The sequence below is a fragment of the Thunnus thynnus genome, chromosome 13, assembly GCF_963924715.1.
Source record: "Thunnus thynnus chromosome 13, fThuThy2.1, whole genome shotgun sequence".
Taxonomy (NCBI): Eukaryota; Metazoa; Chordata; class Actinopteri; order Scombriformes; family Scombridae; genus Thunnus; species Thunnus thynnus.
The window spans coordinates 23,250,315-23,380,591 of NC_089529.1; the positions used below are offsets into that span (position 1 = coordinate 23,250,315).

The 130,277-nt window shown below is 39.2% G+C and overlaps 9 protein-coding genes and 4 non-coding genes across 18 annotated transcripts; 5 read left to right on the forward strand and 8 right to left on the reverse strand.

Moving 5' to 3' along the window:
- Positions 1-281: 281 nt before the first annotated feature.
- pom121 (POM121 transmembrane nucleoporin) lies at positions 282-12,351 on the reverse strand. Its single transcript, XM_067608718.1, has 13 exons — positions 11,766-12,351; positions 9,796-10,002; positions 9,163-9,312; positions 7,911-7,991; positions 7,593-7,764; positions 7,415-7,503; positions 7,242-7,321; positions 6,337-6,458; positions 6,137-6,236; positions 5,707-5,991; positions 3,699-5,180; positions 3,105-3,200; positions 282-1,910 (listed from the first exon to the last, which is right to left on the reverse strand). Exons 1-13 carry the CDS (start codon positions 12,335-12,337, stop codon positions 1,810-1,812), a joined length of 3,537 nt encoding a protein of 1,178 aa, XP_067464819.1. The 5' UTR covers positions 12,338-12,351; the 3' UTR covers positions 282-1,809.
- Positions 12,352-13,819: 1,468 nt separating this feature from the next.
- On the reverse strand, positions 13,820-18,350 carry LOC137195047 (G protein-activated inward rectifier potassium channel 3-like). The gene is made up of 3 exons (XM_067607121.1): positions 17,972-18,350; positions 15,201-16,413; positions 13,820-14,217 (listed from the first exon to the last, which is right to left on the reverse strand). The coding sequence occupies exons 1-3, from the start codon at positions 18,149-18,151 to the stop codon at positions 14,021-14,023; spliced, it is 1,590 nt and encodes a 529-aa protein (XP_067463222.1). The 5' UTR covers positions 18,152-18,350; the 3' UTR covers positions 13,820-14,020.
- A 1,639-nt stretch (positions 18,351-19,989) lies between these two features.
- On the reverse strand, positions 19,990-31,301 carry zw10 (zw10 kinetochore protein). Its single transcript, XM_067608719.1, has 16 exons — positions 31,095-31,301; positions 29,970-30,104; positions 29,713-29,814; positions 28,915-28,992; positions 27,858-28,017; positions 27,217-27,393; positions 26,770-26,967; positions 26,403-26,539; positions 26,095-26,277; positions 25,175-25,398; positions 24,817-24,888; positions 24,544-24,713; positions 23,394-23,524; positions 23,126-23,257; positions 22,154-22,356; positions 19,990-21,477 (listed from the first exon to the last, which is right to left on the reverse strand). Exons 1-16 carry the CDS (start codon positions 31,197-31,199, stop codon positions 21,357-21,359), a joined length of 2,328 nt encoding a protein of 775 aa, XP_067464820.1. The 5' UTR covers positions 31,200-31,301; the 3' UTR covers positions 19,990-21,356.
- A 2,502-nt stretch (positions 31,302-33,803) lies between these two features.
- Positions 33,804-43,173, forward strand: mks1 (MKS transition zone complex subunit 1). 2 transcript variants are annotated; one of them, XM_067608720.1, is made up of 18 exons: positions 33,804-34,144; positions 34,851-34,972; positions 35,596-35,648; positions 35,877-36,044; positions 36,754-36,854; positions 37,090-37,218; positions 37,647-37,751; positions 38,035-38,143; positions 38,249-38,305; positions 38,665-38,707; positions 38,800-38,862; positions 39,041-39,111; positions 39,191-39,260; positions 39,369-39,476; positions 40,099-40,232; positions 40,978-41,060; positions 41,964-42,061; positions 42,433-43,173. In XM_067608720.1, exons 1-18 carry the CDS (start codon positions 34,068-34,070, stop codon positions 42,534-42,536), a joined length of 1,695 nt encoding a protein of 564 aa, XP_067464821.1. In that variant the 5' UTR covers positions 33,804-34,067; the 3' UTR covers positions 42,537-43,173. The 2 variants fall into 2 exon arrangements, with proteins under 2 accessions (XP_067464821.1, XP_067464822.1); XM_067608721.1 differs by having other exon boundaries at positions 36,757-36,854.
- Positions 43,174-43,995: 822 nt separating this feature from the next.
- ap2b1 (adaptor related protein complex 2 subunit beta 1) lies at positions 43,996-67,711 on the forward strand. 3 transcript variants are annotated; one of them, XM_067608722.1, is made up of 22 exons: positions 43,996-44,137; positions 46,843-46,897; positions 47,100-47,205; positions 48,051-48,186; positions 48,411-48,656; positions 49,054-49,244; positions 49,995-50,216; positions 51,165-51,285; positions 51,682-51,777; positions 52,633-52,748; positions 53,308-53,473; positions 54,390-54,488; positions 54,774-55,033; positions 56,649-56,841; positions 58,099-58,140; positions 58,957-59,109; positions 60,571-60,716; positions 61,181-61,310; positions 62,354-62,438; positions 62,715-62,801; positions 64,077-64,231; positions 65,092-67,711. In XM_067608722.1, the coding sequence occupies exons 2-22, from the start codon at positions 46,861-46,863 to the stop codon at positions 65,164-65,166; spliced, it is 2,862 nt and encodes a 953-aa protein (XP_067464823.1). In that variant the 5' UTR covers positions 43,996-44,137; positions 46,843-46,860; the 3' UTR covers positions 65,167-67,711. The 3 variants fall into 3 exon arrangements, with proteins under 3 accessions (XP_067464823.1, XP_067464825.1, XP_067464824.1); XM_067608723.1 differs by lacking the exon at positions 43,996-44,137 and adding an exon at positions 44,261-44,349; XM_067608724.1 differs by lacking the exon at positions 58,099-58,140.
- Positions 67,712-71,754: 4,043 nt separating this feature from the next.
- trnay-gua (transfer RNA tyrosine (anticodon GUA)) lies at positions 71,755-71,843 on the reverse strand. The gene is given in 2 exon segments: positions 71,755-71,790; positions 71,807-71,843. It is a non-coding gene; the product is annotated as a tRNA-Tyr (tRNA).
- An 802-nt stretch (positions 71,844-72,645) lies between these two features.
- On the reverse strand, positions 72,646-72,734 carry trnay-gua (transfer RNA tyrosine (anticodon GUA)). Its single transcript is given in 2 exon segments — positions 72,646-72,681; positions 72,698-72,734. It is a non-coding gene; the product is annotated as a tRNA-Tyr (tRNA).
- Positions 72,735-73,122: 388 nt separating this feature from the next.
- trnay-gua (transfer RNA tyrosine (anticodon GUA)) lies at positions 73,123-73,211 on the reverse strand. Its single transcript is given in 2 exon segments — positions 73,123-73,158; positions 73,175-73,211. It is a non-coding gene; the product is annotated as a tRNA-Tyr (tRNA).
- Positions 73,212-73,546: 335 nt separating this feature from the next.
- trnay-gua (transfer RNA tyrosine (anticodon GUA)) lies at positions 73,547-73,635 on the reverse strand. Its single transcript is given in 2 exon segments — positions 73,547-73,582; positions 73,599-73,635. It is a non-coding gene; the product is annotated as a tRNA-Tyr (tRNA).
- Positions 73,636-76,379: 2,744 nt separating this feature from the next.
- On the reverse strand, positions 76,380-83,709 carry LOC137195987 (hepatic and glial cell adhesion molecule-like). The gene is made up of 7 exons (XM_067608725.1): positions 83,577-83,709; positions 81,251-81,592; positions 79,284-79,565; positions 78,424-78,517; positions 78,222-78,295; positions 78,017-78,090; positions 76,380-77,578 (listed from the first exon to the last, which is right to left on the reverse strand). The coding sequence occupies exons 1-7, from the start codon at positions 83,659-83,661 to the stop codon at positions 77,429-77,431; spliced, it is 1,101 nt and encodes a 366-aa protein (XP_067464826.1). The 5' UTR covers positions 83,662-83,709; the 3' UTR covers positions 76,380-77,428.
- Positions 83,710-85,695: 1,986 nt separating this feature from the next.
- LOC137195048 (serine/threonine-protein kinase pim-1-like) lies at positions 85,696-88,539 on the forward strand. Its single transcript, XM_067607122.1, has 9 exons — positions 85,696-85,781; positions 86,005-86,172; positions 86,428-86,598; positions 86,688-86,782; positions 86,931-86,978; positions 87,090-87,287; positions 87,398-87,578; positions 87,674-87,847; positions 87,962-88,539. Exons 1-9 carry the CDS (start codon positions 85,730-85,732, stop codon positions 88,051-88,053), a joined length of 1,179 nt encoding a protein of 392 aa, XP_067463223.1. The 5' UTR covers positions 85,696-85,729; the 3' UTR covers positions 88,054-88,539.
- Positions 88,540-88,926: 387 nt separating this feature from the next.
- Positions 88,927-94,532, forward strand: styxl1 (serine/threonine/tyrosine interacting-like 1). Of its 2 annotated transcripts, none has more exons than XM_067607124.1 (8): positions 88,927-89,465; positions 89,599-89,624; positions 90,900-90,999; positions 91,369-91,502; positions 91,672-91,820; positions 91,933-92,030; positions 92,622-92,734; positions 94,263-94,532. In XM_067607124.1, exons 1-8 carry the CDS (start codon positions 89,363-89,365, stop codon positions 94,392-94,394), a joined length of 855 nt encoding a protein of 284 aa, XP_067463225.1. In that variant the 5' UTR covers positions 88,927-89,362; the 3' UTR covers positions 94,395-94,532. The 2 variants fall into 2 exon arrangements, with proteins under 2 accessions (XP_067463225.1, XP_067463224.1); XM_067607123.1 differs by having other exon boundaries at positions 88,932-89,465; positions 89,599-89,660.
- Positions 94,533-97,721: 3,189 nt separating this feature from the next.
- tmem120aa (transmembrane protein 120Aa) lies at positions 97,722-106,954 on the forward strand. 2 transcript variants are annotated; one of them, XM_067608726.1, is made up of 12 exons: positions 97,722-97,908; positions 100,209-100,327; positions 101,154-101,285; positions 101,568-101,627; positions 101,724-101,819; positions 103,208-103,297; positions 103,619-103,684; positions 104,434-104,495; positions 104,999-105,094; positions 105,257-105,321; positions 106,029-106,097; positions 106,365-106,954. In XM_067608726.1, the coding sequence occupies exons 1-12, from the start codon at positions 97,831-97,833 to the stop codon at positions 106,476-106,478; spliced, it is 1,047 nt and encodes a 348-aa protein (XP_067464827.1). In that variant the 5' UTR covers positions 97,722-97,830; the 3' UTR covers positions 106,479-106,954. The 2 variants fall into 2 exon arrangements, with proteins under 2 accessions (XP_067464827.1, XP_067464828.1); XM_067608727.1 differs by having other exon boundaries at positions 97,723-97,908; positions 105,002-105,094.
- Positions 106,955-130,277: the final 23,323 nt, after the last annotated feature.

The following is a 130,277-nucleotide window of genomic DNA, read 5'->3' on the forward strand; positions in this document are numbered from 1 at the left end:
AAATAACAAGATAAAGATGATTAGAGTTGGCTGATTTGTTGTAATACCACGCTCAGTAGCCAGACATACCAACAAGTGGCCAGTGTCCCCCCCCCCCCCCCCCCAGCCCCCGCTCCCGCCCCCCGCTGTACCCCGAGCTGCAAAACGAGTATTTTTGTAAAAGTAAAGGCCGTCAGAAATGACAACCGTGCGACCAACCAGTCAGTGGGTCTGTTCTAAGTAACTCCGTACTGCACAATAACTGTTCACGGTTAGAAAAGTAGAAGAATGGGATAACAATCTTGAAGTGTTCATGTGTTCTTGTTGGAACATCCACATCCAAATTCAGTTTTTATTAATTCAAAGTTAACTAATCGAAGAAAAAAGAAAACTGCATCAGACGCTGCTCACTTTTCACAAGAAGTGATTCTTACTGAGAACAGAGAAAACTTTTGATAAAATACCTTTGACTGATGACATCAATAGATTTACCGCCATGTTTGCTTGACAAAACTCTACAATTCATTGTGCAATTACGATTACAAAAATCCCTGCATCATAGTGAGATTTTCTGTAATTACCAAGCAGATAAGGACTTCCTATTTTTACTAAATCTGATGTTACATTAATGTGCTGTTATCTACTCTAACAGTGATGCTTCAGAGGTGGGAAAATGGAAAATGTGTTGCTGTGTAGATGTTTAAAACTCACTATTTATTAAGATACATCTGCATTAACAGTAGTTGAAAGAGAAAATCTTATGAACAAAAGCCTGACTTATCATCAATCCTATTAGATTTGATATTACTCAGTGAATTAACAAGGATTCAGTGCCTGGGAGTAAAGAGAGGTAGTCTGGCACAAACAAACACATCTCAGGATTTAAAGATGAAATAAAAAGGTCACAGATTCTTTTCACAGGCATGAAGTTGAGGAATTGGCTTTGGTTTGTCAGAACAAGTCAAGAGTAATCATCCTAATCATATACTGACCTGCTAATTACATCAGTGTTGGCAATCACTATTTAAAAAAAAAAGAACAAAAACAAAAAAAAAGGCCGTCCATACGAGGACTTTGGGAATGCTTGCAATCACAGAGTATGAAACAAGAACACAAGGGTCTGCACTAACTACAGTAACAATCAGAGACATTTACTAAGTTGCCCTTTAAGTGCAGAAACACATCATTCATTTACAGGGTCAGAGAGCCAATTAAAAAAATAATTTAAAATGCAAACGTCTCATAACTTTACATTTACACTGCAGCGTTGTGTACCTTGAGCATGTGTCCTCATCTGAATCAACACATTTCACACACATTTCGCTCTATTCAGATTCATTAAGAGAATGTACTCAAATCTTCGGTAACATACAAACCAACAAGCACTTCATGTAAAAAAATAAATGTTTGAGCCGAGGCTCCATGTCTTTGCCTGACTCAACTTTCTCTTTAAGACGAGCCAATGGGAGTGTCCATGTACTGTAAAGGAAAAGAGAACTTTGGATATGCTTTTTGTTCAGAATCAAACTATTCAATCGTCTTTTCTCTCTTCAAGTATAGTACATTGTTATGGATCCTATCTCCTCATCGCTACATTCCCTCGCTGGGTCATGTAGTCATCCAGGCAGCATGAACTAAGCAAGCTGGTGCGCTCTTTCCAACTCCTCTGCAAACACAATGTTTCGGGCCAGCACAATCCAATGGAGGAGGGAAGGAAGCAGAGGGCATGGTGGCAGCCTGGTTTGGGGATGTTGGGCTTAGAACAGAGCAATGTTACCCAGATTAGCCATTGCAGCAACAGCTGAAGTCCTCCGAAAGGTTTGTAGCAGGTTACTTCTTCCTGTTGTGTTGCCTCCGCGCCTGCAGCCTCTGCCGTGCTCCAGATGGCTTCGATCCAGCCCCGATAGAGAAGGAGGGAGTCGCCGGAGACCCTGATAATGAAACACACAGGACATGTTAAGACGTGTCGCTTCTAGGGAATGAAATTAACGTTTCTTTCTGATCTCTCTACCTGTAACATTTTAATAGAAATATCTATTTCTGGTTGACTCAAATCACAATTTTCCAAGATGATTTGCCTGAAACAGCCTTTGCATTATATTTAGTTAAGGACCAGATACACTAAAAAGGAGAGCAGACATAAACTATGTGCTGCACCTCTTTGCAGAGCATCTCCACTGCACGGCATCTGACTGACTGTCAGCCAAAATGGAAATCACACCAGAGCAAAGAACAATAAAGCAGTGCCAGACTCTTGTGACACTTGGGAGTGATTTAACTGACTTCCCTTGCATTCAATATCAGAGCTGAGAGTGTCAGAGCTCAGAGAAACATAGTGAGTATTGCACTACTCTGTTCTCCTTTCTATAGATTGCTCTTATTATTCTCATTGAAGTTAGGGGATTTTAAGACAGGACTAGGTTTGTAACATCGGTAGACTGTTATGCTTTGTTGCTCTCTGTGCTATGACACAAAAGAAGAAGAAAAACGTGATGCTTCGACTCAAATTAAAGGCTCCTCGACTGATGATTCAAACTGTCGATGTTTAGGGATCAAGAATGAGGGAGTGATGCGAGGATCAGGGCCCAAATCCTCAGTTATAAATGCACAGCATGCAACAGCAACCCCAAAACACTCTTTACACTGTTTAACCAATTTAGTCCACTTAAATCATGACAAACTGTGAATACATGCGTGTGGTCCTGCTTGGTGTTTGGACTGACAGCGGCCAACCTGTGATGTGTCCTCCCCTGTATCAAGATGTCTTGTACTGAACACATGTGGCAACTAGAGAGAAAGCGTCGACTCTGTCTCAGTCTATTCAGCTCTCTGTACTTTTGCAGCTTCTAACTGAGTTTTGGATTTATGTTTCACTGCTACATTCCTGTCAGTACTTGCAGATATCAGCCTTTATAACGGTTTACTGATCACCTTCAGACGCATCAGTGTTGCTAAGAGACATGAAAACAAGCACACCTCAAACACTTCATCAAAACCTTGTAACCATGTTGTGCTGTGGAAAAACACTTGGCATGTCAGCACAGCTTGAATAGTCACCGGAGCTCATAGCTCAGATCAACGTATTGCATCGTCACCCCGTCGTAAAAACAGCATGAATGACCTACCGAAAGGAACAGCATTGAAGCCTTGGACCGGAGTTCCAGGACTTCCGAAGGGAATTGGACCAGCAGCACTCTGGCCGAAGGATGGTGTAGATGTCCCTGCAGGGAAAGTAACACATAATTTGAACCTAGCAAGCCGTGCTGAGTGAATAATCACCAAACCATTTCAGAAGTCATCTGTGGAAGCATGCTGAATTCAGCAAACTGTGATTGAGCAAAAGAAATAACTCTGTCCATAGTGTGATTCACTTCAAAAGATCTGCGGATGACAGGTTTCCATCAATTTTTCTATGAAGAGAGGGTTTTTTGATAAATTCGGAGCTACATCTTCCTTATTATCATTCAGATTAGTTGTCATTCTCATACAGGCAGCAGACTGCAACCAAATTATTGAATCACGAGAAAGATTATTTATTAATCATAGCTTGCGTTTGCGGATATGATAGCAAAAGATGTTCCAAATGCATGTGATTGGTCAGTTTCTGTGTGAACAAGGAACCCTTTGCTGGCTCAGAGGATTTGACCATCAAATGTGTGTTTTTAACTCTAACTTTAACTATAAACAAGCAAAACAAAACAGATGTCTTCCTTCCTTACCAAAAGCTGGTTTGTCAGTAGCAGCAGCCCCAAAGTTGAAGCCTCCCATCTGTGGTGCAGGATTATTGGAGACTGGTGTTCCAAACTGGGGACGTGGCATACCAGCACCAAAGTTAAATCCAGTGGATGCTGGCTGAGCAGGGCCGGGGGGAGCTTGCTGAGGAGCAGCACCGCCAAACGCAAAAGAGGCTGAAGAGGAGCTCTGAGTCTGGGTTGCTGCACCGAAGCTCGGAGGAGCTAAGGGAGCAGCTGAGGGAGCAGCCGAGGGAGCGGTGGTGCCACCAAAACCAAAACCAGTCGAGCCGGCTCCAAATGCTGGTTTAGCTGGGGTCCCAAAGCTGGAAGCTGTGGTGGAAGCAGGTGCCCCGAAATTGAAAGGGGCCGGGGCAGGGTTAGAGGCCGGCGTGGATGTTACTCCACCGCCTCCAAACGTGAACGGTTTTGGCGGTGCTGCCGTGGAGCTGAAGGTCGACTGCGTTGCTGGCGCTTCAAACGACGGCTTTCCAAAATTGAACGTGGACTGGGTGGTGGGGGGAGCAGTGGTGGAGGCTGTGTTGGCCATAGCAAAAACTCCAAATGAAGCAGTGGTTGTGCTCTGGCTGGGTGGCGCCTGGCCGAAGGGGAAAACCTTCTGGTTGGCGGCTTGAGCGTCCGGCTGTGTAGCACCAAAGGTGAAGGTGCCGTTGCTGGAGGTGGTGGTAGGAGCGGTGAGGGGAGCTGCAGCTGCAGCGGTGGTGGTAGCAGCTCCAAACTGAAACGTGCCCGCTGCAGCAGAGGCTTGCGCTGGGGCTGAGCTCGTACTTGTTGTTGATGGCGTAGGCCAGTTTCCGAAAAGGGATTTTACTGCCAACTCGGCTGCGGGCTGCTTGGTGGTGGTGGAGCTGGTGGAGGCTGTTCCAGTGGGGGTGTTGGTCAAGCCAGTGAAAACTGATGGTGCAACTGTGGTGCTGCTTGTTGACGCAGCAAACATTGAGGATGTACTAGTTGAGGAAACTGTAGATGATGGGTTGGTGGTTGTGAGGGATGGAGGCTGCACAAAGCCGCCACCTGCTGCGGCTGCGGCACTTCCAAAGATGGGCTTGAAGTTTTGGACAGCAGGTTTGCTCTCTAGGGGTGGTACAGCTGAGGAGGATGCGGTGGTGACAGAGAAGATGGGCTTGAACCCTGAAGCCAGCAGAGGGTTGGTGTTACTGAGTGACTCTGAGCTGCTGGCTGGAGCAGTAGTAGCAGTGACCGGGTTAGACGCTGAAAAAGCAGTGGGGGTGCTGGTCTGGCTGGTCAGACTAAACAGGCCTGCTGCAGACACGGTGCTACTGGGAGGCTTGGAGACTTGGCCCAGCACCTGAGTAAAGGCAGAGGGCTGCTCCACACTAGAAGAGGAGGCCTGAGACTGGGAGGCAGGAGGGAGCTGTGGGGCATCCACTGTAGTCGACGTCTTCAGGTTTAAGCCACTGGGTTGCACCAGTGTGGTTACTGCAGACACTACAAGCCGATTATGGAGAGAAAAACAAGTCAGAATCTAATAAGCATACAGAAACCTAGAAACTGTGTCCAAACTTTTGACTGGTACTGTATGATAAATTGGAATGATATAAGATATATAAATTTACTTTAGTCTATAAACTTTGGGTCAGTGTATTAAAAAGATAAATAATAACAGAACAAAGAAAAAGATTAAAAGACAAATTAAAAATTGTGACTTTTGTTATTTTGTTTTTATTCTTCTGTTTGACATTTAACCTCCTTATGTTTGATATTAAAAAAAACATCTCTATAGTTTTAAAATGTATCTTTAGTTATCTCAGTCCAAAAATCCAGGTTGAAAATGTGATTTCAAAAACACAATTTTCAGTTTGTAAATTTTGTGTGCATAATCATCAACTCATTTGTGTTGTCTTCCCATTACTGGAGGAACAGTTTGAGCTGTTCTTGGTACAAGAGGACTTATGTCACCATCAATTCATCTGTTCTCCATCAAGTATGCGTGTTTGACCCCTTCACTTCCCACCTGTAGTTGTGCTGGGAGCAGATGTGGAGCTAGCAGGAGTGCTGCTGCTCTTCATCTTCAGAGCCTCCAGCAGCGGGTTAGAGGCTGCAGATGCTGTGCTGACACTGCTGCCTGGGCTTGGATCCAGGTTGATGACTGGGATGGCAGAGCTGGAAGCTGTCGGCAGAGGAGCTGCCAGAAGGCTACTCAGGGTGGTGGTGGTGGTGGGGGGGGCAGAGGTGGTTGACAAGGCAGGCTGGGTGGAAGTTGAGGCTGGGGGAGAGACTGATTTCTCCGGCTCTGGAGCTAAAAAAAAAAAAATATCGAGTCAACAGCCACTAAAGATTAAACATGTCTAACAGTCCTGAGAACAAAGGATTGCAGTACAGCATGAAATAAACAGTGAAGCAGAGTTAAATTGGTTTTTTTTCCTGTTGCTGCTTTTACTTACCGGGTGTCTCCAGGACCTTCTGGATCTTGCTGATGGCAGCCCTTTTCTCTTCATCTAGGTCTTTTGCAGTGATGGTGTAGCCCAGCTCTGGAGGCGGAGGCTGCAAATCAACAAGCACCGTGAGCAACATGGAGAAACCTCGGCCACTATAACACATAATTAAAAAATAAGGGTTTCAAGCAGCAAGCAGCACTCCTCACCAGAGAGATGTGGTTGTCCGGGTGGCTGGACACCAGCTGGATCTTCCGTTTTCTCTTCCCACCACTACCAGTAGATTCTTTTGAGGTAGTGACTGGGATCTTGGGGACTGGAGTCAGTTTGGCTGCAAAAACACCATATGATGGACGATAATGAATAAATCAAACAAAAAGACAAATCAGTGTCTAAACAACCAAATGCAAACAAGTCAGATCCTGTCTTCAATGAAAAAAAGTCATGTTTAAGTTGTCGGAGGTTTTTGGTGTTATGTGACAGCGGCAGCAGGTAAACTAAGTACACTACCGCCCGAAAACCATCTGCAGCTTGACACAGATACTGCAGATTATCACGTTTAGAGAGGAAGAGTCGTGCAATCATGAGAAGACACATGCACATCCATAAATTCTTTGCAGGTGCTGGGTAACAATAATAAATTAGCCGCTCCCTGTTTTTCGTTTATTTCACATGAACATGACAATGTTTCAACAACAAATCCTTCTCTGGTAAAAAGAAAGAACTTTTTATCTATATGTAGCATTTGTGGTTAAATGTTGTCATGTATAATAAAAGAACTAGGAACAAGATAGAAATGTGAGGGTTTTTTTATCCTATAAATAGAAGAGTACTACACAACCTAGCCTCATGTTTGGAAATTTAGGACAACATGTATCGTCGGTGTGGGAGGGAAATCACACGACACTGTCCAATTATAGTAGCATCTAATTGCAACTGGGAAAAGTAGCCTTATGCAACTTTAATTATCGACTGAAATGTTCCTTCACCATTATCCAGACTTGTATAATCTGCTGCACAGAGCAGCACTCCTACGCCTGAGGAAGTCCTTTGTTTACTAGACTGTCTAAATGTCTCTCCCCTGAGCAGGCCACTGGTGATAAAGGAGACTTACAAGTAACAGGTGCCTTGTCGGAGGCTATCTGGTCTGATCTCACTGAGGATGCAGAGCTAGGAGACAGTCCGTCGTCCTCTCTGGTAATGAAATCACAAGATACAAATTGTAATATTAGATCAGATGTGGATGACCGGACTCGGCGTGAAGGCAGGGAACCAGCAGAGACATACCTGGGTCTTTTCGAGGCTCCCTCTGGTGTCTGAGAGCGAGAAGATACAGGGCTGGACAGAGGAGAGCTGGGCGCTGACGGTTTCTTCCACTGTGAATGTAAACATGCAGATAAAGCTTAACATCTTCACTTTATCTCTGCAGTGCCATGTGTGCTGTGATGCAGCAGATAAGAATTACCTGGCTGAGGCCTAGTGAAGAGCTGTAGGAGCTGTGAATAGGGTTTCTCCTGGTGCCTGGGGTTCCTCTTGGGGCATGGACTCCACTGCCAGAGCTGATGGACGAGGTACGAGACCTCTTCATGATGGACTCTTCCGCCACAGACGTCATCCCTCTTTTCAGGCTTCCTGGCCTGGAGGAAGGAAAGGAAAAGCATTTCCACTTTAATAACCACTGTTCTTCACCCAGCGCTATGGGCTTCACAGCATCAAATACACAGTCAGTAAAACATAAAGACAAGATCTGACAGTGAGGTGTCACTTAAGAAGTTAAACTCACTTGGGGACCAGTTGTGACGGTGTTCCATTGGGCAAAAGAGGCTCAAAAGCAGAGTGTGCGCTTCCACCGCTGTCGTTACGCCTAGTAAAATGAAAATGTATTACAAACATGCACAACACCTAAATTGACTGAATGTGTGAATCAAGTCCTGAGTAGTATTTGTCTTTTTTAAGGCAGAATGTCTCAATTTGTTAAAAACAGCAAGACTGCAAACATATCAAATACAATAAACACCAAACAACGAGTTTATCATCTAAGCATTTATATGATTCATTTCTAATGCTCTGTGTGGTGTCGTGTCACTGCTGTTAGCTAAAAATGGCATTTGAGCTTCAGTACTGTGCTCATGCTAGACATTACACATTTCCACTTGGTATTAACATACGATCTGTGTGAGGTAACATTATCTCAGGTCAAGGGAATTGATGCGTGAGATTACATTGTGCAAGGCGAGGATCTTGAGACAGACACAGACATCCTTAGGCTACTTCTCAGCAGCGCTGCTAATTAGGCTAACATTACTTATACTCTGAGAATGTAATGAGTGCCTGTTGAGGAGCCTGCTAGCATTAGTTGGCTACCCCCCATCAGTCATACGACCCTCATCTTGGATGTCCTTGTGGAGTGTCCTGCAGTTATATGTTGTTTGGGCTCTAGTTAGTTTTCCTTTGCAGAGGAAGGTCTTCACGTTAGCTTTTGGATGAGAAGCTTTAGATAGCAGCAAGAAGCAGAGAGAGGCAACCTTTCAACATGTTGGGTGGATTTTTTTTCCCCTCAAGAACGTGGCCGCACCGTACACGTTACATTTACACTCAGCTGAGATCAGATCAAACCAGACCACCCACCAGATGTGGTCGGGCTGATTCCACAGCATTACTATGTGTTCTGTTGACATGTGTTTTTCCTTATCCAGATAACATATCTGGATGCAGCTCACATGTTAACAGCAGTTGGAAACAGACAGGCTGTCTAAGTGCTGTCAAAACCTTCCTGTATCAACACGTCCACACTGACGTCCTCTCCGCTTTAATAAGAATAAAGTAACGGAGCAATCTGACCTGTATGCTCCTGATAGTGGATAGAACGGAAAAAGATACGGTACACATCTGCCAATACTTTGTTTATATCTTCTGCTATTCTGTGAAGCCGTCGGAGGAAAATAAGCTTGACAAAGTTCAAGGTCAGACACAGCGACTAAAGTAAATCTGCTGAAGCGAATAGAAAGTGTTCAGACACTGTTTCAACCTGGTACCTTCTTTTGCTTTTCTGTTCAGTCGTTAAGCTTCTGTCCTCATCCTGCACTTCTCTCTTGCGGCTTTCCTTCAACACCTTGAGGACACTTTCTCTGGAGCAAGGGTCAGCGGGGGCCTTGGGGAGCCCTGCACAACTCAGATGGTCCAAACTAACAAAACAAAAACAGAGACAATACAGCTCTGGTCAGCGTTAACTTTCAAACAGCAAGACCACAGTAGAGCTCAACCCACATATCAGGCTTTGGTGAAGCATTGGATGAAGTGTGAACAAATACTTAACATCAGATATGTGACGGGACTACTGTATGGATATGGACACAACTCTGAGTGAAGCGTAGATGAAGAATATTTCCCCTTTAGGTCTGTGACACTTTTTATGCAAAGCTCTCTGTGATCCTTTTTCAGGAAGTGTTAAAATTATAATACATGGAGGTAATCCATCTCAGTGATCATCAAGTTACTGTTATCACTCACTCAAGCTGATTTTCATACAATAGTAAAATGAATAGAAATAAATGGCACAGATGATAAGCAGTAATGCAACATATGCCGTATGTGGTTTATTTCTAGATAATAGACTAAATGATGGAAACGCTGGTATGATGGCAGACAAAGTGTTTGCAGGTAAAGACCTTGGGGAGTTGTGGTCAGGCCTGGCGATCTTCACAGTGACTGGACTGAGGGCAGCCGGGGAGTTTCGAGGGCTGAGGATGCTTTTCTTCCTGAAGCCGTCCCATTTGACAGGAGGCAGGACTCCCACCGAGGAGACGCCCGGCTGCTGCAGGGGGTAGTGACGCTGGGGGGTGATCGTGAACCTCCCCGCTGTCCCCACTGGCTCCCTGTGAGGAAAAACAATATGATGAAAGGATAGATAAATGCTACCTGCATCTAGTAGATGAGATATGTTTGTGATCAAAAGGATGTTTCCTGTCTGCCATGAATGATGTTTGCCTCAGTTGAAACCAGGGTTTTAAATCCAGTATTTCCGCACACTGTGCTGCTTAGCTCTGCTCTATAGGTTGGAGTACTGGCCGCACAATCTGTATCTTGGATTTAACATTTCACCATTCTGGGCAGACAACTGACATATGTGAGATCATGAACATATATTTGAGGATAAAACTCGCTGCTTTTAATTTAATTAGGGCGGACTATGTGACCACATCATGTCCTAACATACAGATTACTGAAGTCAACGATGAGGACACATCAAACAGTACATGAAGCTGACAGTCGTGCATGTTTGTATGACTCGGTGCCTCAATAATCATTCTCTACCTGCCTGTGATCGCTAGAACTGTACTGTTGTCTGTCCACTGTGGGAAGAAACCTTAAAGACTATGGAAGAGAGATTGGGCTTTCCTAATCCGAGGGCACCCAAACTTATCCTGAGGCTTCGGAAAAGCCCTAAAGCTCCCACTTTCATTGAATGGATTAAATTGTTAAGTAAATCAATGTCCTATGAAATGATGTTAACCAGCAGATTAAAGATGTATGATGGTAATAAAATAACGGAGGATTTCTTTGTTTTTCTTGTAGGTTCTTTTTTGTTTTCTATTCAAGTATATTCTGTCTTTGTTGTTTTTTTGTTTGTATGTTTTTTTTAACAGTGTTGTGTTAAGAATAGTTTGTGAAGAATTGCATGTATTTAAGTTGTTATATGCTTAAAATATAAATAAAGGAAATTAAAACTCTCTTCCAACTCTTAAGTCTTTAAGAACAACTAGAAGCCAAGTTTCCACTCATTGTAGTAGCTCTAGAAATGTCCCTGCATACAAATCACCAGTACCTCCTGTGAGCAGTTGAACGGTGGGAGCTAAACGTATGATACACAGCAGTGTTACTTCTTGAATAGTGATAATCATCTTGCTACTGCGGTGAAATCTTTGAACCTGCAGATATATTTCAAAAATTAATCAAGATACATTTATTAAAGTTCCTCTCTACTCAAACATGTGTTTTTCTTGTTCCTGCTACAGTCGGATGTTTGAACTTCACTGTGCAGAATGATGAGTGTGCAGAGTTTGACAATAGAAGTCTGTTTTCACATCCATCTGCTGAAAGTGGAAAGTTTCTCTGAGCTCATTGAAAATCCAGTTTTGAGGTGTGAGCCTTCAAGCATAATTTGTGGCATCACAACTAGTTTGGAAGCTAATCCTGCTCCAATACTCAATTTACACATGTGTGATGTGGAAAAATGAAGCCTCCAGTGCACAAACACTGAGAAAGGACTTTACAGTAAAGTAGGAGACGTTTCCTGTGAAGCTGTTAAACTTTTGAAATGACATATTTGTATATTCACTGTTTCTGATTTTTTTTATTAATGAAGGGAGAAGGAATAGATGTAATTTTAAAGGTTTTAACAATATAATAGAACTTTTTGTGAACAAATACACCAGACATTATTAGTAAAGTAAGTGTTATATATACACACACATCTTAAAACATGTCTGGAGGGGATTTCCACATATAGTTACGCTTGTTTCGTGCCAATAAAAATCCCTTCCTTCACTAAATGATGCTCAACCTTTCCTCCTGACGCCGCGGACTGAGCCAGCTTACGGTGCTGGTATAATTGTGTATTACTTTATTATAAACGTACCCAGCAAATGACAGCCTCCTGTTTGGGGTATAGACAGCATGGTTGGGTCTGGACAGTTTTTCCCGCAGCTGCTCCCGGGGGTTTCTCGCCGCTCTCGGCCTCCCAAAGTCAGCGGTTGGGCTTTCAGGTTTCCCGATGTAACTCCCCATGAGGAAATCCCGAGGGCTGAAAAGAAACGAGTCAGTAGCCAAAGCTTCCCTCCGATAAATCCCAGTATCAGCAGGTCTTGGTCTGAAGTGTCCCTCAGACTCCCGAAGCCCGGCTTTGTTGCTGCTACTCTTCGCTCTACCCCGTGCGGTCACCGACACGTCGGTCACCCACCAATCCCACAACCAGGGCCGGAGCGCGGCTGGAACGTTCAGGCCAGCCCGCGGATTTAGGCCTAACCTGGCGGGAAGCGGTTCTCCGCTGTTATAGTAACACACAATACAACAAAGTGCAAGAATTAAGGTCGCGTAGAGAAAAGTGGGACTATAATAGAGAGCAAGACTAACTACGCCTAGGACAGAAAGAAGCGCTAAATGTTTCTCCCTAGGTGACATGGCGGCAGCGCGCCGCCGGAGGACTCTCATATCCCATCATGCTGTTCTTCTGATATTTCTACTTCTTCGGCTTTGCATTTTAAGAGCCGACATGTGACATTTGGCGCATCTTCGCCACCTGCTGGGCTGGAGTATGTGCATGAACGTATAGTAAGACTTTATATTATCTATATTATCTTATTATAGATCTTACAATACACCCATGAGTGTCTTTCACACTGAAGGTAAAATGAAGTGTTTCCAACAAACGTCATAAAAATATTAAGTAGCTAAGTACATTTACCAAAGCACTGTACTTAAGTACAATTTTGTGGTATTTGTACTCCAGTACTTCCATGCTGCTTTATTCGAATTACTTCACTAAATTTTAAAGGGAAATATTTTACTTTTTACTTTGTTTAACTGACAGCTGTAGTCACTTTTCAGATTAAAGGATGAGTTCGCAATTTTTCAAGTCTATCTTAAGTCCAAATGAACACTGAAACAGTTTTTGCTTGCTGTAATTATTCCTCCTGTTCATTCTGACCATTATAAGATCACCTTCAAATGCATTTACGATGTAAGTGATGGGGGACTAAAGCCAGAGTCCTTGTTTTGAGCAAAAATATATTTAGAAGTTTATCTGAAGCTAATATGAGGCCTCAGCTGTCTGAGTTAGTCAAATAAAGTGGATATCTCCCACAGTTATAGTCTATTTAGTAACAAAATTCCCTCTTTGTGTCTCATCAGTGTTTTCCTGTTTGGCTGCACTGGAAGGATTGTAACAAAAAAGAGGGAATATGGCTGTAAAAAGACTGTAACTTCGAAAGATATTGACTTAATTGGTCCAATTTGGGTCAATTAAACTTCTAAATAAACTTTTGCACTGAATGAGGCTTTTGGATTTTGTCCTCTATCACTTACATTGAAAGTGCATTACGAGGGGATCTCTTAATGGCCAGTATGAACAGGAGGAATGATTACAGCAAGAAACATGTGTCAATGTTTATTTGGGCTCCTGACTATTGTTTTTAGACAATAGTCTAAAATTGTAAAAAAATGTAAACCTATCCTTTAAGGTTTTGCGTATATAAATATGATCAAGCTGATCATCTGATAAATTTTAAAAATGGTATTGTAGAGATTAAACTGCCCCATGATTTATAAAGGAATTAAAATTCATTTTACCGCAATTAGCTACAACATTAAATGCTAGTAACATGTTTAATGAAGCAGTGACTATAGCATGAGTGCTTTTGTTACATTTTGCTAATGTTAATATGTATATGTTCACCTGTTATCATGTCACTGAAGTTTATTATTTAGATTACATGAAGACCATGATAAAAAGGTCCAGCAAAGCTAGTGAGTCGACCTTTGTGTTAAGATTATTTTGCCACAATATTTTTTTAATTGCCCAGACATGACCGCAGACAGATGAGTTTAGGACGATGTTTATTTTTATTTTTGTAGTATGATTTAAACACATCATAAACCATTCATAATATAACATAGCATTATTAGAATGGCATATTATAATAAATATGTGCAGAAAACCTTATTAGACAGAACAACAGAAATTATGGCTACCCTGAGATCAATATTCATGAAAAAATGATTTGTTATTTATCAGGGTATGTCACAATCACTTTAAGTCACTCATTATATGTCATTATATATGTCATATGTCATGTCATGTACAGAAACAAGAAGTGTTTGTTTTGTCAACATTTTCTAAAATACAATTTCTTTTTCCTTTTCTGTGTTTCTGTGCTTTGCACTCAGTTGGGACATTTGGACTTCAAAGGTTTTGTCAAATGCACTGTAGTCCACACGAAACGCCCCTTTCTCCAAGGAAATGCACGACTCAAATCGGTGGCCCCACAGGACCTCATCCTCTGTGTAGGATGTCCTAGCTTGGCATGTCATACCTGCAACACAGTGAACAGTCAGAGAATCAGGTAAATGTCACTTTATTGGAAAAAGACCAAACAAATTAATTCAGGCTTTTTACACAGCCGAGGTTTTCACTTGCCACAGTCGGAAAAGCACAGGCATAACTAATAAACGATGCCTTCGTTCTTTTCAAATGTCCCAGTAAGTCATGGCAGTATGACAGTAAACCTGCTCACACAATACCAGGACATTGAGGCAGCTAAATGGAATTCAGCCATATTTTTTTTTTATTATTATTTCCACCTGTGCTCCTACTGGTTCTTACTGTGACAAGTAAAAAACAAAAAAGCCTTTTATACAGATACATTTGAAAACACATGTTTTTCTCTCCATTTCTGGCTTTCCAACCATATCTGGCCAACATTTACCAGCAATGAGAAACAGAACTTTTTTTGAGAACTGTCAACATTGATGATTTGTATTTTGAATTGGCAGCAGTAGCGTGCAACTCTGTCTACTATCTACAGGCTGTTGCTATCCATCTACTATGACTTCATCACATAGCTAAATAAAACATGTGCTGCTAAAATGGAAGAAATGGTTGTTAATTGATATGTTTGTTTGCTGCTGGTGAAAAGGTAGCCTACCACCACCTTATGGAAAATATATTTTCAGTTTCAGTTAGAGAGTAAATAAACTCTCTGGCTAATGGGTGCAAGTTGTGCAGAAACAAAGATGTGTAAAGGGCAACACCTTTGGTGTGTGTTTGGTGATACTGAAACATTAAACAAGTGATTACAGGGAGAGTCCGAGTAGAAAAAGCACATATCCTGAAGATCAAGCAGTAGGCCACATGGTCTCTCCATCAAAACAAACTCTTTGCCAGAATATAGACAGAAAAGGATCTGAAAATGCAAATGTAGATGGAAAACTTTCTGCATGTAGACATTGTTTTCAAATGTTAGTATGGAAATGGCCTTAGTTGGAGGACAGCACCAGCCTTAAAAATACTACAAACCAGATGCTTCCACGATGCCCTCCAGGATGACAATGATCTCAAACGACTCCCTCTTCAAGCGCTCGAGCCCAACCTCCCAGAAGGGGCTGCTTTCATTGATGACATGGGTAATAGTCTGAGGTTCCACCAGGAGGAGCCTGTCTCCACCAGTGTCATAGCCCAGATTGATCTCTGACTGCTCCAGTGGGATGAACTCGCCCTCCTTGGTCTGTCTAGACTTGATCAGCTTGGCTCGGATCTTGGCATCCACCATGTGGCTCTCTCTCAGATCGCCGATGCGGAAGAGCATGCACAGCTTCTCGTCACGTTCACATATGACGCAGTGCTTGCTGAAGATCAGCGTCTGGGCTCTCTGCTGTGGACGGGAGATTTTCACAAACATGCAGCCCACCATCAGAGCGTCGATAATGGAGCCAAGGATGGACTGGACCATCAGGAGGACCACACCCTCAGGGCAGTTAGCTGTCACCATCCTGGAGCCATACCCAATAGTCCTCTGGCTCTCTAATGACAGCAGCAGCGCTGATAGGAAACTGTCGACATTTTCAAAGCATGCCTGCCATTGTTGGTCATGGACATGGGCAATGTCGTCACGCAACCAGGCACCTAAGAAGTAGATCCCACCAAAGGCCACCCATGTGAGAATGTAGCCCATAGTGAAGACGAGAAGGAACCAGCGATACTTGAGGTCCACTAATGTGGTGAAAATATCTGAGATAAAGCGAATCTTGTCTGTAATAGGTCCAAGATTGACCCTGCACTTGCCATCTTTGGTGACATAACGTTGCCGCTGATTGCTGGCAGTAATATGTAATGAGTGCTCATCACCTAGCAGCTTACAGCGCTTCTTGAGAGTCTTTGCAGCATGCAGTTTCTCTGCTGCATGGACGGGAATGCTGCTGCTGCCAGCAGAGCCTATTGATTGGCGCCACCTGGAGCTGAAACGCCTGAGGTTTCTGCTGCGATGCAAACGCTGAGGCTTTGGGGTCTCATCTACTGTTTCCAGAGGAGCTGCTTGGATAGTGTGCTGGTGAGGGGGCTCTTGCTTGACCAAAGTCAGAGCCTGAGAGGACTGGCTGCGGGGGCTCTGGGTCTGGGAGGGAGAGGCCTCCTGGGATGGCGGGAGCGATGAGCCGTTGGCATAGTTCATGTTGTGGATGAGAGAGGTTCTTTCGGTGGTCATCACGGAAGCAACAGTGGATTTAGCTGCAGCCTGAAATAAAGAACAATAAGTACATGAGTACAAAACTGACACACAAAGGACAAGAACATTCATAAGATGTGTCCCATTCCAAATATGTTGGAGAAATGTGGCTGTGGATACTGGTGATGTGGACATATTGTGCCAGAATCTGGACACCATGTCCATTGTGTACTTTCTGTCTCTCCGTATCCAAAAAACTCCTAAAGATTAAAAAAATGCCCGTAAGGTGAGGACTGGTGCTATGATGAATCCTTTGCAGCTATCTCATTTTGGGAGGAGGTGCTGTAGAGGTGCTCTGCACATGAACGTACAAACACTGAATCCTCAATCTGAACCAAATGAATCATCAACGTTACTGACTGATTCAATCATTCCTAGTAACTTTGAGACTTTACTTAAAAAATAGTCAGTAACTATGAATCTTTGACTAAACTGAACAAAACAAGTCCAATCATCAGTAATTCAGAGTGGGCACCTGTTTAGTAGCTCCTGTTGTTTTCTTCATTGGTTTGTATTGTCTGTACTAAATAGACCACTATATGCTTAAATTCCCTTCGGGATTAATAGAGTATCTATCTATATATCTATCTGGCGGGATGTTTGTGTTTTTAGGGAAAAAAAACATCAAAATGAACTATGATCTTTATTATTTAAAGAATAATTCTGGCAATATTCTACAATTTTCTTGTTAAAAGACCAAAACCATCAATGAATTGATTTTCCTAACAAGTGTTGTCTGTGTAGCAATAGCCTGATATAGTTTATTCCTCTGTGCTATAGATCTTCACTGTTCTCAAAAAACAGTCAAAATCGAAACAGCTCCCAATGTTGAGTCCATCTTTGACTCGTGTAGATCACTTTCTGCCTCCCTTGTTCATAGGATTTGACACTGTACATATTTGGTGTTATAGTTCATAACAATTCATAACATTTATAATACTTTAATTTTTTTTACAGCAGAGTAATGAAAAACATTACAAACTGTGGGTCTGACTCAAGTTAGACAAAAACATTCTTCATATATGAGGGTTGAGCAACGAAACTATTTTTAAAGAGTGAATTCTTAATAAAAAAGAATACAGAATTTGGCATTTTTAAAAAATGTATACAGAGACTGGTTACACAGAATTTGTCCAAATTTTAATATGAAACAGAATCTTAAACCACAATTAGTATTAAAAGCAGGTATGGGGTACAAAGCGAAGAAGAGAAAAAGGCAATTATGTAAAAACGTTCATTTTAGTGATTTGGAGATGCTCAGAACCCCCCAGACGCATTAAATGGTTGAGTGAAGTGATGCAGCACCTTAAATTAGAGAAGTTCAGGTATGTGCTTCTTGCTTCCCCAGAAAAAAAATCAAGGAAATATTGCAGATTTCTCTGAATTACACCAACATTAGACTCTAAGCTCTGCTCAGTTAAATAGAAAATGTAAAGGTCATTTACCACTGTCACCTGTGTCATTTCCCTTTTTGTTTGCTAGTTAAGTTGTTCAATATCGGTATGTTCAAGAACCAATTAACAGTTTTTAAAAAACACATCACATCATATAATAAAGAAAGCTGTACCTTGTAAGAGTAAGGAGTGTAACGGATGGACTCTGGCTGTGGTCTGGGCAGGTACGCCAGCAGATGTTTAGCAGTGAGAGTCTGTGTTGGGGGAATGGAGTTCCTGCGGGGCTCGATCCTGACAGAGCTGCACTGAATGTTTAGTAGCGTCTCTCTGCTGCACATCACAGTGGAGATCATTGCTGAGGTCCTCAAGATGCTCGGCTTAGATGTGGATTACTCTTGAAGTTTTGCTTCTGTTTGGGCAATGAAATTAAAATATAAGCCGGTTCTCAACAGCAGCTAAAGAGTTATATAGACACTTCAACCTCCTCCCGGATATTTCTATTGATAAGCCCGTGCCAAAAGCAATGGTGCTCCTCATCAGTGTAACATGAGGTTTCTTCAGTCTGAAGTGGGCTGATCAGTGTCTCAGTCCCGGCTGCAATTTATTACACATGTAGGGATTATCGCTAATCCTCAATATCAATCTGAGAAACACCAAGGAACACGATGGATTTAAAAAGATTAGCCAGAAGGCTTAGAGAAAGTATTGTCCAGATGTGATTAAATGAACTGTGGTGAATTCACTTGTCTCTTGTGTAAATGTTTGAACAGCGCTGTGCTTACTGTAGGACTACACTGAGAAACAGGGACCCAACTGTGTGGGTACAGCTGCTCAGGGCAGCCAATTAGCTGCACAGGGTTTTACTGTGAAGGAAACCATCCTCAAATAGAAAGAACGTAACTGTTTTATCACTAACATTATTAGAGAAGAGAGAAGTAATTACTACGGAGCCCTTAAAGTCCCAAAAGGTGGTATTTTTTTTATCTTGTGCCCACAAGATAAAAAAAAATACATAAAAAATATACCAAAAAAATATACCAAATTTACCAAAAAGCACTTTTCTTAATAAAGCTGAAGGATATAATACAGAGCTTGTATGAATTTAGTGTGCACAGTCTTGTGTGCTGAAGATCTTACCAGTATTAATGATAAATATGTTTGTTCCAAGGCTGCTGCTAAATGTATTTTATTGGGAGCACGAATGCGAATGCAACCTCCATATTTGATCATGATCTTGAGTGCAAGTTGGCATTCTCGCCCAGATGACACTAAAGCTCATGAAGAGTCCAAAATAGAAAAAAATATATATAGATCACCTGGGGAGCATCAACATGCTCAATAAATCTATGATCTTCTTCCCACTACATTTGATTAAAGGTCTTTTGTTTCAGTTGAAGTTTGGCCTGAGTAGTAGTAGTGGAAAGAGTAGATCTTCTTGTAAAACGTTTTCCAACCTTTTTTTCCTTAAGGGATTCATTACAGAATAATGAATGACTCTGCAATTAACCCGAATAGTGAACATTCAAACCTGCAAGAAGTTTGAGTATAACTACAAATGTGGATTACATTTTGAACAGATTATATCTTGTTTATATTGCAATGCATCAGACAAATTGTCCTTATATTTTTAGGAACTGGGTTATACCATTATATGTCTGTATTATTTTTATTTAACTATCATACAAACATAATCGGCTTCTTCTTGACACATTCAGTGTTCTCTTCTTCTTGACACTGGGCTTTTTCTTCATTTATTGAGAAAAATAATTAAATTTCATTGATTTCTTCACTGAAATTAGTTAAATTTAGCCTTTGGGAATTAGTGCCTTAAAACACTTTACAACACTTAGATTCATTAGATGGGGACCATGTTTGTTCAAAACTAATTTCATAGAAACCCAGCTAGTGCTTCGAGTTTCAGACCTCGTCTGGGTTAAATTTCTTCGTGGTGGAGAGAGGAGATTTAGCCGTCAGCTAAACTCATTTAGAACAGACACAAAACTTCAGCAAGCAGTTTCAAGTCGCACCTGCAGCTGTTGTTCACTGTTGCTGGTCAACATGGACGCCGACATGAAGCAAGAGGTGTTCAGTTGCTAAAAGCTGAGTTAGTTTGGATGTTTTAACAGTGAACACTGGAGGCTTTTCTCTCAGCAATTACAATTAAATAATCACCACACTCATTCATCAAAAACAGTTTGGAAATGTTTTGAAAAGTCTTTTGGTTTATTTATTTTACAATAAATATAATACAGAGGAGTTAAGTTTAATGGCTCTCACAAGAAACTTCTGAACCAGAGAGACAAAGTTCATTTAGAGGCATCGTGATTAAAGCAAACAAACATCTCCAGACAAACTCTCATTCCAGGAATGACGTCGGCACATAAAACTGAGACCTTTGAAACAAGCTACAGATGAAGTTTGATAACATTTCCAAAAGACATTAGAGGGAAACTTGGTATTTTTCAACCTGGAGCCTATTTTCCCATCATTGTGTGTCTAAGTGACTAATGGGGACAACGATATTTGAAACTGGTCCAGTATCGAATGAGAGCGCTTCAGCCAGCAGCTGCAATGTGATTCTATCGGTGTACATCCACTAAAACCGACAGGCTCAGATTGTTACTATAGGTGTCTGACAACATTATGGAAGGACCATACAGGTCTTTACCTTTCACTTGATTCAGTCTTTTTGTTGTTGTGTGAAAGTTGAGTTGTAGCAGGAAGACAGCTAAATAATCAGCTTAATATTCAGCCATGACTTCTTTTAGATAACACTAACTAACAAACTCTTCCCAGCACTCCTCTCTCCAAATCTCACTCACATATCCGACGTTGTCTTCCTGCAACAACTCAACTATCGTAAGACTTGGTTAGAAATAATAACAAACAGATCAAAGAAAGGTAAAGAAAAAAAGTTTTATTCCTCTGTATGCTCCTTTCCATAATGTTGTCAGACAATTACAACAACAATCTGAGCCTGTCAGCGGCGAAAACAAGCACTTTTAGTGGATGTACACTGACGGGACGCCATTGCCTCAAAGGATTACACAGCAGTCTGTTTCACGGCTGCCGGCTGAAGCGCTCTCACTCAATACTGGACAAATTTCATAAATTGTTTTTCCCCCTTACTCAACAAAATGATGGAAAAATAGAGTCGAAGCTGAAAAGTTTCCCTTTAACCCTCCATACGACATCACATGTCAACAGATGGCGAGTTGCTGATTACGTAACCTCAGCGGGCTTTGCAGCAGTAACCTTCTAATGCTTATATGACTGACGCTGCTGGACGCTGATGTACGGAAGCCTTCATGTAATCTCTGTAGGACTAATTGCAGTCTGCGTGCTGAGACAGAACATATCCTACAGACTGATTACAACCAGCTTACACCCACAGCCATCAGACAGGGCTGTATCTGCTGACGAACCTTTCAACCCATAAATGTGTATTTTTTTTAATGGATATAACCGAAAAAGGAAATGAATACAGACAAAAAATGATATTTTCCTCAGAGGAAAAAGTGCTGTAGTATCTTCTTGGTGGTCATTTACTTGGAGTATCTATTTGATTTTGGTCAGCGCTACAGCTCTCCGCTCTGTGTTCTGAAACAGGGCTCGGATCAGACTCTTCACCTCCGAACTGGAGAACTCCAACGCCAGCGGACCTTTACCGTCAGCCCACCTGTGGAGAGGAATCACCAACAAATCAGCCAATCACACACACATCCATGAGAAAAAAAAAAGTATCATGGTGGCCCTTCCTCTAATTATAAAGGAGTCTGATAATTTTCTACATACGGGTCAGTTTACTTGTCATGAGGAGAACTACACAGTCTGTTGTCTGTGGCGCTGGAGGAGCTTATTTTTAATTATTTCCTGTTTACTGTATGATAGAGCTGCAAAGATTAGTCCATTAATTGATTAGTCAATGGAAAGAAAATTAATCACCGACTATTTTGATAATCGATTAAGCTAAAAAATGAGAAATCCTGCGTCACCACACCTACGAATGATGATGATTAATGTGTGTAATCTGCTAAAATCTGCTGCTCATCATAGAGTAAACTATTGTTTTCCTTTTATAAAGGAGGCAGTGAATACGGCTAATTACAGAGCAATTACTTAGCTAGCTAATCAAAATCCTGAATCTATTTTGAATCTATTCTGCTGTAGGTAAACAGCTGCTTTACATAAAAACTATATCTGAAGCATTTTATAACTTCAATCCTTTATGAAATCATTAATTTACACTTTTAACATAAATTGAATCTCTTTTTCCAGACATTAAAACCTGTAAATACCCCTTCTATATTTTATTTACTTAATTATTTATTGATATTTTATTGTTTCCTTCTCACCTGTCAACAATCTCCTGGAGGTTCGCCCGCAGCACGATGACCAGCTCCTTGAAGGTACTCCACTTCTTCACATAGAGGGGAACTTCCTCCTGATATTTCTTGTTCTTGTTCTCTTCAGCCAGAGGGATGAAGACCAGCGGGCCTTCTTCAATGACGTTTTGGCACAGTGTGTGGAGGTGCTCACCGTCCTCAGAGGAAATATCCTGGAGACAGTTAAGTGAGAGATAAAATCTAAATAATGTATACTATGACTAGACAGTGCATCATCTCCATATCTTAGAGAGATAATATGATATGACTGAAAGTTTAACTGGGATATTGTGACAACTGAAGACCTGCCACTCGTTGTTTTTGTAGTTTAAAATAGGCCCAAACAGCCGACCCAAGATCATAGGTGGTGCTTTTTCACCTCATAAATGATCTTTGGCCGGATACGGACACTGGCTCAAGTTAATTTTGGCAGGTAACTTCGTTTAGTTTGCTACAGTTGATACAATCTGCTGCGATTAACATTACTTATGTGCATCAGTAAAAGGTTCAGCACTGTCTAAGCCTGCTTTCCTCGATGTTGTGAACATTGCTGGTAAAAGAGTGAGGAGATCAACCTGAGACCACAACTAAAACAAAACTGGCCATCAGAACCCACACAGACTGCTGTGGAAATATAAATCATGCTGAATTTATCAGTTATTAGAGTACAGGTCCCTTCCTCTGTGTTTTTCACCTGGTATTTATTAGCCGGCCACTGACTCTGACGTTATTTGAATTCCATCTTTTATTTATTTTAATTGATGGTATGTGTCTTCACTTAGCTTCAGAGGACTCAGATTACACAAATAAATAAATCAATCATTTTTAAGGATACTCTGTGTTTTATTTGCTGTAATGTCCTTTTTACAGTAGTAATACCTCTGCATCTGTAGCAGCCAAAGTTTATGTAAAGGCACTGTGATTTAAAAAAATAAGACAAACCTCCAGCATCATGATTTTGGTGATGATTTCTGCGATGGCCGTGTTGAGGAGGTTGCCCATGGCTTTACAATAGATGCTGACTGGTAGGACATCCTGCCACACTGTGCCCAGCTGCTTCAACTGATGGATGACCTGCAGCGAAGCAAACACATGAAAACCGTATGTATGAGAAGCAGCGCATGAATAAAAGTTGGAATGTTTGAATCAACTCAATTTATGATCAGATAAACTCATTATTATAACTCATTTACATGTTATTTCCTCTCACCTGTCTTACTGCCTTGCTGGCTGCTATGTAGTTGTCTTCATCATCCAGGTTGCAGAAGTTGTGAGCGGTGGAAAGTCTCTCCAACAGTTCACCTCTCTGGACGTTCAGCTGTGCTAAGAAGCACTGGGCACCTGCCAAACACAATCACTCCTTTAATTTAACTGCCAATAAAGTCATATCATCTGTCTGTTTCATCAGCTGAAGCTCCAGGAGGCTTGAAAGTTCTTCACACCCCACAACATGAATAACATATGACCATTTTACTATTCTAACAGAGGTCTGTGCAGGTCCAGTTTTGGAAACCTGTACCTGCCGCCCTGCATCCACGAAGGTCAGTACTGGAACCGACTCACGATTTATTTTATTTTCTTCAAACCAACCAGTCAGTGTAAGAGCTGCAGTATCAGCAGTAGTAGATGTTCACAACAGCCAACAGAAATAAATCAATGATTTTTAAAAATGTGATTGTGGAGGTAAAAGCAGCCTCTGTGCTCTTCTGTCCACACAGCATGAAAACCTTCAATATTTCAATCTTCCAACACGGGGACCGGGACTTAATGGTAACTGAACTTCTGTTAGTTTATCTGTTTTGTGTAATTTTCTACAGACTGATGAGTTGTTCCAAAAGATTTAACTATGTGATTTTTTTTGTACAGCAACAGACTTTTTTACTTTCTAAGTAAATCTCCACATTCTGTTTGGATAAGAGGCCAGAAAAGTGACAGACTGACAAAAATCACACTGAAAATAAAAAAATACCTGACATTTCTCTTCTTGTTTCCCCTGCCCATATCTAATTCTGTAAATATGATTCTTAGTCTTATAAAAGTGTAAAACACAATATTTGGCCTGAAGGTGGCACTAAAGGAAAAGGTAGAAGCATAAATGTGCTCATGGTAATCTGCCTGATATTGATCATTTTGTGTGAAGAAGTGGAACTTTTGGCCTGATGGTGGTGAAAGTGTGGAACTTTAATGTCAATGGGAATTTATAATGAATCAGCCATTAGTTTTGGAGAAACGTTGTCAGACAAAAAGTGGGTCAAGGGCAAAAAAAACTTAAATGGTAGCGCTACACGAAAGGTCAAGAAGTAATTTCTGTGATGAATTTCATGACAACGTCACCAGCAGTTATTACACAGTTTTCTTACCCAGTTTCCTGAATCCGGGCACCATGTCAACAAACGTTGCGATGCCCTCGCCGAGGGGCTGCGGCAGGTGGGCTCTGAAATGGTGGCCCAGGGTGAGAAGGTGGTGGGCCAGGTACATGCAGTTGTTGTGCTGGATGGCAGCCAGGTGAGGAAACTTGAGCAGGTTCTCCCTGTGGATAGCAGTGGCAGAGGAAGAGGAGGCAACCACTTACACCTACTGGTTAAATGTGCTGGTTTGGTCTGTTATATGTTGTTTAATGGAAACCTCCTTACTTGTGGTATGTTGGTACAACATCATAGAAGAGCTGGAAAATGTTTCTCACAGTGAAGAAGAGCTGTAACGCACTGAAAAAGACAACAGAAACCTTTTTACTTATAATGTTATGACAAGTTTCAACCCTGCCTGGTGGTCCAATAAAAAAACACATCTGCTGTGAGCTAAAATAAAGAATAAAGTGTATAAAATAATCATAAATCATGCTGAGACTTTACAGCGTATGATATGACTCTCAGTGGAGTCTTCCCCATTTAGAAAAACACAGTAGGACTATTACATTGTGGTGTCAGGCACGTTTGACTCACACCTAGCTCTATTCAGAGGACAGTGAGGTCTCTGAGCACTATAACGCACCATTGTGTAGAGCTTCCAACGGCCTCACACAGCGTGTTGAGCGCGAGCTCCATCAGCTGCTGCACTGACTCACTGATGCGACAGGCTGGCAGACACAGACTCCACGCAGACAGCTGCTTCGCATTCTCCATTGTCATCTCCTCCTTTCTGGTCTCCTGCTTCACCTTCACCTCTGATCCTGGAGCAGGCAGCTTGGGAAGACGCAGCTTGGAGTCTGGTGTGATCTAGAAGAGGAAGATTGAAAAACAATTTTGGCAATTAAACTAAAAGATAAACAAAATCCATCATCTGGAGGCTTTGGGAGATACATCATGTAAAGCCAGACTGCAGTATAACTCAAAGGTGTCCATTCTCTGTGAGACAATTAGAGAGGTACTAATTTACCAGTCTCTGTATGATAATACATTAATAGAGTGTTGCATCATGGGTTGTTTGAAGCTTTAATGTTGCGAAGGCAGACAGCTTCTTCATGTCCGTTTATAGTGTATCTTTTAACACTGGAAGTCTTTAGGAAACCTGATTTAACCGAGAGGAGCTTCTGAACGTGTCTCCCAAAATCTTTACTGTTGAAACAGAAAAAGGATCGCATCAGGTGTCAGACTACTTCCAATAACTCGACAAGTGAATGAATTTGCTGCACTTAAAGAACATACATTGACAAGCTACACAAATGTGGGATTTATAGTCTATTCCTATTTCATGCTTCACTTTTACAAGAAAAAAAACGCTTCAAGGATGACGACCATCCTCTCCTTGGACTAATACTCAAAATAACTAAACTTAATATCAAAGTAAATGACATGCCTGTTCTTTTTTTTTTTCTTATTTACCAACGAGCCTGTTCAATATTTCCTGTCCTCCACTTTAGTTTCCTGTCTCCAGTTTATTCATCCGGACACTCTGCTCTTACTCACACGTACTTTGACAGTGTTGTGCATCTTGGAGGTCATGAGTTTGCGGGCTGCCACGATGACGTCTTTGCACTTCTTGCTGGCAAAATGACAGTTGACATCCCTGGCGTATTTAAGCAGGTCTGTGGAATCGCCCTGCAGGTACTCCATCTCCTTCAGAGACTTCTCAAACTCCTCCGTTTCCTTGATCACCTTGAACATGTACAGAAAAAAAAACATAATCAGTAAAGACATTTGTGCTAAAAATAACTGCTGGGATAACTCTGTACATCTACTGTATGTATGTCTCATTATACAAACTGCTGTCAGGTCCGTACAGTGTTGTATTTCTCCAGCTGGCTGCTGTTGGTGGGGATGGAGTAGAGCAGACACTCGTGGATGATGCACTGCGACATTTCCTCCCAGATCAGCTCCCCCAAGATAGCCGAGAGCTTTTTATCACCGATGGACACATCTGAAAATTAAGACACGTGACTTTCCTTTCTGAAGTTCAATGTGGAACAAAGTTTAAGGTAAACATGGAACAAACATGTAATAACTAAGAAATAAACATTTCATATCTCATATTGTTCAAATCTCATCTGCTGACTTTTTGGTTTCTACTGGATGAATGAAAACTCTTAAATTCCTGATCAAATTGTAAAATACAGTGATACTGAGCATCTTGAAAGCATGATACTGTACCTAGCAGGTGTGAGTGCAGTGTCTTGAGCACCAGGAGCAGTTTGCTGTAGACCTGTGAAGGAGAGGATCGCTCCTCGTGGCTCTCCTCCAAACACTGTAAGGCCAGGACGGTTCCCTCACCCTGCTGCTCTGTCACGCTCACCGACAGCGACGGGTACATCACCAACGGCTTCAACATGTTCTTCAACAGCACCTGACCTGAGCGCCAACAACAACCAGTATTGAGCAGTTCAGACCTTGGATACTTTGTGCTTTAGGGCTAGACGGATAAATCAACTCAGCAGTGCAGAAATACCAACAATGTGCTTAGAAACAGTGTTTCCATGACATAGTTTGTCCACCGGAAAACAACATCACATTAACTGAAATAAAGTGAAGATGTAAAGATAATAAAGATCAGGAAAGTGCATATTTAATAGTGAGCACTGCGGTGCTGCTTGCTCTTACAGAACAGTTTGATCCTGTGCTGAAGGTCTCCCTGGATGGCCAGAGCTTGCAGGACGCAGCGCAGCAGAGCAGGTGGTTTCAGTTCGTCGTCCTTACTGCAAGCATGACTCAGGTTAAGCTCCACATTTAAGAAGGACTTCGGACCTGCAGGCTCTGGTAGTGCACATCCAGGAGTCACTGCAAACACGTTCAGATAAAAAAAAAGTAAAGAGTAAGTAAGAGTAAGAGACCAGATCATGAAAATACATCTATTCAGTACAAGCTGGTTGGGACAGATCGATGATGATGTTCTATTTTTAGGCTATGACTGGAATTAATGAAGTCTGTGGAGATAGTGAATATTGATTTACAGATTGCACAATCCTCTGTATGACTAATAATAAAAGAGAGATACTCTGACAAGTTCAACAGTGCAGAAGGTGTATAGTGTGTCTCTCCCTTTACCTTAAGAGTTTATGTTAAGATGACACTACACACTCTTGTATTTGGCTTATTTTGTTAGATGACATTATATTTGGAGAAAACAGTCCGTACTGAGCAAAGTATGGTACAGAGTGAACCATCTTTCATACGGTTGTATCAGTATCACATCCGACATATATTGAAAAAAACTTTCAACCAGTTTTCTGAGGAAGTCTCACCCTTTGAGGATGGTAATCTCCAGATGACGAGGCGCTTCCATTCGTCTCCCAGATGGTAAATTAAGTTTTCTCTCTGCACAATCAACTCAGAGCTGAGAGCACTGAGCAGTGGCAGCTGGGAAACCTTCCAGCCCTTCAGTGAATCCACACTGGCCCTGGCCTGGAAATAATTATTACCCATCAATCAGTTAATTTACATGCACTTAAGAATGCAGATAAGAATAAGAATGCTGCATTTCAGTAATAAAACATCACCCCTACACCTAAAGGTATTTTAGATGTTTTGTTTATTTTAACTGTATAAAGGCTCGTCTACACAGTTCGTCATCTGTCTCTCGTGCGTCTGAGTGAACAGATCTGCTTCTATTTCAATCGATACAGTTGTCTACATGGGCTGCATAACAGGCCACATTTCACTCCAGCTATACGTGTGTAACTGTAACCTCAACACGTATTTTTATGCTTCAAGTCTCTTTTCTTTGGTTTAACGCACATAAACACAGTAATTGTGTAGTGATTCCAAAACACAGGTGCCATTTAAGAAATCAGGGTACTGGAGAAAGCAGCCTGTAAACCGGTTATTAAAGTGCACTGAATGCCTGTTTCCACAGTGGCTGCAAACTAAAACAGACCGTTAAGCACATTTAACACTATTTTGTATGAAATAGTGTTGTTTGTGTCACTTTACTAGTCATTACAAGTGACACACACATCATTCCAAAGGAGCTGCACTAATCTTATTACAGTGTCTTATTTTCTGACAGTATTTACATTTAGCGTTGTTTTGCTCTGTTTACTGAAGCCAAATCATACCTGAAGCACGTTGATGTGGCATCTTTTCCTGTTACATCAATTCTCCTGACATTTGAGTCATGTTCTTTATCCCTCATGATTAATTATATCACAAAAAACTGCTGAGTAAAAAAAAAAAAAACCTCTCCTCTGTTTGGATTTAAGCTACACACAGCACACACACAACAATGACGGACAGTGATTCATTGTTTCTTCAGAGTAGAGGTCAAACTGTGTGAACAGACATGATGTAAGCAGCTCTTACCCTCTCCAGCTGGTTGGCTGCTTCAACATACTTCTTCTCCAGTAAGGCTTTGTTGGACTCCTCCATGGCATTGTGAAACTGAGTCACATAGAAGAAATGACAATCCAACATACAGTATTAATTGTGGATGCTGAATACCATATTTTCACAACCACAACAATTCTGATTGGTAGACTTTTTAATTTAAGGCTAATACAAAATCCTCATCAGTTTCCCTCTCAGGCAAGTCACCATATCAGCCAGATTATAAGACAATATTTTTAATGAAATTATATTTGTGGGGGTCATATTATCTTTGAGGGTTAGACATGCACTTATTCACATCATCACATATTTGAATGGTGAGGATACCGATGTAACACAAGCTCAGAGTTAGTTTGCACTGACAGTGTTTAGTAAATTAGTTCAGTTTAACCTACAGGAGATTCTGACGGCTCATGTGTCTTGAAGGAAATAAAGTCCTGACAAGTGAAACGGAGTCAAATGTGTCTCTCGAACATTTTTATTGAATAAACAGACTGATCATTTGTCAAGCTGCCAAGAATTACCAATGTCACAGATGATGAGGACCTCAAGAAGACAAAAAGACTGTCTGAAAAAATGCTAAAAGTCTTTCTTCCATAAACAAACATTGGAAAGGAGGCAGTTGTCTTATAGTCAGGCCAATACGGTTCTTTTATTCTATATATGACATTTCATAATTATTTATTGGAGCAGTGCGGAAACTCTTTGACATTATTTACATGCTACTAAATATTAAATTATATTTGAATCAGTAAGTTGACATGTGTTGCGTACCTCTTTTAGGTGTCCAAGCATTGTTATGATGATAGTATTTTTCTCTAGCTGCTGTTTCAGCTTTGCGTACTCCGTCACAGCCACGTGGATATCCCGCTGCACCTGTGTCCACAAACATAAAACACCAAACTGTGAAAAACTATGGCACAACTCCAAATCTTCCTCAAATAGAATTGAATCCAGCCTGTTCTGATTTTTCTTAGGACCTGGCTTAAGTATCGATTTAATTTGCAGTTCCACACAAACCTCATACATACCTCAGTCTCAATGCAATTTTTAAGGACATCCATTTCTTTGGAGACATCATCCACCTGCATCATTAGCTCCTGAGACGCTTGAAGACTAGGTAGGAAGTCACTATACCTCTTGTTTAGCATGTCACATACTTCTTCCTATGAAAGATACATGAAGAAAACAAAGTTGTTAGATAAACTGTAATGACATGAACCTTTTGCTTTTAAGCCCAGAGCATGACTGTTGAAATCACAGCACTACACGAGCATTATATACAATAAATAAACAGACTAGCTCAAACAAAAAATGAACAGAATAGTCAGGTGGATACTGGATGTCAGAATTGAGTGTACTTAACAATTCAATTATTTAGTACACTCAATTATTGTACTAAATTAATGGTTTCAACAGACAATTGTCAATTCAAAAGCCACTTGCTGTTTCTGGACATGTTCATACACTACATCAGAATCGTCTTTATTGGCCAAGTATGTTTACACACACAAGGAATTTGACTCAGATTTAGTGGCTCTCAATGTATTTACACATAATATAATAACAGCAATCTTTAGAAATATGCACATAAGTTCAAAGAAGTGGAAGAGAACAAGGAGTGCTGATACACATTTTATATACACATAGTAGGTGGTTGTATACATAATATGATAATAATACATTAAAATTTATGCCGAATTTTTCACTCATAGTGAAACTCAAAGTGCAAAGAAGTGAAAGAGTGCAAGTATTAATGGGTGCACAAAGCTCAAGTCAGCAAAATACTCAAACAATCAATGTTTTAGCAATTTACTTCTTGCTTGCTCGTTTATATTTTTAATTTATTTGACCGTGAGTGTTTGTTTTACTTTATTCGGCTGTACAAATAGTCCCTTATGTTTGATGTTAGTGTGACACGTAGCTGTCAGCACCGTAGCTAACAGCCTTGCTAAAGAAAAGGCACAAAACTCGCTTTAGACTAAGTGGAAAGTCCGATAAGTATTATATAATAATGTGGCTAATTCTTATTTCACTGTTATTTTAAGGAGCACCGTAAAATCAATATATCAGCAGTCAGATGATGAGAAAGTTTGGATGTTAGCGCTAAACTTCTAGTAAGTTACTAGCTAATGCTATGTTAGCCAGCGGATTACCTTCGTATCCTCCACCTTCCGCGACATTTTACTGATTTTACTGGACAGGTCTTCTTTCTCCAGTTTGCCAGAGCTGGCGAGCACTTCGGTCACAAACGATGCCATGCTGTGAGTGTTACGTTTTTAATGTTTTAACAAAACTGTGACAGCTCAGCGGCAACAACAACAACGGCTCAGCTCGGGACCCGCCGGGCGCTCTGATTGGCTGCGAGAGGTCGGCCTTCTTCTTCGTTTTTTTAATTATTGACAAATGGCGCCCACGTCACGCCATCACCGCCACCAAGTGTTGTGGGAGTCACTTGTGTCTAGTGCACCACTTCTGAAAAGTGTCCAGTGATGGAAAGTAACTTAGCACATTTACTCTAAGTAGTGTACTTAAGTACAATTTTGAGGTACCTGTACTTTACTTGCAACACTACAATACTCACTGCACCTACAAATGATACATATTTATTTCGTTTAAAAGGCAAAACCATATATTTCAACAGGCTGCATATATTGTACATAACGCACCTGCTATATGTACTGTATATAAAGTAACATGTCTTTTTTACCAGTTCTTTGCACCTATTTGTATCCTGTTTACAGGGATTTCACCTGTTTATAGTCATTCCTTTTGTATATTTCTGAAGATTCCTTGTATGCGTAAACATACTTGGCCAATAAAGATTTTTCAGATTTTTATTCTGACTGTGTATTTCCATGTGATGCTACTTTATACTTCCACTCCACTACATTTCAGAGGGAAATATTGTACTTTCTACTCCACTACATTTATTTGACAGCTTTAGTTACTTTTCAGATGGAGATTTGACACAATTCACAATATAACAAGCATTTAAAATACAACACATTGTTAAAGATGAAACCAGTGGTTTCCAACCTTTTTGGCTTTTGATGTCTTACAAAAAGCAGTGTGTAGTCGGGGTCACATTTCACATGTCTATGAGTTGTTAACAGCTCCACCAAATAGTGATTTTTCCCTCTAAACTTCTCACGATTTCATTTCAATAACCATTGAAATGACCATTTTACTTCAAGTTTGCGTGTTGCCGCTGGACATTCACGATAACTTAGTGCACCTTAAATCAGCTGTATTATCATATTTGATGAGTAAGAGGGAGTGAGCTTCTCACACAGAGCATATTTTAGTGAAGTGTTATTATCATATCATAAGGTTATAAAATTATCCTTTTTGTAAAACACTGATATAGATTGTTATTTTTTATTAGTTTTTATTTTTATTTTATTAGTTAACATAAAATATAGGTTATTGTTTACATTTAGAAAGCGAGCGAGCCCGGCAGCTGAAAGAGACAGGCTTCTAGTTACTGATTATACCTTTCATTCTTTCTTTTGAGTGGGTGCAGGAGAACAACAATGTGTTAATTTCCTTGGATAGATTATTGTCATCAATCTCTAGTATCAAGCCCAGGAAGTAAACATATTCTGTTTTACATCTTTCACAAGTTGTTCGGACTTCATAAGGGTTTAAGTGTTTGCTTCCTTTGGATTCTTGCGCTTGCAGGTTTGAGGGCAATGATGATGTGAATAGTAGCCAAACAAAAATCACAGTCAACATTCAACTTCCGTTAAGTAAAACAGAGATTAAGACTCTCATAAAAGATCATGCAAAAAGTGTGGTGAGAATGGGCTGCTGCATGATAATGAAACAGGAAGGCTGTATAAAATACAAAAGCATGTAGGTGCTGGAAGAATACAGGTTTATTTGTATAACACATTTCAACAGCAAGGCAATTGAAAGTGCTTTATATAAAACATAAAAGACATTAAGACAAAAAGAAACACAGGGCATTATAAAAAAAGGCACATTTAAATTGAATTTAAAAGACTTACATGGAAAATAAAAATGAGCTAAAATAGAATGAAGCAGATAAAACAAGAGAATAAAAATGAAGTTAAAGTGCAAGATATGAATCAAAAGCCTCAAATTTCATTTAATAAAAGGCAGTGGCAAACATAAAAGTCTTCAGTCTTGATTTAAAAGAACTGAGAGTTGGAGCAGACCTCAACTTTTCTGGGAATTTATTCCAGATGTGTGGAGCATAAAAACTGAACGCTGCTTCTCCATGTTAAGTTTTGACTCTGGTGACAGAAAGCAGACCTGTCCCAGACAACCTGAGAGGTCTGAATGGTTCATAACGTAGCAGAAGATTAAAAATACATTTTGGCCCTAAACCATTCAGTGCTTTATAAACCAACAGCAGTATTTTGGGCAGGGCAGGAACCTGAGGGAGAAAACCGTCTTGTCTAAGGATTGGACGTATACAGCTCCATCAAACTAGCAATAGCCCAGGTAAATTTCCAGCTGGAGTATGACACTGTAATCACTCATTTGTTGAACATGGAGGAGGAATAGAGGAGCAGAGGAGATTTATAAACAGAAAGCAAAACAAAACATTGTATTAGTCTTGCATAAGTCTTCTTGGGAGGGCATTTAATAAAAGATACCCTCATAACATGCTGTAAGATATAAAATACTCTACTTTGAACAATAATTTGTGTCTAATATGTTTTTTTCCACCAAAAAAAGAGTCAATTATCTTGTTTAAAATTCTTAAAATGATATCTCCTCCTTCTGACAGCTCCACACTCCAGTTCAGCAGGTGGCGGTAAAGATGCTGTAAGCTGGTTTGCGAACCGCGGCGCTGAAATATGTAAACAAAGAAGAAAACGTCTACCGGAAATTTCACCAGAAGAAGAAGACTGGCTTTATCTCTATGGCAACGACAACTGTCCATTTGCCGTGCGTTAGCTTCTCATAGCTTTAACTTACATTATCGTCTGTTTCTTCGATGACATTCTTACTTTTACATTTGCAAACGATACGAGCGGTTAGCTAACACATTACACGTTGTTACGAGTGCGAAAAAAAACAAGCTGGTTGCTTATTGTAGCTAACAACAAACTATTAGCATTTCGCTCATGTGTAACGTTACTAGCTAAATATTCATGGCAGAAAGTTGGAATACAGATACCGGAGAAGCTGTGTACCGGTCCCGGGATGCTGTCAAAAACCTGAGAATAAAGTAAGTAGCTAATATTAATGTTAACATTAGCTTAGTTATAAGGTTCATATCGGTTACCATTACGTGATGCAGAAGTTAGCCTCAGATTCAGGATTAAAGAAAACATAAAAGCCTTAACGCTGTTTAAACCCGCTTTCAGATTTGTGAAACCTTTATTTTGCTTCTGAAAACTGAAAATAGGGCGACTTTCCTGTTTTTTTCCCCATCTAGACCACATTAGACCAGGTCTAGATCAAAAAACCACTATAGCCTACGCACACTTGTAAAATCTCCAAATCCTCCTTGTTAATCTGCTCCATATTTGATTAGTCTAAGTAGTGAATTCACCCTTTTTCTGTTTTCATGAACAAAATAAAGGTTTCACAAATCAAAGTGGGTTTAAATAGCGTTAAGACTTTTGCTATGATGTATAACACTTTTTCATAAGTGTAAGTGGTGAAAAACAGAGAATCATGTGCTAAATATCATTATTTATGTTTCCCTTGACGTTCCCCTTAACTTTTCCCTCGGCTCTGAATCGGAAGCTAACTTCAGTGTCGTTAACATTACTCAGATTGGCAGTAGCATAATTTTCAGGAGGCTGGGTTAAAAGAGAGCTACTCTATTATCCCAATGTAATAAATTTGCTCCTACACACCTTGTGGTGAGATTTACCAGCCTCAGGACACTTTATCTCAACATGGTAACCCTTTGTTTCCCACCTTAGGGTGCGTATAGAGAGGGTGACCTCCACAGCGGCTCTCTCTCAGCACCTCCAGCAGCAAGTTCTGTCCCAGCAAGACAGAGGAGCCATTGAACTGGAGACCCTCAGCTCACAAAGCCACACAGGTGATGTTATTTCGACAGCAGGGAGATGGACTGATGGTGATGTTGTTTTTCAGAGGAAAAATCTACTGTGGCATAGTCTTACAATTAATTAATTTCACTTGTCCATATTTCACAAGTTCTTTTGTGATCTTTACTGTACTCATGTGTTGCACCACTTCCATCAACATGCCTCCTTCATTTGATCTTTAATAAAGCCATTGCCGCCGATTAACAGTATGCATTTTTCAGTTAAAAATAAGTTATGTCTCTTATCCAAACACAATATGGCTTGGCTGTGTGAGTTATGGACTATTGAGGCTGCTGTTGGTGGAGAAATGTGATGGATTTCTCCCAGCGTGACTGTTAAATATCCGATACAGGCTGTGGTTGTCAGGAAGAAGCCCTTCAATTGAAAAAGACATACACCTTGAAATGTTTGTCCTTTTACCTGACATGGAGTGATATCATGTTGTCTTTGTTTGTCCTGGTGTCCACAGAAAGTAACATTTTCCACCAAGATTGAATAAAGGGATGAAATAGGCATTATGTATAACTTGTCTTTAAACATGCACACATGGTTTAGAATCAATGTTTCCTTCTAAGCATATTTTAATAACTTGACATTTCTTTTATTCTGTCACCAGGTGATAATGACGAGGAACTAGTGGTTGGCTGGCAGGAGAAACTTTTCAGTCAGGTAGAACTTTTGACTGTTTAGTATCCTCATCCCACACCAAATAATAATAATAAATATCTATCAGTGCTTTCCATCAAAAAGAACTTAAAGATCAAGAGTTAAAGCACGATTTTGCTTTTATTACTTTACTTTTCCTTGCAAAAACCTAACTTTATCTCTGTGTGCCTTGCTTATGAACCCAACCCCCTCCACCTCCTCCCCACCATATATCTCTGTCTGTGGTCCCAGTATGAGATGGAGCTGTTCCAGAACGAGGCGGTATGTCAGAGCCCTCTGGACCGGCAGTACCACACAGAAGTCACGGCCCTGGGCAGGGCTAAGGGCCGACGAAACCGCAGGATTTTCACATACACTGATCATGACCGCTACACCAACTGTCTTCCATTCCACCAACTGGTAGGTTGTGCTTCATCGTATAATGCCAAGAACATCATCCAATAATTCACAATACAGCACTGTGATTTGGCATACGAAAGAAATTAAAGGCAGAGGTCGACATGCAAAACTTCTTCTGATTGTGGTATTTTCTTGTGTGTTTAGTAAAGTGTAGTAGTTTTTTTGAGTCAAAATGGAACATTGTATCTTACTAAAGTCTAAAAGGAGAAAAAGAGTCAAAATTGCTTGCTGCACCTTTATTAATTGGTCATTTTTGGCCTCATCAAATTCCAATCTATCATTCATTTTACATAATTGTACCCTGTTTTAGGTGTTGTACATAGACCACATGTGTTAAATGGATGAGGCTGGTGCTATTTAGTATTTTTCTTATTGTCAAAAAGTCATGTGAAAAGACCAAAGCCAACAAAAGATCTGAGACATTTCCTGAAGGCATCACAACAAACTAAGATGATTTTATTCTCTTGTGTGTTGTTATTTTGGTCAGTGTTTTTATATTTGTGACAGCTGTGATATTTTTAGCTTGGTGTTACACATGAACCAGATTTCTCTCCACACTTCCTGTGCAAGAGAAAGCTGCTTTTCTCCTGTTGTATTGGTCTCATTCCAACGTAGCCTTTCTTTGTGAAAATGAATCTGAAGCCCCTAATTCTGCAATTCATGTCCGTAACTGTGTTTGTAAATAGTTTGTTGTTTTTGATCCTGAAAGCAGCACTGCACTGATTTATTGACCACAACCAAATCCAGCCCCACCTTCCTGGCTGAAAGGATGGCCAGTGTGAGACACAGACGACAGGACAGACGAACCATGTAGGTGAAATACCAACTCACTTACTAAAATGCGTGTGATAACCACTGTAGTATTTACAGTCTCTCCTGTGTAACATACAGTACATGTGTTAAGTTGTGTAAGTGCAATGCAGTGAGGATCGAATTTCATTAAGAAACTTTGGAGCTTGTTAATAATCAGTCTTGTTAATCTTCAGTCAGACAGGACTTTTAATGTGAGAATGTTTTAACCAGTCATGTCTGGCATATTTTGCAGGGATAGTAGTATCCCAAAATCAAAGATCGTCAACTTTGAGCCCACAGAGGAGTTTGTGAAGAGCAGTCATGTGGTGAACAATGCCATGCAGACCATGCATATCATGGGAGACCTGGGGCCCACTGGAAGGTAAGACCGTTAACACAAAGAGCTAATTTCCATTCAGTTAAGTTCAGTTTTGTCTTTATTGCCCCACATGTGAAATGTGGCTTGCAGCATGGCGTTCATCCATTAGTGTCATCCATCAGGTCTCATGGATTGATGGATCCTTGTTAACTTACTTACACCTTCACCAACATACATTTTTCCTGCATTTCTCCAAAGATAAAAGATAAACAAATATATCCAGTTACAGATCTCATGTCAATACCAGGTAAAAAATGCGGTAGAAGATATAAAGTATGCAACGACCTGCTCTGATATTTAGGATGCAAGTCTTGCAGCTCAGAAATTTACCAAGTCAGCGACCGTTTTGCTATTAGCAGCTTTCATTGACAGCATGGATTAAAATTTAACTGTGGTTGTGTGATTTTCTCTCCATGTATTTGCTTTCTCAGGTTGGGCCAGCAAGAGAATGAATATTTACTGTTGACTATAAAAACAGATGGCAGTGGAGTGGTCATTGTAAAACCTGACTTCAACAATGGCAAAGAGCCCTACAGGCAAGTTCAAGATCACTCCAGTATCAACTTATATCCTATTATATTAACATGTTTTAAAACAAGTTATGACCTACAAGAAAATGTATAAATTAAAGCTGCACTTTGTATTTGTAGCCACACTAGCGGCTGATAGTCCATCACATTTGTCCAGAATGAAATGTCTTGCAAATATCAGATGGATTGTGATGGAACAAAGAAAACATATTAATGGAAATACTTAATTTTGCTTTATTAAGGAATTTTCTGAAAATAAAACTAGTCTGTTTTGTGTGTTGTTGTGCAGGATTGTAACAGACGGAGAGAAGAGAGAAGTTTGGCGTCTTACTGTTGAGAATGTATCCACAGCCATGAAATCAGAGGAAAAGGAGAGGGAACAGAACATGTACAAAGATGTGAGTTCATCTTCTTCCCTCCAGGAAATGTTTAATGTTCATAGTCAAATTACTGATTATATGAAAGGGAAGGCTTATGGCATGAACACTTTTCTCTGTTTCTAGCTGTATGTCAGACACAAGGAGTACCTCAATAGCCTCGTTGGACAGGACTTTGAAATGGTAAGTCATTTGACTAATTATCATTGGTTGTGTATATTTCTGAGAATTGGGGAAAATGCCCATTATAATTTCCCAGAGCCCAAGGTTACATTTTCAAATTACTTGTTTTGTCTGACCAGAACAATCCGAAACTGAAAAAAATTATTCAGTTTACTTATACTCAATAACAAAAACGCATCAAATCCTCACATTTGAGAAGCTGGAACCAACAGATCTTGAGCTGAAATGACAAATATTACCACTAAAAACTAAAAACATAACGTTACATTAGCTAATTAGCTACCGAACACTTTTGATAGTGCTCTATAATTGTCCTCACTAATGCACTTATGCATTTAGCACTTATGTCTGTCCTCTAGCCTCCTGCAGGTATTCTGCGTTACCTGATGAATGGAGAGATAGGTGAGTAGGAAAGCTGCGGTCATCATTACTGTATATATTTCTAATTCGTCTGTATTTGGCATTTAAATCTCCATCTTATTCTCTCTACCCAGTCTCAGCCCAAGGCTTTGAATATGATAACTTATACATCCACTTCTTCATGGAACTGCCCAACAGTAAGTCACATTTAAGGCACAATTTACATTGTGATACTGACGTTTTGTGTGTTCTTCGTTGTCTGACACTAACAGTGTCGACAAGGTCTCAAATCTTAAAAGCTAATAGAGACCTTATGATTAATTCCAGCTAAATTCAGTTTATCATTTTAACTTGTGTTATTCTTGTATATTTAAGACTGGTCCAGCTTGCCGTTTCAGTCACTCTCAGGGGTTACCCAGACCTGTCGGACCAAAACATTGGGGAAGGTGTGTATACAAGAAGCTAGTGAACAGCTTCAGAGCATGGCTACTGAAATTTGTTAAACTTTCAACATTCTGCCGACAGGACAACGTGGCTTTCTTCAGTTACCCCTTCAGCTTTGAAGCTTTCTACATGAGTGAAAAAGAAAGTGAAGGTTAGTATCAGCCGTGGAGTATTGTGTTTCATGCATATGTTTAATGCTAGTGATTTTGTTTATTATAATGAGATTAGAGGGATACATGAGTTTTCTTCCTTATTTCAGAATCAATTCCCCAGTGGCCTGTGCTCTACTTCAAGGTTCTTTCTCTGGACACCTGGCAGCGATATCGAACTGAAGGCTATGGATATCTGCTCTTTCCTGCCATGACTGGTACGCCATGTACACTCCCAACAAACTATAACAACTAAATCAGGGCTGTGACGTACTGTTGTTTTCATTATCAATTAATCTGCTGAATATTTTGTCAACGATTGTAAACGATTAATCATTTTTTCTCGGAAATGTCAGAAAATTGTAAAAAAAAAAAAGAAAAAAGTCCCATTATAATTTCTCAGAGCCCAAAGTTTCAATTTTTGTTTTCTATGACCAAAACCCAAAGATATTAAGTTTACAAAGACAGTAGTAAGATAGTTTGACAAAGAAAAACAGCGATGCTGGAACCAGCAAAACCAATATATTATATACCAATATTTTCAATATATTTTCAGTTAATTTTCTGTCAAATCGACTAATTGGTTAATCAACACATAGTTTCAGCTCAACATACTTTACATTTTAAATGTAAATTTTGGTTATTTAATTTCAGAACAGACTTGTCTCATTGAGGAAAGTGTAATCTATGAGGATTAGAAATGCTGAACTAATCACTAATTTACCCACAAAACGAAGCATTTACATGTTTTATAAATTTATGGACATTTCATCAAGTCCTCAGTCTTAACTGCCTACATTTTCTTTTTTGTGTGTGTGTGTGTGTGTGTGTGTGTGTCAGGTAAACACACAATGACGTGTCATACATGGAGACCCGTTCAGACGGGGACAGTTTCTGCTCTGAGACGCTTCTTTATCGGAGGTTCTCCAGAGCTTGAAGACCACAGCTACGTCAGAATACCAGGGACCTTCAAGGTCGGCTTAAACCTCTAATTTAAGATCATTATTTTCTGTTTTAGTTGATTTTCACTCAAAGATACAGTGATTTTTTTTTTAAATCTGGATTTTATGTTCACATACATTGAATAGTTGCACTGTTATTAGCTTATTTTGAGTGAACAGGGACCTCCAGTGCAACACACTTCAGAATATGCGTCAATTCATAGAAGGTGGATAGAAAAAGGGTAGAAAACACAAAAAGTAGTTAAACTGAAAGTGCAGAATATTTGCACTTGTTTGTATTTCCATGTGATTCTGAGCATGATTTATTAATCCTGTCCAAAGTTTAATAATGTGGAAGTTCTGTGTCCATATTCTACACAACATCACCCTTATAAATGATGCTCCTGATGCCCATTAATTACACTTTTTTCTATTTGCAACATTGCTTAACTTTAATGCTAAATGAAAACCCAAAGTAGGATCACTACTAAATTACTTAAATTGTACTGTTTATGATTTCTTTGTGAAAGAATACAGTCTCATCATAAAATCTTTTTTAAAGGTCCCCTGTGAAGTTTTCTTGTAAAACAGTTCTTGTTACATTCAGTGTTTGTCACTAAATGCATTGTGTGTGTATGATTGAGGCCTAGCAAAAGTGTTGAATACATTTTCCTCCTGATACAACATCTGCAAAGGTAATTTTATGAATATTGTGGAACCTGCATTGTTTATATAGATATTTAATGCTTAGTTAATAATGTTACTCTTTTTGTATCAGGGAGAGAGGCTGAGTCGCTTTGGTTTTTGCACTGAAACCACAGGAAGTGTCACCTTTAACCTGCACTGCATCCAGCAAGCCAGGCAAGTAATGGTGGATATAAGCATGTATAGCATAAGCAGGGAGAAAAAATACATTTCTGTGATTGTTATGCTTTAGATCTACATATCAAATATTTACTGTGTGTGTCATATAGCCTGACAAATATATTAGTTTCACCACTACAGTAATAAATCTGTGATGTCACGCCGGTCTCCAGCACCACAGTGAATTATAAGGGAAGCAGCTAAATCTGATTCAGTGAACGTACAACTGAACTTACCACTGTATACTGTTATCACTTTTCACTTTTTTTGTTATCAGGTGTCAAATTCAGGTCTTTCAGTTAATCAGAGATTCAGATGAAACACACTCAAATGTATAACAATGGAACAATGTCATTCATTGCATTCTGGCTGGACACGGCAGTGCTGAGATGAAGCCGTGTCCGTTTAATGTGGAATGCAAGGTGGTGGTGTAGAATAATTCAAGTTTAATTATTTAAGCTTAGAATAAGTTTAACTTTTGAAGAGATGCTAAAAAGTGGCTAAACTCACTCGTGCATGCATATTCCCTGTGTCTTGTTGTATTTAATGAGGAAATGTCCTCACAAACATGTTCAAAATAGGCTCTAGTAAAATGTATGGACACTGTCAGTCCATAGTCTGCATCAATTGGATAGGTGTTGATGTAGCTGGTAATTCATTTAATATAAAAAGTCTAATAGAATTCTTATACCAGTACTGCAAACCAGCGGTTCTCAAACTTTTTCACATCAAGGACCTTTAAACTGACACAGATTATTATAAACCTCAATATTTGTCTACAATATTTTATTGAAATATTTCATTTATCATTACAATTTATCATTTTAATGAATGTTTTAGTTCCCTGTACAGTAGCTGAATGTGTGCTGTGTTAATTTATTCATGTTGTGTCTGTTTCAGGGCCTTTGTTGATGCCGCCATGTTGAAGAAGAGGAGGCAGAAAGTTTTTGATCAACTTGGAGGATTTACTCAGCAAGGAGCTGTCTGCAGCATCCTGGGTAAGGAGATTCACTCAGGTGTAGTCATTCAGTATTAAATGTGAGCTAACAAGGCTTAGTGGAAGATCAGCTTATTAAAACACAAAGTTTGTTCCAGCACTTCAAGTCAGGCTGGCGAAAACATTTTATTTTCATTTCTCGATGCTGCCAGTGGGTTTTGGCATAAAGTGGAGCCAAAATATTTGAAGAAAAATATGTGGTGAATAGTAGCACTTTTGTTTTAGACCTGTTATGTGTGAAATGACAAGACAGACATTAATATGCAAAACAGGTTTGTCTTGTTAATCTGTTAATATCATTTGTTTTCTTTTTTTTTTAGTCTGTATTTACTATTTTCATCATGTGTTGTTTGTATTTTTTCTCTCTATCAGAGGCCTTCCAGAGGGCCAGAAGAAAAATGCAAGAGGCCCGAGAAAGTCTTCCCAGAGACATCATCAACACCACCTCCCAACTCCAAATCGAATCATCTGCATAAGAGTGAAAAACAGTGTAAAATACATAAAAACTACCAGATGGATACCACTTTGATTAGAATAGAAGTGATTTAACCAGCGAGTTTAAAATGTTGTACTGTGTTTTGCTGATAACAGGCCTGTGAGTAGAAGTCAGTATCTGATTTATTCTTTGTAAAGACAGCTAACATGCTGGAAAGGGTAATATTTCAGGTAAAATATGAATTTACGAGATGATGAATGATAAGTAAAGCTGGTAAGCCTACTAAGTTTGGTATCACCAAGCATTGCATTCTTTGTACTGTCTGCATCAGATTTGAGTAAATGGTCTCTTTTTCAGAGTGAAAAACAGTGAGGCTTGAGAAAACTGAGAAAAACTAATAAAATACTTGTTTTAGATTTGGAATTTAAACATTAGAATCATGTTTGTCGTAATGTAAACTTTTTTATATGAACACACTATTTTGCCCATAGCAACTGTAATTCAAGTTTCATTCATTATTGTACTTGCACAATATGTTTTGTATATGGTAGTTAAGTGTATAAGTTTTGTGTACAGGAAATATTGATGTGTGGCATGGATAGCACTGGCAGTGATCAATGCCTGTTGTGGGTCAAAATGTTTCACCCTGTTCTCAATAAATGTGACAGCAAGAAGTATTTGATTTTGTTAGTTGCAGGTCGCATGCTGTTTGTATTAATGAAATACATTTGAATGACACTTGGCAAGAATTTTGTATGTCAATATTAAGTTTGTGTGACAACATGCATAAACATTGTCATCATGCAACTGCTTTTCATGCATGAAAAGGAACATTTTCTGTGCACTGCCAGCACAGAGCCATAGTTTTGGGATAGTGTGTGTGTGGCCACAGGCGCTATTTTACACAGAGTATGTGATGTTCCCCATCATCACTGTACAGCACTCAGGATATATTATTATTACACTCTGACCAGGGCAATTATGTACAATTAGTATTTTTACTTTTGATACTTTAAATACATGTTGCTACTAATACTTCTGTATTTGTACTTAGCTAAATTTTGAAAACAATACTTAAACTTGGGGGATTTTTATTGTTAGCTAAATGTAACGTTCATGACCATACAGTCAATAGTCATGACATGGTTAAGATGGTCAAACAGTCAGTTCACTGTGGCTAAAACACTCTTGTGTGTAAATATACTGTTTCCAGTCTGACAGTCAGGACAGCATTGAGATCCCAATCAAACCTTTCCTCTCGTGCTACATTCAAAACTATTGGAAACAGTGGTTTTATAACCCGTCACGCCCGAAATCTGTTGTATAAATCTGTAAAAACAATCTCAATTAAGATACAGCGCTTGCACTACTCATTTTTATTTATGAACCTAAACGATCATTACAATGGAAACTGATCGATCTGTCCACCAACCACCATTCCAATTTGTTAGTGATACATCACATCCTGGAATCCAGTATCCTGTCGAGACTCCAGCTCAAGGGGGAAGTAATCCAGTTTCCGATGACGGTGAACGCGACATCACAATCCAGATTCTCCATCTTCCTCCTCCAACCAGGCAAGGGACCAACCTGCGTCTTGCACCCACCGTAACATTTTCCCGTTTACATACACCCAATAAGGTATCTGAAGTGTTTTACAATTCAGAATTTCTACAATGTTATTGCTATTTTTTGTGCGGATGAGCTGATGGGCAGCTCATCACCTCATAGCTAGGTTAACGTTAACATAGCAGCAGCAGCAGCAGCAGCAGCAGCAATGGAAAAAGGGCCGCTGGGCACTTTTCTGTTTTAATGTCAGATTTAATAGTACAACATTACAAGTTACACCGACGGTAAAAGCCTGCTGATGCTGGTAACTCTACATTTTGGTTGGATTTGTTTGTGGTTATTAGGTTGAGGAAGCTAGCGTTAGCTCCGATCACTATAAACTGATGTATTTAGCATGCAGCAAGCTAACGTTAGCAAAGTGAAATTGCTGTAGTCCAAGTTAATTGTAGCTTACGTGACGTTTGAGAGGTCAAACCAAAGCGTTGTCACACCCAAGTCACGACTGATTCAGGCTTCTTCTTAGGTAACTAAAATGACACAAGATAATGGACGGGATGAACATATAGCCGGCGTTAGGAGCTAACTGATACTGTTAACGTTAAAGCCATAGTTAAGTTACGTTTTATTCACGCTGAAATGTAACTAACGATAGTATAACGCAACCTATCTAGCCCTTGTAATTGAATTGAACCTATTTTTCATCATAGTAAGCTCTTACTATGAGAGACAGTTTTGAGAATGATTTAATATGTGTGTTGCATCCTTCAAACGGTACAGAAATACTAGCTCCCATTTAGAGTTAAAGTACAGGCTCACAGTTTTTCAAGTCTGTCTTAAAACAGCAGTCAGGAGCCCAAATGAGCACTGAAATATTTTTTCTTGCCACAATCATTCCTCCTGTTCATACTGGCCATTAGAAGATCCCTTCATAATGTACTTACAATTTAGGCTAAGTGATGGGGGTCAAAATCAACAAGCCTCCTTCTGTGTAAAAAATGTTTATCTGAAGCTAATATGAAGCTTCAGCGTCCAAATGAGTCAAATCAAGCAGATCTCTTTCAATGTTAGTCTTTATAGTGCCACATTCCCTCTTTTTGATACTACATTTCCACCGCAGCTCATTAGAGAAACACAAAGAGGGAATTTTATGGTAAAAAGGCTGTAAATGTGGAAGATATCCACTTGATATCACTAACTTAGACTGCTGAAGCCTCACATAAGCTTCAGATACATTTTAAATGCATTTTTGCACAAAATGACTGTGTGGACACGCTGTGGATTTTGGCCTCCGTCACCTACATCAAAACACTTTTGAAGGGGATCTTTTAATAGCCAGTATGAACAGGAAAACCTCTCTCAGTGTTAGTATGAGCACCTGACTGTTGTTTTATGACAACAAAATAGTGAACGTCGTATACCTTAACCTATTGTTGACGTACACTTGGCTAATGTAGATACCTGAACCCACCGTCCATAAGTGATTTTTGAACATGTCATTATAAAACATGGGTGTTAAGTGCTGGTGTAGCAGCCTCCACTCTCTTTTAAAAAGGATTTCTATAATATCATTTCACCTTAAAGGACCTTCCCCAACCTGCTGCCACAAAGCTGGACCTAAGGACTTAGTACAAATGATGAGAACAGCCCCAGACCCCCTCCACCAAACTTTACAGTAGACACTGTGCATTCAGGCAGGCAGGGTTCCCCTGGTATCTGTCAAACCTAAATTGCTCCGTCCGACAGCCTTTATAGTAAAGCCTGAATCATCTCTCTCAGACAACACGTTTCTCCACGGTGCTGTCATAGTGTGCTGCACACTCCAGCCAACGCTTGCCATCGCTCACGGTGATTACATGCACGTGTGCCTCTGCTCAACCGTGGAAGCTCGTGTCACAAAGCTGCCGATGAATAGTGCTGACGTTGCTTCCCGGGGCAGTTAGGGACTCGCTCGTGAGTGTTGCAACTGAGGATTTGAAATGATTAGTAATGCATTTCAGCACTTGGTAGTCCTGTTCTGAGAGTTTGTGTGGTTTCCGCTTCTAAATAACACCGTTTATAGCTGACAGAGGCAAATGAAACTCACTTATCGGAAAGATAGCATTCTGTGACAGCAGCACGTTGGAAGTCACAGAGTCCGTCAGTACGAGACTGCTTGGCTATACTGTCTGCTTTATGTTATGACCTTGTTAGCAATGGGTGTGGCTGAGATAGCAGCACCCACTAATAAAAAGGGGTGTATGCATACTTTTAGCTGTGTAGTGTATGTCCTTCACAATAAGAAGCTAAAATATCAATTGAAGACCCCCCCGAGGAAACAGACAGAGATGCCGTGAGAGTGCATGTGTGTCTTTCAGTTTGCATGGAAGTAGCCTTTAATCTGGAGATCTGTAAAATAATAAGACAATACAGTGATGGCTACAGTTATACTGGGAGATGCAAATATACAGTCATCTGTATTCAAATAATGATGCATGCATGCTGGAAACTGCAGTCCACAATACAAGTGTTGTTGTTCACTTTTCGATGTACTATTTGAATCCAGTTTGACTTTGTATGTACTTACTGCAGATAATATTTAAGCCAAATGAGATCATGGGGGCAGGACTGGTACACTACATGACATAATTAATTGAACATGATTGTGATTTGATTAGATCAGGAAAGAAGGGACATTGGGAATGTTTAAAGGGAATGTTTAAAGGGAATGTTTAAAGGGAATGGGAATCATTATTGCAGATTTTTCTGATAGGTTGATTCAGTGTTTTTCTTTTCTACAGACTTAAAGGACCACAATCATGACGGACTCCAAATATTTCACAACAAACAAAAAAGGTGAGTAGGGAAGGACGTCTTGCTGAACCGATCATCAGTTAGAAGAACCTGATAAACATGTTTATCTGCTTATTGAAGAATGAATTTAACCCTTTAATGTTCAGTTTCCTTTGATTTCTACTGCAAGTAGCTTAAAGTTGTAAAAAAAATATTTTATTCCACTTTGTCTGACGGTATATTCAAACTGTGATTCCTCTTGCAGGGGAGATCTTTGAACTGAAGGCAGAGCTGAACAATGAGAAGAAGGAGAAGAGAAAAGAGGCCGTGAAGAAGGTCATCGCTGCCATGACTGTTGGCAAAGATGTCAGGTACAGAAGAAAATTAAAACTCTGACATGAACCAGACAGCACCATAAATCGCTGACTTTGGTGTGTCCAGCAAATCAAAACAAGACCACGTATTAATAGTATGAGTTAGTCTTAAAGACAATGACAATAGTAACAGGGTGAATCCAGACTCTTCATAAGATAGTGTCAGGTGCGTGAGGCCAAAATCAACAGTCCCCTAACATGATGGGAGAACTTTTACACATGAAATTAATAGATTTTTAAGCATCTTAAGAACCTCTTGAACTTTTTTGTCAGTGTGCAGGCAATCTTTTAATGAAACGGCATTTAAGATGAGGAGAAAATGGTAATATGTTGGTTAGTATTATTGAACAAAAGAATCTGGTTTACACATCTTGAACCTTTTTCACAAGAAATGGTTCAGATTTACAGGCAGAAGGCCAAGTGGCCTCGCCCTCATTGAGCCATTTTCCCACTGCAGGGATTTAACTAAACATAATTCAACATTATGATCTTCTTTTGTTTCCACTGCTCTCTGCCAGCTTTCCGGACGAGTTCCTGTAACTATATTTCAGCACTGCTCAGAAAGTGATACTGACTAGTGGTGCCAACGATTGTGATTGGTCAAGCAGATTAGTTGTCACATCACATCAAGGACAACTACACAAAACCTACCAGCCTCCTAATTACAGTGAACACTTGTGCAGGGTTAAATGATATACAACCACACTGTTAAAATCTTAAACGCCATTGATCGATACACAGTAGGAATGTAAGAAATAAGGAGTTTGTGGAGCTCTGTTCATTTTTACACATTGAAGCCTCGTACTGTGAACTCTGACCGAGTCCTCGTGCTTTGCTGTCAGTTCTTTGTTCCCAGATGTGGTCAACTGCATGCAGACTGACAACCTGGAGCTGAAGAAGTTGGTGTATCTCTACTTAATGAACTACGCCAAGAGCCAGCCCGACATGGCCATCATGGCCGTCAACAGCTTTGTCAAGGCAAGACCCTAAATGAACTTGATTTGTCTTTTCAACCATCAGGGTATTTTAAACTGTGGCTTCATCCGTTCCGGGGAGGATAAAACTGAAAATGCTGTTTATTGTTTTCTCTGTCTGCACTCAAATGAGAAAGCAGCCTTTTTGTGTTGATCAATTCTGGAGAGCGTTTTAATGAAATCTAATCTGACTAAAACCACAATCGCCTCTCTCGTCCTGTCCTCCAGGACTGTGAGGACCCCAACCCTCTGATCCGGGCTCTGGCCGTCCGCACCATGGGCTGCATCCGAGTGGACAAGATCACTGAGTACCTGTGTGAGCCGCTGAGGAAATGCCTGAAGGATGAGGACCCATACGTGAGGAAGACGGCTGCTGTGTGTGTGGCTAAACTTCATGACATCAATGCCCAGATGGTGGAGGATCAGGGATTCCTGGACTCCCTGAGAGACCTCATTGCTGACTCAAATCCCATGGTAGGCGTCAGGCTGATGATGGAAAGATACTTTCAACCTGGAGCCTTTTTTGTTAGGTTGTCATTTCACGCTAAGACAATCATGGAAACAGTTTCTGATGAATATTTTTGGCCTTTATATCTGTTTTCTGTTCTTCAGTATAACCCAGTGGAATAAAGGTTTATTCAAACAGGTGAATTTAGGTATTTCCTGGATTAGGTTGTGTTTAGGTGAGGCTTAATGTTAGCTGTTTTGTCTTGTGATCAATCTAGTTATTAGATGATAGAACAAAGAGTAGTAGTGTGTCAGTTGTGAAATGTTTTGACTGCTCTTTGAGTTTTGTCGTCTGTATTTATTTATAGTAAAGTTGCGTAATAGCTGCGGAGTTATCCTTTAACGTCTCACACGTGTCCTTTAGGTCGTGGCCAATGCAGTCGCTGCCCTGTCTGAGATCAGCGAGTCTCACCCCAACAGCAACCTGCTGGACCTCAACCCCCAGAACATCAACAAGCTGTTGACGGCCCTCAATGAGTGCACAGAGTGGGGACAGATCTTCATCCTGGACTGTCTGTCCAACTACAACCCCAAAGATGAGCGTGAGGCCCAAAGGTAACAAACTCTCAGACTGAAGTACGGAGTGTAGGGTTGTGCTGATTGACCATCATACCAGTTATTGATGATTGAAGAGACTATCGCTGATTAAACTGTATTTGTTTTATTTGGGCAGTGGGGAGAATGTATTTATGAATACAGTAAAATGATCAGTCGACTGTGGACATCTTTTAGTAACTTCCTACAAATGTGTTTTACATTTAGAGCTAGAATATATAAAAACATGAACATTTGACTCCTCCTGCACCAGCTGCCATCAGCTCTCTCTGCTCTTTACTCTTACTTTTACTGTAGTCATGTTTTGGGAAGGTTACAGCTAACTTGGCTGTGATATTAATCAGCGCGAGGCATTCTGCACATTGATTTAGTTTAGTGTAATTAACTGATGGAGACATGATCTGACAAAAGCTTCTCTCTGTTCACTGTAAACGTCTGATCATAAATGATTAAACATCTAATATCTGAGATAATACTCAGCTATTAATAACGTCTTGTTGTGGACTTTGTCACCTGAATCTCAGAGACAGATATCGCAGAACCTGGACATATAAAACCAATATTACATGTTTGGCTAGATGCCACTAGAGGTATTGAGAAAATATGTTTGTTTGGGGTAATTTAGTTCATTTGTGATAGTAAATAAGAATGATTAAAAGCTGTGTAAGAGCAGATATAAGCCCAACACTATCACTACACCGTGACACTCAATTTAACTCACCTTCATCTTCCCTTCCTTCCTTTTCAAAGCATCTGTGAGCGTGTCACTCCCCGTCTGTCTCACGCCAACTCCGCAGTGGTTCTGTCAGCTGTTAAGGTACTGATGAAGTTCTTGGAGCTGCTTCCCAAGGACTCTGACTACTACAACACCTTGCTGAAGAAGTTATCCCCGCCGCTGGTCACCTTGCTCTCCGGAGAGCCTGAGGTCCAGTACGTGGCTCTGAGGAACATCAACCTCATCGTCCAGAAAAGGTGTGTAATCACAAAACGCAGAAGCTGGTTTGTATTTGTAGCTGCAGATGGCTTCATGTTGCTACTACCATCATACACTTTATCACTATTAGACCTCCCTTCTTTATTTCCTCCAGAAGATAAGTAACTTTGAATAAGATAATGTAGGAGTACATACCATTTTTTGTGAAAAAATTACATAAATACATAATTACAATAAATAAAAGCAGGATAACCTTCAAAAATATTATCACATTTTAGACGGTTACCTACCAGGAAATAAAATACAGTAAAGAAGACAAGCTATATCTGTTTCTAATGACTTTGTTACCATGTTAAAGAAGTCATTAACTATCGGATTCAGCTGTTTGGGGATTTCAGCTGACTAATAGCTTTGCTTATTGATATTGTTCATTTTCTGTCAAGCCCTTAGAAGCTGTTGGTTTGGGATCATCAAAAGATTTTCTGTGACTGTCGGCATGTTTCAGACTTTTGTTTTGCGTTGACCACGTTCTAACACGGTGTTCTTGGACACAGAATGTTTTGGGCAAATTCATTTAGGTAGTACGTTTCATACAAAAAGATGCAATACAGTGTGCTTCTTAAACAATGAGAGAAAAACATAAAAAGACAGATGCAAGAAATAGGAACATTTAAAACAAAACAGGATTTAAAAAAGACAAATCAAAGAAAGTTTTAATATTAAATAAGGACTGACTGACTCCTGCAGACATCCAGGTAAAACATCGCTAGCCGAGCAACATAAGGGATACAAGTGATCCATTATAACTCTCTTACAGCAGGAGCCTTTTATCTAGCGATCTAAAAGAAACATCTACTGTCTACGGAATATTATGTAAATGTCTAGTCCTTGAATAGATTATGTCTTATTTTTTAAAAAATCATGCGCTTCTTTCTTCTGGATCAGGTCTTCCCACAGTCTAACGTGTAATGTGTTCATGTGTGCAGGCCCGAGATCCTGAAGCAGGAGATCAAGGTGTTCTTTGTCAAGTACAACGACCCTATCTATGTGAAACTGGAGAAACTGGACATCATGATCCGCTTGGCCTCTCAGGCCAACATCGCCCAGGTACCGTACACGAAACACAACATCATGAGACCTTTTGTATAGAAGATAATTATGCTACATAGATGTATGCTCTAACAATGAACAATTAGGGTATTTGGTTAGAGGGTTTAGTTTGCATGTGATATGAAACATGTGATTGTTCTTTTTCTTGTATCTACACCACTACATATACTCCATTCAAATGAAGCAGATGGATTAATAGATTTTTATTGTTTAAATCTTGCTGTCTGTTGTTATTAGAAGGTTGAGCAAAACCCTGTAATTTTGTTAAATGGATCAAACTGGAACTAAATCAATACATTTGTAACTAAACCAGCTGTTGAATATCAGTGTGTGTGGTGTTGTATTGGGTACACATACAGTATATTTCACTGCTGTTTTCTGTCTTTCTTGCAGGTGCTGGCTGAACTCAAGGAATACGCCACAGAGGTGGACGTTGATTTTGTGCGTAAGGCTGTACGAGCCATCGGACGCTGTGCCATCAAAGTGGAGGTAAGAAATGATCGACACCGGTTTCGACGCTGAAAACTTATAATGTGAATCGCAGCACAAGAATCTAATTCACTTCAGTTTTTGTCACATGAGCGCTGTGATAGTAGAAATATCATAACAACTCATTCACTCATGTCCCCGAGTAAATCTCTGCACAGAAAGAGTTCACAAGGTGTATCCGTCATATCCTTGTGTGGTTATTTAACAGTTGATGCTACTTGTCATTTGGTCCTGCATCTGTATGAAAAACAAAAGTTATGGCTTCAAAGCTACAATCACTGATTCACTTTCACTTTGTCGTCGTGTGTACTTTCTTGCTGCAACGCAGGAGAAATTATAGAAACGTTTTTCACAGAAACATATAAGTATGGACATTAGGCAGAGCAGGAGAGATCAACACAGTTCAGTTTGCTAATATGGGAATCGTTTCTGCAAAAGAAAAAAATCTGCATATGTTTTTAAAGTGAACAATAAAACGTCAGGTACATTATATATGTGAATATGTGGTGTTCTGGTTGCTCCAGTTGTCCATACTCTTCTATTCAGAGATGTTGATCAGGTCTCTTCTGTTCTGGTCGATGATGTAGGTAAAAAAAAAAACAACTCTGAAGACTAGATGCTCTGTCAAGTTTAAAATCCACATTTAATCTGCTCTAGTTTGGCTTCGTTTGACCCTTTGCAGTCTGTGAACATCAAGAAAATCACAGTCTGTTAGTTGATGTCCCGTCTGTTTGGCTCCTTGTTGACAGTCAGTCTCCTTCCTCGCCAACAAACAACTTTAAATGATATATGAGGACTGTTTGTTTCCCCCCCTAAGTGATGATGTCATGGTGTCTCTGTCCTGCTCCTCTCTAGCAATCAGCTGAGCGCTGTGTCAGCACCCTGCTGGACCTGATCCAGACCAAGGTCAACTATGTGGTTCAGGAGGCTATTGTGGTCATCAGGGACATCTTCCGCAAGTATCCCAACAAGTATGTTTCCCACTGAACAATTAACCAGTCCGTAACATCAACTTTGTTAGTTTACGTAGTCCGCCCAGATCTGTGACCAGTGTTGCATGCTGGGTAACTGGTAACTTAGATTTTGTTGGTCAAAGGTCACTGTGATCTCACAAAATACATTTTTTGGCCATAACTCAAGAATTCATAAAGTTTCACACAAATGTCTAATATGATAAAATGATGAAGTGATGACATTTTATATCCAAAAGGTCAAAGGTCAACTTCACTGTGACATCATAATATTCTGCTAATTTTTTGGCCATTATTCAGCGACATAACTCCGTAACAAACGGGAGATTGTGACCATATTTCACATTTGGTCAGATGGATCTTCTGTGCTGTTGGGTTGAAGATGTGTGTGAAGCGTCCACGTTTTAGAATTTGTAGCTTCTTTGCAGCAACATCCATGAATGAAGCATCGTCCACCACTACTACTAACTTTGTGTTCTGTCAGAATCAGCTTTACGTCCATCTACCATTTATTATACATTGTACATTGAGGCTATAAGCTGATATCGGTGTTCTTCAGGTATGAAAGCATCATCGCCACACTCTGTGAGAATCTGGACTCTCTGGACGAGCCTGATGCGCGTGCCGCCATGATCTGGATTGTTGGCGAGTACGCTGAGAGGATCGACAATGCTGACGAGTTGCTGGAAAGCTTCCTGGAGGGCTTCCATGATGAAAGCACTCAGGTGGGTTCATCAAAAAAATTAACAGAAATTAACTGATTTTGCATTTAAATCATATTCATTGTAACTCTGCTTTGAAAATTCAGCTCCGAAGGGCTCATTTTACAGCAGAGACACATGTTTTACTCAGATTATAAGAAGTGATATTGGATAGTAATTCAACCCAGCTGAGTTTGGACAGTTTACTTGATAGAATACATTTCTTACAGGAACCTCCTTGAGTTGTATTTAAAGGATAAACCCTCTTTATGCAGCTTTTTGGAGCTCACAGCTCCATCAGTTATGATAAGATTGTACTCACCAAATGAATCACTGATATCTGGGGACAGTGGAAACTTCTAGTGGCTGCTTCATGTTAGTGTCAGTCGTAGTTGGACTTTGCATGGATTTATTTAAAATATGAGGATGTGTTGCTCCGTCTAATGGTCCCTTCTTTCATCCAGCCGCTCCGCGCTGTGCTTTACCCGTCTCTAGTCTTTTGTCATGCACAAGTAATTGTAAAAAGCTGATTAAAAACCTGGTTACCTGGTTATACATGGCAGAGAAATTTGCGTTCTTTAGGAGATATTTACCTGGGGAAATCAGGTTTCTCTAATCCCCTTCCTCAATGGTTACCAGGTGTCTGGTTTACATGAGAGTCAGCTTTCTCCAGTCAGCTGATTTCTTAACTAACTGTTACTGAAGGTCATGTAAACGCACCGCATCTCTTTTGTTTTGGAGCGCAGGCCACGTATGATGGATTTTCTGTATGCATTATAATTGAACTAGGTTCGCCTCAGCCCTGTCTGCATACACATTTCTGGGCTATCTCCATACTTTTCTTTTTTCAACCTCCCACAGCGAGGACGGGCGGGCAGATGGAATTTGGGAAGCATTGTACAAATGACCATAATACAACAGTGTGTGCTTTGATTTACAGGTCCAGCTCACTCTGCTGACTGCCATCGTCAAGCTGTTCCTTAAGAAGCCATCAGAGACTCAGGAGTTGGTGCAGCAGGTCCTCAGCCTGGCCACTCAGGTGAAAAACACGCAGGAGCTGTCGAGTGTTGTTTGTTTTATTCTGCAGAAGTGCAAGTTTACATCATCACTTTCATGATTTATTTATTTACTGCTAGACGATGTTTCCTATTTTTCCTGCTCTTACACAGCCTAAATTAATTAGTCTCCTTTTCAGCTACCATCATGGTAACAGCTAGTCCAACTGTGGTCCTCAAGATCTGATTCCTACACTGAATAAATGCAATTTGAAGCAAGAAAGATAATTTACAGTACATGTGTGTTGACCTCTCCTCATCCTCTGCAGGACTCTGACAACCCTGACCTGCGTGACAGGGGCTACATCTATTGGCGCCTGCTGTCCACCGACCCGGTGACCGCCAAGGAGGTGGTGTTGTCAGAAAAGCCCCTGATCTCAGAGGAGACAGATCTGATTGAGCCCACTCTGCTGGATGAGCTCATTTGCCACATCGGCTCCCTGGCCTCTGTCTATCACAAACCCCCCAGCGCCTTTGTGGAGGGCAGCCATGGAATCCACCGGAAACACCTTCCTGTCCAGCACAGCAGGTCAGACACAAAAGCACTATTCACATAATGACAATATGCTTTGCATAGCATTTACTTAACATTTTAACCTTTGCCGCCCACTGTTTCTGCCTGCAGAACACCAGCACTGTGTAGAACTTTCACTGGCTGTACTACGCATGAACGTATATCGATAGATTAGATTCGTGTATTTTCTGTTATTGTTGTAATTTTCAAAAAGAATGCATTAAAATATCCAGGCATCATGCATGACGGATAACTAAATCCTCAAAATTCAGTGTCCCCCCTGAAAACTGAATCTTTAAACAATAGTTGCCCATGTGAACAATGAAACAGGACTTGCTTTCTGTAATCATTCCTTCTGTCCATATCTCTCTTTTTTTACAGCTTAATAATCAAACATACAGCAGCTGAATCTGAACAAAGAATTAAAGGCTTTACAGACTAGTGCAGATGTTTTTAAAAGCTTCTAGTGTGCTATATATATATATATGTCACTTATAATAGTGTTTTGTTTTTTTTTACATAGCATTGAGCTTGAATTTCTGGAGAAGTTATCTGTTATCTGTCTGTTTACACTTGGTATTATACTGTATGTCATTCATGTGAAACAGAGAAGACGCAACAAAATGCAGTATATGTGCCTGAATAAACCACCAGTGTAGACCTCAGGCTGTTGAGCAACACTCTGTGGCCTAACAGGATGTGGTGTAACATAACATGTGTCATCAATTTATCAACCGATAACACAAAGTCAACCCTACAATATCAGTAGACACAGAGCACTCCAGTCCATATTTCATAGTGAATTTTTGGCTCCACCAGCTGTTTAGGAGAATCAGACATTACCCGACACCCAGAAGATGTTTCCTCATGTCTCACTGACTTCTAGTAGAGGATGAATAGTTTGTGTGTGCTGCTTATGAACAGTAAATCATGGATTGAAGGTTTCATTTTGTTAGTGAACTTCTGTCAACCAAATACATGTTTGATAATGAGAAATCATAATGAACAGTTACCCCTCTATCTCTGCTTCCAAACAAGATAAAGTGCACAGTGAACTCACATTTCTCCGTTTTGCCTCTTCAGGTTATGCTAACCTATTGTTGCTAACTTTGGAGCTAACCTCCTTCACTTTTCCAGCATTTGGGGAAACAACAGACGTGACTTTTTAGCATTTATTAACTGACACACTGAAGTCTGTACATTTACTGCCAGCCTGAGAGCTCACCGCTAACCTTTTCCTCTGCTCCGCTCGCATCCACCGTCACTTCTCTGCCCCTCGCTCTTTCCCGCTCGCTACGCAAACATACTAAGCACTGCCTTAGACCCAGCGGTCTCCATCAGGTTGGGCAAGTTCAAAGTTGTGAAAACAACGGGGGTGTATAATTTGTTAGTCTGTCCCTCCCGCCGCAGGAAATAATGGATTAATCCTGGATTAAAGCTGTTGTGATGTAGCACTTTTCTCCTCATGAAAATAACACGGAGATTATTCAACCAATGAGAATTCAGTCGGACGAGAGCATATCGACCAACTAATCGACCAGTCGACCAGCAGCCCTAGAGTTTTCTGTTGGTAATGAATTTTTTTCAAATACCCGTCCCTTACCAGTACTACTGTTTTCTCCGATGACAGCATTGATACTGGTGAGAGCCCAGTGAGCGGTGGGCCAGCAGCCGCCATAGATCAGCCACACGTCATCCCAAGCCAGGGAGACCTTCTGGGTGACCTGCTCAACCTGGACCTGGGCCCTCCTGTCAATGTCCCCCAGGTCTCCTCCATGCAGATGGGTGCAGTGGACCTTCTGGGAGGGGGCCTGGACAGCTTGGTGAGCTTGTACCCACACACACAAATATATATATATACATGATTCTGGAGATGTGAATAAACTTATGTATATTCTCATTACAAGCACAGATTTGATGAATCACTTGTTTGTAAATTTTGCTGTAGGGTGGAAGCATTGATAAAGCTCAGTCAGCTTTCTCTGCTTCCTTGTTTCTGTACCAATATGACTGCTTAAATTTGAGCAATGTTTTTTTTTTTTTAGTTTAAACACCCCTATCATACACAAGTGATGCTGCAGAATAATTTTGTTTTCCTTCTTAAAACAGCAGTTGTAAATCACCACCAACCATTTATTTTAAATATAAATATTTATTTGTGACACATTTGTAAATAATTGTTGTTGAGTGCTACATACGGGGTTGGAAAGACTGAAACTATTATGAGAGGGACTAATGTTGGTTTTAGTCTTTGTTTGGGATCCATTGAGAATGACAAGAGTAACACCAGCCTTATCTGTTAAATCTTTACAATGGATCAACCCACTCTGTTTCTCCAATTATTTAATTTAAACTCTGTTTTTACACTATTCTGAAAATAGTTTCTGACTGTTGATGGTGGGGCTGTTTCATGGTCATCGCCAGCCAATAGGATTGTTTTATAGCGTGAGAATAAAGTATTGTGGTAGCCATTAAAGGAAGAACGAGTGAGCCGATGCAATCAAAATAAACACTTTGTTACATTTGACAAGTGTTGAATCTGCTCCTCCCTCTGATTCTGAGTAAATTTCTACATTTTTAAATGAAATTGTGCCTTTTTGTTGGGTTATAATGTTCAGTTTACTCCAAGTTAAACTGCTAAATAATATTTTATATCTTTTTTTATGTTGATTCTGTGTAACCAGACACAAAAACACTCTGAAAACTGACAAAGATATCACTAAACATGTTTTTAAAATCCAGGATGAATACATTTTGTACATTAACACATTAATAACCTGCCTTAAACCTAAGTATGATTAAGCCTTGTTGTATTTAACTGCTTCTGTTTATGGTCACTTTTCAAATTCTCCAAGCTGCTGGAATATCTGGACTTCTTGATAATCTTCTTGCAGATTTTTTAAAGTCTTATTTTATTGTCTAACATAACCATTCAGAGTTGCTATTTTCCCCAGAAAGTGAGGGCTCCTCTTGATGGGTTGCGGTTGCTAAGAAAGTCTCTGTCTCTGTCTTTGTTTGTGTGTTTGGTTTGTCTGTGATGTTTGGATGCTGTCTTTGGGGGCCTCTCCTCTCTCCTGTAGCTGGGGGGAGACCTGGGCGGAGGTGTTGGGGGAAGTCCAGCAGTAAGTCAAGCCCCTCTGTTTGGCAGTCTGCATGCTGCATGCTTCCAGAATTTAACCAACCACACTCTTAAAACCAGTTTTTAAACCTGGCTTCTCTGTTTCACGCTCTTTTAACTTCAGTTAGAAGACGACACGGATGTTTTGCATGTTTTAGCCCATTTTCACAACCTGGAAACAGCATCTAACTGGATGAACGCAGGGCTCACTCGGCTGTCATTGGTCTCTCCTCCAATTTTTTTTTTATCTGGAAGAACAAAGTGTTCTGGAAATTTTAAATTTCACCCACATTATTCACCAAACTGCATTTCTAAAGTATTTTTCAGAGACAAATGAGCAATGAGATTCTTATTTAAAACATTCAGGCATTTAGAGTGGTGGCAGGTCCAGTAAAGGGTTGAGCAACATGAAGATATACTGTGAGACTATATCAATTTAGCAACAAACCATTTATACGGTGGTAAATATCCCTTTAATTTCACTGTATTCACATCATCATAGTGTTGTAATTAATGGGTTAAAACACGCAAAACCAAACTCACCTCACATTCGATCTTCTTTTCTCTGTCTGGCTTTTTACATAACATCAGTCGGTTGAAATTAATTTGTTTTCCCTCATAATCACTGAAGAGTTTTAATTGTTTTCTGTTACGCAAGAAGAACATTTGGCATGACTTTCTGTGTGTGATTACTTTTCTAGCTTCATAGCACCTTGTCAGTGATGTTTATTGAAATGATGGTAACTTAAATTATGTGTGTTTGTGTGTGTGTGTGTGTGTGTGTGTGTGTGTGTGTGTTTTTTTGTTGTGTTTGCTGTAGGTTGGACAGAATTTCATCCCTTCATCTGTCCCCAGTACTTTCGCTCCGTCACCAACACCCGCACCTCCAGCTGTCAGCAGTGGCCTCAACGACTTGTTTGAGCTTTCCACAGGCATGGCCATCACCACCGGAGGCTACGTAGCTCCAAAAGCAGTGAGTTCACACGACTTCACGCCTCGAGAGTCCTGGTAGAATTCACCTGAATAATGGAGAACGTGTGTTCAGTCAGTAATAGATGTATCGCTCACAGTTAAGGCAGTAGTGAAAGCTTTGTGCTGGGTTAGGGTTAGAGAGAAAGTTACAAAACAACAGAAGCAGGAATGTTTCACGAATCCTTAGACTGTGTCAGTAGGGTTACAAGAGTTTTAAAACACATGAAGAGAAGGTTCGGATTTTCCTTTTGTGTAATCACATCACACACGACGCAGTATTATGATTAGGGGAAGCTTTACTTTCTTGCTAGTTCCTCTCTTACCACCGTAACCCTAACTGTTACAAAGGGTCAGCTCCCTGTAGCCTCCGTGTCGTCCCAACTAGAATAACTGTTTTTAATGGTTTGTCTTACTGTATATTTTTCCAAAAATCCAAATTATTTCAGACTAATTTCTAAACTGTCATTTTAAAATTCTTTTCTTTGTTTTTAAAGCCCAAAAAGGTCTCTAGCACCTTCATACCTCTCAGATTGTTTGTCAGAATATGTTCCAAACCGTTCGCTCAGGTCACTGAACGCCGGCTTGTTAAATGTGCCTCAAACAAAATGCAGAAAGTTACGGTGAGGCAGCAGCTTTTTGCAGCTACGCACCGAAGATCTGGAACAAACTCCCACCACATAGAAGAAGAAGCAGCTCAAAACTTATTTTTATGGTCTTGCTTTTAATTAACTCAACCTTTTTATTTGCCTTTTACTGTTATCAGCTTATTTACTACCTGTTTTATCTTTTATCCTCTCACCTCTTTTTATCACTGTAGTTTTTTTATTGTTTATTATATTTATCTTTCTCCTTTCTTTTAATATTATAAAATATCTTTTTTTTTGCCTGCTTGTTTGTTTTTACCTCTTTCTGTAAAGCACTTTGAGCTGCATTTTATGTTATGAAAGGTGCTATATAAATAAAGTTTATTATGATTATTTTTATATTAGATTTTGACTGCTGCATAACTTCACAGTAAAGCTTTGGGCCATTTACAAAGTCAATCACACTGAAGGTCTATCAGATGCCATAAAAGAGTTAAAACTATGGAAAAATTACAGAAACAATTTATTTTTCCACAGTCGTGTTAATTCAAGGTTAAAATATGACATCAACATTACAAAGTAATCTACCAGGGATGTATCCCTGCTGCATGTTTTCTTTGCCTTTTTTGCACCCTTTGTTGCGACGACAGAGAGTCTCATTGAAATGAATGAGAGGGCAGTGTTTTTACGCATCACTAATGTCGATCAGAATACAAACTAAACATCGCCTCACTGCCGGCGAGAGAGCGAGCACCAACTGACCAGGTCAATGGTGAAATTGCTTTTGCAGAAACGTGATTCAGTAGTGTACATATACAAGCTTTAAAAGTAAACAAAATATCAATAGAATTGATTTCACTGGTGCTTTGTGTTTCCAGGTGTGGCTGCCTGCAGTGAAAGCCAAGGGACTGGAGATCTCTGGAACCTTCTCTCGCCGTCAGGGCCACATGTACATGGACATGAGCTTCACCAATAAGGCCCTGCAGCACATGACCGACTTCGCTATCCAGTTCAACAAGAACAGGTCGGTGAGATGACTCGCGGTAGAAATCGTTTTCAACTACCGCCACGTTGCCTTCTTATTGTGATTAAACTTTGGCTCATTTTAAAGTTTATAGTCTTTTGCCACAAGTAGAAAAGTTAAACTCTCAACTATTCACTTTATCACAACCTGCCTGTGCTGTTGCCTTTCTTGAATATAAAGTTAGTAATATGTAACGATGTGAGTTGTTCACACAGACCGCTACCATTCATTGCTACAGCTTTCTCACTTCTAAGATTAACATTGAACAACAGCCCTGCAATAAAATCCTGGTTTATTGTGTTCAGTTTTTGTGGAAACTGTGTTAGAGAGGTGTTGATTCAACTTTAGGGTCCATAAAGTTGAATCAACACCTCTCTAAAACAATAAGACTGTTGTATCAGACTCCTTTACTGCTGAATGCCACTAATGGTTATTTTTTTGGTGTCTTTTTTTCCTACATGTAGTTTTGGGATGATCCCGACCAGTCCTCTACCCATTCACACTCCGCTGATGCCCAGCCAGAGTATCGAGGTCTCTTTGCCTATCAACACCATCGGGCCGGTGATGAAGATGGACCCGCTCAATAATCTACAGGTACAGAAACACTCAATCACCAGACATTTGATCAGCAGTGCGACACATCATTCCCAATAACTTAACCGGCTGACGGTCAGTGTTGAGCGTCTGTGGCCGACCGTTACTTGTAGATTTTGCGGTGACAACTTATTGAACCTTTTATCTCTCCTTGCTTTTTTCTTTTATTAGCAAAGAGCAATAGAAACATATAGAGTATGTAACTGCTTAGAAATCTTTGAGGTGTAGTTATTTTGGCCTTAAACCTAAACGTAATTAGATTCGATAAGGAATCAGAAAGGATTTGGATTTTAAGTGGAATTGACTCAAATTCAATAAAATCTAATTGAACTCCATCCCCAGTCATTGAGAGTTGTCTGACTGGCTGCTCAGCTTAGTGAATCAGTGATTTTCCCCCCATGTGGTGCAATTTCTGTATTTTTCGCTTGTCTCTGTTCTTTTTTCCCTCCATAAGCGAAGACCACGCTGGCAAAACAAACATTTTAACTTTTTATTAGATAGTTTTTACTCAGTAATCACATCATATAAACCAGTCTTTTAAACAGATTCATGGTGGTGTAAAAAAGTGCAAAAACAGACTCAGGGCAACACACAGTAAAGTATGAAGACAGTTTGTAACAATTTTCTTTGCATCTTTGAAAGCAGTAGATTCAGGATGTGTTACTGGAAACTGGGGGAAGCAGCTAACTTGCCCACCAGAGATGCATTTCAACATCAAATGACACTGAGTCAGATCTTCCTTTTCTACTAATCTAGTGATCTCACATCACACTCCCACAGTGAATAACTTTCCAGCCACCAAATGCAAAAATATTCACACTTGCCAGAAGTCTTGTGAAGTCATAATTGGCCAGAAAGTGTATTTTGAGAGCTGTTGTTGAGTTGACCTTTTTTTTACATATAATTTTTTACATTGCAGTTGACATTGAAAAGAAACATTTCTTTTGTCACATAATACAATGTGATGGTAATTTAATATTTTTAATTTTAAGTGTGTAATGCCTAATATCAAGCCCATCTTCTGTTTTGTTTCTCGTTCACAGGTTGCCGTGAAGAACAGCATCGATGTTTTCTACTTCAGCGTACTCATCCCTCTCAACATATTCTTCGTCGAGGATGGAAAAATGGGTATAATTGTTTCTCTCAACTTTATAAAACACCATCACTATCAAACATCTTCCACAGCCACTGAAGCAGGAACACTTGGGAACTTGTTTATTCATATAGTGATCAGATTGAATATGAAAAGGTTCATTAAATAGACTCACTGCAGACTTTAAGACTGCACCACTGTGACAGTGACTCCTGAAAATACAAAGTACAGCTAATTGATAACAATTAAAATCCAGTTAGAGCTGCTTCAATCATCCAATAATATTCAGCCTTGTTTTTTGTTTTCTTCAGAGCGACAGGTGTTCCTGGCTACCTGGAAAGACATCCCCAATGAAAATGAGCTTCAGTACCAGATAAAGGAGTGCCACCTAAATGCAGGTAAAGAGGGTTACCCTGTGTAAATATCAACTTTGTTTAAAAAAAAATGCCTTCAGTTGTGTTGCAATTTTTATAACATCTTGTTCTGTCAAAGCAGAAATATGATGTATGGCTGAAAAGATGCCTTCTCTGCTCTTATTCAAGCTGATGTTTAACATTTCTAACTTTGACTCGTAGGATCGTTCACTGCAGGAGTGACAGATTCATTTATAAAGATTATTGCTGGCTTAAGTTCAGTGTTTCCAACTGATCTGTCCTCATCCAGTGTTCAATATAAACACCAGCTGACCAGTTCAAGTTTCCTGTCTTTGCTAGATAAGTCACATGGATCACTGGTGCAAGGCAGCGACCCTGTGATTGATGAACGATGATGAGCTTTAAGACAAAGTGATCCATCACATGACGAAATATCAAAATAATAATAATAAAGGACAGCTTAATAGAAAAAAAAATATTATTATTATTATTATTATGAAATATATTTCATGACATAGCATAAAACAACAGGAAGTTCCTTGCTTGCAACACATGAGATTATTTATTTAAGCTTCTGATGCGCAAATACAAACAAAATCAAAGTGTCTCTACTGAAGCATGCAGATATGTGGGCATCGTGCAGTTTTGATAATCATAATTTTAGGAAACAAATTTTCATCCTACCCTGCGACAAACAACCAGTTGTCTCTCTTTTGGTCCGTCATTAGTCCCCAGGCCTCACATTGAAAAGTTCATTTTAGCACGGGCACCAGTATCACTTTAAAGACTTGAAAAATGTCTGATAACCTCTTACAGCTCATCCAAAGACCTCACACCTCTCTCTGTGTTTTCTTTCTCCACCCACATGCCCGTCTCAGGATACTTCAATATTTCCTCTTCCTCTGTACCTGAAGGATACCTCCAACTTTCTTTCAGAATATGCTCATGATTGTACTGCTGTCATCCTGGCAGCAGATTGGCTAATAACCCACGGTGGCTGCCCAGGACCAGTGTTGTAGTATACCTGGTCAGGTTTACTGAAATCTGAAGGTTGTCTGTCATGATTAATTAACACCCCCATAGAGCTAATTTACCACTAATTCCCTGATAAACCATTTGCCAGTAGCAGAGTTTCCATTAGTTGGTGCATACATTAGTTAGTACCTACAGTATAGTGATTACTGCTCCAGTAGTGATTACAGCTTCTTATGCGTGTTTCATGTGGTTTCTCTTTGTCCAGTAAACAGTTGTTGAGTGATGCTTTCATCACTTGAAGTAACTTTAATTCTGGTCTTGCAGACACAGTATCAGGGAAGCTGCAGAATAACAACATCTACACCATTGCAAAGAGAAATGTAGAAGGCCAGGACATGCTCTACCAGTCCCTCAAGCTAACCAATGGCATCTGGATCTTGGCTGAGCTCCGCATCCAGCCTGGCAACCCCAACTACACGGTACAGTATCTGTTTTTTTACAACAGGGCACCATAGTGACATTTTTACAAACTGGAGTAGAAGACAGACTGCTGCACTTATAGTGGAGTCTTGTTGAGTATCCCGGCAATCTAGAGCCATTTTTTTTCACCAACTTTACCAGTATGGAGCTAAGTTTGTATGGACAACATTATATCCAAATATTGCCCTTCAAACTGAACTAGATCACTAATTACTGTGAAGAACTGTGGAAACAAGTTTACCCCAATCAGGCTTCAGGAATCCCTGCCCTTAACTCTACCAACATTTGTATTGATGACCAGGATATTAAAGCTACAATGTGTAAGTTCTCGCTTATATTTTTTACTTGAAATATGCTCCAAAGCATATCTTAATGTGGAGAAAGGTTTCCACTGAACAGTGTGGCAGCAGTACAGAGATATTCCCCCCTGAGGTTTTTAAGCAAGCCTGTGCTTTCTAACCAATCAGAGAAGGCCAAAGTCAGTGGTGGGAGCTCACAGCTGTCAAATCAATAAGTGAGGTCCACTTCTGGCCTACTACTCCTCATGAGGCTACTCAGGCATTAGCTGCCAGAAGACGTCGATATGACTTACTCATAGGCTCCCGATACTTGCATTAATCAAAGTATTAAGTAAAGTTTTCTTTAAGATAAAGTCTTGAAGAAGTTAAAGGCTAAATACAAGTTAAAATGTGAAAAGAAAAGTCCATTACTGTTATGTCCTTTGCCAATCCTGCATCCCTAAACTGTGCTGTGTTAGTGGTGGAAATACAGCTTTGTCTAGGCCTCTTTCAGGTGGAAGAAGTGTGAATGAAGGTGTCTTCCATTGTAACCCTGTGTCTTCTCCTCTCTGCTTCCATAGCTGTCTCTCAAGTGTCGGGCCCCTGAGGTCTCTCAGTACGTCTACCAGATGTACGACTCTGTGCTGAAGAACTGATCTGCTGTACCACTTAGCAACTCTGCTTCATCCTGACAACAAGCAGCAGTGTTTTATCATTTTCTTTCATCTGCAGAAAACTGCCAAAACAAAGGAATCCAAACAGTGAATAAGGGATACTAAATAATCTGGAGTAACAGATTTATTTCCCTTCCAGAGATCAATAAGGCAAATGTTAGTTAAAACAAAAGTGTTGGGCGTGATCACCATACTGTAGCTTTGTCGAATACTGTACTGAAAACAAAAAAGCCCTGGCCTTTGTGTAAAATGGTTTGGTGAACATCATGAAAAAAGCTACAAACCATCAGAATAACAAGGTAAACACACTGTTGATGTTTCCTTTATTTTGTCAGTTCAAAGCATTATTGAATCTTCTTATTCGACTCCCCATTTTGATTTTTACCTCCCAGTGAAAACGTGTCTACCATTCCATCCTTAACTTAGTGTCTTAATGTTGTGAAGATGTGACTGATGGTAAAAACTGTCCTGAATGGGGAAAAAAAATATCTCCCCAGTGTCTGTGAAGCCATTGCTTTTTATTTTGTACTGTGCGCAGCTCACACCTCTTTCGAGTTTGATTTATTTTTGATACTGGCTTTGCTTCACTTGTACCTACAGGATAATACAGTATTGATTTGTTCCTTTGATCCTTTTGCCACTAATCTGTGTAAAGAGAGTTGAAACCTATGTGTTTGTCAGAAGCTGCCAATGCCAGTTCTACAGCAGGTTTGCCTCCCGGAGGTCATTGCCTACAATGACTTTTAGAGACATGCTTAAGTGACAAATGCTTCTTGTATTTAATGTGACAAATACTAAAGTTTCTGTCTAAAGGCTCCACAAATCCGAAGTGAAATTCTAAAAAAGTTGGAAAAGGAAAATGCAAATCAGAGGTTACATATAGCATCAGTAACTCTAATGTTACTACTAAAATATGGCGTTTCATTACTGCTTCTAACCTGTGATTTATGTTATTCTCATGAATGTATTTCTTTCATCTATGCACACCGTGATATTTTTTGTCTGCTGCCATTTTTGATCTTTATTTTGTCTACCTGGTGCAGTGGAGGCATGTAATGTTGGATGGCAGCAGTGCACAGGGTTTACACTACAGGTGACAAAACACAAAGATCTCTTTCTTTATTTCCTTTCCTTTATTATTCTCCATCTTTATCGGCACTCCACCCCTTTCACCTCAGCTAAGTGTAAACGTCTTATTTCCTTTTAGGTGTTTTTAATGGCCAAATTCCAAAAAGCACATAAAAACAGAATCCTTAATTAAAAAGCAAACAAAACCTGGACCTGTTCTGTTTTGGCAAGAGCAATTTTTTATGTAACTATAAAGTAATGTTGAAAATATTTAATGCATCCAGTGCAGTTAGTTGTCAACAAGCTGTGTAGGTGGACGGGATGCAAACGGTTAGTAGAACAGGCAGCTTAGAAGCTTCTGACTGGCAAATAGCATACATCTGTGGGCTTAAAATTGTTGGTCAATATTGCCAGGTTGCCATTATTTTCAACTTTAAAGCCTTCACTCATTAGTTTTGGAACCACTACACAAACTACAGTTTATAGCAGCTATTGATTATGTGTTGACACACCAATGCCACTCCGTTTTTAGTATGATATTTTCGAATTACTATTTCACATGTAGTTCTTTTTGTAATAGCTCCATTTATTGCAACCACATAGCTGTACCTGGCTTTATACACCTTTATTGTCATTTCCTATTTATTGTGCATCTACCTCTGCGTGTTTCCTTTTAACTGGCTTTATTGTTGCAGTAGTTTCCATTCTGTAATATGTATGCTGTAATAAGTTTTCCTTTTCTTTTGATGCAAATGTTTTTGTAATCTTAATGCCATTATTGTGGAGCCAGTCTAAACCTGTGGCACCTCTGCCAAACCAAACTCACAGGACCAAGCATTCAAGCAAATGTCTCTGGTTAAATGCCAATTTTTTGTTTTTAATACGCTAGTGTCAATATAACCCTCTAGTGTTGGCGTTGTGTGTGCTATAGAGCAATGGAGTGCATATGCCCTAAGGCCCAGAGTTGCCCTAGTCCAGTGTAGTCCAGTGATGGTGTAGTTTGTGTAGGTAATGAATTAAAAATTTGGTATTACCCTGATAATGAAATTAAGCCTTTCTTCTATCTATTCAACAGAAAAGGCTTTTTCAGCATATAAGATGTGTTCATCACACTATTTTCATATAAAAATACATTTATGTGCCTGCATGAGCCCACTGTCCATTTTATCCTTTCTCATTTAGACTGTGGATTTACGCCCTTTAAAAAATTATATTCTCTCAATTCATGTCTCTATTGCAGGTCTCATATTTTTAAGCAGCATTGTCTTAAGCACTCCCACAAACATGTACAACGTATATCCATAATTGTTGCCAGCAATACGGAATGTATGGAGAGAGCTATCGTTGCATCTTATGAAATTGAATTTCTAGCATCTGTTGCTGTAACCCTATTGTAAATGATTTATTATTGCAAACCTGTCACAGTACCACATCTTATGTCAATAAAATATCAAACTCATGATGCATCACTGTGTGTTCAGAAGAAGGCAAGCGAAAAAGCCAGATTCATTTTCTCTTGCATATTTAACACCACACAAGTACATCATGATTAACTTAGCTTAACTCAACTTTTGTGTTATCACAAAGCTTTTTTTTTCTTGCCAACAAATCTCATTAAAAGACCAGGGCCAAAAATGAATTGATCTGACTAACAATTGTTAGACAAGCAACACTTGTTTAACAATGGCTTTTGCTTCTTCCTCTGTGACACGAGTCACACCGTTGCACTTGGCGACATGCTCCTTCGTTACCACAAACACACACTGTAGTTTATTACGAATCAATCCCACATTTACTGTTTTGCTGCAATAAATCCTCATTAGTGCACCATATCTGTGGCTGAAAATAGTCCCCAACAAATGCACTATTTACTCATGTTTCAGTAACATTTGCTAAAAACTACAATTCCCAGTTGTTTTAGGAAATGATTTAGCCTTCTTTAATAATAAAAGTGGAGATGAAGAGACAGAGTGATGAGTATGAAGCTGGAAATTGAAGGTGTGATGATGAATGTTGTCAGCGCATATGCCCCACAAGTTGGGTGAGAGATGGAAGAGAGAGAAGAATTCTGGTGTGACATGGATTGAGTGATGGAGAGTATACCCAAGTAGATTGGAGCATAGGCATGTTTGTGAAGGGAACAGAGGTAATGAGGAAGTGATGGGTAGGTATGGTGTCAAGGAGAGGAATGTGGGGAGACGTGATGAATTTTGCAAAAAGGATGGAAATGGCTGTGGTGAATACATATTTCAAGAAGAGGAAGGAGCACAGGGTGATGTATATGAGTGGAGGAAGGTGCACGGAGGTGGACTGTGCAGGAGGTGCAATCTGAAAGAGCTTGCAGACTGCAAGATGGTGACAGGAGAGAACGTAGCTAGGCAGCATTGAGTGGTGGTCTGTAGGATTACCCTGAAGACGCAGAAGAGGAAGTGTTGGTGGAGCCAAGGATCCAATGGTGGAAGTTGAAGAAGGAAGACTGAAGTTCAGGGAGGAGTTAAGACAGGCACTGGGTGGTAGTGTAGAGTTGCTGGATGACTGGGTAACTACTGCAGAAGTGGTGAGGGAAACGGCTAGGAAAGTACTCGGTGTGTCATCTGGACAGAGGAAGGAAGACGGAGACTTGGTGTTGGAATGAAGAAGTACAATAAAGTATATGGAGGATAGGTGGGCAAAGAAGAAGTTGTACAGCCAGGGAGATGAAGAAAGTAGACAGAAGTACAAGGAGATGCAGCATATGGTGAAAAGAGGGATGGCAAAGGCTAAGGAAGAGGCGTATGGTGAGTTGTATGAGAGGTCGAACACTAAGGAAGGAGAAAAGGACTTGTACTGACTGGCTAGACAGAGGGACCGAGCTGGGTAGGATGTGCCACAGGTTAGGGTGATGAAGGACAGAGCTGGAAATGTACTGACTAGCGAGAAGAGTGTGTTGAGAAGGTGGAAGGAGTACTTTGAGGGACTGATGAATAAAGAAAATGAGAGAGAAGTTTGTGTGATGTGGGGATAGTGAATCAGGAAGGTGTGCGGTTGGAGTGACGGATGGGTTCAAGGTGGAGGTGGGATTACATCAAGGATCAGCTCTGAGCTATTTCATGCTTGCAATCGTGATGGACAGGTTGACTGACAAGATCAGACAGGAGTCTCCGTGGACTGTGATGTTCACAGATGACGTTGTGATCTGTAGTGAGAGAAGAGAACAGATTGAGGAGAGCCTGGAGAGGTGGAGGTATGCACTGGAGAGAAGAGGAATGAAAGTCAGTGGGAGCAAGACTGAATACATGTATGTGAATGGGAGGGAGGACATTGGAATGGTGAGGATGCAAAGAGTAGAGTTGGTGAAGGTGGATGAGTTTAAATACTTGGGGTCAACTGTTCAAAGTAACAGGAAGTGCTGAAGAGAGGTGAAGAAGAGAGTGCAGCCAGGGTGGAGTAGGTGGCACTAACAAAAAGACAGGAGGTGGAGCTGGAGGTGGCAAAGTTGAAGATGCTAAGATTTTCATTGGGAGTGACATGGATGGATAGGATTAGAAATGAGTATATTAGAGGGACAGCTACGGTCGGACGGTTTGGAGACAAAGTGAGAGAGACAAAATTGAGATGGTTTGGACATGTGCTGAGTCAAGATGCTGGTTATATTGGGAGAAGGATACTGAAGATGAAGCTGCCATGCAAGAGGAAAAGAGAAAGACCAAAGAGGAGGTTTATGGTTAGGGTGAGGGAAGACATGCAGGTGGTTGGTGTGACAGAGGAAGATGGACAAGAAGAGATGGAAACGGATGATCTGCTGTGGAGACCCTAAACAGGAGCAGCTGAAAAAAGAAGATATTCCAGGTGCCAAGTAGTATCCCAGCATAAAAGTGCTGATTTGTTTTGGACTAATGATGAATGAGTATCTATGTACACTGCACAAAATGGGGACTTGGAGGCGACAGGTCACATATACAATGTACAGTGAGTGGGAGGTGGGGAGGTCAATAGGGATCCCCTAACAGGTAAATCCAACCTTTTGTACAGCTGATGGAGACAACATTCCTAGGTGACCATGGTGCTGATGCATATACAACAAAGGAAAAAGTAATCAGCAGCACTGAACAACATGTTAACATTTTTTTTTATTTTGACATTCTTACAATCTTGTAAGACACACAAAAAAATCTACATTCTTTAGGCCAGTCACACACATGAACATAATCTCTTCTTGACTAGGTGCAAAACACTCCAACATAGAGGTCAGCCATCTACTACACCACCTGACGTGGAAGAGCTTATCTTTATCTGAACAGATCAGGGGTCTCATTTATAACTGATGCGTATGCACAAAATGGGGCCTGAGTGAGGCACACACCACTTTCTATGCAAAAGTTGTGATCTATAAAAACAAACTTGACAGGAGAATGTGCGCACCTGTTAACTCTGATCCATGTGTATGAACATTTTGGAGGCAGGGGAAACTGGCAACGCAGATACTGATGTGGTGAATTGAAGCCAGATTGTACAATAATCCTCTCGCACATTTAATTTCACTTAATATCAAACGTTAATGATAGATCCATGTTATCATAAACATTCAAATCAGCAGTGTTATCTGTACTTACATTTTTAGTGAGCCATAACTATTCCATAAGCATCTTCCAATTTCAAAAGATATAAGCCAACTCAAATCTTAAATCAAAGTCCGCTCAACATTTCATCAGCGCTGTCTCACTCTTCAGGAGTGCAGGGGAGAGCGTCTGTTGTGGAGCAGCACAGCAGCTGCTGAAATAAATGGAGTCAGGATGTGGCAGGTGGCAGGACTCATGTAAGTCTGGTTTGCCTCTCCCCAATATTAAGCATGAATATACTGATTCTTTTTCACCTTGACCATGTTAACTAACTGTATACTTGTATATGGTTGCTTTGAGTTACACACATAACTTCAAGAAGTCCAAAAGCAGGGAAATAAAACAGTTGAAGTTCACAACTGATGCTGTCCTTCTTCTGCAGCTGCCTGGGTGCAAGTGATGAGTGAGAAAACCAATAGGCTGACTCTTGACACTGATTTATCAGACCTCTAAATACAGGGAGACTGAGTGGTATGGAGAAAGATACACATGTACATCAATGTTCGTAAATACTTTTGCATTGGACACTTATGGTTGAATTTGGGTGTGTAGCGGGCTGGATATGAGGCTGATGTGTACATGTGTACATTTCCAGGTGGACTGTGGTTTTTGTAGTGAGATATACATGCATTTGTGCGTATGCACATCTGATTATTTTTTGACGTGTTCCCTTGACATTCTTCGAACACTACCAAAATACAAATAAAAGACATCTCTTCTATTTTTCATCTTGTACCTTTCGTCAGGTTTTGCATGGGTGCAGACGTTGACGGCCAAGTCCTGCACCACCTGACGTGGAAGGGCTTTTTCCAGTCCCAGAAGACGAGGCAATGAACCCCACGTGCCTGAAAACCATTGCCTTAATTATTCTTCCAACACTAAAAAGGTACAAACGAAAAACACGTCCTTCGAGCCGGAGTTGAACCAGCGACCTAAGGATAACTGCTATTATCAACCTACAGTCCTCCGCTCTACCAACTGAGCTATCGAAGGGCGGACCTCCTGTACCATCGTTCGGGTTTTCCATGGGAACACAAACTGGTGTTTGACCAAAGTCTGTTCGGCAAAACTTCACCATTATGAGTGGAACATGGAACACAGACAAGTGTCTTACCCAACATGTTTGTTTAAATGACCAACATTCATGACAAATGTACTACCAATCGTCTTAAAGTACCACTACACACGATCAACATGAGCTCTCCTCGGCTAGGTGCTACAACAAGGCGCACCACCCGACGCTGAAGGGCTTATTTCAGTCCGAGCAGATGAAGCAATGAAGCCTGCGTGCCTTGATATTCTTTCCATGTTGACAAGGAACAAACACCTCCTTCGAGCCGGAGTTGAACCAGCGAACTAAGGAGTGCTGTCACTATCAACCTAGAGTCCTCTGCTCTCCGAACTGAGCTACCCAGTATATGGCGTACCTTTCTTCAGGTTTTGCATGGGTGCAGACGTTGATGTCTAACCAAACTTTGTTTAGTAAGACCTCAACATTAGAACGCGTTAAACGTGACAAACAGCCGTCCTTTTTTACCCTACGTGCTTGCTTAAAGCAAGAACATTTATGAGAAACAAACTAACTATTTACTTAAACTCACCGCCAAACCACTACAAATGTCTTCTTACTTTGCCTAGCTTCTGCAAGGTCCAACGTTGAGGCCGACCACTTTATGTACCACCAGGCGTGGAAGAGCTTTTCTTTGTTTGAACAAGTCAAGAATGGCAAGCCACAGTGCCGAAAAGGACTGACTACACATTTTTCCAACGATTTAACACACAAACGAAAAACATCTCCTTCGAGCCGGAGTTGAACCAGCGACCTAAGGATGCCTAGCGTGTTCAACCTACAGTCCTCCGCTCTACCAACTGAGCTATCGAAGGGAGCACGTCCTGAACCATCGTTCAGGTTTTGCATGGGAACAGAAACTGATGTTTGACCAACTTCATTTTGGGAAAACTTCACCATTATGAGTTGAACATGGGAACTAACCACCTGTATTACATTAAATGTGTCTTTAAAAGGACAACATTCATCACAAACTTACTACTAATCTAGTGAAAGTCATCGAAGAAGCACTACACATGGTGAACATGACCTCCCCTGGGCTAGGTGGTATCAGTTTGGACACAGAGGTCGGCCAGGTCCTGCGCCACCTGACGTGGAAGGGCTTTTTCCAGTCCCGGAAGACGAGGCAATGAACCCCACGTGCCTGAAAACCATTGCCTTAATTATTCTTCCAACACTAAAAAGGTACAAACGAAAAACACGTCCTTCGAGCCGGAGTTGAACCAGCGACCTAAGGATAACTGCCGTTATCAACCTACAGTCCTCCGCTCTACCAACTGAGCTATCGAAGGGAGGACCTCCTGTACCATCGTTCAGGTTTTCCATGGGAACACAAACTGGTGTTTGACCAAAGTCTGTTGGGCAAAACTTCACCATTACGAGTGGAACATGGAACACAGACAAGTGTCTTACCCGACATGTTTGTTTAAATGACCAACATTCATGACAAATGTACTACCAATCGTCTTAAAGTACCACTACACACGATCAACATGAGCTCTCCTCGGCTAGGTGCTACAACATGGCGCACCACCCGACGCTGAAGGGCTTATTTCAGTCCGAGCAGATGAAGCAATGAAGCCTGCGTGCCTTGATATTCTTTCCATGTTGACAAGGAACAAACACCTCCTTCGAGCCGGAGTTGAACCAGCGACCTAAGGATAACTGCCGTTATCAACCTACAGTCCTCCGCTCTACCAACTGAGCTATCGAAGGGAGGACCTCCTGTACCATCGCTCGGGTTTTGCATGGGAACACAAACTGGTGTTTGACCAAAGTCTGTTGGGCAAAACTTCACCATTATGAGTGGAACATGGAACACAGACAAGTGTCTTACCCGACATGTTTGTTTAAATGACCAACATTCATGACAAATGTATTACCAATCTATTCAAAGTCCTTGCAGAACCACTACACACGATCAACATGAGCCCGCCTTGGTAAGGTGCTATAACTTGCTATAGCAATGTACTGCACTACCCAACGTGGAAGGGCTTATTTCAGTCTGAACAGATGAAGCAATTAACCCCATGTGCCTGAAAACAATCACCTCGAATATTCTGTCAACACTAAAAAGGTATAAATGAAAAATGCCTCTTTCGAGCTGGAGTTGAATTAACGTCTTAAAGATTACTGCAGTTATGAACCTACTGTCCTCCGCTCTCCAAACTCAGCATTCGAGTATATCGTGTACCTTTCTTCAGGTTGTTTCATGGGTGCAGACGTTGATGTCTAGCAGAAATTGGTTTAGCAAGACCTCAACACTAGATTGCGTTAAACATCTCAAACAGCTGCCTGTCTTACCCTATGTGCTAGGTTAACATAATATCCATGAAAGTAAAGCCACTACAAATGGATGATTTGTTGTGCTGGTAAATTTTTAACAAAATCTTCTCTTGCTGTGCATATTGCACCATTTATGATTTTAATTGGTTTTCATGTTTTTTTGTGCAAAATCACATATGAACATATGACTGTGCTGCAGAGGCATTAGGCGCACAGAGCACACTGGAGATGCCTTTGTGGCTGCCTCACACACCATTCTCAAGTCACCTCATCGGACATCTGACCACCTGCACTGATGCTGGCTGTGTAAATTAGAGTAATGCAGTAAACTGGATAGATTCTGGAGTTAAATACAGTATTTTTTGTTTTTAAAATATAGAGTGTGATCTCATCAGTCATGTAAGTGTCCATGTGCCTAAACCAGTCCATACTAGTGGACTGTAGCAAAGTGGAAGTGTAGCAAAGCACGTCTTGGCATCTAACTATATGTCCAATCACTTTGTTCAATTTCGAGAACTATTTTTTTTTTTTGCACTGACTGCATTAACAGCTGTTGCAGCTGACAGCCTCGCAAACTTTCCTCTGATGCTAATACTGCTGTCATTCTGTACAGGAACAATATGAACATCAACATTCATGAGTGGTTTTACCATAGACTATAAAAAATATGGACGTGGCTACCGTGACATCACTCATTGGTTTATGAACTGCCATTTTGAAGCCTCGAGTTTAGCGATTTGACCATCACCATGTTTGATTTTTGGAGCCAGAAGTGACCGAATTTGGACAAGAGGGTGGAGCTGACCATAGCGCTAGCTGCTAGCTTGGTTAGCATTGGGGCATTTACAATGTATGGTTAACAGTGATAATGCTATTGCTAATTTCTGCGAGCGAAAAACAGGCATAATCACAACTAAACGCTGAACAGGATTCTTTTAGGTGACCAAACTGTTACAATTATCTATCATGAACTGAAAACATGCTGTGAAATAACAGCAGCTACACCTATACTCTGTGAATCTGGGGTTACGTTATGTAATCAATGTTTTCGCTGTGGTAGCAACTTGTCAATCAATTTTTGTCAATCTTGTCAATTTTTTTCAATTTAATTTTATTTATATAGTGCCAAATCATAACAAAAGTTATCTCAAGGCACTTTTCACATAGAGCAGGTCTAGACCGTACTCTTTAATTTACAGAGAGATTCTACATTCCCCCATGAGTAAGCACTTGGCGACAGCAGCAAGGAAAAACTCCCCCTTAACAGGAAGAAACCTCAAGCAGAACCGGGCTCCAGGTGGGTGGCCATCTGCCTTGACTGGTTGGGTTGAGAGAGAAAGATGGAGGGGGGAGAGGAGAGAGGAGAGAGAGAGAGACACAGAGAAGCATAACAACAACAACAATAACAACAATAACACCAATAATAGAAATATGACTAGCTGAAGGTTCTGCCTCCAATTCTATTTTTGGAGAAACTAGGAACCACAAATAAGCCTTAATTCTGGGAATTTGTCTGTGCTTAGGACTAAGTTTGATAAGAACTCTGAAAATTCAGATAAAAATTCAGAGGCCAGCAGGACTATACACTATAACAAATAGAATTGGCTGTGAAGTTTTCCACTTAGGGTGTGAAAGATTGAGAATGAGGCTTTTGAATGAGTTATAATAATTTTAGGTCTAGGGTTGATTATTAGGCTTGAGTTGAAAATGGCTGCAATTCCACCTTCTCAGCCGGTGTCTTGAGGAATGTGAGTATTAATATGACTCGGGGGAGTGGATTCATTTAGACTGACATACTCCTCATGACACAGCCAGGTTTCAGTAAGACAAGATAAATCAATATGATAATCTGAGATTAGATCGTTCATTAATACGGCTTTAGATGACAGAGATCTAATGTTTATGTCTAAGAGTCCACATTTAATTCTCCTATTTTGTTGTACTATTGCAGTAGTGGTGTTAATTGTTTTTAGATTTTTATGAATGACTCCTCTGTTTACTTTATATTTAATTGATTTAAGTGGCAAGGGGGCACACACAGCTTCTATGTAGTTTTGGGTGGGTAACTGCTCTAATGGAAGCGCAGAGAAGCGTGTAGGACTACAGCTCTGCCTCCTGGTCTCAACTCAGGGTTGTCATGGTTTTGGTCTACTAATAAACTCAACCAAAATGGGATGTATGCCGTCTCGCCTTATCAGACCAGGTCCTCCCCAGAAAGTCTGCCAATTGTTTATGGAGCCCACGTCATTTGATGAATGGATATGAGCTAGGAGGTGCAGAAGAAATATTACAATTACACGTTTTTGTGTTTTGAGAATTTCACATTTTTATTAAAGTTTGTATAAAATACCATAGCCCCTCCTCCACAATGACTTTGTCTCCCTACTCAATGAAAATACTATTAAATCATGTAGTAGAACTAAAATAATGAATTACATAATTTCACAAAATATCACAAAGTAACTGCTGGACCTTACTAAAATCTACAGAAATTATCACACGTACAAAAAACAAACACTTACCCAACCACCCACCCAATCAAACCCTCTGGGTGCAAGACCTTGACAAAAGAGTATTTTTTTAATTCACAGGGAGGCATCAGGGAGGAGGGTATCTGAGGATGAAATATTACTGGAACTACCCAAGCAGCAATGGTCACAGCTAAAGGTGAAGCCATAGCAGAGGTGCTAGATGTTGACTTCAAGAAAAGTCAGACTGCATTAAGGTCTGTAATCCCCAACCTCTCTCTAGAAATGCATAGTTTAAAGGTAGTGTCTCAGCAGCTTCTGTAGTTTAATTTCCTTTTAATATTTGTTTGGTGGTGACTTTGGGGACAGGGGGCGTTTGCCTTAATTGACAGGCCATTTACTTTATCCCACTACAGTTTGACAGCTGCATCTTATGGACCCCATTCCAGGTTCATGCAGGCTCCATGCCATTTCCCAAATTTTGGATTTTTTCGTTCCACAAACAACAACAGTGGTGAGTAGTAAACCCAAATCCAGGCTTCAAAGCCATTTAAAACATATCTGTCACACTGCTTATTTTAATAAAAACATATTAAGACGCAGTACTGACATTATTGTAAAACTCTAGACACTGGTTTTTGAGATCATTCCCAAACTGTGGGCTGATGTGCAGAAGTTGTCATCCAAGAGTCAGGAGCAGTATACAATAGGTGGGTCTGATCTGCAGCTTCCTTCGATATGGAGTGGACAGGCATTCAGGTATACTTGTGGGAGGAACGGGCAGGGGAGCCATTAGACTGGGTAAAACAGTCAGTGTAGTTGGGGGAACTGGTGTAGCACGGTGGGTTGTCAAGTTCAGAAGCAGATCCAATGCTGTTGCTGGATGAGTCATCCATGGAAGGATCCTGCAAAACAGGACAACTTCATTCCAAATCCACTTCCTGCTAACAGTTATCCATCAAAACAAATTTTATTTTGTCAAATTGTATTGTCTTCCAGTAACACTTTACTTAACATGTTGACAGTTCCAGACATTCATACTGTAAAGTGTAACACTTACTGCCACTGGTCCTTAATAAATGCTCAGGACACTCACAACCTTCTACTGTACAGTACAGGACCACATGAGCAACATGGATGGTTAATTCTGCAGATTGTTGGAGGTGGCTCCAATATGTCTAAATTGTCACCATATTGTTTTTTTGTGTCACCTCTTCTGTATTATGGGCTGTAGTTAACATTGTAGCCTCCAAGAGATGCTAGCGTAGCTTCAGATATTTAGTCTCGTTACCCTTTGTGATTCATAGAATGTCATAAAATCATAGTGGTGATGAGAGAGATACCTTTTGCTGCAGGATATAAAGTGACGTTACTGCAGTCTTTCCATTATGCTGTGTCATTTTTGGAAGTGCTTCATCTGTGGCAAAGCACAGAAACATTGGACTGTCATTCATACACATTGCCCATAATTTCCCAATTCCAGTTTCATCATAGATAATCTGACCACATTTTGCTGTGGATTATGACATGAATACAACAATTATATACCTGTGTGATTGACTGGTGACTGAAGAGAGTCGTCATAAAATCTGGAGAGAGGCTTTCTTGTTGGATGTCTTGACCTAACACAGACAAAAAAGTATACTAATGCCTTAATGTTAATGTTATAATGTTGATCTCCACACCTGCCTTTCTACAATCTGTCTCATAATTATATTAGGATTAATTTAAAAGCTTATAGCAGTCTTACTTTTTGGAAGGCGTCCAGCAGGCACATACTGTTACCAAGGTGATCAGGAGGAAGATGCCTCCGGTGGAAAGGATGATATAGAGGGAACTTCTTCCTGGTAGGATAATGCCAAATTATGGTCAGTGAACATAACAGGGAACAGAATAACAAGGGAACATACAAAGAGGGTTTTACAGTATACGATTGTTTAACTTATATATTTTTAAAAAAAAAACATCTGGGAGTAGTTTTTCAAACCTTTACTGTATCCTCCACCATTTCCAAGCATTCAGCCAGCCATGTTCTAGTCAGTTGTCAAGGCCACATCTATTAAAACTATGGTTTATTATTTGGGTTTATTTTTTGTAGCTCTGGCCAATGGTTCTATCTGTTATGATAATATTGTACTCATCAAAGTAAATTTCTCAGTCTGCAGCATTGTTAAAAATAGGTCCACTTGGGCAAGACACATTAGCAGTCAGATGATCAAAAACGTTTTTGAACAAGCCAACAGTTAAAAAAAACATTTAAATTGTGATGGATGTGTACAATGGACAGTTTGGCTAATCACTTTATCAGTCACCTTCATTTCCTCTTCTTTGGCTAACCCAGGTGTTTGTTTACAACCTTTCTGATAGTTTGACTGCTCGTGTTTCATGCTCTGTTGGATCCATTTTTAGGGAAGTCATTAATTTCGCAAGGCAGGAAGGTTTTTATGACAGGAAGAAGATTGTTTGAGATGTGGTCCTGCTCCTGAATTTCACCTAAATTACCTCCAATTAACAAGGCTTCAGGTATTATTTTAGCCATGCTAGCAGCATGGTTCTATGAATGGTAATGTTGTTGGCACTGCAACTGTTAACTAAGACAGCATCACTTACTGTAGACAGTCAGTCTGATGGGCAGGCTTGTCATGCTGCCTACGGGATTCTCCACTGCGCAGCTGTAGATGTCATCATCTGCCATCAACACCCGTGTTATGGTCAAGAATTTCTGGTCAGGTGACAACACGAACCTTGTCACATTGGTCAGTGGTTTTCCACCTTTTAACCACCTGTAGGTCGTCCTGGTTCCATTGTCATGAGAGCAGTTGAGGATGATGTTTTCGCTGAGCTCCAGCACTGATGAAGCCTCCATGTGGATATAGGGCCTGGATATAGGCTCTGTGGAGAGGTCAGTGAGTATCATTGTAACAATCTTGATAGTAGATTTACAGACAGTATATACAATAGATACACAACATGTAAAAACATTGAAAAGAAATAACAGTAAACATTCTGCCTTCCATATTTGATACAGTATTTATGGTGACCCTACATTTCAGAAAACAGAACCATATCAGAAAACACATTTCACAAACTGGAAGATGTTTGTGAAATGAATCTTATTGTTTAATTCTGATGGGATGATGACTGTGCATGTTGTGGTTCCATCTGCTCTGGTGTTTCTGCATCCTTTCTTACTTATTTAAACCACCTGCACTAACTGATTTTTGGGGGTACTTTGGGGCAGCAGAAAATATTCGGACACAGTCCAATATTGGTTACTGTACGTCCCATCCTCCTTCAAGCATGCTGTCATTCAACCTTCAAACCAAACCTAGATCCAACTATACTGAATAACTTCCAGCCATTCTCAAAATTATCATTGCTTTTTTAGCAATAAGGTCCTGGCTAAAGTTGTCTATTGTCCCTTCTTAGATTACATGAGCCATGTAGTAGTGTTGTGAAAACTGAGGAAAATTATTATGTAATGAAAGTCCATTACACTTGACTAATGGAAACATCCGATGCTCTTAGAGCATCACTTGGCAGGGCATTGCACTTTCAGCCATAAAGTAGAAAGCAACTCTTCCAGATTGGATCGTGTGGAACGTTGTTGCTTCCTCCTACTCTTCTTCAGGACACAGGTGACCTTCTCACAGCCTTCTGTGTGGGTGGGGCTGATGTCATTGTTCCACTATTTCATGCACGACTGAGCTGTAACATATCAGGAGGTACTCTCCACTAAAATCCCTGCCTGTGAAAGCTGGAAAATGAAGACCTGACCCTGCTGGTGGTGAGATAAGCATATGCCACAAATGGCCCAAATCTGGATTTTTTTATTTTGATTTAGCCACTACAACCTGCATAAAATATGTTTATTAATCTATACTGCATACAATTATGTTGGTACATGTGGTATTTTGTTTACTTGCAGCACAAGTAAATATAAGCAGCACGTGCTGTTTTGTGTGCTGAATTGAAATGGAGTTGAAACCACACCCAAGCAACACTGTGACGGTCTGAATCTGGTAACCTCATTGCTTCACTCACTTACAACCTGAACAGAGGTCTCATCAGCCAAAGTGAAGACACCTGTGTGGGTGTGTAGGGCTGTTATATCTGTTAAGTAGGTTAACCCCTGGCTAGAACTTGCAACTATCTAGATGTGACTACTGAACATATTGTGGAGGATAGCACAATATATCATATATACATATATATGTATATATGATATATGTATATATACATATATCATACCATAAGGATTTGCAACTTAATCTCTGAGCATTAATAACATGACCATGAGAAGAGACTTGCAGCTCATGTTGCAGCATGGTCACACAAATATAATAATTATCTCCATATTGTGTATTTCAACAAGAGTCCACCAGATTGGTGGGATAATTATGCTGAATCATAGGTAAGTTTTTATATCCACTCATCAATACTTGGAAATTAAGATGGATTTGAGTCGAAGACAGACGTATGTCTTCTGAAACACTGGTTCAGACCAAAGAGAAGTAGGTGTGATTATACCTTTACATTAATTTGAGAATCGTACAATACAAAACTTGTCCTCCTACCATCCACAGTAAGTGTGATGCTGCCCTCTCCTGTAAAGGTATCATCTGTGATGGAGATCTCCACGTCATAAGTCCCTTCATCAGAGAGTCTGAGGTTGTGGAGAAGCAGAGTCCCATTCTCAAATACCAGGATGCGGTCACGATACTCAGGCCTCAGGGTCCCAATAATGTCAGTTCCAATCGACTGGACAACAGTGACAGACTTTTCTCTCTTGAGCTGCCACTTGATCACCGGCAGGTCGAGGCTGAAGCTAACATAGCGGACTGACAGAAGGGCCTCCCCTCCTACTGTACCTCTAATGAGAGTGTTGGGGATAGTCATATTCACTGCCAGCACCCCACCTGCAGAGAAACACAGAGGAGAGGTTCTTGCAGTAGATCTGTTTCTTCATGTTCACACAATTCCAATATAGCACTTCTACAAGTTAACTGATACTGCAGTGGGTTTTGACCTTATTGTAATCAGCTGATATGCCTTATATCACATGGCAGAGCACTCCTGACCAAGCCAAACAGGCAAGTTTGTTGTTTTAAATTGTTGTGCATGTGTAGGAAGCTTACTGTTCAGAGCTTTTCAGATATTGCAGTGTAGGGATCATGGCTACTAGTTACTACTACTAGTAGTGATCATGTTTTTCATCATGTGCGAATTGCCATTGATGTTTTTGCGTCAGTTCACATTTGTGGCAATGATGCTTTCATTCTGTGCATGCTGACATGATAAAATTGTCTCAACCTTGTGTTTTCTCGTGTTGATTTTTGCCAGAAATCTTGAAAACATTACCTTTTGTTTTCTCAAGTCCTGTGAATTTGCAAAATATCTTAAAATATATGCCTATGAGATATTGTCACAGCAGTTTGTAGCTTCACATGGTCATAAATCAGCAGGAACTATGTATGTAATCATAAATCAATAAAAACAGAACACAATATAAAGACACAAAAAGACTAAAACTAAATAAAACACTATAAAATAAATGATACACCAAAAAGCAATTTTTAAAAAGTGGGTGTGTGGCATGTTCAGTTATGCAGCCACCTTTATTTTAACCCGAATTCTACAAAACTGCGCATATTTGCACATGTGCACTTTTCTGCACAATTCACATTGCATTGGCATTGGAATTTCACATACAATGTACGTTGTGGAATCATCCATTATGAATGTATTTTGTGGGGATACTGGGATGTCTATTGGAATGGCTTTGTGAACAGTTATTATTAGCAATTCAAGCACATGGGCAAGATGTAAATAGTCTTCACTTTTCACTGTGCATGTCAGTGTTATTGTTTTTTCAGCCACAGTGAGTGACACAGTAGTTAGCTGAGAGCTAGTGTGGGCATCAGCCCTCACCACTGCTGTATACTGGGGCCAGTTTGCATGGCAGATCCACATTACCATGGTAACAGCTGTCAGTTCTTGGGATGGGCCAACATGAACCAACAAAAGTGGGGATTGTTTGTTCAAATTTCCTTCTTGGCAGTTCATGAAAAGAACACTGGGAGCAATCCAGATGCCATGCTAGCTTTGCAGAAACAGAGCAGCTCAGTGACTCTGCTGCTAGCCACAACAATAGCAGGACAGTGATGACAGGTCACAGCCACAGCTGAAAATAACTAAACATCTGAAAACACTGGTTCTGGTACAGCCTGTGGGCACAATTACTGTATTACTTACAAAGGGTTGACACAAGACTGTATAAGCACCCACACAGTCTAATGCAATCCAATACCCCGAGAACAAGTACTACCTTTGTGATGTCTACACTGTTCAGTTTCAGAGAGTTGTCAATTTCTGCAATATTGTGCAATACACTGCAAAATTGACCACAAATGCATGGTCATACCATTTTGTGCCCAACCCTGTATATGTTCTATTTGTATTTATGTATTGCAATTTTAAAATCACCTTACAATTGCCCCTTGTTCAACTGTAAAAACACAAATGCAACACAGATGTTTCAGTTACTGTAGAATATACTTAAATTTTGAGTGTGTATGATTTCCATCATCTTATTGTTAAATCTAGCAAGTTGATGTTTAGCACTAAATTAAGAAGCAGTGGGTTATTTCCAGAATCATATTTGCAATTTGTAAATGTGTGATTCCCTTATACTTCCCTTATACTGAAAAAACAAAAACAAAATTAAATCGGCTGTTATTTATTTATTTGCTACAATTTTGTGTGAATTTGATCTTTACAAAATGTTTCAGACAGTTCACAAACATGCAAGTCAAACATAGGATATTAGACCATTATTAGACAAAACTATTTGATCTACTAAGCAATTGTGAAGCAAGCTCTAAAGTAGAAAATGTGACATACCTGAATCGAAGAAACCAAGACACGCAAGCAATAAAATCTGTGAAATTATTCTGGCTTTTGAAGGAGAATCCTTCTCTGCCTTCATCTTTGGTCTCAAGCTTTGTTTTCCTTCCAGTCAACCAGCATGATTTGTGACACTGGGCAGGACAGAGCACACAGTCCTTCATTCAGCTTGGCTCTGCTGGGACTGAGTACATGTTGTTCTCAAAAGCGACTGTAGAAAAGCAGGACAAAAGTGTGTGTGTCTGAATGTCCATTTTGTATGGTTAGAAAAAAAGTGGTTCATCCTTATGGAAGTATGTTCTCAGTAAATATCATCATCTGCCTGTTAGACCTTTATATTTCCTAAGTACAAGGTAACATTGTGGTCCAATTTTGGTGCTGGAGGAAAAGTCAGAAGGTCACCAAAACACATGGATTAATCCTCTGAGGACCATGAATATCCACAAAAATGCTACAAGTAATTAGTTACTCTGGGGCTGCCTTAAAGGGAAATTGGTAGCACAAGTGGAAATCTTGAGGGAGTCACCAAAATTATTAGCAATCATTCTCTGGGGACCACAAGTGTCCATATTGGCAATTTGGCCAGTCAAGATATAGTATCTTGCTCTGGACTTAACTGTTGGGCCGAGTCACCAGCCAACCCACTAACCAACCAATCCAACATGACTATCCTAGACCCAGCTAGCAGGATAACACATGTTCACTTTTGAGAGTTGCAAGGGGGTGCCTTCTTCCCTTTTTAAAAACTGGACAAAAACACTCCTTACTCAAGAGTATTGGTCAACAAACGTGTTGAGTGCGTTTGCCATTTGAAAACTCTTTTGTTTTGACATTTTGAAACCTGTATTGTTTAAATCTCTTTTACTTGCCAGCAATCTTCCTCCTTTGTTTGTGCATTACTGTGTTTCTTGGCACCTTATCACCTTGTAGATTTTGGAATAGTGTAAAACCACTGGTGGGATTCTGTATTGCCTCACCCATATATGTGTCATTATATGCATGCAAAAGGTGAACAAAGTGGGGACCCACTCATAAAAACATTGTTCTGTAGTGTTACTAAGTGGTCAGAAACTCCAAAGGGTACCTTTAAATGCGCTACTTCAGTCAGAACAGAACTACTTATGTGTCTTGGTAAATTGTTTGAGGGAGAAATATTCACACACATTTGCTGGTTTTTAATATTCTTAAGGACAATCATGTACCACATAATTTTATAGCGATAATGAATTAGGTGGCATTGCATTGGCATGTTCTGTACCAATATATGCAGTAGTTTATCTCTTAGCCAGGGCTTGTCACCTAAATTTCAACTCACTGTATTTACTTTAGGTGCAGAATTTCTTTTTTTGTTTGTTTGTTTGTTTGTTTTTATCAGGTGAACTTTATAATATCACTTAATTATCAAACATAAGTCAGTTTCCTGATGATACCACACTGTTTCTGAAAAACAATACTATAATTTCAAACATTATAGAGAAACTTAACTTTTTGAAAAGGCATCTGGACTGACAAGAAATTTAAAAGTCAGCTCCTTTCAATGATTAAGAGCGTGATATGTGGCTGAAAGCTCTGAAAAAGCTAGTAAGTGGACCTTGAGTTGAGATTATTTTATCACACAATATTTTAATAACTGTCTGCCTGCAGCGTGGTTTGTAAAAATATACTACTTAAAATAACAAATGAAAATAACTTAAATAATCATTATGTATTCATTCTTGGGAGTTTAAGTTTTTGTTTAATATGAACAGTTCATAAAAACAACCTGAGGGCATTTTTTAAAAAAAGATTATTTTATTTAGTAGGAAAGTATATATGTGTATATGTATGTGTATATATATATATACATATATATATATATATATATATATATATATATATATATTATAGTCTTATATATAAATATATATTATGCACGATTAAATGTCTCACATACACAGTTTATCTTATTTAATATTCGGCAGCCATTTTGATCAAAAGGCATTCTGTGTGATGTCACAGACGTGAAGTCATAACAGAACATGACACAACATTCCGTGTTCCGTTCATCAAACCCTCAGAACACGAGACAAACTGTCAGATACTGAATCGTTGGATTGACATTCGCTCGTTGAATCCAAGTTATCGTGTTAAAAACTTGTTTAAACGCCGTCATGAACAAAGACTCTGCAAAACCTTGTCAATCTTCAGCTGTTAGGAGAAGAAGTAAGTGAGAAAAACTGGCAATCACTTATTTATACTAATTTATATCATTTATCAGTGGGCACTAATTTCTCAGATTCCTGTTGCTGAGCCCTTTTTCTCACCTTGACAAGGTATCTGGGATCTGAGTCTGAACTGTGTCTTGATTTAAAAAAAAAGATTATTTTATACAATTAGTGACAAAAATTCACAACAAATTAATGTTCCACTGTTTTCTCATTTGCAGATATTAATAGCAGCCAGACACAACAAAGTCCACAGGCTGCAAAGGATGACAGGACCAGTGCCAGGAAAAGAAAGGCCAGTCCTGACAAGGAGACCCCCAAAAAAAGGAAAAGGGTCTCTAAAGCTGAACCTTGTAACACCTCAGAAGAAGGTGTTGGTGTGAAAAGAGGTATATATATATAAATATATATATATATAAACTTGAACAAATAAAACAAAACTATGGATAGATGCCACTGGAGGGAAGAGAGAAAAGTGTTTTTAAATGCGTCAACTTTAGAGGTGTTGGTAGAGCCAGGGTAACTGTTCCCCCTGCATCAAATCTTTATGCTAAGCTAGGCTACCTAAATCTCAACTCCAACCCTGTTCTTTTTTTTATCATCATCAACAATCTGATATTACTCTGGGTGTTTCTCATCTGTAGAGAGCAGCAGCAGCCCATTAGAGGGGTGCAGTACATCTCTAGCCCCGAGAGGCGTTAAGAGGACTGCTGATGGAGAAGGACCAACCAGGGAGAAGAAGAGGAGTCTTAACTTGAAAGAGACCAAAGAAGAGATCAAGGAGGACTTCACTTCCTCAGTAGAGGCCCGCAGAGGTTGGTAGATAGATTATTGAAGGCTTTAAGTAACATGAAATGAATTAATGTTCCTAACAACTGAACTAAAACAAAATGTCTCTGTTTAGCTGAGTTTGAGGCCAAATATGAAGAGGGGAACCAGCTCGGTGAAGGAGGCTGTGGATCTGTGTTTGCCGGCTACCGCAAAGCAGATAATTTACCAGTAAGTGTTACAAACACATTCTCATGTTTAACCTGCATTGTTTTGCTGCATTTTTTTTACACAGGGCTAATATTTCATGTTGGTCTGAACACAGCCCAACACAGTATGTTCAGAAAGTGTTAACCAAATACCTGTTTGTGTCTTGTAGGTAGCCATTAAACACGTCCCAAACGATAAAGTGTTCTGCAAACAAGTGGTAAGTGAGCAACACCAACATTTCTTGGACTGAACTAAATGCATTATGGATCATTTATGAGTATTTATGGAGCTTCTTTCCCTTAACCTTCTATTTGTTTTGATGTTTCAGGATAAGAATGGGAACCAGCTCTCTGTGGAGGTCGCTGTGATGTTAAAACTCGGAATGACTGAATCAGCTGTGTCCCTGCTGGACTGGTACGATCTGGACGAGGAGCTCATATTGGTCCTGGAGAGACCAGTCCCCTCTGTAGACCTCTTCACATACAATGAGATCAACGGAGGATGCCTGGAAGAGGAGGAGGCCAAGGTAAGTAACTGGAGGTGTTTGTGTGCAAGCTCAGGCCATGTTGGCAGATCATCTGATGTTTTTTTCAAACACTCCCTCTCCCCTCATCTCTCTCTCTATCTCTTCCTCAGATCATATTGAAACAGCTGCTGGACGCTACATTAGAACTTCAGGATAAAAACATCTTTCACCGAGACATCAAGAAGGAAAACATCCTGATCGAGACCGGCGCTGACGTCCCACGTGTCCGTCTCATTGACTTTGGCTTGAGCTGCTTCGTTAAGAGAGGATCATCGTACCGCATCTTTTACGGTATGATGTCTGGGTACTACTCCCGCTCTTTACATTTAAAGAAAGCCTCTCCGCCTCCTCATCCTCACAGTCTTTATTATGTCTGTGTATTTCAGGTACCTCATGTCACATCCCCCCGGAGTGGTACAGTCGTTGTGCCTACAGTGCCGGCCCCACAACAGTTTGGCAGCTGGGAGTAGTCCTGTATGAAATTCTGCACAGTAAATCATCATTTGAGACCAGAGAGTTCCTGGGCAACAAGCTAATAATCAGCAACAAGCTGTCCAATGGTATGAAAAACATGCTTATAGGCAAACATGACATAATTCTGTTTATTTTAGTTCACATTTTGATGGATGGCTGAAGCTGTTGCCTTCATCTTTCTTCTCCTTCTTTCTCTCCAGAATGCCAGGATTTCTTGCAGAATTGTCTGACCAAAGTTCCCGAGTGGCGACCCACACTTGAGCAACTACAGCACCACCCATGGCTCAGATAAACTCACACTACACACACTACACACACCTACAAACATTTAAAATCATCAGTCATCATCAATCAAGATTTGTTTTCACTTACGGCCCCTCATTACATGAATACCACTAGCACTGTTTTCTCTTTGACAGGAAGGCGGATGTGGACAAGTGCGGCTGGACCGTTTTTAATTGGAATCATCTAATTCGGCTCATTATTTTGGACATTTTACATTAATACTTTTACTTTTTTCCCCACTTGTAGTTCCTGTAGCACCCCCGGTCATCCGAGGAGAGGGGATCTCTCTCTGAATTGCCTTTCCCGAGGTTTCTTCCCATTTTCCTTCTGGCCGCAGGATTTTGGGGAGTTTTTCCTCGTCTTCTTAGAGAGCTTGGGCTGGGTCAGGAGCTGCTGCTGATGAGCAATTAGGAGCCAATGAGCCATTATGTCATAATAATGACAAACGTTATCATAAAAACAACAATAACAATAACAATGTCCACAAAAAGTCCATGAAAATAAACATTATAAAAAAGAAAGACCACAGAGAATCATCATAATCTATCTTATTGCTTTTTGAGTGATATACATTTTCTGGATTTTTCCCTTTAATTTTCAATAACATTTTACATTTATCTTAATAGTAATTTCATCTGACACAAAAATAACATTGAAATAGTGCATAAAATAGCAAATAAGTTCTTCTTAACACTATCAAACTGACCAACAGACAGTTTGTGCAATAGTTTGTGTAATGAACAGAGGAAAATTAACAACTTATACTGCTGCTTTACTGCTTTTATTTATTTATTCTAACTACATCATCTCATTGTACCTGAGTATAATGACAATAAATATTCATTCATTCATTCATTCATCTGTTAATTTGATGTCAGACTGTTTTCTGCTTGTTGCAGGACTATCAAAAAGACAAGCCAGAAGTGATAAATAAGAAAAAGTTTTAATAATTAGGTGAAACAACTTCTTGTCAGACAGCTCTCTATCAGATTAAATTCAACATTCATCAGCTGAATGACTGCAGATAAACATAAATAATATTAACACACTGAAATGTAAAATTAAACTCAGAGGATAAACCTGCTCATGAAATGAACGGTTGTGACTTTAAGGCTTTACATCATCATCACCAACCACCAATGAGGGAGGACATTGAGTTGCTTAGCAACAGAACCCATACAAACACCAACTGTGCTCTTTGAAAACAAGAGAGCTCCTTTCCACATATGTTTTCCTCCTACAGGTCAAGCTAGTTCTTTTTATGTGTTTGATATGTGTTTGTAGCTACTTGTTTTGTTGTTGTCAGTCTTCCTGTGATGGCTGGAGTCATGATGTTTGAGCCGCTGGAGCTCTACAATCTCCTCAATCAGAGCAGCCGTGTGTCCAGGCTGGCAGAGATCAACTACCTCTGTTTGATTGGTAAGAGATGGGATTTAGCTCAACTCAGAGTCCACGGGACCGCTTCATATATATTTGTTGTTTGATTTAATTCTGTTTAATTGTTAATTGTTAGAAGTTGTAACGTATTTGTGTATGTCTTTTTTTTTTCTAGATGCCCGTGAAACTCAAGATTACAATGTGAGCCACATCATAACAGCTAAAAATGTCAAGATGGTACGGAAATCATCATGTATGTTCGTCCCATCAGACCCAGCCTGATGGGTATAAATTGGCAAAAATTGACGTATGAACTAAAACTCTGTAAAGACATAAATGCCTTAATTTAACCAAATAATTGGTACAAGCATTAGGATTAACACACCTAGATTACTGTTCAGTGATACTGTCCAATAGATCAGAATATAATTTAGATAAGTTACAGATAATGCTCGGACAGCACCTCACTGCCCGTTTAGAACAAGGAGAGCGACAACATGTAATTGTTTGTATTGGTTAAGTGTAAAAAACAGGGTGTCTTACTCCTTTAAAATCTTTAAAAAATATTTAAAGCAGGTCTTTAATTATGAGGAAAAATCTGTGTCTCTAATTGAGAAGTCTCGAAAAACATTAGCAAAATTGCCAAAAAAGTCGTTGGTATAGAAAATGTAAAGAAATAATTCAAGTGATAATCGTTTTTGACAAAATAATTATTAATATCTGTACACTTAAATGTATTTAAGGTGGATGAAAATGTCTTCTCTTTAATTGGTGATTACACCACTTGACATGTTTATGCATTTTTAATAAAAACTTTTTTGAAAAGATTAAAAAAGTTATTCAGAAACATGAAATCTATAAGAACAAGAATAAGACATTACTGAGAACTTTGCTCATGTTTTTAGAACCAATTTCTACATCTTAAAAATCCTTAAAAATATCACAACAAGTAAAAGTCCAGAGATACGTTATAGAAACCTGTTCTTATCATCTAGACACCATTATTTTATACTATATATTATATACTTTTATACAGAGGTCAATACTGGTTTAATACAATACAAAGTATTGACAAACAGTGGCAGGGAGTTCATTACCAGGTTTATTGACAGCAGAAAGTAATAAAACTAGTTTAATAAAAGACTAGTTTTACCCTTCCAACATGTGATATTTAATGGAGAATCACGGTTTTATTCGTGATTAGGATATGTTTGCTTCTCTAGATTGTTTTATTTTCTCTGGAGGTGATGCCGTTATGAATTGTTAGATGTTTTATGTGATACTTTCATTTAAGAATTGCAAATACTTCTATGTGGAGCCCGTGAAGATTAACTATCATTGTTACAGTACCTGATGTGGATCTAAACAAAAGAACTAAAAGACAAGCCTAGAAATACAGCTTAGCCTCTTTATTCCTTTAGTTTCTAGGATTATATATGCGTCAAATATCAACTCTTTCTGTGTGACTCTTTCCAGGATTCAGAAAGCACATTTTTCCTGCCAGAGGCCATCGAGGTCGACAGTATGCAGCATGTAGTGATCTATGACGGCGACACGAGCTGTTTACAGGAGCAAGGTGAGCTGACAGTTACACATGAATAAGATGTTTTGGTGTACTATACTGTCAATAAGTATGTTTTAGATTAGCTAAAGTGTTACAAAGGAAATGTTTCTTCACATGTGGTGATTGAGTTGTTTAGGTTGAGGCAGCTCGAGAGCGTATGAAGAGGATTTACCAGTCCACTAAACAACATAATACTGTATAGCTTTGGAGACTGTCTGTGGTTAACAATGTGCTTTCTGTATTTTCCACCATTCTCCCACAATGCACTGTCTAAGGAAGACTAGTAATTTCTTATGGCAATGCTCCCACTAGCATGAATTTCAGCAAATTTGCATTTGTGTTAGGTGATGTTTATGAGTTTGTTTCTGACTGTGATTGCAGGCAGAGCAGTCGAATGTGCTCAGTCTCTGGCTAAAGTCAGCCTCTATCCAGTCCGCATAGTGAAAGGAGGCTTTCAGAGGTTTTCAGCTCTGTACCCTTTCTTAAGGACGGAGAAAATCATCTACACCATCTTGGTAAATGAAGACAAACACACAGTCATGGAGGCTTCGTGCTACTCATTATTATGTCTGTAAAGGTTCATCTCAAAGTCTGAAGAAAGTTCAACCCAAATTCATTCAAAAGTCAGTTGATTCAAATTGTTGCTGTCGCTTACAATTGAATATATTTATGAACGTATCTCAGGAGCTGGAAAACTTCAAGACTTATCCAGTGGAGATCATAGCAGGACTGCTGTATACGTGTGACCAGAAACAAGCCATGGACTCAACAAGTATCAACAAAGACCTGAAAATCAGCGCCGTCATCAGCATCTCAGAGAGTAACACTCTGGAGTGAGTCAAGACTGGATATTTGAATCATGATTAGAGGATATTCTGATCATTCACCATAGCTGTATTGCATTTAATTTATTGAGATTGTTCTGGATTTCTATTGATTCTTTAGGTCCTTAAAAGGGAACCAGAGCATCCTCAACATCTCTGTAGCTGACTCAGCAGTGTCTGATTTATATTCAAGTTTTGAAAGGATTTGTAGTTTTATTGGTAAGTTGTACTCATATTGTACTTAATAAGCTTTGAAATCTTTACAAATATTTGTAATCACATGTATAGAAGCAGGTAAATTTGTTTTAAATGTTCTACGTTTGTCTGTAATGTAATGCTACATTCAGGGGATTGGGAATAGCAAAAAAGTACACATTCAACTGATTCAGCTGCTTCAATTTTACTTTGGGTTCAAGTGTTAAAGTTAAAAAAAAATGCAGCTGAATGACATGTTTTTTCTTTCAGGACTAATGTGTGAGTTCAGGGTGCATCAAAAAAATAATTACAAGATTTATAATTCTGTGATCAACATGATGCGTCACCATTTCCTGACTGCTCACTAAATTGGCTGAAATGGAGATGAAAATGTGCAAGTTTCCTCACAGTCTCTCAGAAGTAGAATCTGAATTTAAAGAGCTAAATCTAACATGTATCGTGCCACCACGAGCTCAAAGATCAGAGGTCATTTATTGAGACTTTTTGATAGGTACAAGGAATTATTTTTTTGTTAAATTTGCCACAAATCGAGATACTGTTATGGCTTGGCTTAATAGCTTAAAGCTATCCATTTTCTTTTTTTCGTGTTTTCAGGTTCATACATCAACATGGGCTCTCGTGTCCTGATCGTTTCCAGGCAGGGCAGAAGCCGCTGCAGCGCCGTGACCATAGCTTTTCTCATGCACCACCTCAAATACACGCTGGAGGCGAGTGTTCATCCAGTGCAGTGTATAGTCATGGTTACAATGTAATCTCTAGAAAACAGTAAGTTATATCAGACGATTATACCCTGCTGAGAGTGTCTTACAACCCTAAGATGAGGTGTTTGAAGTGAGTTTTCAAATCTTTGGACATGCAACATGTACAAAAATGTAAAGATTTGATTTTAGGGTGAATTAGGTGTTGGAACAATGTCTGTGCAGCAGCTCCAGACATCGTTGGTGAGCACAGGTTACGGTTTTGGTCTCTGTACAGGCACGATGTTACCAGACCTTGTAACCTGCACACTGTCACTACACCTGGCTGTTTATGCCAAGACATAGTTAAAGCACAAAAATCTTTTCATTTAAAGGTTCTATATGTAGGAATCAGAAATTCCTTCTCATTAGTGACATCTGTGGCCGTTAAATGAGCTGTAGTCAACATCCTGGTGCTTGAGGTGTGAGACTATTGCAGGTGATTTCTTCTTCCTCGCTTACACTTCTCATTATTACATAAACAAAGCATCTCTCACTCTTAGTCAGTCTGCCCCCCTCCCTGCTGTATGTACATGCGCTCGCTCGCTCACACATACACACACAGAAGCTCCTGCTGATGGCTGGTGAGAGCTAGGGCTGTAGTCAACCAAAGAAAATCTTGGTCGACTAAAATTGTACATAATCTTCAACTAATTGATTAGTTGCGCAGGGGGGTGGGGGACAGAGTGCACAGTAAACTCGGCAGCCACACATTTCTCTGTTTTGTGTCTTCAGGTTATGCTAACCCATTGTTGCTAACTTTGGAGCTAACCCCCTTTACTTTTCCAGCATTTGGGGAAACAACAGACGTGACTTTTTAGCATTTATTAACTGACACACTGTAGTCTGTACTGTACATTTACTGCCAGACTGACAACTTACTACTAACCTTTTCCTCTGCCCTGCTCGCATCCACCGTCACTTCTCTGCCCCTCGTTCTTTCCCGCTCGCTACGCAAACATACTCCTTAACGGAGCCACGCTACCAATCGTTTCCCAGGCAACGACAGAGGTTGACTCACGTACCAGAACAGCGCCGCACAGAGACTCCCAAATGCTGTCAAATATTAAAAAACATTTTTGGGGGCCTGGCGGGGGTTCTCGTTGTGTCATTATAGAGAAACACTGATTCAGTAAATGTTCAGTAAACGTTGAGTACAGTTAGACCCAGCAGTCTCCGTCAGGTTGGGCGAGTTCAAAGTAGTGAAAACAACGGGGGTGTTTTGAATACACCCCCGTTGTTTTCACAGGTAATTTGTTAGTCTGTCCCTCCCGCCGCAGGAAATAATGGATTACTCCTACAACAATTCTACATATAGAACCTTTAAGGATTAAAACAAACAAGATGCATGTTAATTAGTGAGCTTTTTTAAGTTTGGACCAGCTAGATGCTAAGCTAAGCTAACCAGGTTATACCGATGACACTCAAGAGAAAGGAAATATCCCAAATATAATATTACATTTACAGAACATAATGCTATTGGTTTGACTTTTTTCAGGAGGCATGGACGTACATGCTAAAATGTAAACCCAGCATGAGGCCAAACACAGGGTTTCTACAGCAGCTGTCAGACTGGGAGCTTCACACCAGGGGAACGAAAGTGACTGATATCTCTGATCCTCGTTTTTAATAAACAGCTGAGTCGATACTTCGGCTTTTCTGAGCAACCGACGAGTCTCGTATCTGCCCATGATATTTAATTCAGTGTTATTATTTTGTACAGAGAAAGATAAGCAGTACTGGCATAATAAAAGAAAAGTACATTTGATATTCTTTGTTTTGTTTGTTTTTGTTTATCGCAGTGCTGATTTAATAAAAACCTACATGTATATGATGTGTTGAAATTTTGTCTCACAAAATTTGTTATGATTGAATGTTCCTCTTGTGTTTTTTTGTAATCATTTTAATGAGACTGTTATTTTGAGAGTGTATCTTTCTGCTTTCGTGATCACCAGAATTTGCCGTGTTTTTTTCACTTAAATGGAAAATATGTTTGACAGAGCAATCCCAGCTTAAAGGTCACTTACAAGCCTTTTTCCAGAGCTTTCATCCATATTACTCTGTTTTCATCAGCAGTTGGGGTTTCCTCAGTTGTCATGGAAAGTGATCAATTGACATGTGAGCTCAGTCGAGATAATGTGTTGATTGGTTTCTTGGACCACAGCAGGAATGATAACAAAAACATTTTACTTATTAGATTTTATAATAATTATGACCACATTTTATACTCATAAATATACAGTATATACTCTATATAAAATATGACATACTATTATATAAATATAAAACTTGTATCTGCTCTGTTTAGTGAAATTAAGAACATTTTTTGTTTTATTGCCTACAGTGCAAACAGAAGACAGTACAATGAAATAGAAAAACTCAAGTACAAGTACCTCACAATTGTACTTTAGTGCAGTGCTTGTGTAAATGCACTTAGTTACTTTCCATACACTTTAATGTGATAAATTATCTTTTTCATAAATAAGGTAATTTATGATGTTTTTTGACCACCTCTAAGCCTCATAGAGCCCTAAATGTTATCAGTTGGGGTTCAGTCCATACATGGCTCTGCCACAGGTGTTAACAAATTGGAGATGACTTCTGTCATTATGTGTTCAGATGTCAAAAGAGTTACATAATATCGGCTCTAAAAATACAGGCACATGCCAAATGATGCGACACTTGATGCCCTGAAAATTGTCTCGCAGGGGTCAGAGTGCCTTCCCTGCAGAGAAACCAAACAGCTGATATAACTGAAATGGTTATGTTAGATGGTTAAGATCAGGGTCACAGTTTGCAGTTTTAATCCAAATCCTTGTTGATAAAATAGAATTTATATGAGAGGCAGTGTTGCCTGAAAGGCTAAACTCCGGGCAGCCGTTATGAGAAGTATAACAGTTGTTTAAAGATGCTCGTGCTGATTTGTTCAAACAAGCAACCAAAATCTTCCAGATCACCAACGAGAGATCTGATTGGATGAAGTTGTTGCTAATTAGCACGTCCAATGAGCACGTAGCACGCAGGGATATTAGTCGTGGACTTGACAGCTTTGTAAAGTACACTGACGTTACTTTACCGGAGGTTATTACGTTATTGAGAATAAAAGCACAGTTGATTTAACTCGCTCAGTTTAACTCAACTAATTAAAATCACGCCAATGTACTGTATATGGAGAATATAACAGTACTGCTAATATAAGGTATTTTTGAAAAAGTATGTAAAGTAATTAATCTGTAAAGATGCTGTGTGCTTGGATATACTGGTTGCAGTAATGCAAAACGAAACTCAAGTTTATTTTTCTTTCTCTCATAATTACAACATGGTTACAAATGATAGATAGGGTCAAATGGCATTTAGTTATAATAGTAAAATATGTAACAACACATGGAAATAAAGTAATAGCAATATATCAAATGAAAAAATCCAATTAAAATTAAATTTTAAAAAAACAAACAAAAAACTAAACTACAAACTAAAAAAAACAACTGTACGAAATATTCAACCAAGATTAATTATGCCACCCCAGACTAAAAGGTTATGTTTCATTATTCTCATAATTTCCTAGAAATCTTTCTGGAAAAAAAAAAATTATGGGTAAAATAAAGACTTCAGTTGGTTGCATTCCCAGTTGCAAAATTGGGCAATTTGTCAACAAGAAAGCAATTCAACATATGTGAAGTTTCCAGTAATAAATAAATGATGAATGTAGAGCTGTAACAACTAGTTGATTAATTGATTGACAGAAAATTAATCAGCACCTATTTTGATAAACAAATTAAACTGTTAGTTATTTTTTCCCAGATATGCCAAAAATTATCTGGTTTCAGCTTCTCAAACTTTAAGATTTAATTCTGGTCTTTGTTATGCATTATAGCAGAGCTGCAACGATTAGTTGATTCATCGATTAGTTGCCAACTATTGCCAATTATTCTCCAACTATTTTAATAATTAATTAATCGTTTTGAGTCACTTTATAAGAAAAAAAAGTCAAAATTCTGTTGATTCCAGCTTCTCGAATGTGAATATTTTCTAGTTTATTTACTCTTTTATGACAGTAAATTGAATATATTTGGGTTATAGACTGTTGGTCAGGACAAAACAAGACATTTGAGGAAGTCATCTTGTTTGCACTTTGGGAAAACAGTGATCAACATTTTTCACCATTTTCTGACATTTTATGGACCAAACAACTAATCGATTCATTGAGAAAATAATTGACAGACTAATCTATAATGAAAATAATCGTTAGCTGCAGCCCTACGTTAAACTGATTATCTCTGGGTTATTGACTGATGGTCAGACAAAACAAGACATTTATAGACATAACCTTTGACTCTGGGAAACTATAACGGGCCTTTTTCACTATTTTCTGACTTATAGACAAACGTATTAATCGATGAATTGAAAATATAATCAGCAGGTTAACTGATAATGAAAATGATATTTTACTTGACTTTAAAGTCTCTCTCCTGTCAAAAATGTGTTTTTATCCTTGTTCCTTCAGTTGAATGTTTGAGCTTCACTGTGCAGAATGATATTTGTGCAAAGTTTGACAATAGAAGGTTGTTTTCACAATTTGACACCAAAAAGGTTGAGAACCAATGAAGTAGGAGACATCTTGGATCCAGCAGTTAAAACCTTTTAAATGAAAAATATTTACACACAATATTTACATTAAATGAGGGACAAGGAGTAGATGTAATTTTAAGAATTAAAACTGAATTAAGTAATTGGACTTTTTCTTGTGGAAAAACCATATTAGACGCAAATTATTATTCAAAGAGTATTTTATATACATATAAAAATAAACTGTTCTATTTAAATATTCTCTCCAGACATGTTTTAAAACTAAACAGTCTCAGAACTTTTCCCAAAAAAACACTTCCACATCACAGTTTGCATTAAATGTTCATGATGACAGTGCATGTCACTTTGTCACTCAGGCTTTTATAGTGAAGGCTCAGACAGGAAGTAGCGTGTCTTCCTCGACAGACCAACTGTTGCACACACCGGGGCTTGAACATTACACAACTCCAGGAGCTTTCCTCGTCGCGTCTGAACGCAAAATGTTGTTCAGTCCAGCGGGTGTATCTGAATGTTTACGTGAATGGGAGGATTTAGAGAAGGACTACCAACAGATTCTGGTAAGTTGAACAGTCACTGCGGTGTGACACGTTACCTATGTAGGTGCCCTGCCCGGGTAAACCTAACGTTATCAGCCGGAGTGGGTGGGGATCGGGATGCGTTATTTTTGTTGTAACCTCCACCCGCATTCTGCGAAGACCCACCCTACACTGCCTCTGATTGGCTCTGAGCCTGATATGCCTACCCTTATCTTAACCAATCGTATTCCTCATGGCTAAAACTAACCAATCTAACCAACGAAGGCAACGAGTACTAGCCAATCAGAGGCAGAGTAGGGCGGGTCTTCACAGAATACGGGTGGGAAAAAATTAAGCGGTGGGGACACAGAGGCGACAGTTGGTTCACCCCACAGCCGCTATAATAATTGTATTGTGACAGACAAAAGAAAAAAAAAAGTAATACGGAATTAAGTAACTAGTGTCGATTACTACCACTAACCCCACCGGGACGGTTATCACGTTGTCCCAGACAGTACGGCACTGTTCAGGGGAGGCACAACGGTTCCCAGTTATCTTTAAACCATTAACTTATTGGCTTAAACGAGAAATCCGTCTTACAAAATACATACGTGGACTATATTGTGTTGTCATCAAGTAGCCATGATATAGTTTAAATATTTAAGAGTGCCTTTGTAGCGAAAATGGTTAGTTTACTGTCGAGTTTTTGGGAAATGTGAGTAGTAATAGAACAAGTCAGTGGGTGAAGAAGTATTCAGATCCTTTACTTAAGTAAAAGTACCAAACCAATTATGTAAAAATACTCCATTACAAGTGAAGCAGCACCAGAGCTGTTAACAACTCATAGACATGTGAAATGTGACGCCGACTACACACTGCTTTTTGTAAAAAAAAAAAAACAAAAAGGTTGGAAACCACTGGTTTCATCTTTAACAACGTGTTGTATTTAAAAGCTTGTTATATTATCCATTGTGTCAAATCTTCATCTGAAAATAACTAAAGCTGTCAAATAAATGTAGTGGAGTGGAAGAATAAAGTAGCATTAAATGGAAATACTCAGTAAAGTACAAGTTCCTCAAAATTGTACTTAAGTACAGTACTTGAGTAAATGTACTTCCCACCACTGGAACAAGTACTCACATACTAAAATGTAAAAAAAAAAAAAAAAGCTGTTACAATTAAAAGTTCTGCATTTAAAAGTGTGCTGTTGCTGTAAAAAAGTATTATTAGAAAAACTAAGTTATCAAAAGTAAAAGTTGATTTGCAGGTATATCATTATTATTATTATTATTATTATTATTATTATTATTATTATTATTATTATTATTATTACTTGTTCATTACTGTGTAAGCCACAGTCTAATGTTGTAGCTAGTTGAAGTGGAGCTCTTTCTAATTAATTGACATACTGCTGAGTCATGTAATGTACAACATGTCATATCCCTGAGGATAATCATATGTTTGTATGTAAAATCTTAATTTAAAAGCAACTAGTCTTTATAGCTGCTTAGCAGAGCATTCAAAAGTACAATATTTCCTCTGAAATGAAGTAGTGATGCACCTGATCCAACTTTTTATCTTCTAATATCGATTGATAGCTCAACTCAGGATATCTGCTGATACCAGTACTCTCTTTTCCCCAAATTTAAACTCTGCAAGCCTCACTGCATTTGAATCATTTTTATGTAAGGTAACATGAGGCCAGGGACTAATAGCTTAATCTGGCAGGCTGCAGTGACTAAATGAATATTACTGACTGTAGAAATACTTAATTTTATGTTGATATGGACCAAGAAATCTTCGATCAATCGTCATATCTTGGCTGATACCTGATCTGCTTTATCAGGTCAGCATTGGTGCCAATACAGGTTACACTTTAGTATCTTAAATTCTTACTTGAGTAAACACACATAGTTACATTTCACTATTGTTGCTGGAACACTGCTGACTGCTGAGACAGTTAACGTCAGAGAAAGCTCTTGATTTAATGCACCAGAGCGCTCAAAATTCAAAGCATCACTCATTGCGGATGCCATCACATGATCAGCTGTCATCTCAGTTCACATGCTCATTGAAGGGCAAACAGTAAACCTCTGTGTCTGTGACATTCAGCGACACAAGTAAAACTGTGGGGAACAATATGAAGGTTAAAAAGTCTAATGGCAAAAGACAAACAATTACAAAAAACAAGATCAAGTTACTTCCACTATAAATAGTTATTCTGGTATTAACAATAAATCTTTCATTATTCACACAATAAATCTCAGCCACTGACAGAGGCCGCCAGTGCCTGTTGGGGTATTATTGTTGAAGAGGCTGATTGCATCTTTTTTCACTTCCAGGACACTCATCGTCTGTATAAACAGAAGCTCGAGGAAGTCACCAAACTGCAAGACAGCTGCTCCAGTGCAATCACACGCCAGAGAAAGAAACTGAAAGAGCTCACTGGATCACTGGAAGAGTAGGTATTTGATCAGGGATTCAGTGAAGTACATTATACTACATTACTTCAATGCCTGTTACCGTTTCTCCTGTAAAATCCATTAAATCAATCATATCACTCTCAAACATGTTTACAGGGTAGCTGTTCATTACAGGTTTTGATTGCTTTTGTATGAAATTACTCTACAAATAACATAAATTTGAGCATTTAGTGATGAGTATGATGTGTCCTCAGATTGTCGGGGTAATGAGAGGATGCATTTCTCTATAGAAGATAAGGATGCTGAGTTAAAGTGAGTGCAGTGGTAGTCGGGCTGCAACTTACAGTAATTTTCATTATCGATTAATTTGTCGATTTCTTTCACAATTAATCGCTTAGTCATTTCCCAAAGCCCAAGATGACGTCCTCAAATGTCTTTTATTCCAGCCAAGAGTCATTAATCTAAAGATATTCAGTTTACAATCGGTGAAGACTAAACAAACCAGAAAATATGGGCTGGAACCAGAGAATATGGACCTTTTTTCTCAAAAAAGATTAAAAAATGATTAATCAGTTAGCTAAATAATTAAATTTTCTGTCGATTGACTAATGGATTAATCGACTAGTTGTTGGAGCTCTAAGTGGTTTTAAGTGGTTTTGTTTATATTGTATTTAAATTGTAACTAGCTGTGTTGCTGTGCATGTGACAGTAACCTGGTCCTGCATTTAAATGGACTTTATCATCAGTGTTGATGGGTGAAAAGCCCAGTGAGGGATTTATGTGGAGATCAGTGATAGGGGCCACAGTGCAGAGTCTGCGCTGCGTTATAAACATGTCATAATGTTTTTATTTTTCTATGATCAGATGCAAACAAAAACACCCAACACCAAAATTAAGTCCAGAGGATTTGGACTCAATCTCCGAAATCGAGGACTCCATCAAAGACAGAGCGAACGCTTTCTTGGAGATGGAAGCTTTTCTGCCAAAGAAGAACGGGTTTGATTCTTTCATATGATTCATTTTGTGTATTTGGATGACGAAAGGGAGTTTCACAATGAATTGTCAGTTTTTTTGTTCCCATAATACAGCTAACATAGGAATCTTGCAAAAGCAGTCGTACTGGGACAGTTAATGTGTTACGACAGTTTGTTGTTGTGTAAAAGGTCAGATACAAGGGCTAATGAAGCAACACATTTAATTTGAAACCAGTAATACTTTTAAATGACAAAATTGTATAAGATGTTATCATTTTGTATAATTGATTTTTTTCCTGTTTAGGTTATACCTCAGTCTTGTTTTAGGAAACGTCAACGTAACACTCCTCAATAAACAGTCCAAGTAAGTCACACTGACTGTCACCTTTCATCACGGTCTTTCAAAATACATTCATGTCGACATCACAGTAACATCATTTCTGTTTGCTCCACCGAACAGATTTGCCTACAAAGATGAATATGAGAAATTTAAACTGGTCCTCACGGTCATCCTCTTCCTCTTCTCCTTCACATGTAGCTTTTTGTTCAGCTACAGGTAAGATTTCCCAACATCTTGTCTACATTTGCAGAAGTTGAATCCAAATTGTGGGAGTAGAGCGATGAAGATTTTAATTCAATTCAATGGAACAAATACGATTTAACAACAATACGAACATTAACTCAACATTAAGATTCATATATATTAATTATATATATATAAATTATATCCTATGTATGTATTTGTGTGTGTGTGTGTGTGTGTGTGTGTCTCCTTATCCTTGGAGTATTTTTCATTTCAAGAGGTCGTTAAGCTCTTTGAAATCTGAAATTACAGAGTTGAACTTGTTAAAGTAATTGAATCTTTATAAAGGGGTCATGAATATTTTTAAAAATGCTGAGTCATTTCCTACAGCAGCTTGGCACTGTAGATTTTAGAAAATGTTACTCAAACTGGAGCAAATTGTTTAGTTTTTTTAGTGAATATTTCCAGCAGCAGGATCGTGTAACTAGTGACCATGTTTATCATAATGTAGAAACATGTCACTCAGTGTGACTTAGCTCTTGAAACTAAGTGAATGTCCAAACAAAATGATTAAATCAGCGTTCCAGTATTAAGTCACCAAGCTACCTCTTAGTATATTCATGATAGAATATATATACACAACCTCAAACATACTGTGGCTGGTTGAAGCTCAACGAGGGCCTAACTCATGTACGTTAGCTTTAAGAGGAAAAACTTCCACAGGACTCCGATTTAAAAAATGATAAAACAAGTATTTATTCCACAGTTTTTAGTATCTTCTTAGAGGAGTATTCAAAGCCAAGTTCTCCTAATCAGCAAACTGGACTACGGTAAGAAAACCGTGTGGCTCGGTCCTTACTGGAGCCTCAACTCTTCGGAGGTTCACCCCAGTAAAACAAAAGGGAGCTATATCTCTTAAAGTGACAGTAACCTACTTCACTGTTTTAACAGGAAGCTTAAATAATGTTGCCTTTACAAAATATCACGCTTACATCAACATCAATTAAACCAAATGATTATTAGCTGAACTTTAACAAATTACTATTAATTAACTTATTCAATGACTTATGTTGACTTGTTATGGTTAGGAGTTAGGGTTAGGGTTAAAGTATGTAAGTGGGTTAGGAGTTAGGGGTTAGGGTTAGGTGATGTAAATTAAAGTATGTAAATGTCTCCAGATATGAACAAAAATGGGCAAAAATGAACAAAAATGCTTGATAGTGAACTCTTAAATTTGGTTACCGTGACTACCATATGTGGTTGATCAGTTCCAGCGTTGATACTTTGCATCACATCACTGCAGACAGACAGTGTGGATGAATGGGTGTGTTTGTTGAATTATTTCCATCATATGTGTGGATTTGGTTGTGTTTTGTTTTTCTTTAACTTCCTTACGTACTGTTTTTGTTCTTGTTTCTCAGAGCCTTAGATGCCCTTTTCAACTTCCTGTTGGTGTGGTATTACTGTACACTCACCATCCGGGAGAGTATCCTCATCAGTAACGGCTCAAGGTCTGGAACAAATTTACTTTACTTTCCACTGTTTTTAACATATGATAACAGCTAAACTGGCTACAGAAAGGCTTCCTCGGGGACATGTAATATAGAAAAAGCACTTTGAACTCTCAGCCAAAACCCTTTATTGAAGTCTTTCGTTTGAGCCCCTTTCTAATGAAGTGACTCTGAGTACATTCCTCATTACATTTCTCTTCATATTTTACGGGTCATGTCATACAGACCTAGCTTGTATCTATACCTTGCCTGATGGTATCCTGTCTACTACACACAGCACAGTCCTGTATCCCTTACTGTCAGTCCTGTATGTTGTTTCAGGATCAAAGGCTGGTGGGTGTTTCATCACTATGTGTCAACCTTCCTGTCTGGAGTCATGCTCACCTGGTGAGTGATTTAATCTACTTTACTTTAGACTGAGGGCGCTTTCAGACCGCGAGTGGAAAGGAGAGAGAGAGTGACTGCTGCTGCTCTTTAACTTACTTTTCCTGGCTTTCCGTGTAACCATGGCAACCACAGAAACCGCAAACGACACAGGAGCTGATTGTACTGGTATTAAAGTTCCCTGGATTATATACTTCTTCACCAGCAGTGAACAAACACATCAATGAAGAGAAATTATCTTAGAGCAACATCAGCTTCAAAGTTTGATAATCTGGTCTGGACGAATGATTATTATGTCATATTTTAAACTATTTCCTCTATTTTATGATGCATTCCACCCATTCAACACTCAATGTTGTTGAGTGATGGATGTAGAAGCAACTAGTCAGTGTCTGGAAGCACCTCAGCAGTTTTATACTTGCACCACAACTCTCTACAAAATATAATAACATTCGTATAAGTACACAGTGACTGGTTCCATCAAAATACTTTTGTTACGGGGCGCCTTGTAGCTTATTGGTAAGATGCAAACCACATAACAGCAACATCCACGGTTCGATTCTAGCCGTGCACCTTTGTTGCATGTCATACCTCTCTCTTTTCCTATGTTTCCTGCCTCTTTTAGCACTTTCAACTATAAAATAAAGCCAAAAATGTCAAAAAAAAAATGATCTGCTTAAATATAAAAGTTTGGGGTTTGAGATTTTTAACAGCGAAGCTCCATTCTAACCAGATGTCGTCTTTGTTCGCAGGCCTGAAGGTGCTCTCTACCAGATGTTTAGGAACCAGTTCCTAACATATTGTCTATACCAAAGTAAGAAATTCAAGCTGTGTCCCAGTTTCAAACTACTTACTTAACATTATGAAATATGCACTATGTACTAACTGGCATAGAGCGAGTGTAGACATCAGTTGTGAGTGAAAAGATTTTTTCCACGCTGCAGAAATGCTTTGTGTCTTTACTAAAAGGCTCTAACAATAATTGTGTGCTCCAGACTTCATCACTCCAGATAAAGTGATTTTCTTTCTTCTCACATTGTTCCCATTTTAAGGATATTTTTAGTCCTGAAGAGGCAAAAGTATTCATTATTTCTCATGAAAACAAACTGTGTAATTATTATTATGTCATATCACGCATACTGACATTTTTTAATATACTTATTTTGACACATTTGCAGTGTGTATTTGTAACATTTGTACAGTTTCAGTGTCAATAGTCTTGCACATGAATAAGTCAGATAACACAACTATGACTCATATCTCAACAAACAATGATGTCATTCCTCTTCTTTTCTTTTCTCTGCTCTGTTTGCTAAGTAGGCTTTGTCCAGTTTCTCCAGTACTACTACCAGAGCGGCTGTTTGTACAGACTCAGAGCTCTGGGAGAAAGACATAACATGGACCTCACAGTCGGTGAGTCATATCGAAACTGCTGTTGTGTTGTATTTATGTCGACAGTACTACGTTCTATTATCTGTCATGTCCATGTATTCTTATGCATGACAAATATCCTATAATGATAGATTAAGTTAATCCCAGCTCAGTGACTCTCCTCCCTCCTCTCCTTCTGTTCAGAGGGTTTCCAGTCCTGGATGTGGAGAGGCCTCACCTTCCTCCTGCCTTTCCTGTTCTTTGGTCACGTGAGTATCATCTCTTAATATTTTTAACCGCTTTCTTACATTAAGTTGAGTTGAGTTTTTTATTTTGAAAAAACAAACAAACGTGGATTTATCAATGCCTAGTAGAAACTAATTAAATTTAGATTAAAAAAAAAAATTTAATATTTAAATTAAAACCTGAGTAAAAATACTTATAATACAAAGTAATAATAATAATAATAAGCTTTATTTATAGATCACCTTTCATGACATAAAATGCAGCTCAAAGTGATTTACAAAAGAAATGTAAAACATAGATACAGATATATACATATGCACAAGCACATAGATACACACACATACATATATATATATATATACATATGTATACATACATAAACATGTACATACATATACACACACACATACATATTAAACAGGATAAATATCAGTTAAGACATAGTAAAGGAGTAAAAGACAAATTCCAGAGAAGGGATAAAATCATAGGGGTAAAACAACATCAATTAAAGGTCATAGAAGGTTTTGAGTTGCTTCTTAAAACTCAACCGAGGTGGCCCGTCTGATATGAAAATAAGAACTTCATTTTTTATGTGCTTGAACTATTTGATCTTTATTTGTATACAATACATCTCACAAAGGAAGGCTGAGATACAGTTTCCCTACTACCAAACTATTTGTTGAACCAGTTAACAAAATGCCCCTCTGACCTACTTCTTCTCCTCTTACAGTTCTGGCAGCTCTATAACAGCATAACACTCTTCAGGATGTTCCAGCTCCCGGAGTGCAAAGAGTGGCAGGTTTGTACAAGAACTTTGTCATCAATGTTAACTTTGTAACATTTTACTCATTAAATTCAATACATTTATTTTACTGATTCATGTCTCATCTTATGTTTAAACTTTTCATGCAATGCCCAAAAGCTGTTGTTATTAACGTTAATATAAAATATGCAAATATCCAAACTGTGGATGATTGTTGGAATTTTAGTCTTGTATGCTGCAGTAAATCTTTTTTACTTTGAAGCCTAAATATTTTAGCACTGTTTTTATTTTGCTGTGCTCTAGGTTGTCATGTGCGGCTGCTCTTACATGGTGCTCTTCATGGGAAACTTCTTGACCACGCTGGGAGTAGTTTACCAGAAGTACATGAACAACCAGGACAAGTCCAAGAGTTTATAAAACTGGAATAATGAGCCAATGAGAATCACTGAAAATCCTGGAATGAAAAATGTTACCGTTGCTCTAATATTCTCTTTAGAGCTCTTTATAGATGTTGTGATTGTGATTGTTGTCCTTGTGAACCATTTTACATATACTACTACGTTTGTCAATGTCCTTTCCATTTCAAGTCCTTGTGATTTCATATTTTTGGATGTATAGCAACATATCGTATCGGTTAGTCGTATGATTATCACATAGACCTGTAAAACAAAAACAACCAGGTACCTCACAGGTCTTACTTAATGTAGTAACACTGTTAGGTTGTGTAAGTAGGATATTCAGGTCAGAATTGTACATCTCAAATAAGGACGTGTTACTGAATAAAGAAATAACTGTTAAAGCATCATATTTATTTAGGGAAATCAATGGTTTGTTGCTCAGCAGCTGCTATGTATTTTTGCCTTACAGAAAGTGCTTAATAAAACACTCCTTCACACCCCCTGGTTGTTGTTTTCACTGTTGCGTAGGCTAAGCTGATATTACAGGTGGTGATACAAAACTGCATTCATCATTGGTAAATATATTTTTTTTGACGTATTACCCTACTACAGCCACTGGACATTTCTGATGCTCTAAGATGAACTTTTAGTAATAGATGTTATAAGATGTTCTAATATAGTACATAGTATTTGGTGTAACCTCATTCTAACCTCCTGTAGTCGACTGTTTCCGGCATGCATTTTGAAAGTTAAAGTGCATTTTATATTTTGATATATGTGCAGAATTTATAAGCAGGATTTGTAACATCACAACTAGTTTGGAAAGTCAATCATGGTCAAATATGGGACTTTAAAGTCTGTCTTAAAACAACAGTCAGGAGCCAAAATGAACATTGAAACAGGTTTTTCTTGCTGTAATCATTCCTGCTGTTCACTGACCATTGAGGGATCCATTGTGGACTTTGTGGACAAAATCCACAGTCCTCCTTCTGTGCAAAAATGTATTTAAAAGTTTATCTGAAGCTAATATGAAGCTTCAGCGTCCAAATGAGTCAAATCAAGTAGATATCTTTCAACGTTACAGTCTTTTTAGTGCCAAAGTCCCTCTTTTTGTTACTATACTTCCACCACAGCTCAACAGGGAAACACTGTCCGAGGAAACACAAAGAGGGAATTTGATGCTAAAAAGACTGTAAATGTGTCAGATATCCACTTGATATGACTAACTCAGACTGCTGAAGCTGAATAGAAGCTTCACAGAGACTTTTAAATGACTGTGGACACACTGTGGATTTTAGCCTCCATCACTTACATCGAAAACACATTTGAAGGATCTTTTAATATCCAGTACGAACATGAGGAATGATTACAGTGAGGAAAACCTCTTTCACTGTTAATATGGACACCTGAATTGAAAATTTGTGAAACTATCCTTTTAGCCCCATTTCAACCACAAGTTCCAGGTATTTTAGGACCAGAGAAACTAATCTCAGGAACTTTCTCTCTCTTTCTCTCTCTTTTTCTTAAATGAGTCAGGAAGCAGACAACAAAGCCTAACTTTACTGTTAACATTATCAAATAATAAGGAATATCCTCTCCCAGTCTTAATATTGATTCAAGAGTTTCCTTCTTCCTTTTTTATGAATGAAATGCTAAACAAGTTGAAGCAGCCGCAGTGTCTGTGTTTGACCAACCAGCAATGTTCAGCCCTACAAACCAAAGTTCCTGTATTTTGGAAAGTACTACCCCCACAGCATGGACTTTTTAGGGCAAAACAATCTCCTTGGAAGTTAATTTACCCTGTTTATCCTGGATCCTGGTTCAGGTACATAGTTCCTCATAAAGTTAAGCTCCTGGGAAAGTTCCAGCAGTGAGAATTATTTTTTAAAAAACATTTTAACATTCAAAGGACAAAAACAAAATAAGTGATATATTAGCACATAGAGGTGCACTGTAATGGTAGTTTCTGTTTTGACATACTATTATGTGTGAGTAATTTTTTTTTAGCCATGTTAGCTGTGGCTCTAGGTTTATCTGTTGATCCACAGCCACTCCAGACTGAAATATCTCAACAATTATTGGACAGTTTGCTGTGTAGCATTAATTGATATTTTGTACAAGTATTGTTCCCCAGAGGATAAATGGCTGATCCTTGGACTTCTTCTTTAGCGCCATCATCAGGTTAAAGTTTTAATTTGTCCAATATTTAGATTTATGACTAAATACTACATACAAAACAAATGTTGTACTTTGAGTTTAGCACTTACTGCCAGATGTTAGCATGCTGACACTCTAAACTAGGATGGAGAAATCTAAAACAGTTATTCAGTTAATCTCTAATCTTTCTAATCATCAAAATGTTAGCATTGTCATTGAAGCATGGCTGTTCAGTACAGCCCATGATGGATGTATTAGGTACAGCCTCACAGAGCTGCTAACATGGCTGCACACTGTCTAGTTAACATGTAAACAGTCTCAGTCTCATGGGTACGAAGCAAAATGTTGACTAAAACAAAATAACACACAAGGTTTTAAGTTGGGGGGTTTTCTGCAGAGAAAAGGCAAAACGTGCTTCTGGTACTGTTGACTTGACTTGACGACTGTTGGACTATTTACAGCATTTTAATGACCTGCTTTACATTAAAATGACCACAAGGTGGAAGCATTGAGTTGTAATAGCAGACGGTGTAAACGGTCCCAGACTTACTGCATGTGTTAGTGGCCTGTGTTGAGTTGATTCCATCCATTAAAACTTAAATCTTTTCTTTATTTTCTTAACATACATCATCACACTTTTCCTAATTTGAAGTCTTGTTTTATGGGTCTCATTTTTGGGTCTCGTTTCTTCCAGATGGATCACATCTCTTGAGGTTGATTATGGTCAGCCACCTGATGCTGCCAGACTGTGAGTGATGAGGAGGTGTTGATCTGTGATTATTGTACACAAATCATCAAAGTCAATCATCAGTTTCACTGAGTGAACGTTGCTAATCAATGAATGGTTGAGAGTCGTGAATGGGTTTTTGGCTGAATGCCATAGACAGGGTTGAGCAGTAGGAAACTCTTATTCTGATGAAGCGATAATCAAAAATTTAAAACATTTTGATGTTGTACTTCGTCTCAGACACCTGTAAAAGAAATGCAAGGTTGTCTGTTTAATTAATTTTGATCATGCAGTCGTGTTTATATGTATGACGCCATAACAAAAAGCATCATCATAAGTATAAAATTATGAATTATGACATGTGATCTTATAAGAAAAAGAACATGAGAGGATTCCAGTAAATCTGAATTTCATGTGCTTTATGATTTAAACATCTCAGTAGAGCTACAGTGCCAGAACACAAAGAAATAAAGCATGGAAAGAAATTTGCACATAAGATCAGAGGGAATAATACCTGAAAAATTTAAAATGGAAACCAGCTTCACTCCCAATTTATTACAGTACAACTTCCCCCATCCCAGCAAAAAAAAAAAAGTCTTGGATGAGTTAGTGCTGGAGGGCCAGTGAGAGCGAGGCAGGGCTGAACAAATGGGACGAGGAGCAAAGTGGATGGGGAAGTAGAAGGGGGGGAGGGCTGGGTATTCTCCCAGCCTGCACCTCTTTCATCTTTCTCATTAAAGCCAGAGCAGTGGGGGCCGTCAAGAATGAGCCCAAGGACATGGGGATCGGGGACCGAGCCTGAGCCTCGCAACAGGAGGTGAAGAAGGAGGGAGGGAACAGCCGAAGCAAGCAGACGGGCCCTCCATGTCAAACCTTCACCTTAAACTTAACCCTCCTCCCTCTGGGACGCAGATAAAGACTTCTTATCTGTGCTCACCTTCTCTCCCGGCCTGGGAACAACTCTAGCAGCAGCAGGGAGGGAGGAGGATGGAGAGTGAGTAGGTCCAAAATACACAAGCTCCCTCTCAGAGAGTGTGTATGAGAGAGAAAGACAGCACTGATGAGCTTCCACCTGGGACAGACTGATTATAGAGAGGCGAGGGGAGGAAGTGGCTCCTTATAGATGAAGTGATTCTGAAGAAAGAATGAGTGGTCCAGGAGGGGTCTATGATCAGAAAGCTTACTGTGACTGAAATTTTGGGATTTATGTAGGTGTTTTTGTTATATAAATGTTAAGTTTTACTGTCTTGTACCTTGCGAGGCTGTTTTTACAAAGATCACATTCAGTTTTTGTATTTTTATATTGGCTAAAGACCAAGTTTTTAAACAGTTCGATATACAGTATTTGAGTGGTTCATTGCATGAGCAGCTTCAGGTGTCAGATATTTCTGAGTAAATCTAAAATTGGTCTTTGATGACACCAAGGTAGCTGAAGTTGAAAGCTTTTCACCTGATACTTACATTGCTAATATGGGACATCAGTTGGAGGAGGAAACAAAGGTGAACAGTGAAAATACTGCTCAAACTGTCCATCGCAGTTTACAGACCAACCTCCTGGTTCAACTTTAACTTACCAAACTTAACATGTGTGTAGAGCTGCGCCGATCAGTCAATTAATCTATTACTCGATCAATAGAAAATGAATCTGCAACTATTTTGATAACTGAATAACTGTTTTAGTAATTTTTTGATCTGATGGTTTTTTTGTCGTACATGATGGTAAACTGAATATTCTTGGTTTTTGGACTGGTGGTTGCACAAAAACAAGACATTTGAAGACGTCACCTTTGACTCTGGAAAATTATAATTGTAATTTTTCACTAATTTTTGACATTTTATGGCTTAATTAATAATGAAAATAACTATTAGATAGATAGATAGAGCCCTACATATGTGTGCATACAGTTTTTGGGTGCACTCACTTTCATCTGTTGGTATGTTTGCAGCCTGTCTGATCATCTGACTACTCGTGTTTCTTCTTTGTAGAAGTCGCTGTTTCATTGTATCTCAGCATTTACTTTGGTGAGTACAATGTTGTCATAACTGATCATATGAATGATGGATTTACGGAGTTGAAATAAATCAAAATAATCTTTTAAATGCCACAGGGCAGCTGGCTGCTGTTGTATATCACCCCACGGACAGCAGGCATGTTTTTCTGTTTCTGGACAGAACTACCCGTGACAGATTCCAAAAAGCAATGATGGTGTTTTGAGTGGCATGTTTCCAACCAAACCGTGACCAAACTCATATATCAGAGAGAGTTTTTCAACTATCAAAAGTCCGACCACAGGATCAAACTTCATGTCTTGAAAACCTGCTGTTGTATCTTTCAGTTATAGCAAACAGTCTGCAGGTGTGTCAGTCAGTCCAAATTCATGCTGTGCAACCGAATATTGTTCAAACCCACAAAACGTTATTTTAAATTCTACTCAAGATCTCAAAGTTTCCAAAGATACAAACATCTTGGGCTGAATTTTGGGGGAAATGTGCGTAAAATGATGCACAAGTATGTATATAGAATATTTATATGTATTTGATGGAGGACTGCAGTTATGAAAAGCATGGAGTGTTGGATTTAAGCACTTTACTCAGTGTAAACATCATATAGCTTAAATGAAAAGTTAGAACAAACTGCAGATATACAGTATGCAATACTATCAGGAGCTATTTAAGTTGGGCGCCCCTGAGGCTTCAGACATTGAACATGAACAGCGAGATCCCTGGAATCTGGCTGGGGGCTTTTTCTCTCCCTCATTTCCTGTCATGTGACAGCTATATAAAAGGCAAAAAATAAAACGCCCAAAAAATAAATAAAAAAAGAACCTACTGTTCTGCAGGTGAAATAAAAAGGAAAAACTGGATGTAAAGGCGTTAAAGTCAGACTGTATACCTCAAGTCATAGTATTGAAATATCTGGTGTTGTGCAAGATGATGGTAGAATATTATACCATATTTTGTTTGGCTAGATAATTGTGGTAATATTACACAATTGTTGCTGCCTGCTAATGTCTTTAAAGTTTGCCTTATCACAAGCTGTTCTCACCTGCCCGAACAATAGAAGAAGTAAATACTGTATTTGGAAGTTTGGATGAGTCCAAGCAGGTGTGAAAGTTTTCACCATGTGACATAAATATCCTGCGTTTGAATCTTACTCATGAACTTTGTCAAATGTTCAAATGAGAGTCACAATCCAGACCAACAACCACCAACAATCTGTGGAACATCCTCCTCAAGATAAATGCATATGGAAAGGATTATAGAGCTACTCAGAGGAGAGGAAGTCATAATGCATGCATATATTTTAAGGAAAAGCTTCAACAAAATAGGATCATATAGAAAACACAGTTTTATGCTGTTGCAGCTACGAGATTTCCCTTCCTCATTAGTAAATTAAGTCCCACGACAGCAACTACTACATCACCTCTTGAAAAATGAACAGAGCGCCAAATTAAATATGCATATTTAATAAGAGGGGGACATGATTACATCCACTTGTTAAGTGAGAGCATGAGAGATGAGGGAAATGAGAGAGTGAGATCTTCAAGGCCTGCAGAGTGTGAAAGAAAAAAGAGAATTCATCTTTATTTTAACACGGCTCTTTGGGAGTAACCCTAGCAGGACTTCCCCCACTCTGTAGAGCTGATTACTCACATTCTGGCTTTCTGGGGGTTTGGGCTGTTGGTTCCTATAGCAACCACGAAAAAGCAGACAGTAAGGAGAAGACTTGCTTGCCATATGCCTTAACATTTTTACCTCTTCTGGAACCATCAAACAGCATTTTGGATCAGGCTATGTGCTGCCAAGTGTCTTCTTTTGTTTTTTTGTCAGACTGGAGGCAGCCCTTTAAAACCAACCAGCACAGAGCTGATCAAAAAGATAACTCACACATGATACAACATACAGATTATTCGATCTCCATTAATCCACTAGTCGTTTGGTCTTTAAAATGTCCGAAAAAGATGAAAAATGTCAATCATTTTTTCCAAGATGTGACAAACAACAACAACCAAAATATCAGACCAGATAATATTCACATTTAAAAAGCCGGAACAAGAGAATTTTAGGATTTTTTTCTTTAAAAAATGACTCAAAACGATTGAACGATAATCAAAATATCTGTTTTCGATCCATCCATCCATTAATTGATCATAAGATATAATCCTGCTTTCAGGAAAGCACAACAATAAGATATTTATTGTTGTATCTCTTTATTTTTATATTTGTATTTCTAAATATTTTCATATTTTATATCATCACACTGTCAATTAAATGACGTGGCATAGACAAGTAACAACACATATACTGCACACCAGCATGCAATATACTGTATGTAATACTACTTCTACTACTACTACTACTACTACTAGTACTAAATACATTGGATACATTTTTTTTTATGGTTACAGAACTTTTATACAATTAAATAAAATTAAGATTTTAGGAAGCTTTAATTAAACAATAACACAATACAAATTTGGACATTGAAACTAACTTTAAAGGATTCAACAGCTTCTCTACTTCTCTTTCAAGAAACAAAGAAGTGTCTCTGTTACTCTGGTTAATCCACAAGACTTCACTGTGAACTGTTTTCTCTTTTACTAAAGAAATATATGCTCACTCTGAGGTCTGTGGATCATCCCAGAGTTCAGGGTCCCTGAAGCAAAGATCTGATGCCAACAGGTGGATTCGTGATGTCGTTGCAGCTGAAAAGTCAGCCTGTCTAATTAGGTGACAAAGGCAATTAAACACCAGAGACACAGTATTTTTCCTGCAGTCTAACTTCCTTTAATAAACTACTAAAGCAAACAGGCTCCTCGAGCTCTGCAGCAAGAGGACCCCCTTGACCAGCTCATACAAAAACTTTATACTTTTAACACACTCACACTTCTCTGTCTGCAGACACCTGTTTCCTGCAAGATTATTAATAATAATTCCATAATTGTGTGTCATGCCCATCTGGCACGACTTCCAGTTCTTGCATTAAGTTCTGGTTTTCCAATGATCACTTCTCAGAATTAGGGTCACCATAAATCATGATAACCTTTGTTACTTCTTCTTTCCCTGTTTCGCTGACGCAAACAGGGAGTGAGACGTCTTACTTAAAAACAGAACAATGTGGTTACGACATTATAAAGGTCAATAGACGTGGTCAAGAGTGCATCATGTTCTTTAAAGACAAAATTGATCAGTTGATCACAGTTCTACACTGGATTAATGATCATCAAAATATTAATATAATAATAGAGTATTTTCTCCAACAATACACCTCTAATATAGTTTTTTCCTCCACAGTAGATACACATGAGGTGGTAGAAGATCTATTGTTTATTCTGCAGCCAGGCCAACCCGCGTTATAAAGTGATTCATACTAGTTTTTAAAAGAGAAAAACAATTCTAATTTCTAAACAAAGTCTTGATGCCAAACCAGGGATGATAAATTATCGTAATATGCTCTTTTTATAAAGTCTGACACCTGCATTTTAGACCAGCTGGAAGTGTAGGAGTTGTGTCTGTCTAAAAGCATAATAGCTCTCTAGAACTTCTTCTTAAAGTTGAGATGTGAATCAAAGATCAATAACTTCCTGGCAACAGGCTTGAAGGAACAAGCAGTGATCCAAATGTAAAGCAAAGAAGGAGTTGGTAGGTGTATTGTTGAACTTTTGACAGAGTCAGTCTGGCTGTTTCCAGTTTTCATTTTAAGCTAAACTAACCATGTCCTGACTGCAGCTTCGTACGCCACGTGCAGACATGATATTGATTCATATCGATTTCCTCATCTCACTCTGAGAAAGAAGTTTGACCTATTCTTTTAGGAGCACAGAAAAAAAAGCTTTGTTTTACCTGCAGGTTAGATGTTATCCAAAAGATTTTGAGAGAGATTTCTATGTGCCTAAGCGGTTGTAAAATATCCACAAACCCTTTGAAGATCCTTGTAATCCTTCAGATGTGAAGATATGTAGATCATCATGTACTATTCACTTACTCTTGGGTATTAAGACTGTGACCACAAATCATCCTTGCAGCTATCAGAATCATATGACATATTTGCAAAATCCTTCCAAAGTTGTCAAATTGATTTTATGACTGAAAACAAAGACAAATCAATATTCCACAGAATATATAGACAATTTAAAACACCCTGTAGTCTTTGTATACATCCTAGGGGTGTGCCCGAATACAAATACATTATTCGGCAAAGCACAAATAGTGGGTTTTATATTTGTTTTATATTTGTTTGTATTTGTTTCATATAACTATTTTAAAAATTATTTGTTGGGATTGTTCCCCAGAGATAAAGCTGAGCCACTGACACATGCAAAGTGCTCTTAAGGACTCTCCATGAACTGTTGTTCCCTTTCTCCTTTCCACAAAGTTAGGTTGTAAAAAATAGGCAATAAATGAAAAGTGCAAAGCAAGAATTGCCTTTGAAGTTCCTCCCTACATGTTATCCGGTGTGCTGTCTCTGTGCTATGGGTGTATAAATAGATAGGTCTGGCTGCAATGAGGTGATGAGTAAAGTTTTAGCTCAGTAATCATAATAATTTTCTAAAATTAAAAGTGTAATAAAAACAAAAACAGGATTTTTTAGCCTCTTTCCACTTTTATTCAAACACAAATACAAATACAAATACTGGGATCTCTGCACATCCCTAATACATCCATATAATTAAATGGAGTATATATTTTGTATACCATGCACCTTCATACACAAGGGCATCCCACAAAGTCCTTGACCCACATATAGGAAATATATTCATCCCCGAGGGGACAAAGCATGAACACCTTAACGGTAAAGTGGGTCAATAGGCCCACTCCCACACACACTTCTTGTAAACCAGATGGCCAATTTGGTCCGAGCCACGAGAAAATTAATCACAACACATTTTGTCCTCCGTTTGATTGAATACAATTGCCCTGCACAATAAACACCCCATAGCCTCCCACAGTGCACAGTCAGCATGTCAGGTGCAGCACGTTCACTGAACATGTACGTTCACAATGGTGCAAAGGAGGAAACACTTGCATTTGGGATGGAGCACTCCAGCTGTCATTTTGTGATGAAGTGTCGTAATTGACTTTTTTGCAACAATCTGGGTTTTACTTGTATGACACAAGCAAACACACCATTATGAAAGAGCTGCAACTGTAAAACTAAAACTAAACTGTCCTGATTAAAAAGTGACCTTTTGAATAATAATAATAATCTTTATGTAGGTTTATTCAAATAAGTTTACAAAGTATGTTTTACAGACATAAGAGCGGATAAAACAATGAAGAAATGAACACTCATAGGAGCACAGAAAATACATACTAAATAATTAGATTTACCAGAGAAAATGTGAATAAAATAAGATAAAATCATAACATGAAAAGTCAATTCAACATTAATTAAAAGCCAATCTATAAAAATAGGTGATTAGGAGACATTTAAAAGAGAATACTGAGGTTACTTGTCAAATCTCCAGTGGAGGGCTATTCCTAAGTTTTGGACCCCTGACCGCGAATGCACCACCACTCCCTGTCCTCAGCTCGGACCTGAGGACAGTTAACAACAACAACTGGTCAGCAGATCTCAGGCTACAAGCCGGAGAGCAGGGAGAGAAAAGGTCAGCAATGCAGGGTTGGGCGAGGCCTATCTGTGTCTTAAAAAACAAGTAATAAGGCCAAAAATATCCAGTGCAAGGAGACCAAAACACATTTTCTAGTTCTTTTGAGAACCTTGGCAGTGGTATTTCGTATTCGATTTCTGGGGCAAATGATAAACAATTACCATTTTCAGTTTTAGGTGCAATATACAAATGGGTAGAAAATGGAAGATAAACCACCATTAAAGAATTTGGCTGGCAATTTTTCTTGTTATTTTTCTTGTAAATAAATCTCATGTGCAGAGCCTAACTAACTATGAACTCATCCTACTTACAAGTCTTGTGTTTGTATGAAAGCCTGATATGGTCTTCCTCTGTGCTGTAGTCAAGTGTTGATGTCCACAAACTATTAAAAATCATCAGGGAGTCACACCATTGCACTGGGTGAGATGTTCCTTCATTATGAAGATTACAGGCAGTCAGTTTGTTTAGAAACAGCTCCAAAGACTAATAACCATGATCATGTTTTCAGTCTCTGGAGAGTAGTTCCTTGTGTGGCAGACAAGGATAAAAAATCTCTTATTGAAATGTGATTCAATTTTGATAGTCTTTACATAAACACAGGGTAATTTGAAGATATTTAGTCCAAAAAATTACAATCAACAATAATAATTCAGGTGTGAATGTAAACACATCCTGGGGTCAGTAGACCCCCAAATTCCCAGAAACAACACAGAGTGCATGACCCTGTGACCCCGTTCAGGGTTACAGACACATTTATAAATCTGTGATGATGGATTGGTTGGTCGATTCCTTCTTCTATGACTAATACTTTATGTCAAGTAAAGTTGGTTATAATATTCTTGCTGCAGAAACAAATTTGAGCAGGTACTTCTAACATTGAGGATTCTGAAAGCACAAAGGACTGCAGGGCATTACACAAGCTGGTGGGCTGAAATAAAGAAACCCCCACTGTGTGACAGGTTTAAAATATCACAGCACTGCTTGTTTTCTTTCCAGCATCTGGTTTATTGCCTTTGTTTCCATCTTTTTCAGTAAAAGGTTTCTAAAGCCTCCTTTTGCCTCAGCTGTCATTGTTACTTTCACTGCAGCCATGGTTGGTGAGCGCTGGCCACTGCTATTTCTAGTTTCCCCTGGTTACCATTTTCCTTTTAAATCCATCATTTGCTTCCCACTGAGCTGGGGCATGAACAAGCAAATAAAACAAAGCTACAGTGAGTGTACACACATTTGCAGCACAGGCTCTGAATACATCCAAATCATGCATCTCTTTCTAGCATTATACCATTACAGTGTTTTTACCGGTGTTGGAAACAGAGGATTTGTTCCTGTCCTACACAATTAGGATAGAAAGAAAAGAAAGAACACAAGAGAGGGTGAGGGCACATAAAAAACAACACCTTGCAGCAAAACTATAATAACTTTAATATACTGCTGAATGCTGAAAGTTGGTGATGATGGACTGGTTACCTCACGTATTGATGACCTATAATACTTTTTATTCAGGGCACAGCAGGGAGTGATGAAGAAAATGCAGCACAGATTGCATCAAGTTCCAAGTAATTACTGCAAAAAATACCTTAAATAGTATAAGAATAAAAATATTCAGGGTCATAAGTCCCATGAACTGTTTCAGGTGTGCATGGGCCACAGGGTTAAAGGGATTACAATATATAATGTTTTTCTATTTCACCCTGCAAGATGCACTCTTCAACGGGCATCTCCAGAGACACAGGGGAGAGTGAATGTTGAAAAAAATGTGAACCTATCTTTCAAGAGGTGAAGCTCAGTAAGTGTATCCCCTGGCAGGGCACTGACATTACAAGCAGCTGCTCAGCAGAGGGCAAGAGAGCAACAGTAAACCCCAAATATAAAGATGTTCCAGACTCAAGCAGAGTCTCTCTCACCCACAAGTTTCTTCTTGGTGTAGAGCTCAGACCTGTGAAAAAAAACAAACCTGACAGTCAGCATCAAGGGGCACAGAGAGAAGGGAGATAGGGAGATAAGCTTACTGAACATGTCACCCAAAAGTGGTTGCCTCACAGCAGATGGTGGCAGTAACATGAGCAGATCTGCATCAACACAGTAAGACCCAAAGCAAGTGTCTAAGCTATAGCAGGTCTCTTGGTCACACCTGAGCCATGACTCAAAACCCCATGCTTCTTCCCGCCATCTTCCCATTACATTATGAGATATCTTGCACGCACAGTTGACATTTTGTCCTAAACTCCTGGGGTGTCCAAAATGAAAAGGGTTCATCCTCTAGGGAAGATAAATGTGCTCAGTAAATCTCACAGCAACCTACCCATTAAAATTTCATACTTCATGTGAGTATTGTTTTGTCCTGAGGTTAGGTCGGGAAAGGTCAGGAGGTCACCAGAAACATCAGGGTTCCTCTTTTGTGTGAATACGATTACCACAGAAAATATTATGGCAATGTGGTCAGTAGTTGTTGAATTATCTTGCTCCACACACACCAAGGTATGATTGTGGTTAAGGATAGGCAACTAAAACAGTTAATTAAAGTCCCCCTCCAGTCAAAAATTAGTTTTTCTGATTCCAGTTAAATGTTTGAGCTTCACTGCAGAATTACACTAGAAGGATGTTTTTTCACATTCATCTGCTGAAAGTGGAAAGATTTCCTGTGCACGTCTTCAATCTGAGTTTAAAGTGTGTACCTACGAGCAGAATTTGTGACACCACAACTAGTTTGGAGCCTTTCCCGATCTAGTATGCAAATGTGATGTGGAAACTTGAAGCCTCAAGTACACTGAGAATGGACTTATCAGTGAAGTAGGAAACATCTTGTGACCAGAAGTCAAGTTTAAAATTTAAAAAAAATTTTGCATATTCATAGATTCTTGAGTTTTTAAGAAGGAATAGATGTCATTTTAGGGATTTTAATGATTTAATTTAATGGTAATTTAACTTTTTCTTTGTGGAAAAACCATTTCAGACACAAATTATTACTCAAAGCAGAGTATTTTTATATGTCTGGAGGAGACCTTAAAGGTTAAGGAAAGATCATGGCAGTGAATAAAGATGCAAACTTTAACTGCAGGTTTGTGACAGGAAGCAAATTCTGGTCTTCTGCGTGAAAGTCAGATGATGTCCCACATCCCAACATTAAGGGCACATGACTTCTTGCATCAGCACTGAACATCAGTACTGGATATAAATTATGAGGTGCAGATTTGTCCAATAGGGATGCGAATCCCACAGATACTGTGCTGTCACTGTTTCTTAAGGCCAACTGCCAGCAGCACAAGATTTAGCAAATCTTTTGCAAGAGAAACAAACCAAAGTACATGTAATTATACATTCCAGCTAGCTATTGCTCACTCCCCATAACTGAAACACCAAATAGACACTTAATTCAGCAAAACAGTGTAAATATAAAGCTGGCAGCTGCAAGACGTGTCACACTATAAAAAACACACTGAACAATGCAACCACAGGGCTGCTGCTGTGTCACAGCTGTCTGCGGTGGTAACAGTGGGGGGGTAATAAAATAGTGTTGGACACCTAATCATTTGCAAAACAGCTTAAAAACAAAACAATTGGGCCTCAGTTAAAACTCATGATAAACGTCAAGAAGAACAAAAGTAGGACTGCTTTCAGTTAACCGAGGTTTAAGAGAACGTGTTTGCTTTCAAAAAGACCACTAATACATGAAATATACAAACTAAGAATAGGTTCACTGTTGTACTAGTAAGTCTAATAAGAAAAAAATGTGCCTCTAAAAACAGTCAGAGGATAAAAACATACAAACGGTGGAAAATCGTACCCTGAAATTGACCTACACCTTATTGTGAAAATGTTGCAGTTGTGAACACTGTGAATAGTTAACACCTTTGGGAAAACTACACACTTGACTTTTTTATGTGATTGGATGATTGAATGGTTTAAGGTTAATGGTGTTAGCAACTGCACTTGGAGTTGTCACTCAAGTTACAGGGGGCTAGTTTCAAGGGGCCAATTTTGACCCTCTGACATGCCTTTCCATGCAACAACAAGAAACAGTATCTCACATTAGTGTGTGAAAAGTTAAAAGGTCTCTCATCAGGTCTGTTAAAGGTGGTATTTACATTTTGTTGCTTAGATTTTCAGTGCAGGCTTTGGGTAAAGGAGAACTCCCCAGAAAAGAGCAGCAAAGCTGTTATTTCTTGTCTGTGCAGCTGAAAGGGCTGCAGTCATAATGTGGCTGAGGAGCGGGAGATTAACGCTGCCTTATCAGAGCTGCCTGAAGGTTCCTGCTCTTTATTTCAAATCCTTGTTCGACTGAATTAAAATTTACCGGGATTGACTCCATGTAAATATTCAAGAGGCACATCATCAAAGCTCTGTTTTTTTTTTTTTTTTTTTTTTTTGGGGGGGGGGGGGGGGGGTTGTTTTTTTTAAATTTGCCTTTAATGGATAGACAGCAGTGAAGAAGCAGACAGGAAAAAATGGAGGAGAGAGATGGGTATGACGTGTAACACAGGTCCCTGGCTGAAAATCAACATCCAATTCTGCAGCCTGTGCAGCTTTTTTAGCCTCTTTTGGCCCATTGTTTTGTATCCATCCCCTGCCAAAAGACTGTATGTACCCTACTCACTGTTCAGTAATACTATCCTTAACACCCCATTTACACCTGATGTGTATCTGGAATCATTATCTGGATTTGTTATCTGGATAATGACATCTAATCAAGGGTCTTTGCATTTACACTCGGTATTAATAAGCTTTTCTTGTTATCTCAATCTCAATGTTGCCTGCACTGTGATCAGATCTCAATATGCAAATTACACAGACCTGGTGAACACACTGAGGCTGCCGAAGGCATCTGTAGGCTATTTTTCAATAGCCTGAGTAAGTAGACTAATGTCTTGCCAGGTCTAATGCTTACTCGACATGTGACCCCCATCTCGTGGGTCGTAGTGGTCCCTCGAGAGTCTCTCAAAGCATTGCTCCAATACAAGGTCTACTTATTTTTTGTATACTCAGTAACGGGTCAGGGCCAGACCTCTAGATCTGTGGGCAATGTAATGTCATGTAAAACAAGAATTTGTGGTATATGTATCTGTAGGTGGTATATGTAGGTACAACGATACCAAAAACCAACACGACATGCAGCTGTTGTTTGCCAAGAAATAGTTTCACCGACATGGAAGAAATCCAGGAAGAATCACAGGAGGCTCTTGACACGATGACAAAAGATAACGCTGAGACGGAGAAGTGCTGGGACAAGTGTATCGCACCTCATGGAAAGTGTTTTGAAGGGGATTAGAAAGGTGCTGCTGAAAGATTAATAATTACAGTTTTTTTTAAACAAATCTGGGAGTTTTTAGGTCCTCCTTCATAGGTGCAGGTAGGCAGCTTTTCTAAATTTTTGGACGGAGCCAGGCTAGCTTTTTCCCCCTGCTTCCAGTGTTTATGTTAAGCTAGGCTAACCACTTCCCAAGACTGATATTGATCTTCTCATTCCCAGAAACGAAGCAAATTTCTCAAAATGTTGAACCATTTTTTTTAAATGTGCAATGTTAGGATTACTGCAGGAATAAAGAATTTACATAGGACAAAGGTCTTACAAGGTCCAGGAGAATTTCCACATACCGTAGCACAGTGCACACAAAAGTGACTGCAGTCTCTCCATTATTTGAGTAGAAAATAGATGATGTAGTCTTAGATGTCTTGTTAATGTAATCAGAGAAGACTGGATGTGAAGTGTGGCTGTCTGCTGGTGATTAAGAGCTGCACTGACCAAATTTTGATTCACTACATTTGGGAGCAATCGGCCACCTGGGTCCCATGCACGGCTTTAACCAAACCCTATTTTGTGTCTAAATGGAGCCCTGGCTCCGCCCCTTCCCTCCCTCCTTCTGTGCCCTCAATGAGACACTGATGTGTCTGAGCCGAGGTGTGCCACAGTGATTCATTAGTTCATTAAGGTGTCTTGTGGCCATGGCAACAATCTTTCCAAGAGGTCAACGGTAGCATGACAGTCCCCTTCAGGGCAGACCCTGTCACAGGATCTGAGCAATGGCAGGAGGTACAATCAGTTACCCCTCCCCCAAAACATTCTGAGGTCTGCTAACCCATTTATCCCCTTAGCCTTTCAAAAACACACACAAATGTGCACATACACAGCTGCATAACACAATGCTCCAACTATAATCTAATCAGAAATTCTGGCTAGTATATCTAATGGTACTTCATATTATTCCAGTACGCCTCCAGCATTGCAAATTTCACCACTGCAAATGGGAGGTGAAGGCACATGACTTTATTTTTAGATTTCCCCAGAACTCTTACTGTTTGCAAGCCCCTTCAGGCGAAATTTGTGATTTGTGATAGTAGGCTTTATAAATGAAAATTGACTTGACTTGACTTATTCAGAATCTGCTATGAATGGTTGCTGTAGAATAACTCCCTCTAGTAAATTATGTTTGTTGTAATGGTAATTAACAGATGAGTAACATCTAAATAAAAACAAAATAGAATTATTTTTGTTGAATAATGGACATTATTTTTTCATTTACCTTAATAAACACATCATATATTTCATATTCCCAGACTCCACGATGGCGCCCATTCATTCCAATGAAAGTCACTCACCTAGAACATGAGACAAAAGTCTTCTCTCTTCTAAGTTTGCGTTATGCGACTCACTGAGGTCAAAACTTCACCTACTTCCAAGGTGCATAGAAAAGAAAAACCAGCGGTCTTTATAAGGCTACAAGCCGAAATGCATTGGTCTCATAATAGAATTGTTCTTTATACTACAAGTGTTGCTGAGGTTTTGATCTCTGCACACTTCTTTCCTTCTCCATGCACCTTGGAAGTAGATGAAGTTGTGCCAGAAATCCCTAATCTGCATTATACGACTCACTGCACATGTGCATTAATGCTTCTCTTCTTGGCCCCGCCCAGAGCAGCTCCGCCCAGTCCTACAGACTTTTTGAGATAATGTCATGCAAATAAAAATGGCTTTTCTGGGCTCTGTCAACATTTGTGGTTTGAAAATTCATAATAAAATTAAGTGACATCAGTTCTATAGATGTCTCTGTTATAATGATGCTAATCTAATTGGGGCTGCAGAGGATCACTGTGCTGTACCTTGGTACTTGGACCAATACCAACTTCCCGCAGTCTCCGGCTGAATGATACCATGCTTGAAGCCTGTGGAGCCACTGCTAAAACTGGACTTCCTGGTTGGTGTTTCATCTCCTCACTAGTACCCGCAGCAATATCTCTCTTCCAAAATAGCCTCTTGCATTTTTTAGCATAGTGCTATTTTCAGTCTTGACACCCTCTTAGGCAATAAAAGTAGTTAAGACTCACAAGAATCCTTTAACCAGTGATGTAGTTTCCGACAGAGCAATATTCCTGTTTCCATTTGGAGGGTTATCAGTGTGATTGCTGTAATTTTCTTTAAGACGTTATAGACATAAATGTTTTTCCTTGGTGAGCATATACAAGTTTTTAAAATTCATTTTTCTTGCCCTTGAAGCCCCCTGGTATTTTTTTGGTGAATGGTGTTCTTTTCCCACCCCTTCCCCCTGACAGAGTCTGTTCAAACCATCAGTCCTTGACTCCGTCTGGCACCCCTGTGGTGAAACACTCTGCCCCCAATCTGTGAGAGCAGAGCCGCCCGTGTGTGGGCTGCAGAGAGATGGATGATGATGATGATGATGAACTTGTGTAAAATGCCCTGACTACTTCAAAGATTTTTTTATGTCAGTGGTTGATTACCTCTATGTTGGCCTACACACAAGAGCACCATTTTCATTTCAGATTTGGGGAAGACATTTACTGCCACTACAGTTATAGCTGTGTAGTATTCATACACATGATGCACTGCACATATGAAACTTCACATGACATCCTGCCCTGAAGACTATATTGAGAAAGGGTTGTATTTTCTGTAATTCTGATTCACGCAATAGTAGCGGTCTTAATAAGAACAAAAGCCATTTACACCATCATCAATAGATCAAAATGTTAAAGGGGAACTCCATCAATTTTAAACACGAAGGTCAGTTTTTAGGTTAGTACTACTCATGTTGTATATTGTCATCTGTGGTTCTGGGGGAAGATTTTTAAACTTTGAGAAAATAACACCCGCTGATAACATCATCTCAGTTTGGGCTCGGACACAACAAATCTATAACAGAAAGTCTGTGTTACAAACTGGTTTTGTGGAGTTTGACATCTACTGTATGTAGCCACTAAAAGTTACATCATGGTTAATGTATATTTGATCATTATTGTACAGAGGAATGATGAAATACTTAAGTGATTAAGTCAGGTTTGTGCCTGAGGTTGTTTCCTGTTTCTTTATAGTTCATCAATTATTCATGTGACTTATAAATCAACATAAATACTAGAAAAACAACATGCTTTCTGCAAAATACAATTTTTACTTCTGGTAGATTAAAAAGGCCATAAATAATAAATAAATTACCAAAAATATACAACATTGCAACCAACTCTTCAAAATACGATAATTAATCTTAATCCCACAATGGGTAAAAAGCTTCATTTTTTAACACTTGCAATATGTCATATGATATACTCAATCTCATTTTTCAAACAAATTCTTCAAAACACATTACAGTCAAGTCTCTTTGATCTCCTCAGTCAGTCAATCTCCAGTTTAACTCACATCGCTCCATATACATAATTCAATTCCTATCTAGTGTAAACAAGCTAAGTATTCGTATATAAGGGCCATTTGCTCTTTTGCAAAGATGAGATAATGAAGTTGAAGTTGATTGAATACTGTAATGGTCTTCAAAACTTGAATGTGGCTTGTCTTGAACTGCAGTTTTACATTTCTTCAAATGAAGCTGACATACTTGTCTTTTTTTGGACATCATGATTTTGCTGGTTTGCTGTTTTCGCCATAAAAGGGGGCATGACAACAAAGTTTTTGCTTCAGGGCTTCATAAAAGGATAATCAGACAGTCAGAAAGTCATATAGAGATTAAAGAGAAAAAATATATAAAGCTGAGCAACACACAGAGTTCACTTGCTCTTGGATCAGTAAGATTTCAGTTTGTTTGTGGAAAATTTACCTTAATAAATTAACAGGAAAGTGAATATCATCTCCATCAACACCTGTCTCCTGTCAAGTCTGAGTACATTTACACGGCATGTGTGAATTTTAATGGAGTCTGACCGTTAAATCTTAAATTTGATACCCTTTCTGCTCCCGCTGCCTCTGTTTGATTTCCAGCCACTCACAAAGCGCTAGAGATGGCTGGAATAAAGATTAAAAGGGAGCAGAAAAAAAAAGGTTGAGAGAAAGGAATATAACAAAGAGGCACAGCTGATTTAAAGTACAGTAGAAGAATGATTTGGCAGAGGGGACTCATCTTTTTTTCTGCCTCTCCTCTCCATTACAGGGGAAAAGAAGGATTTCAGATGGGGTCTGGGATTTCTGCCCACTTCAAAGACTTTTTCACACGAGCCTCTGACTTTCTTTCCACTCTTACATAAAACAGACTTAATTTCTGAGGGTCAGTGATATTTGTGTGGCCCAGCCTTCATGTCTATGAGTTAAAGAGTCAAATATAGATTTTTACAGCAATATCACAGCCAGTAACAATGACACCAATACTGTTTCCTACTTGAATCCTACAGAAAGGCATAAAGTGCTTTAAACTAGGCACAATAAAATGTAGATCATATGTAGAATGTTTCAAAAGCTAAAACTCTTTTTTAAAAGTAGGGTAAGAAATGGACCAGAAAAAGAGGAGATTTACTTAAAATGCTTGAGGTCTTCTGGCAAGAAGTTCTAAAGTTCAGGAGCTTTGACTGCAAAAGTCCAGTCAAAGTTGAGTTATGAGAGTGAATGATTGGTCGGGACACCTGCACAGAGGGGGGTGTGATCTAGAGGGCATACATGAACCTCCGGCTCATTATGCTCTCCTGGTGAAGCCCCTCTTCAATGGCAGGTGAAAAGAAATGGCTGGCGATACCATCTGTCACGGACATAGCACATGCCTGTCCACACCCTTCCCATGACAACAGTAGAGTTAGCAGTGAAATGACTGCAGTGCAGAGGCAACTGAGCACTGTAAACTGAAAAAAAAGAAGGGAGACAACTGAAAATAAGCTAAACACAAAGGCTCTGCTAGGTAAGGTTTTAAGGGTTGTCAGTAAAATCTTGAAGGTCTCTACTGTGAGTTAGTATGAAGCAAAAAAATTAAGTCAAGAGACAAAGACAAAGGCAGGATGACCTTTTCAGTGTGAGCTAGACACAACTAATTTTTGAAAATGAACTTGAGGAAAACAGTATTAAACTCTCTCAGTTATTAGATTTGTGGAAGTATGATTGGGGTCAAAAATGTACTCAAATTATGAGCAGGACTCTTATTAGATACCATTCATTTGGTTTAGCAAGGATGCACAGCTGGGTGTCATCTGAATAGCAGTGAAAATGTGTTATCATGTTACCAAAATTAATGATAATGCTACGTTCATGAAGGGCATGACCTAGAGGAAACATGTTGATTGAAACAATACCGGGGCCTGGTATGGAGCCCTGTGGGACACCACAAGTAAGGGGAGCGTTAAAACAAGAAGCCTCATCAACCACAGAAAATGTTCTGGCAAAACATTTTGAGAAGAGATGCATACTTGGTCAAGCAATTTATCCAACTAACTTAGTAAAATATTGTGATTAACAGTGTCAAAGGCATAATTAAGGTAATGTGCACATTAAAAGGGATAAATCTGAACACTGCACCCGTAATTAAACAGAAAAACAATATACTAGTCTTTCCTGTTTTGGATGGCAGCATCCAGTGGGGCTGGCAAACAATAAATGTGCATTGCAGCCATAATCAGGCAAGAAGTGGGACAAACATGGCCTGGATACTCACCTTGGTCTTCGCAGGTTTAACCTGCCTTCTGTTGCCTCCTTCATATTCCAAAAAAGCTGAACAGAGTTCTCTTCAACATATCTTCTGTTTCTGTAACAGAAAACTGAACAAATATATAATGGTGACTCATAAACCCAGTCTTGACAATACAGTGAGACAACTAATCGAATCAAATCACTATTTTACATTGAAAAGTCACCTGACTGCATAAACATCACTACAGATTAAAAACAACGGCTGTAATGTGTAATTGGCTATTTTGGCGTTCAAAATGACTGATCAGAGAGAGAATTAGAGTGACTTCTTAACATCTCTGCTACACATGACTGTGTCTTAGCAGGGATGTCATTACTTTGTAAAAGCTTTGTTCTCATTGCCCAAACTACAAAGTGTGAATTGTGTTTTAAGGTTCCTTTTGGAGAGATTGTTGAAAAGCTCAGTTTATACGTTTGAAAAATGCCGTCTTAGTGTGGAAGGGAGACCAAAACTAAGAGGAAGTGTTTAATAACAGATGTTTTGGCCCATATTGAAAATGTTATATATGTTAAAAATGATAAATGTAATCAATTAGGCAAAGTATCTCTGACATGTTCACTACTGCCAGTTTTATACATCAAAGAGAGTCTGAGCTTAGATTCCTCAGTAACGGGGGTAACTAGGGCATGCTGCAGACTAAGGAGGAAAGAGCCAGTGGATAGTGAGCTACTGGTATTAACAAAGGAGAAAATTTGTGGGCCAACTGTTGGGAAAAGCCTGTTTCAGGAAGAGCCTGGTTAGAGTCATGTCTCATGAGTAAGAGGTAGATAGATTTCATGTAAGAGATGGTTTCCTCCAGAGTGGAGAGAAAAACTGGCTCAAATCCAAACCAAATATTCCCTGATGAAGTGCAAGATACACTTTTACACATGTGTGTATAGCTGCTGCTGCTTTTCAGCATGAAGTCCATACTAGGTTTATTTCAAGTTGACAAAAGCCTGATTTAGTTATGATTCATATTGGTCAAAACCTACAGTAGTACGTAATCAAGAAACAAAATAATCTCAACATGAAGCTTGATTTACTGGCTTTTTTGGAACTTTCAGCCGAATCTCACAGTCTTCATCAGCGAAGTAGAATGAACTTCCATGCTCAACACACAATGATGTTTATTTTTTGACAATTTCTCTCTAGTTTTTGCCTTTTTGTCGAGAAATACTGGACACCCTCACATTCTCAGGTTTCTAAAAATCTTTCAAATGAAACAATCCAAGAAGGTGATACGCATGTACGATACATAAGTGACAATTAAGTAAAGGATATATTTCAAAAAAAGAAATACCACAGTTGTCAATATCATGTTTGGTCGCCATCCTGAATGCCAAATGAAGGCAAGGAGGTCCGATCTTTTATGATATTGTGCTGTCAATCCTCTTAAAGTGTATTTGATTTTTTTCTAAGTATAAAAAGGAAAGGAGATCCTTGAACCACAAGAGAGAATGAGGGTCACAGTATTTCCAATCCAAGCTACAACCAAAAACTAAGGCATCAGTCTTCATTGCTGTAAGGCCCGGGAGTTCTCAGCTGATTCCGAAAATAGCAATGATATGAGAAGGTTTAAAAGGAAGGTTCAGCAGCTTGGAAATAGTCCAAAAGTACAAAAGTTTGCAAGCTTGTGGCAAGAAAATAACATGTGTATGATTGACTGTAGATATATTATTTCATGTCCCTTTTTCTTTCAAGTAACTTTGATGAAATTCATGGATCAATGAATAATAGCTGTCTTCAATATAATTTATTGTCAAATCAAACTTTTATGATTTCATTAAATGTATTCTATATTGATTCAAGGCATGGATGAAAAAGCTTGCCTGATACTGATTTTGTTTAGACTAAGTAAAATGAATACATATACGTTGTTATAGAGTGAAGTATGTAAGAGGCAACAGATAATGCTTAAGTAGAGATGCTTTTGTTTTTATTAGTGGTTTTGCAGTTGGGTGGTGAAGTCACTGGAAGTCATAGTGTACACGCCTTTTTCACAGTTTCATAACATGAGTGCCCCACATTTGGAGGTACTTTCTGGTAAGTCTATAGTGGGCTGTAAATGTTCTGCAACCACAGGATTTTTGTCTCCACGTCTAATGCCCGCACTATGTCCGCAGCTGTAGGTGCATGCATGACAGGGGACGGACAGCTGGGTGAGCTTTTCTGCTGCAGCTGTTAGCCAAGGTGACTCTAAAGTCAGTGATGAAAACAGCAGAAGCCTGCTCACTTTACTGGAAGAGTTTCTTAAATCTTTGTTTAATCCTCACTCTGAACACTAGAGTGTGTGCATCATGGCTGATTATTTATCCCTAATGCACTCCTGTGTTGAAAGATATGCAAATATTAATACTTTCCTTTAGCTTTTTTAATCACAAGAATATTAACAAGACCATTTATGTCCTGGAGAAAATGTGTGAGCGAGATGTAAA

What these genes read in the sequence shown, in the direction of transcription:
- pom121 (XM_067608718.1), bottom strand. Translation starts at nt 12,337, where the DNA reads ATGAGAGTCCTCCGGCGGCGCGCTGCCGCCATGTCACCTAGGGAGAAA. An exon ending in CGGACAACCACATCTCTCTG is followed by an intron (nt 6,237 to 6,336) that starts GTGAGGAGTGCT and finishes GTTGATTTGCAG; the next exon opens with CCTCCGCCTCCAGAGCTGGG. An exon ending in TGCTCCCAGCACAACTACAG is followed by an intron (nt 5,181 to 5,706) that starts GTGGGAAGTGAA and finishes ATCGGCTTGTAG; the next exon opens with TGTCTGCAGTAACCACACTG.
- LOC137195047 (XM_067607121.1), bottom strand. Translation starts at nt 18,151, where the DNA reads ATGATCTCCACTGTGATGTGCAGCAGAGAGACGCTACTAAACATTCAG. An exon ending in ACACTCCTTACTCTTACAAG is followed by an intron (nt 16,414 to 17,971) that starts GTACAGCTTTCT and finishes TCTTTATTTCAG; the next exon opens with GCTGCAGCTAAATCCACTGT. An exon ending in GGGCATCGTGGAAGCATCTG is followed by an intron (nt 14,218 to 15,200) that starts GTTTGTAGTATT and finishes ACTGTGTTGCAG; the next exon opens with GTATGACATGCCAAGCTAGG.
- zw10 (XM_067608719.1), bottom strand. Translation starts at nt 31,199, where the DNA reads ATGGCATCGTTTGTGACCGAAGTGCTCGCCAGCTCTGGCAAACTGGAG. An exon ending in CAGCCAACCAGCTGGAGAGG is followed by an intron (nt 28,018 to 28,914) that starts GTAAGAGCTGCT and finishes AATTATTTCCAG; the next exon opens with GCCAGGGCCAGTGTGGATTC. An exon ending in GCCCGGATTCAGGAAACTGG is followed by an intron (nt 23,525 to 24,543) that starts GTAAGAAAACTG and finishes TGTGTTTGGCAG; the next exon opens with GTGCCCAGTGCTTCTTAGCA.
- mks1 (XM_067608720.1), top strand. Translation starts at nt 34,068, where the DNA reads ATGGCAGAAAGTTGGAATACAGATACCGGAGAAGCTGTGTACCGGTCC. An exon ending in AATGGCAAAGAGCCCTACAG is followed by an intron (nt 37,752 to 38,034) that starts GCAAGTTCAAGA and finishes GTTGTTGTGCAG; the next exon opens with GATTGTAACAGACGGAGAGA. An exon ending in AACAGAACATGTACAAAGAT is followed by an intron (nt 38,144 to 38,248) that starts GTGAGTTCATCT and finishes CTCTGTTTCTAG; the next exon opens with CTGTATGTCAGACACAAGGA.
- ap2b1 (XM_067608722.1), top strand. Translation starts at nt 46,861, where the DNA reads ATGACGGACTCCAAATATTTCACAACAAACAAAAAAG. An exon ending in CCGTCAACAGCTTTGTCAAG is followed by an intron (nt 48,187 to 48,410) that starts GCAAGACCCTAA and finishes CCTGTCCTCCAG; the next exon opens with GACTGTGAGGACCCCAACCC. An exon ending in TTCCGCAAGTATCCCAACAA is followed by an intron (nt 52,749 to 53,307) that starts GTATGTTTCCCA and finishes GGTGTTCTTCAG; the next exon opens with GTATGAAAGCATCATCGCCA.
- LOC137195987 (XM_067608725.1), bottom strand. Translation starts at nt 83,661, where the DNA reads ATGAAGGCAGAGAAGGATTCTCCTTCAAAAGCCAGAATAATTTCACAG. An exon ending in CATCAGACTGACTGTCTACA is followed by an intron (nt 78,518 to 79,283) that starts GTAAGTGATGCT and finishes TTATCCTACCAG; the next exon opens with GAAGAAGTTCCCTCTATATC. An exon ending in GTCACCAGTCAATCACACAG is followed by an intron (nt 78,091 to 78,221) that starts GTATATAATTGT and finishes GCTTTGCCACAG; the next exon opens with ATGAAGCACTTCCAAAAATG.
- LOC137195048 (XM_067607122.1), top strand. Translation starts at nt 85,730, where the DNA reads ATGAACAAAGACTCTGCAAAACCTTGTCAATCTTCAGCTGTTAGGAGA. An exon ending in TTCAGCTGTTAGGAGAAGAA is followed by an intron (nt 85,782 to 86,004) that starts GTAAGTGAGAAA and finishes TCTCATTTGCAG; the next exon opens with ATATTAATAGCAGCCAGACA. An exon ending in CTCAGTAGAGGCCCGCAGAG is followed by an intron (nt 86,599 to 86,687) that starts GTTGGTAGATAG and finishes GTCTCTGTTTAG; the next exon opens with CTGAGTTTGAGGCCAAATAT.
- styxl1 (XM_067607123.1), top strand. Translation starts at nt 89,363, where the DNA reads ATGGCTGGAGTCATGATGTTTGAGCCGCTGGAGCTCTACAATCTCCTC. An exon ending in AAATCATCTACACCATCTTG is followed by an intron (nt 91,503 to 91,671) that starts GTAAATGAAGAC and finishes AACGTATCTCAG; the next exon opens with GAGCTGGAAAACTTCAAGAC. An exon ending in TCAGAGAGTAACACTCTGGA is followed by an intron (nt 91,821 to 91,932) that starts GTGAGTCAAGAC and finishes TTGATTCTTTAG; the next exon opens with GTCCTTAAAAGGGAACCAGA.
- tmem120aa (XM_067608726.1), top strand. Translation starts at nt 97,831, where the DNA reads ATGTTGTTCAGTCCAGCGGGTGTATCTGAATGTTTACGTGAATGGGAG. An exon ending in CTCACTGGATCACTGGAAGA is followed by an intron (nt 100,328 to 101,153) that starts GTAGGTATTTGA and finishes TTCTATGATCAG; the next exon opens with ATGCAAACAAAAACACCCAA. An exon ending in TCTGGAGTCATGCTCACCTG is followed by an intron (nt 103,685 to 104,433) that starts GTGAGTGATTTA and finishes CTTTGTTCGCAG; the next exon opens with GCCTGAAGGTGCTCTCTACC.